The sequence below is a fragment of the Zeugodacus cucurbitae genome, chromosome 2 (genome assembly GCF_028554725.1).
Source record: "Zeugodacus cucurbitae isolate PBARC_wt_2022May chromosome 2, idZeuCucr1.2, whole genome shotgun sequence".
NCBI classification, from domain to species: Eukaryota; Metazoa; Arthropoda; class Insecta; order Diptera; family Tephritidae; genus Zeugodacus; species Zeugodacus cucurbitae.
The window spans coordinates 76654511-76798689 of record NC_071667.1 but is presented as its reverse complement, the minus strand read 5'-3'; the positions used below and the strand labels follow the sequence as shown (position 1 = coordinate 76798689).

The 144179-nt window shown below is 34.7% G+C and overlaps 12 protein-coding genes across 18 annotated transcripts in view; 6 read left to right on the top strand and 6 right to left on the bottom strand.

Moving 5' to 3' along the window:
• The first annotated feature begins 7387 nt into the window (after window positions 1-7387).
• Window positions 7388-9060, top strand: LOC105211301 (uncharacterized). Its single transcript, XM_011182651.3, has 4 exons — window positions 7388-7641; window positions 7706-8208; window positions 8280-8652; window positions 8718-9060. The coding sequence occupies exons 1-4, from the start codon at window positions 7458-7460 to the stop codon at window positions 8924-8926; spliced, it is 1269 nt and encodes a 422-aa protein (XP_011180953.1). The 5' UTR covers window positions 7388-7457; the 3' UTR covers window positions 8927-9060.
• A 27005-nt stretch (window positions 9061-36065) lies between these two features.
• On the top strand, window positions 36066-67919 carry LOC105211302 (T-cell leukemia homeobox protein 3). Its single transcript, XM_011182652.3, has 4 exons — window positions 36066-37596; window positions 41902-42257; window positions 52768-52996; window positions 65754-67919. Exons 1-4 carry the CDS (start codon window positions 37433-37435, stop codon window positions 65950-65952), a joined length of 948 nt encoding a protein of 315 aa, XP_011180954.1. The 5' UTR covers window positions 36066-37432; the 3' UTR covers window positions 65953-67919.
• A 7697-nt stretch (window positions 67920-75616) lies between these two features.
• LOC105211303 (pro-corazonin) lies at window positions 75617-76874 on the bottom strand. The gene is made up of 3 exons (XM_011182653.3): window positions 76803-76874; window positions 76018-76197; window positions 75617-75946 (listed from the first exon to the last, which is right to left on the bottom strand). Exons 2-3 carry the CDS (start codon window positions 76185-76187, stop codon window positions 75781-75783), a joined length of 336 nt encoding a protein of 111 aa, XP_011180955.1. The 5' UTR covers window positions 76188-76197; window positions 76803-76874; the 3' UTR covers window positions 75617-75780.
• A 714-nt stretch (window positions 76875-77588) lies between these two features.
• Window positions 77589-82179, bottom strand: LOC105211320 (uncharacterized). Its single transcript, XM_011182672.3, has 11 exons — window positions 81779-82179; window positions 81473-81704; window positions 79838-79951; window positions 79583-79742; window positions 79424-79512; window positions 78921-79361; window positions 78756-78857; window positions 78525-78628; window positions 78347-78464; window positions 78131-78287; window positions 77589-77981 (listed from the first exon to the last, which is right to left on the bottom strand). Exons 1-11 carry the CDS (start codon window positions 81965-81967, stop codon window positions 77861-77863), a joined length of 1827 nt encoding a protein of 608 aa, XP_011180974.1. The 5' UTR covers window positions 81968-82179; the 3' UTR covers window positions 77589-77860.
• A 306-nt stretch (window positions 82180-82485) lies between these two features.
• LOC105211319 (uncharacterized) lies at window positions 82486-86376 on the bottom strand. Its single transcript, XM_029039645.2, has 6 exons — window positions 86236-86376; window positions 84809-85040; window positions 84122-84242; window positions 83759-83918; window positions 83605-83693; window positions 82486-83539 (listed from the first exon to the last, which is right to left on the bottom strand). The coding sequence occupies exons 1-4, from the start codon at window positions 86275-86277 to the stop codon at window positions 83858-83860; spliced, it is 456 nt and encodes a 151-aa protein (XP_028895478.1). The 5' UTR covers window positions 86278-86376; the 3' UTR covers window positions 82486-83539; window positions 83605-83693; window positions 83759-83857.
• On the top strand, window positions 86287-88497 carry LOC105211318 (scaffold protein salvador). Of its 2 annotated transcripts, XM_011182669.3 has the most exons (3): window positions 86287-86387; window positions 86554-88250; window positions 88346-88497. In XM_011182669.3, the coding sequence occupies exons 2-3, from the start codon at window positions 86581-86583 to the stop codon at window positions 88428-88430; spliced, it is 1755 nt and encodes a 584-aa protein (XP_011180971.1). In that variant the 5' UTR covers window positions 86287-86387; window positions 86554-86580; the 3' UTR covers window positions 88431-88497. The 2 variants fall into 2 exon arrangements, with proteins under 2 accessions (XP_011180971.1, XP_011180970.1); XM_011182668.3 differs by having other exon boundaries at window positions 86319-88250.
• A 3647-nt stretch (window positions 88498-92144) lies between these two features.
• Window positions 92145-106501, top strand: LOC105211317 (cystinosin homolog). 4 transcript variants are annotated; one of them, XM_029039643.2, is made up of 9 exons: window positions 92145-92486; window positions 104009-104111; window positions 104183-104309; window positions 104486-104668; window positions 104741-105101; window positions 105164-105331; window positions 105431-105548; window positions 105611-105713; window positions 106384-106501. In XM_029039643.2, exons 2-9 carry the CDS (start codon window positions 104039-104041, stop codon window positions 106484-106486), a joined length of 1236 nt encoding a protein of 411 aa, XP_028895476.1. In that variant the 5' UTR covers window positions 92145-92486; window positions 104009-104038; the 3' UTR covers window positions 106487-106501. The 4 variants fall into 4 exon arrangements, with proteins under 4 accessions (XP_028895476.1, XP_028895475.1, XP_011180969.1 ...); XM_029039642.2 differs by having other exon boundaries at window positions 104180-104309; XM_011182667.3 differs by lacking the exon at window positions 106384-106501 and adding an exon at window positions 106058-106344 and having other exon boundaries at window positions 92146-92486.
• Window positions 106502-107668: 1167 nt separating this feature from the next.
• Window positions 107669-118702, bottom strand: LOC105211314 (heat shock protein 68-like). 2 transcript variants are annotated; one of them, XM_054231425.1, is made up of 2 exons: window positions 116685-118702; window positions 107669-107763 (listed from the first exon to the last, which is right to left on the bottom strand). In XM_054231425.1, the coding sequence occupies exons 1-2, from the start codon at window positions 118522-118524 to the stop codon at window positions 107669-107671; spliced, it is 1935 nt and encodes a 644-aa protein (XP_054087400.1). In that variant the 5' UTR covers window positions 118525-118702. The 2 variants fall into 2 exon arrangements, with proteins under 2 accessions (XP_054087400.1, XP_054087391.1); XM_054231416.1 differs by lacking the exon at window positions 107669-107763 and having other exon boundaries at window positions 116097-118702.
• On the top strand, window positions 111012-113338 carry LOC128922049 (heat shock protein 68-like). The gene has a single exon (XM_054231402.1). It carries the CDS (start codon window positions 111192-111194, stop codon window positions 113115-113117), a length of 1926 nt encoding a protein of 641 aa, XP_054087377.1. The 5' UTR covers window positions 111012-111191; the 3' UTR covers window positions 113118-113338.
• Window positions 118703-120553: 1851 nt separating the features above from the next.
• LOC105211313 (heat shock protein 68) lies at window positions 120554-122692 on the top strand. The gene has a single exon (XM_054231399.1). It carries the CDS (start codon window positions 120736-120738, stop codon window positions 122659-122661), a length of 1926 nt encoding a protein of 641 aa, XP_054087374.1. The 5' UTR covers window positions 120554-120735; the 3' UTR covers window positions 122662-122692.
• Window positions 122693-123742: 1050 nt separating this feature from the next.
• LOC105211312 (xanthine dehydrogenase) lies at window positions 123743-131221 on the bottom strand. Its single transcript, XM_011182662.3, has 6 exons — window positions 130831-131221; window positions 125780-128380; window positions 125452-125720; window positions 124510-125386; window positions 124272-124439; window positions 123743-124204 (listed from the first exon to the last, which is right to left on the bottom strand). Exons 1-6 carry the CDS (start codon window positions 130936-130938, stop codon window positions 124154-124156), a joined length of 4074 nt encoding a protein of 1357 aa, XP_011180964.1. The 5' UTR covers window positions 130939-131221; the 3' UTR covers window positions 123743-124153.
• Window positions 131222-135485: 4264 nt separating this feature from the next.
• LOC105211311 (gelsolin) overlaps window positions 135486-144179 on the bottom strand; it is a 10470-nt gene continuing 1776 nt past the window's right edge. The window contains exons 2-9 of one of the 2 annotated variants that reach the window (XM_011182661.3): window positions 140676-140868; window positions 140314-140485; window positions 138826-138900; window positions 138427-138619; window positions 137769-138062; window positions 136403-137700; window positions 136093-136329; window positions 135486-135655 (exon numbers count right to left, since the gene is read on the bottom strand). In XM_011182661.3, coding sequence (XP_011180963.1) covers window positions 135581-135655; window positions 136093-136329; window positions 136403-137700; window positions 137769-138062; window positions 138427-138619; window positions 138826-138900; window positions 140314-140485; window positions 140676-140704 — 2373 coding nt within the window. In that variant the 5' untranslated portion in view covers window positions 140705-140868 and the 3' untranslated portion in view covers window positions 135486-135580. Of the gene's footprint in view, window positions 135656-135696; window positions 136003-136092; window positions 136330-136402; window positions 137701-137768; window positions 138063-138426; window positions 138620-138825; window positions 138901-140313; window positions 140486-140675; window positions 140869-144179 lie in introns of those variants that run through there. The other variant, XM_054226237.1, reaches the window with a different exon arrangement.

The window sequence follows — 144179 nt, the reverse complement described above, 5'->3', positions numbered from 1 at the left end:
GACGAGATATGTGTGTTCAAAAAATAACGGGAATTTTCACTTTTGAAAAAAAAAACATTATTCATTCATCTTCATTAATATTGTCGACGGCCATTTAAGGATTTCTTTATTTTATTCTGCCGAATATGAAGACTGGGCTACCTTAACGACTGTATAGATAGATATAATATATAAATTATTAAACTAAATTTTATCAAATTAAAAAAAATATTAATAAAATCTCGCACGTCCTCACTCAAATACACGTTCACACATATCTATTCATATTCCCTCCCTTCAAAAGCCCACATTTAATGCGGTTGCTGCTATTTTTGGAGCATTTCCAAAAATTAATTACATTTTCCTTTCGATGCTGCACCGCCATCAAACGGGTGAACACCGGTGGCCGAACGGCAGTCACTCAAATGCGCCAACACGCTTTGTAGACGTCACAATCGCTTGGAAACCGCCACGGATGAGTTCCATGCACATTCGCTTGCAACCCAAATGGCATTGCACATCATGCGAATACCCACAACTATATGCATTACACATACATACAATGTATGCGTTTGTATGTGTGTTGTTGCTTTTCGCTACAGATGGGGCTCATATAGTTCGGTATTTATCTGGTTTGCCAGCGCATCCTGCACCTCTAATTGCACTGTGGCAACGCTCAATTTAGTGCAATCAGATTAAATCCCATTTGCATTAGCTTGAGCGCAAACAAACACACACACACATATATACATAGAGAGTTATGTAAATATGTGTAGTTGAAAAAATATTTAATGAGTAAGTACATTTAGTTGATTGGGAGGAACTGCCAACAGGTGTAGAGCTACATATGTGAGTAAATGTACATATGTATGTGAGTATAGGGAAAGCCATATTATATATGAACAGTCTATATGGCTGTGTACAAGCACATCAGTTTTAAGCGGCTCATAAATCTTATTTGATCCAAATCTTGTCAAAGAAAGATATAAACAGATATGATTATTGTGGTTGTTGTTTTTTTTTAATTAATAATTCGAAACTATATATGTATATCTACATATTTACAAAATATTGTCAAAGGTAGCAATATTTGACCGACTGAAAATACAGTTCCGTTCCTGATATACAGTTTCGACTATCGTGGATTCATACCTCAAAAGAAAATGGAGTTGACTCTAGCATGTTGTAAGAGAGATCCAGCAATCATCTGGCACACTATCGACTGGAATCCACTCGCAGGTAAGACCTACCTGTTCTAACCTTGAAATTTGGCCACCGAAGTATCTAAGGTCCAAAACAGTTGGAGCCAAATCAAGAAACCAGAAATCAGATCGAAATAAATGGAATAATCTCATTGTGGCGCTTTGCTCTCCCATGTAGGCATAGAATAGAATACATACTTTTCATACAAAAAATGTTAATGCTTTTCCCAAGACCACTAATTACCCATCAAATTCATTAACCTTCCGTAGACATACTTTTATGACACACAATAAACGGAATCAACTCCAAAAGCCAACCGCTAGACATGAGCTCCTGTCGGCTGTCGTCGAAAAACTAGCAAGCGGTTAATAAAAAATCTCATCCGCTGGTGTGGTTTTAAGGAAGATCTCAAACATAATAACGGTCATTTCGAGCAACAGCTCATCGCAGACAATCTCCTAAACTCGCCCTTAAAACTTAACTCACAGATGGCGCGACGAGCACAGATACAGGGTACATTTTTGTTATTTCCAATGAAAAGTCCGTTTTTCAACCGGTAAAAGTCAAGCGGAAATACTCTACTGAGCGACATCTAGTGAGACATTTTTAAGTGATGTTTAGTGTGAACTAGCTTAAACAGGGCTGTGTTCGCATATAGATGTCGCCCCTGTGATTAAATGCAACATTGGTGAAATTATACTATCGAAAAATTTGAGTTGTTGAATTTTTATACCGAATAAAGAATTTATATGTTATTAATTTATATAATATATAATAGTGTCCGAGATTTTGTAAGGTACCACGGTCAATTTAAAATATTTAAAAATCATAAATTATCTGGTACCCTTTGCACTCGGAAATCGTAATAATTATTGTCGTAATAAATGGCGGACATATTTTAAAACCTCCCCATATTGCATCCGCCATTTTGATTTTTGAAAACCCGACGCCAGATACGTAATCAGCGACCCCGAAAACCCGCGGAATCCGAATTCGATAAATTTTAAAAATCGCTATCCGCCATATTGGTTTTCTAGGGTTATCTTAAAACCCTGTTCTGTTGGGGTTAGATGAACCCCGGATTCGGATTCAGCGGCTCCAAAAACATATAGTAAATATGGTCTGGGTAATGAGTTTTCGTGATTAAGTTATTAAGTGATATTTCGGATTAATTAAACACAATTGTTGTAAAACATTTGTATGGCAGGTAAATTAAACTACCTTCATTTAATATCTGAAACATTTTAAAAGTGATTCGGACTAAAGGAAAGCAGTATATGTAGGTGTAGCATGAGACCTGTAAGAAAGAGTCTTGTGAAGCCATATTTCTTATTGATATTTTCCCCTTTAGTCAGATTAGGTTGGGTTAGGTATGACAGCCTTCGGTATAACAGCTTTTAAAAAAAGGAAACACACATAAACTATTAAGGACAGTCCTTTGTGATGCCATAAAATTCAACCCCCTCATTTAAATTTACGAATCGACAAAGCGCCTAGAACCTACCACAAATCTGCAGAGGTTTTTTATATATTATATCCGCTAGCTCAGGTGGATGCCCAAAAAAGTGAGATCCATGGAACTTTTGCATAGATCGCGCAAAGGCGGGGCATTCCAAAAGGAAATGTTGGGAAGATTATAGCTCATCCACTTCCAAGCAGATTCTGCAGCTAGCATCCGGTAAATTTTTTAGTTTGACCGCGAGAATCCTGATGTACAATGGCTGGTTAGAACTTCTTTGACTAGGGAGAGATAGATCATGCTGAGGGCGAAGAGTTTCCTTGCCCTGTTGCGATTTACTTTGGTCCCCTTTAGTCTTGTACAGCCAGAAATTATAAAGAAAGGAATTGAGAACATGTCTGATTGAAGCGGAATATATGGTCCTATTACACCCATTTTTGATTGTCGTCGAGCGATTTATGTCCACCCAGGAGAGGGTAATTTGTTCAAAAAATTTCGCTTGGTGCTTGAAAAAATTTGCGCTCAAGCGTGGTATCCGTCTAATAGAGGAATCCTTTAGGAGAGGTTTCTTTGTATTTAACTCCAACCAAAGTTGAATTGAAGTTTTATTTTGTTAGCTAACTACTATAGAGTGGTTTAAATCTTGTCGAATTGGTTTTAAGTATTTCGAATAATATCGACATAATTTAGAATTCATAGCAATTATACACGTATTTTCATGTAATCACTTCCTCCTCCTTCTCCTGGTTAACAATTGCATGTTTCTCTTAAACTTTTATCAACATACATATGTACATATGCACTTCCTCATTAGTTGCAGTACTTATGTACATAGTACTATATCGTTCGTGTCTCAGTGCGACTCTGTACAACCGCCGTAACCTGGCGTAAACTTAAATGAATCAAGTATGATATGCTTTTGTCTGAATGCTAAATTAAATTAGTTTTCTCTGAGAATTTTCGCTTTGAATTGCCCAAGCGAATCATTGCTTTTGTGGGCACGACTTTAATATTCCAGGCAGCGTTGCCATTTAAATGAAAAATATTTATATTTAAAAAATAAATAATATAAAGGGATACATACTTCCTTATAAAGCCAAAATGTCGTTAAAATAATTAAATTTAAGAATTTTTTCACACAGTGCTAAGGCTTGGCTAATGAATATTTCTCATAGGCGATATTCGAAAATCTGCTCTGGGGCGAGCAAATGAAAAAAATAATTTACAATAATTAGGTAGTAATTGTTTTTTTACTGAGTATTTTCAAAAATTGTTTCAGTATTTTTCGAAAATAGTTTTTTTATTTTTTTCGAACATTCAACTTTAAACCTTGTAACAACTGTCATATAAGGTTGATCGAAAAATATTATACACCATTGAAATGATAGAAAAAGGTAGTTAACATTTCAATATCTTATTTTTTACTCACTACATCCTACAAACTTTTGAACTTCGAAGAGAGGTATATCGATTCTGTTGGCTAACTTCGAAAAAAACCAGTGAATATACGTTTTTTTGACTAATGACTCAATATTCTGGAAAAAAAATATCCGAATTGTACAGTATTATATACGTATATGAAAAAAGGTCTAACTTTTGGTAATTCTTAAAAAAAATTCGACGCTCATCAAAATAAGAAAATTTGATTATATTTGAGATTTATATAGGATTTATTTATATACATGAGCATTGGGTCTGATTCGGGATGATAAAAAATCTTCATATGTGGACCGATTACAATCACATTAAATACGTGTTATTTTGGTAATGGGATCAAATATATTTAGCAAAAAAAGTTTATTCGCTAGGTGGCGCTGGTGTCATATTAGTAAAAATAGTACCATTTGACTGATATTCAAATATCAGATATAAAATAGCATTTATTAGCGATGTGGCAACATGGCGTGCACTCGTATATATAATGCGTGCTTTTAAATCACATCGATTTGTGGCAAATTACGACGACTCAATTGCTTTTCCTTTTCATTTTTTCCTCGTCTCTTTTCCAATCTGTTAAATTTAATTTCTTATGATGAGGTTTTCAACATTTTGAATGATTTGCGGTTAAATTGATTGTTGCCGCTGCTAGTGATGTTGTCAATAAGCAGCACTATTGTTGCTATTGTTGTTGTCATCGTCGTTTCTTGCATTATGCGCTTTGCCGGCAATTCGTTTCGAAATCCAATTTCAATTTCAAATAAACGCTTATGCGAAAAATTATTTGTACGTTACGTACGTGTTGCATCACCGATGTCGAGCGTCGGTTGGCGAGCGCAGAGTGTCGGCTGCAGCGGACAGCGCCAATCGAAGTTGGCTGCACGACGACGTTTGGCCGCTTATGGCTGATTGCAGGGTGCTGAGACACACACACACTCGATGCATGCATATCTGTCTATCCCTACATGTGTGTGTGTGTGTGTGGGGAAGTGATTTGTCGGCAATGGCGAGCCGGACATTGATGGAACTCCAAATTGGCCGCAACGCACATCTGCCGCCAATATCTCGTAGACTTGTGAACTTTTGCCATTGGTGCTGCCAATGCACGCCGACCAGCACCAGATCATCAAAATGGAGGGCAGCGACGTTCCTTCATGTGCGAAATTGGAAAAACTACTTAGTTTGCCGTCCGTCCGTCCATTGCCATCGATTGTGAGAATCAAAGCGCAAATTCGTTGCAATTCGTTTGATTTGTGTTTGCGTGATTTGCCTAAAAAATAAAAAAAAATCAGCAAAAAGGCACGTAATTTGCGCTAAATTGTATTAAATCAGCTTTGGTTTTTTCGTAAAACAATTTATGGATTGTTTATCTCCATATATGTACGTATCTACATATGTTTTTGCTTAAGCGTTGAACACACCCCCTTATTTGGTGTTTTATTTAATCATTACTTTCCACATAATTGCCGCACTTTTTGTTGCCATAAAGCATGCGAATTGCTTACAAACGACCTATTTAAGTGACTGCTGTTGTTGTTGTTATTTATTGCTATTGCAATAAATATTATAAAAGCTCTCATTTGCGAAAGTTAGCTTTTGTTTGTCATCTGTATATCTATATAAGCAAGTATTGTGCAATTCTGACAAACATACATACATATGTACGTGCATACCATTCATTGTTACGCGCCTACAGTATACATACATTGAAATGGATACAATTTTGATTCGAAAATATAAAATGTGATTTTCTGTGATTTTTTAAATCAATTTAAATGTAATGATAAAAAATATTTAAAATAAAATAATACCCACATATGAAATATTAAATCACATCCATACATTCGAAATACCTATGTCTATTCTATCTATATTCCTAATTGTCTTATTAAATTCTACAATATCTCACTAATATTATCCCAAAAATTCAAGTCATTTCAAGTATTAGTTTTGTAGATACAGTCTGAAGAAGTAATATAATAGTAGAATAAAACTACAAACCCTGGTCACCAAACTCCAAACTACAACGTACGTTCTGGAACATAAAAAGTTCTGGGCAGTACAATGAGTTTTTTGGCAGTTCTTCGAAATACAATGAACTAATTATTTTGTTTTATTTTAGAATGATTTGCGGTTAAAACTGAAACTAAAACTAACATTAACATTAAGTGGTTATACTAATCACTTATGCAAAGAAGCTTAACAATTAAGCTTCAATTAAGTGAACAGCTCAGTACAATATCTTTATTTTGTAACAATTCTATTCTTACAAGTGGACAGTGTGTACTTATCAGCTGTTATGAAAAATTAATTATGGCTACAAATATTTACTTGCTATAAAAAGCGTATGTAAATAAATTAAAGCCCTTGTGACAGATCAAATAATACTTAAAGCTTAATGAAATTAATATTTAATGAGGTGAAATGGAATTTTTTTTATATTTTCACAAGTGAGCATAAAGATAAGATCACGTTTTGCTTGACACTCAGTGGAGGTTATGGACTGGGAAAATTGGAGTACCATTGCCACACCCACAAATTACAGTTAATCATAATATTACATTGAATCAGTCTATTAAAGCTCTACTGAAGATATAAAATTTTGGAATATACCCATATAGCACCTTCAAGATATGGCACCTCTTCCCAGAAATGGTGAATTAAGATGAGCATCTTTTTTGGATAATAATATTACATAATTTTATATAAAGCTCATTGTAAAATAAAACGCTTACTCTCTGAGCTTTTATTTTATTTTATTTTAAATTATTTTATTTTATTTTATTTTTTTTTATTTTATTTTATTTTATTTTATTTTATTTTATTTTATTTTATTTTATTTTATTTTATTTTATTTTATTTTATTTTATTTTATTTTATTTTATTTTATTTTATTTTATTTTATTTTATTTTATTTTGTTTTATTTTATTTTATTTTATTTTATTTTATTTTATTTTATGGCCTAATTAGCTTCCGTTTCTATTTCAAATACCGCAGGTGTAGTTATATTAAGCTTAAGATATGTGCTTTAACTATATTATTTTAATACATATGCCTACATGAAAAAACTATATTACAACAAACAAATTATCGGTGCTTAGATGTAATGAGCGCGATGAAAGCGACGACATCTTCTTGGCTGAGAAACTGAGAACCTCTGAGTTTATTAACAGCAAAGGGCTAGTACTTGAGTGCTCATAGCAATTTACTTGCTATTGAGAAAGCAAAAGCTAAAAAGCTTTCCAAATGATTGTTTTGAACTTATACAGTAGTGCGAGTAATTAGTATTTAAGTTCTGCCAATTCATTCCATCGATAATTAATAAGAAGCTGCTCAAACGAACAACAACCTTTGTCTTCCCAACTGTAATTTCACCAAATGGACGAATCAACAAATACAAACATTCCCAAGTGGATAAATGTTGACTATTTCAAACCGATTTTGAAGAACGATGGTGAGGACTACCGGAAAATTACGAAATTCACACCAGTTGCAGCAATTGGACCCGGTGAGAATTTCGTTTCCGTTATGTTGCGCATACACTTGGACCTTGAACTGAAAGGTGAGCAGAACTTGAAAATAACTGAAAAGTTAATTGTATAAATATATATACATACCATTTACAGATGGTTCGAAAAAACATAAAACCTACGTGATGAAAACTATGTTGGAAGATGAAGCTGGCAGTGATGTGATTGAACGACTGGAACTCTTCCCCAAAGAATTGGATATGTATGGGATATTTCTACCAGCTTTCGAGAAGTTGTACAAAGATGCTGGCAAGCCAGTGCAGCTTGCACCACGTTGTTTACTCACCGAGACGAAGGGAAACCGCATGAATTTCGTCTTTGAGGACTTGTCCGTTAAGGGCTATCGGAACGTTGATCGTATTAAGGGCTTGAATATGGATCAAATGAGTCGAGCACTGCAAAAGCTGGCGGAATTTCATGCCGCATCCGTGGTATATTACGAACAGCATGGTCCTTATCCAGAAAAGTATAAATTCGGTTTTGTACAAGAAACGGATTATGAACACCAAAAGGAATTATTTGAAATGCGGATTATACAATTCAAAGAAGCCATGAAAGGTTGGGGTCTCAAAGATGTTGACAAATATTTCAAGAAGCTGGTGAGTTATTTTCAGATAAATATATATCAACAATATTCACATATGTATGTCTTTCTTTCTTTTAACTGCAGCTCACATTCGAACAATGCTGGAAATGCATGATGAAGAATGTACGCGAGACCTCACGCAACTCATTCAATGTGCTGAATCACGCCGACTTTTGGAGCAGTAATGTGATGTACACGTTTTTGGAGAATGGCACTGTGGATGATGTTATGTTGCTCGATTTCCAAATGTGCAAATGGGGTAGTCCCGTTGAGGATCTGATATTCATGATAACGGTGTCGGCCGCCAAAGATATACGCATTAAGGAATATGAACATTTCGTTGCCATTTATCATGAGCGTCTTGTCGAGTGCCTGAAGGTTCTAAATTACAAGAATCCATTACCGAAGCTCAGGGACTTACAAATGGATATGTACCGTGATAACAACACTTTTTATGGTATGTGGAAATTTAAAGTGTGAAATAATATTGATTATTCATTTTTTTTTTCTTAACTGCTTTAGCTATGTACTCGGTTTTAAACCATTTGCCGCTCATTTTATTGCCACCTGATAAAGATAGCACCGTTGCATCTTTCTACAGCCCGAATGAGGATGGTCAGCGCTTTCGAAGGAAGATTTACACAAACCCCCACTATAAAGCTGCCATGTTGGATATCTTGCCATTCTACTATAATCGCGGTATATTTAATTTTACGGATTTCGATGAGTAGTCAACTATTATAACAAGTACTTATGACTTATGTCAAATGTCTTATTATAAAATGTATGAATGGCGTTATTCCTATGTTAGCACAGTAGTTAGGTAATTGGTAAAGTTTCCGTTAAGAATATGTGTATATTTTATTGATTTTTATTAAATAAAAAACAAAAAACAATTTTCTAAAAATCCTGGCTTTTGTGTTCAATTAGTATTTCTCGCAAATCTAGATTGATTCGAAACTTTCAGAAGGATTTCTTCCAGAAAATTTATGCCAGAATAGACAGAATTTCCCAAAAAATCTTTCTTATCTCGTTCAATTCAAAAATAATGCTTCCCGATATTTTATTGTAGATTTATTATAAGTCAAAATTTTAAGCGCTTTTTCTCAAAACTGTGTTTCAAAGTCGGTTGTGAAGATTTCTCAAGAACTACTAAACAGATCTTGTTGAAATTTTAGACAGGTCTTCGATCCATTTTTCACCGCTCTAAACCCCTGACAGCTTATATTGGAAAGTCTTAAGTCTATACGTTAGAACGATTAGAAATTAATAAAAGCTCTTAAATCAAGACTGTGATTGGTTGCTGATTGGCCATATATAATCATTTCATTATACTAGCGTGGATATTAAGCTGAAACTAAACCTAACATTAACATTAAGTGGTTATACTAATCGCTAATGCAAAGAAGCTTAACAATTAAGCTTCAATTAAGTGAACAGCTCAGTGCATTATTTTTATTTTGTAACAATTCTATTCTTACAAGTGGACAGTGTGTACTTATCAGCTGTTATGAAAAATTAATTATGGCTACAAATATTTGCTTGCTATAAAAAGCGTATGTAAATAAATTAAGGCCCTTATGACAGATCAAATAATACTTAAAACTTAATGAAATTAATATTTAATGAGGTGAAATGGATTTTTTTTTATATTTTCACAAGTGGTTCGTAGCATAAAGATAAGATCACGTTTTGCTTGACACTCAGTTGAGGTTACGGACTGGGAAAATTGGAGTACCATTGCCACGCCCACAAATATCATAACATTAAATTTAATCAGTCTATTAAAGCTCTACTGAAGATATAAAACATTGGAATATACCCATATAGCACCTTCAAGATTTGGCACCTCTTCCCAAAAATGGTGAATTAAGATGAGCATCTTTTTTGGATAATAATATTGCCTTCTGCTTGAAATTATAATATAATGAACATATTCGCTTAAATACTTCCACTAGATGCACTCCCTAAACTAAATTTCTTTTTAAAATAGAAAAAAAAATAAAAGTTTAAAGCAACTAAACTAATGAAAATAGTTCGTAGGTGATCATCTGAGAGAGAGAGAGTGCAGAACAAAAAATGTCATTTGGGAAAATTATTTTTTAAAAGCTCATTGCAATATCAGACGCTTGCTCTCTGAGCTTTTTGCAAGCTCATTTATATCAACAAAAGGCGTACACACAAATTAAATAATCTATAATTTTGTAAATAAGCTTGTAACTATTTACAAAACTTACGTCAGTTTACATTGCGCTAATTGATAGCCAGTCAATAATACTAGTTGTCACTCAGCATTAGGTTACGAAAGAACTTCCACAAATCGTAATTATTGCAGTCACATAACGGCGATTGAAATACATACATATGTGCTTGACAACAATAGTAAATTAAATTTCAATATATAATTTCAATATACCGTTACTCATAAATATTATATTTGGAGATAAAATGAAGATGTTTTATAGTTTTACTATATATTGGGGGACGATACATTACTTCTTTCAAGAAAAAAACACATATATAAATCGGTGGATGAGTTTTGATCTCGAGACTTCTGCCTTTAATTAGGGCAGCCAGTCTACTGAAGCTTATACAAAGCTTTCACAAAGCTTTATAGAGCTTATACAATGCTTTTATAGATTTTTATCAACTTTTTATAGAGCTTTCATAAAGCTTATAAGGAACTTTTTATAATATTATACGATGCTTTTATTTATTTTCTCCATTTAGTCTCACTCCATTTACTCCAATTGGGGCGGAGGAGGTAATTTATGATATGCTAACGGCATTTACTTGTTTGTGCTTACTTTCTGTTGACTTCACATATGTGTATATGTATATTTTTGTATATGAAAGTGATACCGGCCGATACACATATGCCTTATCTTATGTGTAAATACACACCATAAGTATTTATGTGCTACATCCATATTAATATACATTCATATATACACATATTTTGTTGTTGTTGTATGCTCTTACGTAGCCATTTGCATGAAACATTTATGATAACTGTTCATTTCGCACACTTTTCCATTTGTGTTGTTGGCGGCAAGGCATTCTGTATGCGCCACCAACAAGCAATGGTAGGCAACGCGAACAGCGAAAAACAACAACGACGGTGGCAATGGCGACGATTCAATTGTGTTGGGATTTCATGTGAAATGGCGTAATTAACATGAAAGTGTGCGCATTAAATTAATTTGCTTTGCGTTATTATTGCCTCATTGCGGCTCTGTTGTTATTGTTGTTCTTATTATTATTATTATTATTATTTGGTGAACGCGTTGTGGATAATTAACCGGCGAAATATGTTTGTACCCATGTTCTTTATGCATATTACATAATTATAAAACATTTTTGGTGGGGTACCGTTAGGCAGCAGTGATGTCACAGAGGTTGTTACAGAACTAGTCTCAATACTCAAAAGCACATTTAGGGATCTCAAATGTGAAACATTCCTCACGATGTGCGACATGGTCAGAAGACTCATTGCACTGAAGCAACAAACTAAACCGTATCTTGGTCATAACGATACCTTTATCAATCTGTCTGTAATTATTCTTCCTACATTTATTTCTATTTTAACCAATCTGCGAAACCTTTAAAACAATCTTTGATATTATTTGGTAAATTCTTAGATTTGGTCTATGTTGATAATACTTCAACATTTTCTGTGGTCTGGTCTGATCCTATATCAGATTATTCAGCAAATTCTTAAGTCCATACTATAATATCATTTGAAACCCTCGACAAATGCAAATGAAATCGATACAGATCTCATATTATATTAAATATAGAAAGCGAGTAGTTACGACTTTGAGTTCCTTTATTATCAAGATCCTAACAATATTACTAACGAAAACTATAAGGTTCCCAATATTCCAATTCTTGATACTTTTAGTATCTGGAAGTGTCTCTAAATCAACTAAATCCGGATTATCTATAGAATCGGTTGTTGCATACTTCAGACTTCAGTTGGATGCCGAAACCAATGAGCAAACTATTTCTCAACTTATATGAATGATTTATGACCTCAATGGCCAACATCGGATCATTGAATTTCAGACTATATTCTATTTCCTAGTGTCTACAATTCTATAGTTATTCATGCAAGCATCACCCTTGGCAAATTGGACTTATCGAAGTTCTGGTCTTGTTATCTAACTCATATGATACAGTAGTATGCTGGCACCTTGAACAAGGCTTTATGAAATTTAAAGTCGTGCGAGTACCAAGAGTACTATCGAAGAGGATTCCAACGCCCTATGGTTCATGTCGAGAAGACCATATTGATAATTGAAGTAAGAATAAAATCATTGAGTTTACCTTTGTAATTAAAAGATTTCGAATATATAACCGTTAGTTCTGTACCAAAGTTCCCTAAATTCTTCAGATAGATTCTCTCAACATAGCCGGCTTTCTTAGTCCAATAATGAAGGTATACCAATCAATTGTATATTTGATGGATATGTAAGGCAGAAGAAAACTTATATTAAGTAATCTTCAACAAATCTTCATTTTGATTAAATTCATCGCTGAGCTCTAGCTCTCTAGCTTTTTCTTACTCTATGTGAATTTAATCTTTCAGACTAGATTGAGAACGATAAGGGGAGTAGAAAGTCTTCTCTCCTCATCCTCCTCCTCCACGGGTCAATTTAATCTTCTTTTTATTGTTAATCTCCGTTTGTCCACTAGGCGTTACATGGTCTACAGCCACATATCAAAGCGCCAATCAAAGTACGTAGCACACAGTAAGTGCAAAATGATTCCACTTTCATGCCGAAAAGGTGCACTTTTACCCATTTTTTCGTGAATGTCCAAATTGAATGAAAGAAAATTAAATTCGAGCGTTGTAATAAAAAAGTGATTTCTGCAATATTGTTGCAAAGTGCGGATTTAGCTTTGCCTTGGTCTTTTAACAACACGAACCAAATGTGTTGTTGTTGCTTTCCGCTGTTGCGCCCAAAAACGGACACGGTGGCACAGTCATTTTACGGATATCCCTCGAGTGCGGCCCAGAAAGTGCGTCTCTTTGATTTCGAATTGACCGCCGTCAACACCACAGCCCCGCCCATTTCGCCCGAAATTGCCGCTACAAACAGCCACTTCCTCGAGTCCTTTTTGCAACGTTTATTTTCACATTTTCTGTTTGTTGTTGTGTGTATTTGTTTTCGTGCCCTCATTTCCCACCGAAATGGTTTGATCCATTTTGGTCATTTCATTTTTTATTGTTGCCACACTTTGTAGCCGAATCTTAAAACGCAAACCTCCCAAGAAAGATGCGCACAAAGCATACAACAACAACAATGATGAAACAACTTGACACGTTAAGTCACAGCAACAATAGTAATAAAAGCAGAGTATGGTACAGTAAGGGTCGTACGGACGGACCACCACCGCCAACAACAATAAATGTATATTTTTCTTCAAATTCATTGTAGTATTTCGTCTCGTTGGTAATTTGACATGAAACTGACATAATTGGTGCTTCTGTTCCTGTCTTTACTGTCTCTCTGTTGGCTACGTTTCCCTTTGAAGGTGAACTCTTACCAAGCGGACAGCATGTGGCCGGTGCGTCGGTGCCAGTGCCATTGCCATTGCCATTTTCGGTCAGTTGTTATTTGGTCCGGCACTTTTCGGTACGGTCAACCAACAGTCAATCTCCAGGGCGATTTTGGATTTTATGACAGTCGCTGACGATGTCGTCCGTTCATTCGTTCGTTCGGTGCTGACGCGAAATGAAGCTACCACCTTGGCGCCGCAGGGGTTCTCGGTACGCACTTAATGACAAATCGATTTATAAAACCCCAATACAAATACCCGTAATTGGTCATAAACAAACAAAAACAAATACTTATGCTCGGTCGAAGGGGTCAGCCAGCCAACAGTAGCGCTTCGGAGGCGTTTTATAGGCGATTTTATTGCGGCTCAGTGGCTGTGTAACATCCTCCATTGGCAAGGATAATGACTTTCAATTGTTACGTCGGCACCGATGACAGGCCAATCATCAATTCTAGTGTCAATATAGTATGTGATGCCGTTTGTTTGGCCGATCAAAAATATGTTGATGTTGTGCCAATGGCTCGTGTAGGCGCACAGGAATTGTTAATGTTATTTGTTGTACATACATGCAGACAAATTGTTAGTATATTTAATTGGTATAAATAGCAATAAACCTCTTTCCTATGGAAGAGTAGACTTAAATTGCGATTGAATCAAGAGTATTTTTAAGAAAGTCTAAGTCTGGTTAGCATCTTATGGAAAAAATTATTTGGTGTCATACCTTCTAGACAAATTTTTTCAATATAAAAGAGGCTAATGCCTCACCTGAGCCAACATCATCAAAAACTCGGACTTCACTTAATAGGTTTTAATCGCTGAAATAAGAAGTATTAAAACTTTTGTTGAATTTCTTTCTAAAAGACTATGTTCTCATCGGATTTTATTGTATCTATGCTTTCTCTTTCTTTATTGGCTCTTCTCCACATGTGCTTTCCAACGGAGTCAAGGACGTACTCATCCTCTGTTTCCACCAGCGAGTACTACATCGAATACTTTCAAGGCTGGAGTGCTTTCGTCCACTCGGACAACACATTCGCCGCACATTTCGGGCAGCTTATGGATCCAACGAATGCGGTATTAGCCGTCGCCAATGATCTTGGTCTTTATTCGTCGAGAAAGGACTTTTAGGCAAGGTATATGAAATTATCTACAACGTCAAAGTTATCACTGTCAACAGTGAATGGGAGCCTAAACACGAATGCACCTGTGCGTTCGATGAAGGGACATAATATTAAACTTAGTTGACTTCTCAGTTCGAAATATTACTTGTTGGAGAGAGTGTTTCTATATAGAATTTGAAGACTGAACCCAACTCTCTATATGATGAATGGGTGTCTTTTGTGTTTTCAGACCTTCAAACATTCTAGCTTTCAAAGAAAATGTTCCTTTTAATTCATATTCTTTAGCAAAGAGTTCCAAATTGGGGTTTAACGATTCACATGGGGAGCATGTCTTGATTCTATTCATTTTTAACTACTACTACACCAGAAGACAATGTACTTAATTATTAATCTGAGAAGGAATACCAGTACTTTTCCATTAATCCCTTTGAAAAGGGGTCACCTGGCTGTATTTTCCGTATCTCGATAAAAAACGTCGAGTACCAGATAAGGATGATTTCGCAATTCATCAATCAGACTGTTCAATTCATTAACCACTTTCAGATTAGCTTTTATAGGAAAGTTTGTGGTAAATTTTCTTATTGGAATCGATGTGACAAAAAGGGGTTTAAAATTATGTAATATTTGAAATTGTGGGCTGATCTCAACTAATCCTTCTTATATTTGAAATAAAGTATGGTTTCGAAAATGTTTATCAGTAGTCAGTAGTCAAACGTATTTCCATATTTTCAATATCCTTTCTCTCTGGTAGATTCAGAGCTTCCTTTTGTTCCTAACTCTAAATAACAATCGAAGTTGTTCGTTTGTTGAACCAACATAAAAGACTTACTTCACCAAATATATGTATATGTCCATATGTGCCCATAAAACCATTACAATGGACATTATAAGCTAAATGCTTTGAATAAATCATCATCCGAAATTCAATAAAAAACTCGAAATTATAAATGCTGCAGAATATTAAGTTAATGGCTCTTCATTCAGGCGATTTCCAATCAATGCCATTAGTGACATTTTATAAATGGTTAACTGACTGTCCAGAAATACACATGTGTGTATGTAAATGTGTTTTAAAAATTCGTAAGCAATTATAAACAAATGAATGGTATCTTCAATCGGCCGATTAGTCAATAAAAAGCAACAAACATTTTCACACTTTTATGAAATATACTACGAATAATATATGAGCACATACGATAATTTCTTAACATAAAGCAATTTGTCTCTTTCTTTTTTTTGGGTTTTTTTTCATTCTTCTTGCTTTCATAGACAAATAATTTTAGTTAATGAGCCTTGTCGAATGCTCACATCCGGTTATGCCACAAAAGTTGTTGACAACAAACACACACACACACACACCAACTCATATAAGTGTGTGTGTGTGCGCCCGTTTATACCACTTTCCGTTGTCTTAACTGTCTGCGTGTTAATGACGGCGCAGTTAATGAAGAAAAAACCACAATCCATTCACTAATTTCTAGAATCTAGACGCTGGCTGGCACCTCTTTTACTCTAGGGGGCGCTGAAATCATCACGTTTTCGACACAATCACATTTCAAGTTGTCTGCTCTTGTTGCGAGTTGTTATTGTTGTTGCTAGTGCCTGCTGTCGTCGCCCAGCCGTTGCTGCGAACTGCTGCCAATGGTGACTTGAGTGCTGTCATATTATCTTGTTGGCCTGTCAAAGTCATACATTTTCATGCCAGTCTCTGAAGCTTCGGACCAACCAACAGACCAACAGACATTAAATGGAGCCTTTGTTGTGGGAAAGTTGAAAGATGGCCGTCGAGTGAGCGGTGTGTAAGCCAAATACGAAATTCATATTCATAGCCACATTTACACATGTAACTGTAATAACAGTAATAAAAGTTTTCATGCTTGTTGTTGTAGTACATTAAGTATTAAGTGGCGATTTGATAAATAGTTTAATAAATTTTGTGCGTAGGCATGCTAATTACTGATTATACGAAACATTAATGTAGTGATTTAAGAAATAGGCATTTTACAAGCTTTGGAAATCATTTGATAAATGAGTCAAATATACACAAACGCGTTTTCATTGTTTTTTGGAAATGTTAAAACTTGTTCTAGCCAACGCTTTACAAATATCATATTAATTTCATAATGTACATGGGTCTATAATGTGACTCTTCGGCATAGGTGTTCTCTGTTATTTTAGGTGGTCGCATTTCTTGTTATTTTTCATAGTTGAAACATATGAAAAGAACGATTGAATTGGTATCCTCTGCTGACCAGGTATTATTAATTTGCAGAAAGGGGCTGTAGAGGAATATGTAAACTTAAACTAACCTCAAATATTTTGATAAATTAGTATGAGAATTAATGTATGATATTCATTTTTACATATCGACGGTTTAAGGATTTTCGAAATTGTATTTTCAGATTTTTTTTTTTGTTTTAATTTACACGTTAATCGATAAGAGCCCAGCAGGAACAATACACATCTGTTAAAAAAATAACGGGATTTTTCGTTTTGTAAAAATAATATTTATGCATTGTCTACATTAATGTTGTCGCCTTTAAAATAGTCTTTATTTGATCCAAATGTCGAAATACTTCTCAAACTTTCACACTTTCAGCGATTTGTCGTATAATTGTAAAAATATTTTATTTTGGGTGAATAAATGAAAACGAAAATCGCGAAGACCATAAAAAATATAAAAAAAAACACGTCTAACCTTAGCGGCTGCTACAATTACTTCAGGGGCATGCATATCAACATAATAAAAACTAAGAAAAAATAAACAAGAAATGTTAAAATTCCCGTTATTTTTTTAACACATCTCACATGGACATATTTTCTTTAAAAACCGTCATTTTCATGACAGGACATTCTATATGCCGGATTAAGACCGAATTTACAACTGACCAAGAATGACGACGATTTTCTTGCCCACTATGTAAACATCTATAACATGGTAGAAGAAAGAGGTTATGCCTCTTGAAGGAGGTATCCGCATACTGTCTTGTATTGAATTCAACTAGCTGGCTTTGTTCTAGCTTTCAAATGGACCTCTTTATAAGAAGACATCACTGTTCATAAAACGGTGAGCAAAGAAATGGCAAATCGAAGACGACTAGTATAGAACTTGATTTCGAATGGATACGACCAAAATACCTTTCCGATCTCCGATCTCCGTCGATTTATATAACATACCTTTAAAGGTGGTTTGAATACCACTAAATCATATCATCACCATCATGTGCATACATACCGTCAATAGTTCTATTTGTATTCCATTTGTATTGATAAATAAATATTTTTCTTCCTTTCTCCCTTTTTGCCATGTCACTACTCAACTCGCATTACACCTCGCCAACATCTACCAACATCTCATCGAATGATGGAATATATCACTCTTTCAGCCCGACAATTGGCACCAATGCGCGCGAACGCTTCACTTAAAAGCCGCATAAATAATTGCTCAAACACCCTACAAATTGCAAATAAACACATTAACCCGAACTCTGCCTCCATGGCTGGACTGCTGTCAAGCGGCACAAACACGCATACCAACAGACATAACTGCAATGAATGTTGCGACGAGTATTCGCGAACGCAAGCTTCCATGTGTATGTGAGTGTGTGTGTGTGTGTGTGGTTGGCAGCTGTTGAGACTGGCGCTCGCACTCTCGCTTATCGGACCATGTAAATGTCTCAACTATTTGTTAAATGCTAAAACGACATCAGCCGTAATGGAAATGACAAGTCGTCGGTAACACCAGGCGACTGGACTGAACGATGACAGCCAAACAACAGCAATAACAATAACAACAGCAGCAGAGTTACTCATATTCTCAGGTATTGCATGTAGATATATATGTATCTATGTATTTATGCAGTTGGCAGAATTTTTGTGAGGCCAGAAAGCTTCAGTTAAGGTGTAAAGGACGAGCGATCATCGACAAACATACAAATTTATACATTCAGAAAACCTCATATTTATGAAGTGGAGCCAATACGTCGCGCAGCCGCAGCACATACCACACACTTGCCACACACACTCACATATACATACATATGAACACACAGCAGCTTCGAAGCATGCGTGCTGCATCCATTGCAAGTACAATCCAGCGGCGTCGCGTCAGACTTCTGCTGATAATCTGGAGTGAATGTCATTAACATTTTGATTGGATGCACTTTGTACCGATCACCAACTGGCCAGTTCTGCTTGGCTTTGGTCAGTTCGATTGTTCTTGGCTTGTTCACTTGGCTGCCTCTCACTCAGCACCGGCAGTCTAAGCAACAACTCTACGCAGTGAACTGTGCTTATCTTAAAAGGTTTTTATTTGGGCGCCGTTAAATGACCACGTTCCTCGCGAGAGCGATTGAAGGGTAATATTCAAGTAGTTTTGTAGTTGCTTAAGAAACATGCCATCAAACACACACACACATATATTTATACATTTCTGTATGTCTCTTGCACATTCACACTTTCATAAATTTATTTATTAAGCTGAAAATGTTGAAACGCCGAGGAGATAACAAAGGAAGCGAAATTATACGACACTGATCGAAAACAAACTCGTATTAACTACTGATGGACCCACAAACATATAGACACTCATACATACATACATACTCATACTTATTTGTCACGCTGTCGCTTCTGCCTTCCACAAAAATGAAACCAAAAAAAAAATTGTCAACAACAAAGTGTTTTGGTGTTAAATTGTCGCGTGTCCTGTGTTGTGGCACCCCGCCCACACTCAGCTGCTGCCACATGCTCGACTGTTGCAAATATAATCAGACAACTCACACACACACACACTTACTTACATAGGTATGCGTGAAGTGTAGTGAATTGAAGTGCGTTGCCACTACTCTTCTTTTCGCCTCATATTTCAGTCTGCCCGGCTTAATTGCTTTCCAGCGACAATTTGGCTTAAGATTGCGAACAGCAATTAATCAGACTTTTTGCCACAATATAAAATTCGTATAAAATAGACGAGAGAGGTGGCTGAGTGACTGTGGTGGGTGTAAGTGCTAACCTGTTGTGGCAAATATACATATTCTGATTTGTTTGTATAATTTTTGATTAATTTATGACTAATGGACTTCTTCAAAAACTATTACAAAAAAAAAACATTGTTTTAAGAAAAAAATTGTAAAAAAATAAAAAAAAATTTGTTTAGTTTTTGAAAGTTTTATTTTCTAACTGTTAGAACTAATGATACCTAAATAAACCTGTTCATGGTTAAGAAAACGAAAAAGCATTTTGAACTACCCGTTTAAATAAATTTGGTATCAAGGTCAAATGTCATATATTCTTATCTAATTAAGGGAGTAAGAACTATATTTGGGCTATGATCTTATTAATTGTCTTTTTATTCATTTGAAGAGCACGCCTTTGTCTTATAGTTGAATTTTCTATAATTTTTTATATACTTTTTATACCAGTTATCTTCGATTCGCCAATTCTTTGTTCACTAACTTTACGCGCTGCTCTCTTGTCAGAAATTTACATGAAAAGAACAGCAACAAAATTATCGAGTTGAATTCGGTACAAGAGAGTATGCGAATACCTCTTTAATGTGGTATAACCGCCATCTTTAATTCTACCAAGTTTTGTTTTATAGATTTTAGACCAGTTTTACTGTCTTGAATGGCGAGTTGGAATCATCTAAGTGTTTCCTAATCCAATCTCCAAGCTTTGCCAGGCGGAGCTTAAAACACCTTGAAAGGCTCACCTTTGGCGAACCAAGCAAATTTGCTAGAATTGACATTAGCCGACTTAAGGAGTTTGTAAAGCCGAATTATAGGAGTCTCTATGCTCCATTAGGAGTTTATTGGTATCACAAAGAAAAGAACAGAATCAAAACTGTCTAAGTGAGATCTTCCTGCATATGCAGAGATCTGTCTACTAACCTAACCTAACATACTGTTTTGAATGGTCCAAAGGCCAAATTTTTGTCAAAAATTATAATACAATTGTGTCTTTCAATTAAGTTTTCTTGAAATAAATTTTCATATTCAAAGAAACGATAAGGCGTGGACGCGGTTCGAAACTAAAGATTAACGAAAGTGTTCTCTTGTGGGGCTTAAAGTATTTCTCTACCAAAAAAGTATCACAAAATAATTGCGCATGCATTAGAGTTCCAGGTTGTCTGAACTTCTGATATATCTGTATTTGCTACTATTCAATCTCTGGCGAATTGAAGACAGCTAGTCTGTTAATGGTCTTTTATAGAAATTTTTTTTAAATCAGAAGTTTAATCAATCGTTTGTTGTATTTTTATATACCATACACTAACTAGGGTTCAAGAAATTTAAAAAAAAAAAAATTAAAATTCGCAAATCATAGATACATACATACATACATAAATAGAACCCGCCTCACGATTTTAACCAAGATTTTAAACTCGTAAATGCAAATCATATGCCTAATGACAAACATTTACTACATTTAAATGACACTTTATGTCGCAACAATTGTGAGTTATGAAAGTCGTAAAAAGTTTTTGAAAAATGTTTCGAAATCAAAGGCTTTAATAAATTGCGATCGTAAAAAAAACGCAATAAAATAATTAAGTGTACGATTTGAAAAAGTGGAAATGACCAAAAGACAAAAAATTGACAACATTTACAGATGTCGATACTATATATATACCTATATATATATGGTGTATGTATGTGCGTATTTTGATTGCAAAGTCGGTTAAATTGAAACATCTAATAGCCATAAAAGTGCAGATCGTAAAACCGTCGAAATGTTCGAAAAAATATGGCTAACCGGTTAGGCCATTAAACGTACGCTAACTCGCTTGTCGTTGTCGGCAAAACCGTTTGGCGGTGCTCGTAGAGTTAACGAGATGTTTAGCCAGTTAGTTGATGATGATGCTGATGGTGCTTTGCACCAGACATGAACACATCTTTTTGTATAAATGTATATTTAGACGTGTATTTTTTCATAAAGCCAGCTTCGGCTCTTAAATGCAAATCGATCTAGATAATGAGCGTAGATTAGAGACACACACTCATTTGTGCTAAGCGTTCGAAAATAGAAATAAGGCTATAAAATGACACCTTCAGCGAGTAATTAAAAGTGCGCCAGATTGAAACAGCCAACAACGCTTGCGGTCCAACATAAATACATATAAACATGAATACATACATACATACATATATATATATGTATAAGTATATATTGGAGGTAAAGCCTGCTTAATCACTTAATTTGTGGCGTGTGGCAAAGTGTCAGCAAACTATTTCACTTATTTGTACGTTGTGTATTGCGAGTCACTTTTAAGTAAGTAACAACAGCCTCAAGGGTTTAATTGCCATACCCTTCCATAAGCACATCCGCTATGTTATCGCCCGCTGCAGCTCTGCGCATTCATCTTCAACTGTGTACTTTACTTAAGCGTTGAATACCCATACATCCTGCTGCCCGGCACCTGAATGACTCATATTTGTTACGGCGGATTACCGTCAATTTGCTTATCATCTGTGTTGCTCTTCGTCTTGCGCTGAGCGTTTTGGCGACAATTTTCCTACCTTTGTCTTCGCATATCTTTACCTTTTTCGGTTTACTTGACTTCATTTCTTTTGCTTTTGTAGTGCTTAAATTTTTATAGCAGTGATTCAATCAATTAGCGCGATTTTTTTTTTAATTAATCTGAATAATTTTTATGTACAAACCTTGTTGTTGTTATTTATAAACTTTCTTCGAATATTAGGGTTATTGTTCGATATTGACCAATCATCAATTATTCGTTATATCCATAGTAAGTCTTTTCGAATGGTTTATTCGAATAACGAATATCATAATTATATTTTTTTCGAAATATTTCTTCCTATATGTATCCGATGTGAACATAGTCTAAGCTCAATATTATAATATTCATGACGATAATGCCAAACAGGCCAGTCCACTGAACGATCATTACTGCAAATACTTAGAAAAGTGCCAAAAAAAATTACATATTCGAGATGTGTTCAAAAAATTACGGGAATTTTCGTTTCAATAAAAAACATATTTATTCATTCGTCTACATTAATGTTGTCGGGTTCAAAATGGTCCCCATTCGGTATTATCCACATATGACGACGCTTCTTCCGAAACACTTTTGCAACTCGATTTTTAGACTCCTTCAGCGATTATTATATGCTTGTAAAACGACGCTACTTTAAGGTTCTCTATATTTTTGAAAATAGAAAAAGTCACGCAGAGTCATATCTGGCGAATATAGAGGCTAGGGAATCGTTAAAGTATTGTTTTTGATCAAGAATTGAAGAACTAGCGACCAAGTGTATGCTTTTAAGAAACGAAGATCGCCAAGCTCACAAAAAAAAAAACGTTTATCCAAAGTACGCAATGAATACAGCCGGAAATTTTTTGATTTATTCGGACTCTCCAAACCCGTGAAATTTTAAATTTTACTATTCCCGTTATTTTTTGAACATACTACATATAATGTTGAGGTATTGCGCTTTCTAAAATATTATTAGGTCAAAAGTACTGAAATCTGAAGTTCTGAATGATTTGTTGGTCTATGTATGGATGTATCCCAAGTTGTTAATAATTGTACTTCTAAAACATCGTATGTTCCCAGAATCAACCTCTCAAAGTCTTGGCTTATAATCCCCTTAATTTCATTAAGAATACCAAGAGACGTTAAGCAGTACTAGCGCTTTTGGACAATGTACCCCGGTCCTCCCGAGCCTATTATATTCGAATTGTATGACCGTTCCCTCTGACGTCCTTTAACAAAACAACTTCAAATAAGGGTTGAAGATTTTAAAAGTTTTAAGGGCCTATCAATTAGTTGACCGAACTTTATGTGTTCTGAGTGTATCAAGGAAACATCTGATTCGTTCTGAAGAATTGTTTTCAAACTACTTTATTGCGCCTCACACTCATTTTGTCTTTAATTTACTGAAACTTGATGATATCTTGAGGAGTAGACTTCCTCAAAGAATTATTGGATATACATATATTCGGCATATGGTTCCTGAGTGTTTTAAGACAATAATTAAACAAAACCAACTTACAAAATAAAAAAGAATCACCCTACTTTTGTTATATATACATATACATATCTATAAATACACATATATAATCCATGTATATAAAACTATATGCAGATATTCATACCTGTTGCTGTTCAATAAAACCAAAAGCGTTATTATTATGACTACACACATTCCGCGTATTAGCGGTCTTTAAAAGCTTTTTAATATTATGCTTGTCGTTGTCATTTTTAAGTTTATTGTTTTTAATATCTATACAACAACAACATGAGTGTTTTTTGTTTTTGTTTTTTTGTTTTACGCGCCTTTGTTGTTGTTGTCGCTGAGTGTGTTAATTTGTATTTTAAATGCTAATTAAATCGCGATAATTTTTAAAATCAATTCATTAACATGTTTAAGAGCTAAAACAAAAGGCGAAATCAGCTTTTATTTTCGATCTTTCGAATATGCATGAGTCCCAATATGGATCACATTAATTTTGCTCAAATACATTAAGATTGAGATACAATATCAGATAAGAGCAACCAAACGAATTTTGTTGATAAAGCAACAACAAACAAATTTTACACTTGTTTTAATGCATGTTTCTTGGCGCACAAGTGAAAGGATGAATAATAGCTTTGGCGCCAGGGAAGTGAAGGAAATCGTCTAGCAGGCAATTGATTGTTTAATGTGTGCAAGTGATGCTTAAGGAACTAATTTGTCTAAAATTGAGTTTAAACTAGATTTCAACGAACGTTAAGTTGAATTATAATATCGTATCAAATATTTATAACAATGTTTATCACTAATAATATTTTTTCATTTCCAAACAAATATGCTATTATTTCCCCACTTCTATACAATGGTTATGTGGACAACTATTAATAATGCCTTAACTCGTTAAAGAAAACCGCCAGAAGCTCAAGATGTTACTGTAATACGGATTGTACTGATAGTAAGGCAGCGCTGCATGTGATGTGGGTGTAACCCCGCCCACTTCTGTGTGTATCTCTATATTGAAGAACATACTTGACCAATATTAATTTCCCTTTGATTTTTTTACTTTACAATATAAAACGCAAATACCAATGAAGATATTGGTGTGCATCTCTCATTTAAAAATCGAAATCTGACCATAACTTTTTAACCCCCTATATATACCGAATATGAACACCTGCATATGACTGACTTCGAACCAAAATCAGTCAATCTGTAAGATATATTAATGGAATCTTTCCCTAGCCCCGGTCCTAAAACTGGATAAAACCGGTTCTTTAATTCGCCTGGTTCTCATATACGAAATATTAGGTTGGCCTTCCGCTTTTTTGCTGTTTATTCAATGCTTTATAAAATGTCTTACAGTGATCGGACTTAGTTCAAAAATGTGCCGTTTCGTTCGATAATCTGTTTCCATCTAGACAGCAACTTGATAATACTCTCCGCGTAGAAGCTCCCCTACTTATTTGCGAAGAACTCGGACAGCCATTTTTCACAAGTCGCTTTTGAGTTCAACTTTACAGCACCAAGGACGTGCGCCATAGACAAGAACAAGTGGTAATCACTTGGCGCTATATCCGGGATATAGAGTGGATGCGATAAAACCTCCCATCCGAGCTCCCGTAGTTTCTGACGAGTCATCAACGAAGTGTGTGCTCTGGCGTTGTCCTGGTGGAGCACTACACTCTTCCTGTTGGTCAATACTGGACGCTTCTGATCGATCGCCTGCTTCAAGCGGTCCAGCTGTTCGCAGTAGATGGTAGAATTAAGCGTCTGGCCATATGGGAGCAGCTCATAGTGTATGATTATTTTCCAATCCCACCACACACACAGCAAAACCTTCCTGGCCGTCAATCCCGGTTTGGCCACTGTTCACTGGCATTTACCACGACGGTTTTCGCTTGCTATTGTCCTATGTGATCCATTTTTCGTCACCAGTCACCACCCGCTCTGAATCGTCGAAACCATTCCTCCGTAGTTCGGAGTGATAGAGTACCATCCCCAAAACACTATTAATATCACGGAATGTTTCTCTAGCGGATTTGCCTTTAACGAAGGCAAACTTTAAAATAGCGCGAATTTCGGCGTTAGTGAACTCCATGTTTACACGTCTATAACTGTTGAACGCAATATCTAAACTAATCATAGCGTCGTTTTGTAGGTTATGTCAAGACCTTTCAAAGATGTATAGTATTGCCAGATACGAGCTCTGTAGCGCTTTATACAATAGACAAAAAGGCGGAAGATATTTGCCGACTTAATATAAAGACCTCCGCTCTTATGGCTAATCCTACATTGTAAATATCGGGGAAAATGTAATATATCTTAGCAAAATGTAGCGATTATATAATCTTGAAAACACTATATTTTAATGCAGAAAATAAATTAAATCGGTCTAGGAATTAGTTTAATCCCATATACGATGAGTTTCGTTATTCTGATCAATTTTTTCAATTTGACAATTGCATGAAATTAAATGTCTTATAGTGCTAAAAATGGATACAATCGGTTTGGTATTATACTCCCCTAATCTATATATGATTATCTTGGAAATTTCGATTGACAGTATTTGTGATATTTTAATGAAATAAAGCGAACATTTTTGCACTCGAACTTAGCACTTCCTTGTTCACATTCATGTACTACATCCTTTCGAATTTTTATACGTTTTGGGAATTATTAGATTGGATACTTTATACATTTGAACAGTGATAATTTTACTTTGAAAAATTTAAAATTTAAGATGACTCCAAGGCGTTTGCACGATATTGTTTTGCAGAAACAGAAAAAGGAGTTATCAGTCAAAATTATATTTTTTTTTATTAATTTAAGAAAATAAAAAATATGTATGTAATAGACATGTACTATATTCTCTGCAACATCAGGAAAATATTAATTTCACTTGAGCTCTTCTTCTAATGCAGTCAGCTTGTCAAATACCAACATCATTTTTCATATTTTCCATTTTTTCTATGATTTAGAAGCTCCTCAACAAGCGCTTAAAAAATAATAAATGAATCTGTTTATAATGATATTCGCAAATATATACATATATCTTTAGACGATTTTACATTTTTCGAACCAATTAACAGTCAGAAAAATTAAAAAAATTACAAAAAATGGCAAAAAACAGATTGAAATATTTTTAAAGGCTACTTCAGTGACTGAATGATTAATTTGAACAGTATTTCGCTCATGCAGTTATGTAGCAGTAATAAAAAATTCCACTTGCCTGCTCATTAATGTAAGTAACACGGGGCATTGCAGATTTCTAGCTGCCACAATTTTTCCTAAGAGATTTACCAGCTTCATGCTTTTGTTTAGTTTTTCGTTTTTTGTACTACGGACTAGCCGCAAGCTACCTTAAGCCACCACGTACACCCACACTGAGGTTGGCCCGCTGCCACCACCACCACCACCAATGGCATATATATATGTAGTATGTAACTACCCACCAACTTGACAACTGCTTTTGTGGTATTTGCTGGTTGTTGTTGTTTTTTTAGCTCACTGCAACAAATATGACAATTGCAGCAACGACATTTCATTGTCGACGAAGGGGAATTCCGATGTTGACACTCACCGCAAATTCTCAAAACGTTTGTTTCTCTCTTTTGCCTTTCTGTCTTATTTCTTCTACAACTATTCAAAACGAATTTTGCTCTTTCATGATTTCTTCTTCGCTTTGTACGTTGTTTCGTCAAGCTGTAATATTTCTGCAACAACTATTGCTTTGCAGTTGCATTAAAAATATGTGGAATTGAATTGTGTTAGTGTAGCGTGAAGTTTTTCAAAATGGCCGCCATGCACTGCAGTCACAAGTCCCAGCACGCCACGTGATTATATGTATATAATAGTTTCTTGCAGATTGTAAAGCTTAGCAACAATTTGTGGTTATGTTTGATAAGAAATCGTTAAAATTGTGTCATTTCCTTCGCTTCTTATTCTCCTTTAACTCCTTTAAGGTAAAATGTTATACCAAGAGCGTCCGATTAGATAAATATATGAAATCCACGATGAAGCTAAAAGCTCTTCGACAAAAGTTTTTCGAAAAATCTTAGTATTTTTACCTTGCCTTGTCGATATGTAAGGGATAAAGCTCAGGAAACTATACATATATATTAATGTAACTGTATCGAACGGAACCCCAATCTGACCCTTTTGTTACTATAGTTTAGACTAATATACATCCCTGAAAAGTTAAGCTTGAAGTCCGGACATGAATCCTTCGTCAATTCTGGCATCACAATGTCTTCCACTTCTCAATCAAACATAAAGCTCTTTCGGATAAAATCAGTCTACTTTAATAATCATTAAAAAAAAACCATTTAGAAATGTCCGAAGTTCTTCGAAAAATATGCTCTGAATTTTCGTAAACCAAAATATTTAAATCGATTTATTTCTCTCAGATAATTTCAGCAAATATCTTAATCTATAAAAAGGCCTACATTGCCTAACATACTCACATATTCACCACCCAATGACTTATATTGCCATAAACTAAATATACATCACGTAAAATAAAATTTATAACAGTGAAATCAACGTTGACATTTTCAATTTTCACACCGAAAATGATATCTAATCAAATGGTAAATACCTGAATGCCAAACGAACACGCACGAAATCACGGAAACCAACTTTTCCACAGATTTGCCAAAAATTGCAGCAATAAATATAAATAAATTGCGTCTTTGTTGGCCTAGTAAAGTTTTTACAACCCATTTCGTGCTCACCAACACTGAATATAACGGTCATAGCAATTGCCTTCCCGAATGCATACATAATTAATGCTGGCACTTGGTTTGATACGAAATTGGAAAGACATTAACCAACGACGACGATGAGGTTAGAGCAGACGATTGCGCACAATTGCTTCCGGGTGGACGGCGGACGGAGGGTAGGCTGTGCTTACTTACAGATATACAATGTACGTTCGTATGAAATTGGCAACAAATCTATAAAAGCTTCCTAAGAAATTACTTTTTGTGCAGTGGTTTTGTGATGCTGAGCTGACAGTGGTAAGCTTTACGAAATTGTATTTTGGAACTGTAGAGAAAGCCTTTGAAAATTCTAGCTATTATTTATTTATTAATTTTAGATTTTTATAGCTAAAATTCCAAACATTTGAAAGCTACAAAGCCGAAATTACGGGATCCCGAAAAATGGTTTTTATTTCCAAATTTCGTATCTTCGCTTGCACGGTGAAATTACTCATTACTAATCATTTTAAGGTTTTCAATCCCGAAAAACTTCCTTTCTCGTGTCTCTTGTAAAAATTAAAAAAAAAAAAATCCTCTAATGAAATTATTTGACCCTGGCCACAATGTAAACAAACCCCTGTCAAAGATAGTTGACCTCGGCCCAATCAAATTGTAAACAAACACCTGTCAAAGCACATTGATCCCGACATACCGTACCAAAGGTCAATGAACCCAGTCAAAGTGTAAACAAACTTCTGTCAATGGTCATTGACCTCGACACAAAACCTAAACGAACCCCTGTCAAAGGTCATTGGCCTCAGCCCAAAAGGTTAACAAACCCCAGTCAAAGGTCATTGACCCGACCAAAATGTAAACAAACTGGACTGAGGCCAATGGTTTTAGCCGGGCTTCGTTCACATAAAATTTAGTTTTTTGAATTTTGCGGAGTCATGGGATGCCATGTTTACTTATATTTTGAAGTTCGCGTATTATCAGATTGTCTTCTTGAAGTCCGATCGGTCTATAATTTAAGGAATAATGTGGGTTCAGTTTTTTATACAATTTTAGGTATGATGTGAGGTAATTTATTTTTGCGCGAGTGTATATTTGCTTGATTCCAAAAGCAATTAAATCAGTCTAGATTCTATGAAAATGTACCCTATATAATGATTTTCTAAATTTTGAGAAATTTTATTTTCATTGAATGATGATGTAAGGTGATTTGCAGTCAGAATTGGATGAAATCCCCTAAACATTTGGTTCATTTCATTTTTACTATATCAGTATTATATTCAGATATTATGTTAAAACTATTATACTCTCTGTGCAACATGTTTCGAACGTATAAAAAAAGAAGTGTCTTCTCCATTGTTCGCATTTTGAAGAGATTTAATCACATGATCATAACTTAACCGAAAATCGACCACAAAGGATTTGAAGTATTGTGAAGACTATGGAAGCAGTCTAGAGCATTTGACTTCATAGTTCCACAAACTGATTGGCATCGCATCTATTTTTGTGAGCACATTTACATTTATGGTCATGTGACAGAAATAAAAATGCATAGAAAATGAAAGTCCAACTCCATTCGGTGGAGAAACGCTCGTCTGCACTTAGAGGAAATTGTCAGCCGAATGAATGCCCAAAAGCGAAGTCATCAGCACCGCAAACTTTACCGCAGAAGACAGAGTACTTTTAACAAGATTGACACTCTGCCGAACTGAAATATGTGAACCTGCTGACGGTGGTGAGAGAGAGGGAGGGAGAGAGGTGGTAGAACAATGGAGCTTGTGAAGATTTGCAAAACTGAGGCAAAGCTAAGGTATGTTGTTGTGGGAGCAACGGCATTCGTTAAATATTCCATGAGTTGCCAATAAAGTCTGCGATGTGGTGGTGGGCCAGATAGAGGGGAGGGGAGGAAGTCTCATCTGCCTGAGCTGCTGAGTGCCTATGGAGGTTCACCGCTGTAAGCTTGCAGGTTGTTGTCTTATTGTTAATGTAATTGTGCTTGTTGTAGTTATTGTAGTTGCACAAAATGGCAAAGTGCCATACTATTTATGTATGTATGCATGTGTATATGTATAAATGTAAGTGTGTTTGTGTGTGCGCTGTAATTGTGTTGGCATGTCTGCGTTATGCGATATGCAACGTGTAGTCTACAACTTCGTGTTTACTGATTGCCACTTGCCTCATGCCTCATGCCACATGCTGCATGCCGCACGCTGCATGCCACATACCAATTGGCCATCATTCGCCGGAGCTCTTTTGTCTTTGCAAAGGTGAAACTAATTTCGTATTCATACCAAGTATCAATTTCGTGTTGCTGCCGCTTGCCGCTTGCCACTTGCCTCTGCTGCCGCCTCTGTCATCGTCGTCGTCGCTGTCGATGTTTAATGCTGCTGTTGCTGTTATTAACCGAAATAAAAGTAAAGAAATGTTATAAAAATTTCACCAAACGTTGTTTTGTTGCTGTTGTAATGTTGCCTTATGGCCATGCCTCTTCATCTGTGCTTGTGTTTGTGTGTGTTGCCTGTGCTGTCGTTGTGTACATTTGCCGTCACTATTGTTTTTATTGTTGTGTGGAAATTGTTATTTTGCATTAAAATTGCATTGCAATTGCTTTGCGTCTTTTATTGTTGTTGTTATACGCAGGTTGTACTTGTTATTGTTTTTATTATGGTCGTTGATGCGAAATCCAATTAGCCATACAGCAGCAATCGTGCATTTACTTATGTACGTATATTACATAAATACATACATAAATACGTATTAATATAGTTTTGTATTTGTGAAATGTTGAAAAGTATATATTCATACATTTGCAATTATATACGTATTTATACATATATCAGCGTACATTAATAAATTTGTAATTTTTCAGAGTAATGTATAAATTGTTTAGAAATGTGAAATGTATATGCGCTATAAGACTCATTTAACTGTATTCAATGGAATAGTCTTTCATTAAAAATATTTTAGATTTTTTTCACAAGTTAAAATTTATTTTCAAAATATACAGTTTAATCTTTAAAGAAGTATCAGTAAGATTTTAAACTGACTGAAAGAGACTTCTGACATACACCAATTTGGTCACAACTCCTAAAGAAAACTTGAAAAGTCTGAAACAACTACTCGTAAATTAAATTTCTAGACATCAGCTTATTAAGAATCCCTTATTTAAAATAAGGAGACTTCTAAGTTATTTGTCAGATGAAACTGTACTTAAGGCTAATCCATGAATAAATTTATATATTTAAAACCCAACTATAAAGAATTTAACACTGTTTGTTGAAAAAGAATCATATCCTCATGATAAAATACTGTACTGTTATACTATCCAGATTTAGTAGTATTTCTATTACCATTGAGAAATTTCGAAACTATAATTTTGAGTGCACCGGTTCCTTAATACCATATAATAAAATCGGTATTTGACGTAATTGGCTTCCAAATCAGTACTGGATGATGGATCGTTCAACAATTTAGTCATCTCGCATTACCTTAGTGAATGTTTTGCCCTGTGTTTTTGTGCTCTTCAAAAGTTTTATCCAACATATGAGGAAAAAAAACGGTTTAATACGAATCTGGACGGATTACTTTACGTTGCTCTGATAACAGTGTCTATTAATATCGGGAAAAGGGCGATAATTTACTACGATGATCTTTGTTAACGAACTATTTTAACTAGACTTGGTTCGATTAAGGAGAACACAATAAATTTTTGTCTTCATTTCAGACTCGTAAACCCAAATCCATGATTAAATATTTCCGTAAATGTTAGGTGGTACTTTCAAAGGACATTTACCTCATTTTCTAAAAAAATGCATACGTTTTTCTTAGCAGTTTTTATAATCCAAAACAGGTAGATAAATAGATATTCACTTAATACATTCGCCTAATCGACGGCTTTTAACACCTAGCAATATTGATATTTTTTGTTTTATGCAGAATCAATTTAATAATCAATAAATTCAAATATAATAGCTAAAATCAGGTTTCAAGTATATGTTTGCATTATAATCTCTTAAATATAAAATAATAATTAATGTTAGTATAAAATAATCAATGAAGTATATATTTTTGAGAAAATAAAAAAAAATATACAAGAATTTAATGGATTGTACAATTGCAATATCGCAAATAAAATATAGCTATTAACTTTGATTGAATAATTTTGATTCTAACAAAATGTTGGCAATGTATAATATAATTGTTTTATCAACATAATAATATGGGTTTAGGGATATCAATTGTGGGATCGATACATTTTTTATATCATATTTTCAAAATGTATACCTTTAAGAATATACTCCAAAAATTTTAGTGCGATTGGAGTTATAGAACGAACAAAGTTATAGGTCTTTATAGCGCGCTACGTCTCTTAGGCAAACGTGTCGCACTTGAACTCGATTGTCTCGAAATTCTGTTTTTTGTAAACTTCCTTAACCTTCGTGAATGAAGGAAATTTGATTTGGAAAAAAATTATATTTTTTGGTTGGAAAACTAAATTTTGAGAATATCAAAAATCGACATTTTCGAAAAAGGGTACGCAATTTTCGCTTATAATTTTTTTAAGCAAAACCCTCGTTCACGAACGAAAGAATACTGCAAACTAACAGTGTTTTGTTTGTTCATGTATTTCAGAAAAGCTGTTCTTGATTTATCGTGCTCACCGCAAGCGTGTGTAAAAATGAGGCGTTACCGAATTCACCGAATTTTCTAAAAAAATTTTATCTACAAATATATATGTCAAAATATGTACTACTTGACATTATGAAAGTCGTTTGGAAATATATAATGTAAAATGCCAAAAAATTTTGTAAAAAAATTGTCAATTTTCACATGTATATAACCCCTTAATAAGAGAACTACTCAAAGATTAAATTGTGATAGATGTCAATGAGTCAGTGCTACATTAAAGCAATGTTGAAGTTTCCATAATCTTTTTATATATAAAAAGATATATAGTTAGATATCACCAAATTTTGTATATAAAATATCCATCCCAGTATGTCTAGAATTAATTATCTTATCAAACTCGCTATATGTTAGATTCCTTCCATAATTTTAAAGGTTTATTACAGATATTTTGGCTTATGAACTTCGACTAGACTACATGTAAGCTTCATACAATGTACAATTATACATATCCTATAAACCAACTCCGCCATTACTGTTCCACGACAACACTAACACACTCACACATACACCGACATGTGCATTTGAAAAGTTCAATTCGCATTCGACAGAAAATGCAATTCGTGCAGACTAATTGAATAATAAGAGTAATGTACTTTTGCCAGCTGCAATAGAGTTGTCAATCTAATCAACGATTATCGGTGGGTTGGTTCGGTATGCCACATACACCCAATACAAGCAAGCACAGGAGCTCGCTACTTTTATGGAATATGTGCCAAAGGAAAATTAGTGCACAAATGTGCATTATATGCTTTTGGAAATGCATGTGGCTTTATATACTCTTATGTACTCGCATATTAGTCTATGGTATATAGGAAAACAATGTGGCTAATAAAGTTCTCAAAATCTCAATAGACATTTCACCACAGCATTGGCCTCGAAGGTTAACCCATTAAGCTGGTATAGGCAGTACTTTAATGAGATTATGAACTAAATTAAATATCTTATATGTTATGATTATGTTAAAAAATACATTTAATAAACTCTCTCTGTTTGCTGAATTTAAGACATAAATAATTTTCTTCTTCACATTTTTTTCTTAATTAATAATCTGGGAATTTTCAGATAAAAGAGTCTTCTGAATCTAGAAGTATCATATGCCTTCTTATACAATTCGCGTAACTTCATCCTATGAAGCTTGGTCGCTTCATAACTTGCGTATTCTATGATTTTAAGATTTAAATACATTCAAGAGGAAGAGTAATGTTTGAAACTTCTTGCCATAAAACGGTACAAAATGATTATAGCCAAGTCTGAACTACCTCTAGATATAAATGTTTTCTAGTATTGTTTTCTGTAAATTCGAAGGCAATGTCTGAGAAGAGAGTCTTGAAACGCTTAAATATAATATTGCTGCACTCAAATTCGACCAATTTCAACAAAAATGGTATTCATAACAATATTTTGACATCCTTATACTACAGCGAAATCGGGTCACAACCACGCCTATTTTCTCTATATCTATATTTTAAGTGCAGGGAAGGTATCGAAATAGAACTTTGTACCAGTAAATCATGTCAATCGCTGAAATCGGACCATAAATTTCCAAAGCCCCTGAAATGAAAACCTCAGTGCTTGTGACCAATTTTCTACCGAAAATAGAGGTAAATATCTCAGACATTGTAAAGAATTTCACAGATGATAGTTTGCTTATAATAGGGTATCTCTGTTCTGAAAATGGTCAAAATCTGGTCAATATTTCCTTCAGCCCCATTTTGTACCCCATACACTGATTTTCAAAGTTCCGGTGAAGTTTATACCGTATATATCGTTTAATATGTCAGATATCTTAGCAAAAGTATCTAGCTAAGTAAAATTTTGGATATAGTGCAGCTTGGTGACGAAAATTAGTGAAAACGGTCTAGGAATTACACCTATTCTGGTGGACTTTATGAGAAATATATGTTTCCAATTTTGTTTAGATATAATAGAGTTATATAAATAAATTGCAAGAGTATTAAATGTTCGGTTACAGGCGAACTTAGCCCTTCCTTACTTGTTTTGTTCGATTTTATTTGAAAACTGTAAAAATACATCATTACTAGATTAGTCAAAAATGCACTTCAGATTTAAATTTAGATTTTTCTCAACCAACCAAATATGATACAAAATTAATTATTTATCTTTGTCAACGTAAAAATTATTATTTTCTAAAATGAACACAGAAACTGTGCGAACACTTAAATGTTTCAAGTATTCATTAGCACACTCAGAAAAAGTTCAAAACTAACGTAATGTCCTTCATTAACCCTCCAATATATTATGCAGCCATCCAACTCCATCTCTTTCCTTCACGCTCGTTCATTGTACATTCATTTCGCTGATGGTTATGTTCTATTTTCGCTTTTGACATATTCAATAACGTAAAATTAACAGCACATTGTTGTTGTTGCTGTTGCTATTGCTTTTGTCGTTTTTGTATTGCTCGTACTCTCATTGCCAATTGTTCTATTAATATGCCACATTTGCGCTTGCCACAATTTAACGATTTCCTCTAAACAGCAAATCAAAGATATCAAAAACAACAAAAAAAGAACGCCAACCAACAACAAGAAAATAAATATCAACCGAACACAAAAGCAAAACGTTTTTCGTTTAAAACGTCGCTAATACCAGCTGCATTGTTGTTGTTCTTTGTTGCTCACCATAATAGCATTGAATACACACACAAAACACTTGCGACTGCTACTAAATAGCTTACAGCTTGTGAGGGCAGGGGGCCTTTAGTCAAATAAGCGACTCCATGAAATTGCACAACTACAACAAATTGTATGCACAACAAAGCGATGGCACAAAAACAAAAAATGCCGACGCATGCGCTGTGCCAATGACAACGCAGCAATTGTGCGCTTGACTCCGCCTCCATTGTTGCATGCGAGCTGCGGCCGGCCAACAGCAGAGGTTCGTGCGAATGTGTGTGGTGTAGTAAGTGACAGCAAGTGCATGCAGTGCTGCCAAGTTTGAACGAAATGTATGTGAAGTTACAATGAGAACTGGTTTTCATGGTGCTCACGCCGCCGCTGCTGTAGGCCGTCGATTCTGACGCAGTGTGACTTCATTGCCTTTAGAAACGGTATATGAAAAAGGGGCGGTGCTTATTGCAAATGTTTTTTGTTGCTGTTGTTGTTAGTGTTAGTAATAATGTGCACATTAAAAAGGTACTCATTCACAGGCGAGTTGTTGTTGTTGTAGCACTATTAGCGTAGGTTAGGGCGGAACGTTGTGTATATTTACTTGCTAACGAGCTCTGGCAACACACAGCAGGAAGGAAGCCGTAAAACTGGTATAACGAGCCGCTACTGGTGCCACTAACAGCAGAACACAACACAGCAACAACAACATGGCAATCGCACTATTCGCCGGTGCCTGGGGTGAGTCGATACGTCGCTTGTGTTGATGTTGTTGGTGGTGGTGGCGGCGGCGTTGTTATTATTACTGCTGCTGCTTCCATGCTCTACGTTGGGTACTGGCGGAGAATCAAAAAGCGGAACGTTTTATTATTAAGCTGCTGCTGCTGCTCTGGTGCGGTTGCAATAATCGAGACTCGCGTGCGCTCGCACAAAATCACATCTCATAACAACTATTTACCCGTTCCCGTTCAAGTTAATTTGCGCGCTGCTCGCTGCTCGCCTACTCAACGGCAATAACGGATTAAGAACACGCATACATACATACATATATTAAGAAGTTCCGTTTGTGTGTGTGGGTGTGCGTTACCCCGCGACATATTTGTGCAATTGGCGTTGACAGCGCTTTTTGTCAGCGTCTCATACATGCTCCACGAGTTGAACGAGGGCACGGCAATTTTTGGCCATACAGCATATCAGCATAAGTTCAAAAGCGTTTGAAGCGCTCGCAGTGACGCGTTCCATTGAAAGTTGTGTCGAGTTTTAACTAAATTAAGTGGCAATATTGTGTGAAAGACCAAAAAAAAAAAAACAAAAACAAATAAAAAGCAATAAAAGTGTGTGTTAAATAGTAGAAAAAAGAAAACTAAATATTTACTTTAAAAATATATGCAATACCGTTAGCAGTTTAAATTTTTTTGAAAATCAATTAAAACTTCCCTTCTCAAAGTTATACGCGTTTTATAATCTCTTCCAAGTATATATAATAAGTGTAGTGCTTTGTGTTTCCGTGTAATTCCCATTAAATTGGCGCCACAACAAATCACCATGTCATCAACACACGAACACGACGATGAGGAGCGTGATGAAATGGAGGATGAGCAAGAGATCCATGTCGATGTGGACTCAGACTCGCGTATATCCTGCGGCAGCGGTTCCGAAGTAGATATGGAAGGTGGCAGTTGCTATGATGAAATGGAAACTCCACTGAGGTAGTGTTCTTCTATATACCTTTAAAGACCTTAAATTATTCAAAAGGAAAACCTCTTTATAGGTTAGATATTATTAGTACATAAATGTAAGACACCAATGTGATGGATCTGTACATATGCATACATAGTTCTAAGTCCGTTTGTAAAATAATACTTAGAGGAGTTGAAGTCATAAAACCATTCGGTAAACATTCAAGTCAAATTGAGACTAAAGTAGATTGGCTTGTAAGGTTTAAGTTCTTGATATACTATTACTGGGGAACATAAAAAGTGTGCCGCAATAAGAATATAGCCACGACATGGTAAGCAAGCGTTCTTTCCATGGAGGCGCGTATTGTTTTGACTCCGTTAGAATACAGCCAGACCTCTACTTCTTCTTAACTGTCGTTGGCACCCCTTATGCGCCCGAGTTTACAACAGGGCGCCATTCATTCTTCCTCTTGGCAGTTTAGCGTCAATTGGTAATACCAAGAAAAGTCAGGTCCTTCTATACCTGGTCTTTCCGTAGTGGAGGGTCTTCCTTTGCTTCCAACAGCGGGTACTGTATCGAACACTTTCAAAGCTGGAGTGCTTTCGTCCATTCGGACAAAATGACTTAGCCAGCGCAGCCATTGTCTTTTTACTCGCTGAACTATGTGCTGATCGTTCCATCGTATGCGGTATTCGCCATTGCCAATGTTCAAAGAACCTCAAATCTAAAGAATTCGTTATAAAACAGTTAAAGATTGACTTACTTACTGCACGTCTAAGCCCTTGCATTCCGACACGTTAACTGCCTCAGCAGGAGTTTGGTAACGTGCAAAAAGTTAGGAAACTATCTTCTCTCTTTGAGTCTCTAATGAGAAATTCTATTCTTTAACTCTTGCTGCCCGTCACATTTTTAAACAGAAAATCAGAACTATGAAGACGGCTTAAAGGAATTAGAATGAAGAATGCGTCGATTATTTAGAGCATTTGTAGAATTCTGAAGATTAGAGAGAATAAAAAATATAACTATTATTTAGTTGGACTCAACAACAATTTTTAATGTATTTGCCAATGAAGATTTTAAGATTTTAAGATTTTAATTAGGAAACTATTTTCAAAAACCTGATCAGATCTTGAATCTTATTTATTATTCAAAACTAAAGAAGACAAAAAAGAAATTGAAGCAACTGGGAAATCGTGTTGATACTATTAGTTAATTATATCTAGTTTTAAATATATACAACAAAAACAACAAAAAATATTTTATATAAAATAAAAATATTCATAAATTCTGCAAGAGATCACACTCAATTGCTCCAAATTCCTACAGAAAGTTATGAATTCTATAAATAGTTACCTCAAAATCAATTTCATAGAGCAAGCTCATTATTAGTTCTTTAATTATTCACTTTTACACCTACAAGACCTGATATTAAATATAATATAATCACACAAACTATAACTGACAAGCGCCTAATGGCGAAATTATGTTAGTCAAATGCTTACAAATTGCTCAACAATTTAAAAAAGTTAATAAACGCTGTATAATTTGTAAATTTACTAACAAATTAGACAAATGCGAACAAGACAAAATGCGATGAGAAAGAAAAATTAATAAGCTGTGAACAAAAAAAGCAACAAAGCAAAACGACCAACTTTTCTAGTTATGCCAACTTCGCATTCAAGGCGACGAGTATTTATATTAACGGTAGATAATGGTTATAATTATGTGGGGCACCGTTTCTACTACTAAGTGAAGCGTTGAGTGCTTCTTTTGAGGGCGTTTGCTTGGTTGACTCTACTGGGGAGTAAGAAATTGAGGAGAATAGGAATTTTAGTATCAACAAAATTTTATAATTTTTAATGGAAAAAATAAAAATATAATTCCAGAATTTAAATGATATTTTGTTAAGAGAGGGAAGAGAGTAGGGGGTACTATGTAAGTTTTCCTTTTCTGTTATTAATATTTTTCATTTTAGAAAGATTGTGAACTTACTTGTGAGCTTTGGAAGGTTTCCGAGCTCAGTCACAAAGTATAGTGTATTGCTTTACAACAAGTTCAAGGATTACCCACCATATTTTTTTAAAAACTGCTCGAGTAGTCTTACGAAATTTTCTTAAATCAGATACAATACAAAATGGCTATTAATTATTATTTTTGAGAAAACAATTGCATTTTAATGCTTCTGTCTCAAATCCAAATTTAAAAATTTGATCACATTGGCTTTTTCAAAATAATAAATTAAAATTTTAACCCTTTGAGTTTTCTTCGGTGCTCATATGGCCCGTGACACCTTCAAAATCTCAACAAATTTACATTCCTTTCAGAATACTCCAACATGTATACAGAAATGGTGTTGTCAATTTAATTTTAGCAAGATAACAGCTTGTGAAATCAACAAATTGCCCTCAAGAGCAAAGCAAAATATGAAACAATCGTGACCACTTAAACTAAACGATACGTGTTTGGCATTCTCCATACGTGTTAATGGGGTTAAGAATAATCAGGGCCGGATTTAGACGCAATAAATCAGTAAAAGTCGCTTTTAGACAATTTTTTACGCAATGGCGATTTAAAAAGTTTCCATTAAAAATAATGGTTGGAATATTCACATTTTTTTTTTTTGTTAGATGGAAAATCACTCAAAATCGTGTGAAAGAAAGAAACCATTTTTATGTCTGAAAAAAAACTGAAAATATTTATATTTTATTTCAAAATATATTTTATACCAAACAATTACTTTTTTAAATAGCTCTCTAACGTCCTTTTAGGGCCCCTTAGCTTGCCTCGGCCCATTTCACTGAAGTGCAAGCAACTCCTGCCGCGTTGAATTGAATTACCTTGTTTCCCAACGTGTAATTCATACTTTAACGAACAAATTTGTACATATGCTTTAATATACATATGTACATACATAAATATATATGTATGTCTACCTCCCATTTATAATGAGTGGTACATATTTGATTTCCATTTTAAATTAATGAGTTTTACAAAGTGTCACTGATAAGAACACGAATATGAAAGGTAGTTTAATCCAATATCCAAATAGACTGCAACGCGTATACTCGCAACACTCGCATTTATTAATTAAGCATCGAAAGGAGACTGGGGGCCCACGCAAGGCACGACATAGCGCCGTTTTCGATTAGACATGCGAATGTGACGTTGGACGGACAACAATGTTAACAGCGAGCAGTCGACAGTCGGCAATCGCATTAGCAATATCAATGGTATACAGAACAACAACAAAAAATCACAACAAAAACCAAATCAACCAAAGTCAATCGCATAAAACTGGTGCGAAACAAGAACATGAAAACGCGCGTTTAAAAGCAAATATTCGTGTGAATTTTGTGATTGTCCAGCAGCAGCCGATGACAGACTTAATAAAAATAGCACAACAACAACACAGTTCGAAATAGTTTGCGTGACTCTTTGAATGCGACAAGGTTTTGGCACAAAAATTTTGTTTATACCAAAATGCTTGAAATCCATAATTTGCGTGTTCTTTTATAAATTATGTCAAAATTTTGATTTTGAGACGCGAAGAGGCGTTTTGTCCTTGATGGACACTTCTTTAATTACATTTTTTTTTAATTCTTCGAAAATCGTCTGTGCATATCGAGCTTCATACGAGAATGTGAGGGACTTTTAATAAATTTTAAAGTTTATAGATCGATATTTTAAATATTAAAAATTTTTATATAATTATGGGATGTTCCAAACCTTCATAGGAGAGTTTTGAAAATATAGCTCATCGAGAATAGGTTACACCCCATCAAGATTATGTCAACCCAAAATCTCTCGTTTACGAAGTACTGTGACCACGTAAATAAACTTTTTTTCATTCAATTCGACGATTTTTCTTCAGTTTCATAAAGATTTTGATGTGATTAGTCTCTAACAATTTAATAGATCTTCCAAAATATTTAAATAAATAATTTAAAATATTAAAATATTTATCTCAACTCTAGCAAGTAAGAGTTTTATAGAGATGAAGGAAATTTTGTTAAAAAAGCCGGGTCCATGGCAATTTAGTACATCATACTTCTTATTATCTAGCGACTATGCATTCCCTTATCTACTACTTGATTCCTATCCCGACTCTTGTACTTCCTAATAACGATGACCCTTTGGTAAGCAGTATCTAAATTCGGAAGTTATATCTGACATAGAATACATTTCCGAATCTAAGATCCCAGTTCTAAAAGAAGAGAACACCCTAGCCCACCCCTTAATAAAATTTTTTTTTTCGCATACAAATTATTATTATCATTATTATCTCGCATATCCATCCATTTTCAAATAAACCTTCAATTCCTCTCTCATTTCAGTGAATCCGTGCAATCGGAGCAAACACGCTCGTCATCCAGTGAGAATTTACCCTTTAGCATATCGCGCCTGCTGTCGAAACCCTTCGAAAACAACAACAAACAAAGTCCTGAAAAAGACATAATACAGAGCGAACATGACTTAGCCGCGTACAAGTTGGCCACAAGCATAGCCACCTCGACGTACGGCGGCGCCACAGCACTCTACACATATCCGCACTTGTATCCGACCGCCGCAGCGGCAGCCGCCGCCGGACATGTACTGCGTGTACCGCCGCAACGGACACCATTAACCTGGGCGCTGCCGCCGTTACATCATGCCGCACTGGCACATCAAGCGGTCAAGGACAGATTGGCAGGTGAGTTGGTACAAAATACCAAATAACAACAAAAACAATAAATATTATTTAATAACCACCAAAAACATGAGTACCAACAAAAGAGCTTCCGTTTAACTGCCGCTGCGTCGGCTACTGCTGCTGTTTCTGCTTTACACACGAGTGTGCTGCATTTAAATTCTTACCATTTAATGATCCATCAAAATCTTTGGTAGCATTGGTCGTTTTGTACTCGCCAAACTTATTGGGCGGCAGAACATTGTAAGCGCTGTGGGGCGTCTAGTAAAAGCCACATTTATGGATTGACCATGTTGTTGTTAATCGGAATTGTGTCAAACTCTTATGGGGGTTAGTTATGTGCGCGGTTGTTCGGGAGAATGCACTTCATCAATTAAATAAAAAGTACCGTTAAAGTGATGTTTTGGTGAGGGAGAAGTCCAAAACGGATTAACTGATGTACTCGTGAAATTGCAACAAAATAATGGGAACTCAATATTGGGAACCAAAAAATTTGGGATTATTTTTTGTACCGAATAAATTAATTTTAATGAAAAAATCCATTTATGACCCAATGTTAAAGAAAGCGATATTTTTAGTTTCATCTTATATCAAAAATATCCCCAAATCTAAATTTGTTTAGTCAGAACACCAGAAGTAAAGGCAGTTTGGACAAGATCCTGGTTAGGCTGATCTTTGTATTCAAGGTCACGAAGAATTCCACTTGTTACAGTTGTGGAAGTCTTTTGCGATACCAAAGAATTCCTAGAACAAATCAGAAGAGTCGCAGAGCTTAGAGTCTGTCACAAAGGCGGTTAATATCAAATTCAGTCAATTCCCAAAGTTTAACGAAGGATGTTTCCACATCAGTCTTCGAAATCGTAGACAGTAGAAAAAAGTTTGAATGATTCCATCCCGGCTATTTTCATATAATTTTTTCAACTTATGTCCGTCTTACAAGCCTCACCTCTCTGGTAGGTTGAGCAAGATGAATCTTGCTGGAGGAGCAAGTTAATATTATACTACGAAATTATTATGTATGAGTATATCCAGTTCCAAAACATCTCTTCATTCAGAACATTTATATAAGTAAGGCTACATCCGTCTCGAAAACTATCATTGAAGCATTGCTGGAAATATTCCAGTGTTCACATTTCAAATACTTTGCATGAGTGTTGTGAAGACGTCAACATTAATCAACGCAGCCAGCGCTCGAGCAGAGCTCATGGGCTCTTATGAATTCCTGTCTTATCAGTGCCTTGGCGTAAAAGCTTTTTCCGCGCTGGCAAGACCACCGGTTGGAATTTGACAAATGAATTGCATTCAATTATCACATTACTAGCCAGCAATGAAGCTTGTTTGGTGAGTGGCGAAGGCAATGTTGCCAGCCTACAAAGTTGTCAAAAAAGATGACTTTTCTAAGAAGACGCAGCTAATGCAATATACTAAAGGTATCAACATAAACATACATATACGAGTATGAAAATAGCACATCGTTTGGCTACAGCAACAACAACAAAACTCTTACAATAAAATAACAACAACAACTAAAGTGGGAGTAGCATAACAAATCACCGAAAACGGCAAAAAGCTACTGTTTTCAGCAGCAATAACACATTGCCGCCCTCAGCGTCACGAACAACAACAATGGAAGATGCAATGCAGTAGCAATAACATGATGGCCACAAAGCACGCACACTTTAAGAATGCGTGCCACATCGATCTTGCAAACGAGTGTTGCAGTGAAAGCAACAACAACAACAACAACGAAAAGGCACAAAATATACACTAACAACAACAAAATACATGGCAAGTGTTTTTTGAAAAAGGATGTGCGTTGAAGTTGCACGTACGCGGGCACACGCATTTGCCAACGGGGGGCTTCGTGTTCAGCGGTGGGCACACTAAATGGTGGCAACGTGTCACCCAGCTTGCAGTGGCACACATGGGCATGCGCTATGGCTGGACTCCTGAACTGATTATCATTGTTGCTACTGTTCTTACGTATGCTCAGATGCTGAAGACTTTGATGGAGGCGCGTGATCTGCGCGCTTATATGTACATATGTAGTTGTTGCTGTTGTTGTTGTTTTTTAATAGTTGCAAATTTAAATGGCTAAAGTGTAAAAGCATGTTCGCCTTCAAACGTTCACAACTAAACATAACACACTATCGCCCATTGAGTCCATGAGTGCGAGGATGAGTTCGCCGCCCAGAAGTACTTGTTGCTGCCACACACTAGCACTTGCTACTTTGGGAGGCCTGTTACTGCCTGTGTACATATATATTTGTATATGTATGATCAAATCAAGGTTCCTGAAGATGATTGTGCGCGTTAAGTATTCATTTTCAAGAATATCCGATTTCGTTTCCGCTGGTTATAATGTTCAAGTGTGGCTCGAACCAAGCTTTGCTTTGCTAATTTGTTTATATTTTGCCATTCTTTCGTATGAACAGTGAAGATTTGTGTTACCATGTGTAATTAAAATAAAAAGGGTGTTCCGTTAGCTTCTATGTTTTACTTTAATTGCATTAAGAATTCTAAACCCATGCAAAAACGGGTAAGAAGTGGTTTTTCGTTGAAATTTTCAAAGGTTTTCCTCTTCATTTTTGATATTAATTCATTAATTTTGTAATTGTTATATCATGTAGGTTATAGTTTGATATTTCCTTCAATATTTTAGTGCTCAGTTTTTATTATATGGTTAAAGATGTTACTGAAAGATTCTGGATCCCTAAAACAGTACAAGATCGTAAAGAAAGACTTTCAAATTGTTGCATAATTAAATATCCTAAATCACCTAACAGTTCTAACCTAATTTTTTTCAAATAAAACCAAAATTAATGCTCTTTGAAACCTAGTAAGCTGAACATTTAAGTACACTTAAATAGGAACGAGTTTGTCTACATTGCTTCTAAATATTCTTGGATTTGTAACTATCGACGATAATTATAATCATACAATATGGACACCAAGAGACGATTATGTGGCAACAGCATCGACTTTATTCCTTTTCGGAGTCACTACGCATTTGCAGAGCTTTCCAAGACTCATCTTTGAATATATTTTCCATTAATATAAATTATTTTTCCAGTTCGATTATCCAAATTATGCATGGATTAGCGCATTTAATCCGAAATTTTTATATAAGCTATTCAAAACGATCGATCAAATGACAATCAACCGACAATTAACTGCAAAAAAATTTATTATAGAACTTCGGATTCGGAAGAAAATATATAAGAAGTTCCATTCCAAACTTATTCAAGAAGCTTTAGTTTATTCAAGACGTTTTGGGATCCGACAAAAAGTTTCTTGAAATTTTTACGACAGTAAGAATATCTAAAATCAAGATCTTTAGAAATAGTACAAATTCTATACACGCTTAATTCCTCCATAAGAACCGGTTCCCTTCATTATCTGAAACAACACTCGTTCCCACTAAACGTTCCAACACACCTACTAAACTTCTCAAGCAGCTGAAAACCCCAAATCAAAATCCCAAAGCAAAAAAAAGTCGAAAAGCAATATTCGAGAGCATTTGACCTGTTTAGTCCACCACTTAGCAGATCAATTTAAATGCGTGTCACCGACGGACGAACCGTAGAGACACCGTTTGTCGGCTAAGCTGCCGACACTCACCGTTTTCGCACACACTTTCAAAGCACCGCTTGAAGTATTCGATTTTGGCACTGTTCGGTGCGGTCAGTCAGCAGTCAGCAATGCCGCTCGTTGACTGACGGTGGACTTTTCGTTATTTTAATGAGGTGGTTTACATGACTTTTTAATTTCGAGTAGAAGGAATTAATTACGCGTTGGGCGGTCACAGTCGCTCGAAATGACTTTGAAATCGAAGCGCAAACACTTCTACATATCGGAAGACAGACAGCAAGATTTTTGTTGGGGCCCTTTATGCGCGCGCTTTCCGCAATGCTGCGCGCCTGTTTGTCGGCGTATTCCTCTTATCCATGCAAATTGTGACGGTCCACGCATGCGCAAAAGCCGCTAGTTGATACACATTTAAGTGCAAACCGATATATGCGAGCTGTATGTCTCTGTTAAGCTTTTAATTTTATTAATTACTAAAACATCGGCTGGTAGCCGCGTAGCCAGTGTTGCTACATTTCCGCCTGCACCTTTTTATTACCTGCTCCATCGGGTCTTCGCTCAAATCTTATGCGTCAACGCCACACATACATATTTACATACACTCACATACTGGCAGCAATTCGATTATACATTTTTATAAACAAGAAAATATTCAATTTTATATCTTTTCAACCGCGTCTTCTGGCCCTCGCTTCCTCACTGCCGCGCGCTCTCGCATTGCTCGCTTCGCGCCGCGTCGCCTGGCCGTTATTGTGCTTATTAATTCTTACACTTTTATCAGAAATTTACGTTGTCGCTTGTTGTGCTCTTTGTCTTCGCTGATAAGGTGGCGCCTTGGCTTTTTCTCTAAATTGACTTCTTTCAGTCGTTACCCCGCATTAGCGCAACCATGGTGGCAACATTTCATGGCTTGGCCTGTTCGCGACCTCATCTCTGTCCTTATGCTTGCGATGATTTATGGCTGCCTAAAGCCGTTTCTGAACCGTTTAACGATAGGACTTTATGCATATTTAGCGCCGCTATGCGACAGTCGTTAACCGTAATTGAGTAACAGTTCGGAAGTGGTTAGAGTGGCGACACACATCGCAGTGGCTGCACCTTCGTTTTCAAATAATGTGAGTGTATGTACATATATGCATATAGATGTTGATAGACTGGGGAGACTTGAAACGTTTTTGTGAAATACAAAAATAGAAACAAGTGTTGGACATGATTTGGTAAAGGAGAGACAAATGGAAGAATGTAGATCAATATATGCTCGTACATTTACATAAAGATGGAGAAACCCCTTCTAAGCCCGAAATACCAGCATTTCATTCTTCATTGTAAATTATCTAATTGGAATCAGAACACAACAAACAAGGTCTTTGAAAGATAGAGAGTCTTCATTAACTTTGTAGCCGATTTGGTTAGATTTCCAATGTTTACTAGAAATATATGTTTCATAAATAGTAAACTGGGAAGTCGTATTACTCCCTTTTGCGTGAAACTTCATATTCAATAAACCAATTAATCAATCTCAACTAATATTTATTCTTGCTAGCTATAAAATCAACTTTTTCTACAGTTTCAGTATCAGAAGAACAGCGAAAATTTTCATTTAACGGAATTTCTACGTATTTAATATATAACTGTATAGTTTTAGAAAGATTTCGAAACCTATTTTGGACCCTATAATATTGATTATATTCATCTAAAATTAAAAAAATTATTAATTGAACAGATTTTAATTAATTAATTAATTTCTTAATATAATTTAATTTCTTAACATAGAAAAATTTGATACCAAATCTCGATGAAATATAGCAATACCTGTGATTCCATAAGGTTAGACGGATTTTTATATATTCCTTCCATATTCACCAGAAATGACTCCCTGTGATTTTTTCCCATTTATTATGCTAGAACTTTAACGGGCTGTCGATTTACAACCATATGAGAAATCACTGAAGGAGCCAAAGGCTATCCCAAAAATCGAGTTTGCGAAGTATTTCGACGATTAGAAGAAGCGCTGTCATAAGTGTATTATATCGAATAGGGAATATTTGGAAAGCAGCAACATTAATGTAACCGAAAGAATTTTTTTTCAAAAAACGAAAATTCCCGTTATATTTTGAACACACTTCGTACATTTTCAAAGTATAAATTTTCAAGAATAGGTTTTACCGATAAAATGTAAGCATTCTAAGGGAACATAGATATGTGCAGTATCAAACATTTACGAAATTTGTCTATAACTTCCCCAAACTACCGTTATGAATAGAATACAAGTTTCCACCCGCCTGGTAAACTTAAATACGAAATTTAAACACTTACGATATTATTTGAATACATAATTTTTTTAGGGCTTACCTTTTTGTACATGCATACATACGTACATCCAAAATAAATATTTACACAAATTTAAGCTTCGAAAATCCTACAATCTGACCCCTTTGATTATTTAATGACTTTTAATTTATTACGAAAACTTTTCAATCGGACTTATTTTCATAAAAGCGACCATTATAAATGACTTCTATGCAGCATAACGGCATATGCAGGAAGCAATTTGCTTAAGTACTTTCATAAACGTAAAATCGATGGTTAAACAGACGTTAAATATTATGAAAGCAAAACTTTTCCGAATTCTTAGCAAGTTTCTTAAGCTTGAAAGGACTTCGTAGCGCCGCTGCTGCTTGTGAAACCACAAAAATCATAACTTAGCTATTTTTCAATTTATCTAAATCAAGTTCAACTACTAACTATGCTGGGTCTATTTACGAATTTCGAAAGGTCGTCGCAAGACATGGAATAAATATACACACATACATATGAATACCCTTCTCACTCGTGCTTTCATGTGCCGTCGGTTTTCCGCATAAATAATGCATGTTAAAAGCTTTTCGCATTATTCGTCTTGTGCTTTAGACGCCAACGCCAAGCGGCACTACTACACATTGGAAAAGAGCAAGGAAACGGCGCAGAGAGTGCCGCTTAAGAAAGGAACTACCTCCTTGTGTACCGAGAATACTCAAGCACTCGCTTGATATCATAAAATTTCATATCCCCTTTGGATTATTTAAAAGCGTTTGGTTGTGGGGCAAAAAATAAATAAAAATGTGCTTATGTAAATCCGCTGAGCTGTGGCAAGATTGAAAATGTTTTACATATGTATATGTTTCAAAGGCGTTAGGCGGCGCCACCCACAAGTGAGCTGTTACTACTGTTAAGCACCAACTCGAGTTATTTGTTTACATACATATATGTTTCTATATATTGTTGTTGTTGTACATTTATTTTCAGCGCTTTGCTGATATACATATTCAAATTCAATCGCCTCCAAACCACCGTTATTCACAAGCAACCCCGACTCATGAGAACTCATGTGGGTTACAGGAACACATATAACCGAATATAACACTTTTACAGCTATATAAGTCGTTATTTTAAATGGTGGGCCTATAAAATTATGCTTACGTGGTTTACATTGGATTTACAAGCCTGCACACTCCTCTCTCAGAATCGAAGCCATTTTCACTGCCAATTGTGGCTGCCATACTCGTAAAATCGGTTAACATTCACAGCATCGACACACCTAGATTTTTGGGGCTGAGTTGTTGAGATGGGGTTGGTGTTGGGGTTAACGTGTCAAGTATGCCATATAAAGTGTTGTTGTATGTGATGCGGTTGCATGGCAAATCATGTGCTTATGATGTGTAGCGTTTGCGGTGCGATAAATGGCTTTTACTGCAATTGATATTACCAAAAATACAGCCCAAAGCATAGACAACAGCACTACATACTCGTATATATGGACTCATGTACAGTCACGTGTGAATTTTGGATTGGTGGTAAACTCTCAGCATATTGATTGCTGGCAAATTTATGTTCCAACGTCGAAACATAAACAACGTATAAAATTTGAAATTATTTCGACGGCGTTTAAAAAATGAGTAGCGCTTTGACTTCGCCATTTTTTATGTGTGCTTTGGTAGAAAGCATCAATAAGCTATGCGATTTGTCAGTTTAACACGTGATCACGTGCTTCAACTGTGAGTTGTAAAAGAATTCGTTGGATTTATGGCTTGAACGGGCACATAAAATCTATCGAGAAATCGTAGTCAAAAATTTATTTGTGGATAGGTGGGTGGGTCATAAAGTGTAAAATAGAAATGTTTCCTATTCAAATATTCGATTTTTGCATATAAAATATACTTTTTAAATGATTTGATTGTAGAAGTTGAAGGAAATGTGGTTTTACTTTCTAAATACATTAATTTTTATATTTATTAAAAAATGTATTTTCACCTCTTTATTATAAGGTAATATTTGCCAATAGTTTTAAAATATTAATTTTTTGAAGACCTTATGTATGCCCATATTTTCATTTTTTTTTTTTTTTGTAACTTACTAATTATAAATAACAATGATATTTTCAGTAAGTCCAATTCCGAATTTCGAAATATTCGATTTTGAAGGCTAATAGCCTAGACAGACGGCAGAGTTAACCCCGATTAACTGCACTTTTAATAAGTTCCAAATTTGTAGGTAACAGACGGCAGAAAATCGAGTTATAAACTCCCATTAACAGCTGATTGGCAATAATATTTTCATTTTGGTAAAATAAAATTTGATAGAAAGCAAATATTGCGGTTGTTAGCCGCACAATTAGTACAAAATCACTAATTACTAAAAAAATATACATAAATACGTTATTATATATATACTCATATTTCCATTCACAATAGGTTAAAAGCGGCCATGTTTAACAATGTTGCCAACGAAAATGCCACGAACTCCCATTAACTCTCTAAAATTTTGAGGATTCTCCCATTTAATATATAATAGTATAATTAGCTTACGGTGTTAACTGAGATAACTCTCGAATTAAAGTACAGTATACTCTCGAAAAGTAAATCTATTGGTATTTTGGGATCAAGTAGGAGAGTTTATTTACTAAAAAGACGCGATAAACAAGAGAGTAAGTGTTTTTGCAACATCGTAAAAAACGCTGCTTGCTTCGTTTCGAATTTTTTATCACACTCTCTGAAAAGTAAATTAAATTTTTTTTTACTTTTTCGAGATGCATGTGTAATCTTAAAGGTGATTAACTTTTCCGCGATTATTTACTTTCTGAGAATTTACTTTTCGAGAGTATACTGTATCTCGAATCCCCGATTAAAGTATTTAATCCGAATTAACGCCGCCGTCTGTCAGAGGTATAACTTCGAAAAAGGGAGACATTATTTTTTACTCAATCAATGGCTCAATCTCTCGAGTCCAATAGTCCAATACTAATAAAAAGTTGATTTTGCCGTAGAGTGGACTATATCGTGATTGGAAATTGTATAATGTATATCCTGACCAAGTCTTAGGAATGTCTAGAGCCAACGCAACTGTGAATTTTGTGAGGATAATCATAAGTACAAAGCCAATACCAACTCGAATAGTAGAGCAATATCGGAGAACTAGATGCCTATATATGTATAACGTTCCCATGACATTACATAGGTCCGCCTATGTAACCGGAGAATTTAAATAGAACTAAATTACATAATTTATTAGAACTGTTAAGTTTTCGTATTTTATTGCCTAAATCACACGGAAACTATGGAACTAAATTTTAGGTACAATTATAGACATTTGATAGGGAACTCTTAGGTTTAAATATTTATCCATTTTTGAAATACTCAAGAAGTAATTGTTGAAACCCGGACACGTTTTCAAATTTTTTTCCCCATAAATTGATGGAAAATTTTTTTTCTTCAATGCCAAAATCCATGCTAAAGCTTGAGCTAAATGAGTAGTGCTTTAGCAACAGTTTTTATCCATTCCGATATTTATTGTTTAAGTATGAGTCTGACATTAGTTTGCAAAATATGATTTATATACATATATACATATATACATTTTTTCTTCTTTCTTTTTTCTTTTTGAATATCTATCTTATTGCAGTTGTGCTGAGCTAAGCCTCTAAGAAAACTCTTCCAAAAACCGTCTTTATAACATCTCTATATTACTATGTACTACTTTTGAGTATACAAAACGTTGACTCCTAAAAATTCATCAATTATGCACATAATTATTGCAACAAAAAAATAGAATCTTACTTTCGGTTGACGATCCTCACTCAGACAATTTTGACGCATTTAAACACTATTAAAATTAATACAAAAAAACTTAATTGCATTGCGCCGGCGCTACTTCACTGCTAAGAAAGTTGAAGAACAAATTTCACAATTTTATGAATGAAAAAGTTAAATGACAAGAACGTCTGTCAGATGTACAGGTCTTTAGGCTCACCTCTTCCAGCGCGTACACGCAACACACTCCAACTATTTAAGTATGACTGATAAGTCAAATTTAGGATAACAACAGCAATTAGGATCACATCAATGTACAAGTATAGCTGTATGTATGTATGAGTTTAAAGTGGCATTAGTCTGGTTGCATGCTCGCTGTTTCGGGGCGCGGTCATTTTGAAGTGTCTAATTGATTTCACAGCAGGTATACGCAGGATAATTGATACAATAACATCGTACTTTGTTGTAGCACATTCGCGCCGATGATGAGTAGCAACGGTGGACAGGTACATTTACTGACCGACGCACACACACGCACACACACTTTGTGCCGGAAGTAAATATCGGAAATTGCTTGTTATCTCTAAGAATTTATTGCTTTACAAATTGCTTGAAAACTGAAACCCTACAATTAAATTGAGTTGAGTTCGCTGCCCGATTGCTTAGACGCCACCGACGGTCGACGGTGGTCGCCACACAATCACACGCTTCGGCAATAACTGCGTATGACAAAGTCTACTCAATTGCGTGCCCTTTCACTTAAATACACATAATTGTGTGCGGATTCTTAAATATTTTTATAACTTTATTAAAGACAACAATTTATGTGCGTTTCGTTTTGTTTTTTGTTCTGCTTGCAGCTGCTTTTCCCATCACCCGTCGTATCGGCCATCCATATCAGAATCGTACACCACCAAAGCGGAAAAAGCCCCGGACATCCTTTACACGCATACAAGTGGCCGAATTGGAGAAACGTTTCCACAAGCAAAAATATTTGGCGTCCGCCGAGCGTGCGGCATTGGCGCGCGGTCTCAAGATGACCGATGCCCAAGTGAAGACCTGGTTCCAGAATCGTCGCACGAAATGGAGGTGAGTGGTGTTATAAAATTACATATATATATATATATTAAAGAACGTACATACGTATATATAATAGTTTCATTACAATTTTGTGAAATGCTTTCCTTTCCATTTGAATCCTGTATATAGTCGAATGTTTCGAAGTCATGGAACTTGTTTCCAGCCAATAACCCATTTTTCTTCTATGTCTTCTTTGATAACACAGCCACATAAAAAATGTTTTATATGACCTCGTGGTCTTACTATTTGTGCCTTATGTTTTTTGGGTCGCTGAATCCGAATGCGATGTCCATTTAACCTCATCAGATCAGGGTTTTGATACCGCAAAAAAAAAACAATAATCCCCAATGATAGAGTTATTAAAAATTCATCGGATTCGCTGAATACTCGCTACTTGGATTACGAATTCGGTGTTGGTTTTTCAAAATTATGTCAAATCCCTGATCTGAAAGGTAAACATAGTAAGACCCCTTTTTGAGTGGCTGTGTAATTAATTGCAGGAGCTTTTATTTAGAGTTCCTTAGAATTTGTACTGGATAGGATTATTTTCTTGTCTCTAACTCTCTATTGCGGTTCACTCTTCTTACAACTTTACTATTCTGTGGAACTTATAGAATTCTTCTAAGAAGCCATATTTCGAAAAGATCTAGCTTCTTGATATTTGCGATTTTTGAGAGTTGATGTTTCCATGGTATAGAGAAGTACTGGCCAAACATAGCATCTTAAAAAAACGGATTTTTATTCTGATGTTGAAATTATGACCACATACTATGTTTTTGTAATTGAGAAAACGGGTTCGGACCACTAAAAAACCTATGAATAGACTATATGTGAATGGACAGAAAATTAGCAATTTTCTGGAACATTAATAAAGCTTATTATCTAACTCATGGTGCTAAAATATGCCAAAGGCTCCAGAAAATGTATTCCTTAAACCTTCAGTAGAACCAGACATGGAACTCATACTTTTGGTATTAGCATTTGACTATTCAAGTTTATACGAAATGTATTTTTCATGGATCATATTTATATCCAAATTTCGTCAAAATTTGGAGATCTGCCAATCGAACAAACAACTGGTATAAACTACTTAAATTTGCATAATCAAAAGGGGATATAATAACAAGCCATTATACCACTTTAATGAGATATCCACATAATATCTTATGATGAATTCTTCTAGAAGTTTGTTGTGGATTTCACAGTTAATTCTTTGATAAGCGAGTTGAAACAGGAGAACTAGAGAAGTGGCGAATAGACCCGCTTTTATACTATGTATCTCTCAAAAGCTCCGAAAAATTTAAAAAAAAAAAATCAAGAAAAATCGAGGAAAGATTCACTTAAAAGTGCATTGACGTTTCTTCAACCAAAAAACACTTTAAAACTTTTTCGAAAAAAGCCGAAAATAGCATTCTTGTTATTTTTTTCTAACAAATATATACCTTTTGGCAACAGAGGCCGCAAACTTTGCTGTCAATGAATGTACATATGTATGCAAGCGCAGTTTAAATAAGTACCGTTATTTATTATGTACGCGTATGATATAAAAAAGTGTAAAATGAAAATAAGAAGCTTAAAAATTCATGAACACATTAAACGTGCAACGAACAATGCCACATTTCAATTTCGTGAAGCAGACCGCTTTTTACCCACTTCATCTACGGTAGTTAGGGGGTAACTCTATGTAGCTGTAAAAAGTGCGTTCCTTGAAAGTGAGTACAAATTTGTGTACAATTTTCATTGTGGGCGTGTGGGTAAGTAGGTGGAGGGTAGTTATAACTTTCAACGCTACAATTTTCAACCCTCAAAAATACACAGTTATAAACTTGTGAAGGGAAGTGCATGGAAAAAAGTAACAAAAAGGGCTTATAAATGGCGGCCAACATGTTGTTGGTGTAATTTTGTGTTTTTCTATTTTAATGTTAAAAGCCTGGTTACATCAACGCTTAGCGCTTACATAGTGCAATCAACGCTTACGAAAATACTAAATTATTTATATTAGTTTAAGACATATAGTGCTTAATGCCAAAGGCGGGCGCACGTTTAGGCATTTAGCATAACAACAACAACAACCAGTAATTTTGGGGGGTCCTTTTTATTTCCAAAAGATTTTTTTTGTGTTGAAAGCCATCGATCAGTCACTGTTGGTTATTAGTTAAATAATTACATGAAATATATAACAAAATTAAATAATTATACTCACGTTTGTCGGCGGCAACTCTAACTGTAATGGCAGCGCCTAATGCGCCAAGCAAACACATTAACATTTTAATGGCCAGTGTTCACTCAATCGTCGCATTTACATAGGAAATGGCCGCTGATTACAATGGTGGACAGTTTTTTTTACCATTTTTTGTTGTATTTTTTTCCATTTTTTTCATTTTTGTTTGTAATTTTTTTTCCATTTTTTTTTTACTTTTTTTTTGTAATTTATTTTGTTTGTTTTTTATTACTATTCTTTCGTGTCACTCTCCGCTCATTGCGCATTTCAGTAATTTTTCCCCTTGGACAACTCGTGCTTAATTTGTAGCTCATTAATTTCTTTTGTGTGCGCCATTATGCGCCGGGCACCCGGCAGAGTTGCTTTGAATTCCGCGATAAATTCACTGTTTGCATTTGATTAGAGGTGTTTTTTTCTCTGTTCACTTTTTGTGCTGCCGAAATCATTAGATTGTACATTTACTAAAAGCAGTTAACGTTGACAGCTGTCATCAAGCCCCAGCCAGTGTTGCATGCAACGTCCATTATATGTATATTTTTTCTAGCAAATGAAAGCAAATTTAACTGGACTTTTACTTTGCATGTGTCACCAAGTATTTTAATATATATTTCTATATAACTGTTACTTACCGCCTTATTTACTACAATTACACACACACTCATACATATATATTCCATTTGTTGACTGACTGAATTAAGTGTGTTCAACATGCAAACGTCGAGCGAAACTGCGAATTGGCACGAGTAAATCACAACAAATCGAGATATTGAAATGATAGCTGAAAATAAATTGCCTGTGCTTTCAATTAATCGCCATACAAATTTCTCGATTCACTGAATAGTGGCAGCACACATACACACATACACATACATACATATGGCCAAACTAATTGCCCGGTTTGGTATGCAAAAGTTGGCGTGTTGAATGCATATTACAAAGTTTTCGTTTGCTGCTTCGTATATACACACCTACATATATACAAATGTGCGCTTTTTGTAAACAAATTAACTTTTCAATTAAAGAAATAAATAACCGCAAATACTTGCTTGTGTGCTGCATGGCTTGCATATCAGCGTTAGTTAACTAAATTCAAATGTATGTATGAGTATAACACACGTGCATGCGCGCTTGATTGACATAATTAGTTAATAATTATGGACAAAAATTAATTGCATATAAATTTTAGGTTATTAAAATTCATGGAATTTCATATTTTTCTATAGCAAATGCGCAATTCTAATTAAAATTGTCAGCAGCATGTAATTATTATAAAAAAAACATATTTTTAAAATAAACAGTTATTATTTAAATGACGTACTTAAAAATCTATTACAAATTACTTTAATGTATTGTTAATGTCAATATCAATTTCATATATTCTTAAATGTGTTTGACTGAATTTCAATATCAATTGCTGCAGGGACAAATAATGAAATAAGTTAATCTTTTGAGGAGCTTTTATTGAGTAACTTTTTTTCACAAACTTTTGAAACTACTCTAAAATATTTTAAATTTATAATTTAAAGCTCTTCTAAAATGCTTTAAAAGCTTACATACTGAATCATTTATCTCCTTAACTCAACAATTTGCTTTTTGCAACTATAAAGCTTTTTAAGCAACTTTTTTTGATAAGCTTTTGAAAATTATGTTAAGATTTGAAAGTCAAAAATTACTTGAAAATATCCATATAGAATCATTTACCTCTTTCAAGTGCCGAACTTTTTTTATGTAATAGGAAAACTTCTGTGGTAGAAAGTAAAGATTTATTTAATTTTAAAAAGTTAGATTGTTAAACGTAAAAAATAAAACAAAACTAAGAAATCATATATTCTAATACTAGAATCTGAAAAAAAAAATTGAAAGCTTTGGTGGGAAAGCTCAGAAAGTTTAACAAATCGAGTGTTAAAGTTGCTAAAGAGTGTTTAATTGGGTATTACTTGCGAGCACAAGGAGTCTAATGATGCCTTAGGATCGGCCGTTTACGATCCGCGAACCCGCGAACTCACTTTTCAATCATAAGAAACATCTCAAGGAATTCATTAGAAACATTTTTAATAATTTGGATTTGGAATTTTGGAGTTTTTCATTTCAAATTATTGTTTTAGCTCATAAACAGTATGGAAGTTAAGTTCAGTCATCGCTTTACTGCGTTTTTTTGAGGCCAAATTTTTACTATATTTTTTTTTTTTACTTTCACTTTTTCGAAAATTTCTCAAAGTTTTACCTAGTCCATCTATTAAGAAGAGACCTTTTAGATTGCATATAATGAACGAATAAAATCAAATAGCCTGACTATATATTTGCTTAAATATACATATTTATTTCTGTATATGCATATAGATACTTATATAAGTAAGTAAATGTCGTATATATGCCAGCGCATTAATATAGTTTTAACGCTATCGAAAGCTTTAACGAGTTCGGCTAATAGATTTAAAAATAAATTTACCCACTCAATATGCTAATGAGCTTAATATTACTTTTTAATTGTCGATATTTACGCTTGTAAATTGATAATAGAAATGTTAAATAAAATACTAATCTGTCCTTGTTCACTTTGTGAAATTAACTTTTATGGCATAAGCGACAGCCTAACTTAATTGCATTAATACAAATACATATATACATATGTATGTATGTACATATACACTTATGTATTTATTAATGAAATAGCAAAGCATTAAAACTGAAGGCAATTGAAATCACACGAAACATAAAACCAACAAAATGGTGCTTTCGGTCACCGATTTGCCTGGTTGCGTGTTCTACAAATTTACTTTAACTCAGCAACATACATTAATATAAATAATTAAACTAATTCTAATAAGCGAACTTGCAGCACAAGAAAGTGGTGATGTGAAAAAAATACCAAGAGCAATTGTGAAAAAATCTCTCTCCAAGTCGCCAATCGATTTGTTGCTTGTAAACAAGTTGACATGTTAACTGTCAATTCGACAAATGTCAAATCAAGTTAATCAAATACTCCAAACAAGACGCGAGTACCGTAGTATGGGGCGGGGCGCTGAAACGTGATCAATGACAAACTGGTACTAAAATTAAATAAAAACGAAGCACATGAAAACAAAGAAGAAGAGCAAACGGAGTTCGCAAATCACCTAAATTAATCATGAACGGCAAAAGAACCCCCAAAGAAAAGAACTCCATGAAAGCTTTAAGTGTGGGTGCGACACTCGTGCTCGTACACTTCTTCCCCATCCAACGACAGCCATGTGGCTTCCTTTCAGAGCCGCCAACTGTTTGATTGCTGAAGAACTCAAGTCATAGCAGTGGAGGAATCACTGTCAAAAGTGATGCGAAAAAAAGTGGAAAATAAATGTGGTTTCGTGAGGCTAAAAGAATTGTTGCCATTTACAAAATGAAGTCAAATATATTAAACGACTATATACAGAGATATGTGTATGTAAGTTCGTATATGTACTTCGACAAACGTCTAAATTAAGCATAATAAAATCGTGTGGCAGATGGCGTTGGTATGGCTGAGGTCTATATAAAAATTTCAGAAGAAGACATAGCCACGAAGTCATAGTCAATGCTTTTTACCACTCCAGTAATTTTTTTATCGTAATTGAGCGATTTAGAAAAAAATACTGTCAATTGAACCATTTAACTGTACATAGAGTGAGTAAATTAGTATATCTTGTAGGTACAACAATTAAAAGTGTCGTACTACATGAAAAGAACACAATTGAATCTACTACTAATGGTCTACATATCACTTGTGTAGTCGCTTTTGAAAAGGATTGCCTTCAATTTAAAGCATAGTTAATAGAAAGAGTCAATTTTTCTTTTACAAAGAGTCAACGTAATCATGAAATACGTTTAGTTTCCAATAGTAACAGAATACTAGAAAGGGAATTATGAAATCTGATATCACAGCCACAAAAAAAATGTTTTATGACCTGAGGGTCTTACTACGTGTGCTATATGTTTTTGGGGTCGCTGAATTCGAATCCGAGGTATATTTATACCTCACACTTAGCACACTTAGTACGAGCCCCAGGTCATGAGACATTTTTTTTATGTGGATGTGTATGTAATAATTTTTCTGCAGAAAATATTATGAAAATTGGATTTTTGATTTTTTTGAATAGTTGTAATTGATCCCTTCATCCAAGTGCTTATAAATTGTATCCCGAAGATCTGTCTAAAATTACATCAAGATTGGTTGAGTAAATAACGAGATATCTTGACAACCGGCTTTCAAAACACAATTTTTAGAAGTTTGGAGTGTTAACAAAGCTACTCTGAGCTTCTTTAGACTGTATCTCCAAAACCATAACTCGGATCGACGTGAATTTTATTTTAGATGAAATTACTCTTTAAAATATTTTCATAAGATATCAGAAAATATATAAATTTTCAAGAATTATACATATATAGTATTTTATAGTATAAGACATTCTTTGGAGGTTTTATGAAGTGATAATTTTAACCGGATTCCCTGTACTTACTACTTAAATTAACTGTTACATTATAGGTCTTGCACAACAAGAAAATCAGAAAACGTTAATAAATCAATTTCCTTTTAATTTTTTAGTTGAAACATAAAATGAAAATATCAAATTCTAAACTGAAACTTTAAAATTTTTTAAATTAAATTTTAAACATATAAAACATACTGGCACGCAAAAAACAATAAGCGTTTCCTTCATATAAACTTACAAATATTATTTATGACCTTAAAAATGCCAAATCAGCACAAACTCCACTCTCATTTCTCCACAAAGCCACTTATTTAATTAAACCCAAACACACCTTCACAAACCCGAAATCTTTATAATAATTGCCAACACTTTCTCTCTGACCTGCCATATATCACTTGCAAAACTTGCAGCCAAAAAACATATTTCAACACCTTCACCTATGAAAATAATGCGAGAAATTGTTAGCAAGTCCTTGAGCCGGAAATTAACCTGCACATTTGTCTTAAGGCGAAAATTAATTGTGCACATGTGTTGGCATGTTGACACATAAGAATGGATGTGTGTGCATAAGTACATTTATCTCTTGAAACTTAGTTAAATCCCGCCGCCCGCACACCACTCGGGCAAGAGACAATTAAAAATTCACGCAACTTATTGCCGCAGGCATTGTCACTTGACAAATTACTAGCAAATTGGTACCGGAGCATGAGCTCCAGCGCCAAAGTTTGGGTGCGTGAGTGGAAGAGTGGGTGAGTGAGTGGCAGCATATGAGCCAAAAATTTATGAAAATTGGCAAATTAGTTTGAGCCACACCGCAAGGCAACCGCAAAATGAAGTTTTCCGCTCCATCACAGGAGCCACACGCACACACACTCAGACCTCCGCATTTTCAGGAATTTAAATCAATTTGACTAAAACAAAAGTTTTACATGGACAGCGACGAGCAAAATCTTAATTAGAGAAATTTTGATTGTTCTTACAGTAACTTTAAGTAGTGTGTGTGTGTCTTCCCAGCGGTTTTAAGCAATTTGGCTATTAACATTAATTTAGTAAGCTTTTGACAAGGTTCAACAAAAAGTTTTACCAGCGAAAAAAAAATAAAAAAAACTAACCTCAACCGTCCATTTTCTTAGTATATTAGTGTGAAGAAAGTACCTTCTAACGCCCTAGGGATTTCACGATTTAAAATGTCCCAGTCGGTAGCATTTCCACACCCACCAAACAGCAAAGGTTGCCCGAATCCAAAGCCACGAAGAAAGCTACCGCAAGGAAGACCAACATAAAAGCTTAAAGAAGAGTTATTGCTTTATGACTAAGAACAATAACAACAACAAAGACGCTAAAAGCCAAAAAGGATACAAGAAACTTAAAGCTCTAGAGAGTTTTCCAGCAGGAGGAGTAAGCAGTGGCAAAGTGATTATTTTGCCTGGTCATTGTCGTTTGTGGCTAAATTGTTATTGCTTGCACAGATAATTACCGTTGTCCCAAATGGCGGCAGTTAATAAACACACATATACACACAAACACAAAACATGTGTATATGTAAAGGTATATTCACACAACTCAGCATAGCTGGTGGCGTCCATTTTGTTGTTCAACATCCAACTGTGTTACTTGTGAGTGGGGAAATTAATGGGGGAGTGGTGATTTTCTTATTTAAGGTTATTTAATTCGTTGATGTTTTTGGCGTAAATTGCTGTTGCAATAGCTGTGAAATGATTTTAATTATCACACAGAAGAAGGGGATTTGGCTGTTTTAAGTGGCAGATTTCAATTAAAGCCTAGGCAATGAAAATAAATGGGCGTCGTTTAGTAAAGTTTATTATTATAGCACATAAAATTTATATAAACCCCTTTTACTAGCCGATTTAGTAGTTTACCAGATGATCCCAAATATATCTTACGTATATTTATTTATTTTAAAAATTCTCCTAAAGCTGAACTCTAAAATGTGAATTTCGAAAAAATAGTAATAAGAAGTTCCGAACAGTGTGACATCAAATTTTATTCAGAAGAAGTTTGTTAAAAATATTTTTTATAGAAAATATGACGTTATATATGACGTTATGGTTATTAAGGGCTTAGGTTAGTCTAAAATCAATTACTCAAAAATATTTCGATAGTATGTACATAAATAAATCTCGTTATGGAACGAAGGAAAAGAAAAATATTAAAATTTTAATTTTTTTCGGACTTTCAGATAACGTTATTTCAAAGATGTGTGCAAAATTTTAACAAAATCCGCTTCATACATTTTCGAGTAATCGTGAAAACCGACTTAAAAAATTGAGTTTGGCGATAAAAACCTTTATAGTTTTAAATTGAAACTCGGGTCGATTTGACATTTTTCTAGAATATTTATTATATATTTATCATTTTATGATTTATAAAAACCCTTTTTTTCATATTACAAATTTTAAACCCACCTTAATGTATTATTATTGCGGTTTCCGGAGCTTAAACTGTCATATAAAGTATTAAAAATTACTAATCCACTCAACAACCGGTCAGAATTGTTCCCAAATGCAGAGAATTGCCCAAATATGAGTAATTTTAAGGTCATACCTTAATTTATATTTCAAACACTACAATGTAGCTACTATGGAATTGAAAGATTGTGCTTCCTGTGTACCATTTTTGATAAAAAATTCAGATGACTGGCAAAAATTAAAAATTTCCTTGCAATTAACCTTTTTAGAACCTTTTTATATTATTAGGTTCGTATTGATTTTAGGTTAGATCGCTTTAGAAACTATTTAATTTCTATACCAAAGACTTTCATATTTAATAAGTATGTGGAACCGACCTAAAATAAAAACCAATAATTGCGATTCCAAAATTGTATGAAAAACGAAAATACCGTGAATTATAGAACACACCAAACGTTTTGAAAACGCAAAATAGGACACTGCCCGAACATAATTTACAGAGTTTGAGTGATAATATTTAATTTAAAACTCAAACATATCTCCATATATAAAACATATTTGTTCATTTACATTCCACTCCAAACAAATGGAGATAAATTACTCTCAAAGGAAGGTAAATCAAAACGGCATAAATTAAACGTGTTACACGCAACAACAATTCATATAAATATGCAGATAACAGCAAATTTCTTTTTTTCAACAAAAACACATACATATATTCAATACACAAAAAGCATATGAACACATCCAACAACTTGCATATAAATATGTACATATGTACTGGTATGTATGCATCTATGTGCTTCTAAACAAATGCGGGTGCGCTAAAAATGTAATCAATTTCTGCCGTTTTGTTTTATTATTATTTCACTGTGGTGTGGCATGAAAAAGTTTCGAAGTGGAACCACCACTGCTGCCATACCAGCAACGCAACAACAACAAAGCAGCATCAACAACGAACTCCAACAATTTTGTTGCCGGCAACACCAACTAGCAGTGCCACCGAAAATATTTTGTTGCCACAAACAGTCCCGTCCGTGCACCTTGCCCCATTGCTTTGCGCCACCAAAACCAACAACACCAATACCAACAACCACAATACTAGCAACAAGCAATTGCAACTTATCCGCAGTAATAATTCACTCTGCAATATGCGATATGGAACTGGGAAGGATTTGACTTCATTGAGTGCAAATGTTGCAAATTGAATTGTTGGTTTTTGGCGAATATTTCTCAGTTCATATCTAAATACATACATATGAATTTATTTGTTATGCATGTGTTTGGCATATTTTTCTTGTCTATAGTATGGATAGAGCTTATGGTCGTTTTTCGAAGAGTTGGAATTTTAGGTGAATATGCATTTACATACAATTTCTTCATTTTTTTCAACTTAAATTGATTTTTTTATTTTACTAATTAATTTTCAAAATACAACGACAAAATCTGAATAAATCGATTTTTAGGATAAACTTTTTAAGCATTGTCGATTATATAAGCGTATAGAACAAAAAACTGGTATAAATCAAATGAACTGGTATAATAGAACTATTTATATAAACTTTGTTGTAAGGATTTAATATTCATAAATTTGTTCTTTTTTCTCAAGTTAATTTTTGGGAAAGAAAGAGCTACAGCAGAGTAGTGGTGAATCGAAGGAGACTTTTTCAATGTTATCGTAAATTTGCCTTAGTCAGCATTATTGGAAATGGATAATGTTGAGTTAAATTGCTATATTATTTTAAAAATGGAAAATTTTGCAAATATAATAATGGTTTCTATTGGTTCTATTTTTATGAGGTAGTTTTGTCACTACCATTATTTTAATCTATTTTAATCTATAAAACGTCTACAGAAATTCCGTTCTTCAAGTTCAAACATTCACATGTTCACTCAAAATATCGATCCCACTGTCCTGGCTCTCGCAAGCAAACCTCAAATAGGTATGCATTTACGAGGGTATATCATTAACTTATGACTTATTCAATATGGCGCTTCATCCCCCCAGACGCATGCAAATATACACACACAACCACATACATACATATTTATGTATGTGCGTAATTCACATCTGTGGCGCACATTAACTTAAATGCGCAAACTCCATTTTCCTTCAACGCGAGTGGAGGGGGCATGTAGAGAAATGGAGCAAGCAGTAAATGCCATAGTTGTAGTTGTAGTTGTAGTTAACGTAATGAATTAAACGTGTGCTGTCACCGTTATGCTCATCAACATTTCTCCTTACTTTAATTAATAACGAATAAGAATGAGAATAAACTTAAAATTTTGTGAGTAGACACATGCTCACTTACATATATATATAAATTCTAGTTAATACATATATATTTCGCACATGTGTTTGGATATTATTTTGAACAATATGCAAATTGGTGTGTGCCCGCCCACACACAAACTCATACAAACCACAGTTAATTGCATTTGTGCCATCAACACTGGCAATCAGCAATCATGTCCTTAATATTACTTTGTGTGCATGGAAGGATGCCTACATACATTCATATATACATATATGTGTTTGTATATCTATGGCAGAGTGTTGTTGTAGAGTATGTGCGAGCACTAATGAGTTTTGAAATTGTTTCTCGTTTAAATATTCATTAACAAACTGTCATTGATTCAATAACAACAACAACAACACTAGGTCGTATAATGAAAATGGGTATATAACAGTAGATGTTTAATGGGTAAATGGCTACCGATTTACCGTAATTGCTTTCTAAATACTTTCCACTGTGTTCATACAAATATATATTTGTCGATATGTATATGGAATTTTGATCTACTTTAAATGGACGAAAATTATGGTGATTATATTTAGATTAATTTCGATACATATTTATGTTATATAAGCCTTGTAAGAATTTTGATATTTATATTGCCATTTGTAAGACTTTTGAAACTGTACTGGTATTGTGTTTGCAATTATTCATAAGAAACCATTTATGACACAATATATATATGTATTTATCTCACTCCCTTAAGAATTATACCAGAACCATATCATTTACGAAGAATGTTAAAAAAGAACGAGAATTTTTGGTTTTTGAAAAATATATTATTCATTCGTCTACATTAACGTTGTCGCTTTCAAAAGCGGTTTTTCTAATCGTTGAAACACTTCTCAAATTGATTTTTGGGACAGACTTTGGCGGTTTCAGCGATTTCTCGTATGCTTGTAAAACGAAGACCCTTTAAGGTTCTCTTCATTTTTGGCCATAGAACAAAGTCACACGAAGTCGAGCCTGGAGAATATATGGATACTGGGTCATCGTTACATTATTGTTTTTGGACAAGAATTCACGCAAAAAAGAACACAAAAATCGGCAAGCTCATGAAAACACGTCTAACCTTGCAAATTTTAAAATTCCCATTATTTTTTTAACACACTTCGTACTCGAACACTTCATTTTTATCTTTCAATCGATGATCATAATACTTGAAACTCATTAACCATTCCGAAATGGTTAAAACTTAAAGAATGCGGTTAGAACGTGTCTGATAAAAGTCTCATGGAACCCCAAGAATATATATTTATAGTATAAAAATAACATTTCATATTTACCAAGCTCTTTCATAAAATAACCTAAATGCATAAATATGAAAAAAAATAATTTCCTCCACTTTAATGTTTTTCTTCACTTTCTTTGCAGACGTCAAACGGCTGAGGAACGCGAAGCCGAACGTCAAGCGGCAAATCGTCTAATGTTATCCCTGCAGGCAGAAGCAATTAGCAAAGGATTTGCACCGCCACCAGCCGCGCAATTGTCCACACAAGCGGTTAACGGTGCACCATTGGCGGCACTGCATGGACTCCAGCCGTGGGCGGAGACACATGCGGCCGGTTGCTAATCCTCCCCACAGTAAAAGACGACGAGTCGGAAACGCAATCTAAGTGCACCAAATATCAAAAAAAGTGCAGTAAAGTTCATTTGTGATATGCTTTGTATATATAGGAAAATCTACTACACTACACATATACATATATACTACTTATATATAATAAATATATAATTAATACAAACAAAACGGAATTAATCTCAACAAAACATTAAGTATTAGTTGTACTAACTAATTTATAAGCGAAATGAGAAAAAAAACTTAATTAGGAAAGTTAAAAATAAAAAAAATGGGGCCGCTTTTAAGTTGTCACAGCGGAATTTTGAAATGCGCAACAAAATTATTTATTAATATCTAAAAAAATTAATACAATTTTTGCATTGTAGTTTTAGCTAACAGTTTTTTGTATTTATTTCCATTTAAAATTCTAAAGTTTTTTATAAAAAAAAATTAAATTAATTATTTTATAAAAAGCACTAAAAATTTCATTTCTTCTGTGACAATTTGCTTTGGAAATAGCAAAGGCTTCAGCTAAAGTTCAATTTTAAATAAATTAATAGTATTAATATGTAGTAGAAAAGCAATTAATATAAGCTGAGTAGCAGTAATGTATATATTAAGCGATTTACTTGCGTATTTGGAATCTTTTTTAATAAGTTAGTTAAACACTTATGACATAAAAACGGTTATTGCGAAGAGATCTAAACAAAATAACGTTAAATTAGGACTTCCATAATACTTTCTTAATTAAAGTTTTAAAGAGAACTTCAGGAGACCGGAGATTCCATTAGAATCTGACATGAACGCTAACAATCCAATTTTCTAAAGACCAGTCCACACAATTCTCCAGTATTTTATGTTATTTTAGATTACTTTGACTAACCCCGATCGAGGGAATCCACTGAATCAATTGCAACTATGTTTTACCATGATCTTAATTCCAAAATTACATAATTCCATAAGAGATATCAAATATAACACTTGGATATACTTACACCAGATACGAATAAGTCACGGACAATACAGAACCCATATTACTAGAAAACTATGTGTTTTAGCCAAATTCCATAGAGCTTCTAGAGTTCCTAAAGCTCGCTCACTCTCAAATACTTGTGATTAATATATCGGTACATTGACTGAGATTCAATTCAAAAACAGCTCTCAAAAGTATAGATGACCTCTTATCCGCTTCCAGCTTGATTATCAGAAAGAAATCAGGTATTCGAAGTTGAGGTGATCCGAAGAGAGCCTTCAGAACATTCATACTGCTCGGCAGAATTTCATTAAAAGCATATTTATTATAGTCTGAAAGTGTTGAAATTTAAAAATCCTAGCAATCTTGTATTTCACCGTTTTCCTGATCGAAATTCGTTGGTTGACAATTTACCAGACAATAGTCTCGAAAAATATTTCTATCAAGAATTGTGTCGTTTATAAGACAATACAGAATATTTTTACTAAGTAAGTTAGTATCTACTTCTACTAATACCTACGGTCTTACTATATGTTAGCTTTCATGTTCAACATTTTCTTCCGCGTTCAAAATTTCAATATTTTTTAGCACTCTAGTCAGAAAATTGCAAAAATAATTAATTAATACGTTTAAAATAAATTCTCCGACAAATTTTAACCATTTCATTTCAATTATATTTTTCAAACAAATTTATACAAACAGATTTCGCAATAGCCGTCGTTATGTCATTGGCGCTCTAATACCATTTAAAGCAAAATATAGATTACAGCTTTTTTAACACTTGCGTATGCCTAGAGACGAAAAAAGAACGAAATATGCAACAACAAAACATACACAAAATCGCTTGCAAAACTCTTTCTCACTTCAACAAAGCTTAGAATATTTTAAATTAGTTTAGATTAACATTAAATAAATAAAATCACAAGAAATCGTGTATAAAAAACAACAACAAAAAATAACAACACGTCGCATTATTTAAAATAATAAATGTACAAACTTATGTAAATATCTGATAAAAAAAGGAATAAATTGTGTTTTTCATTTTAAATTCATTAAATTATTGCGTTAAAAAAATTTAAAATTTTAACAGAAGCAGCATATGAGGGTGATACAAAATCCTCACGATCCGGCGGTCAGTGTTACTGTCATGTATAATTTACCTATATATATAATATTCTCATTGACGATCCAATCGGAAACGGCAAAAAAGCAATATCGGTCAGATAAGGGATGCTTGTTTTTGGAAGAGAAAACGCGCTATGAATGAAAGATAGCTTGTATACTCTATACGGTGGCTCTTCTCCACGCCGGTCCCGCGATACCGGATTTAACCCGGATTTTATCTGACCAAAGGCTGTTCTTTCAGCAATCTAATCCTATTTGGATCTTTGAGAGTTGTGAATAAATTCTTCTTCAGCGATGGCAATTGTCAAAAATAGATTTATCGCGTTACAACTTGGTCAGTTTTTGATAAACCTCGTCCAAGTGTTACGAAAAAAGTTACAATGCTGGATAACTGGACATAAGTTCACAGTCGTTTATGGTAGCTTGCTAACCTATCGACTGACAAGCTGATGTCCACCGTTTTTTAAGGAAGGTGTGATCCATATCCACCTAGAGAAGAGTAAACAAGCTATAGGGTTCTACTATGCCGAATTACTGGACCAGTTCAATGTGGAATTGATGAAAAAAGGTCACATCTGGCGAAGAAGAAAAATATCTTCAAATCTCCAGAAAAAGTACTTTTCCGACGGGTTAAAGAAGTTGTAACGAGCTAAAAAGAGACTAAAGGTTGAAATACGTGTTTGTTAAAGGCTCACACTTCGTTGCTTGTTCGTGAATTCTTGGTCAAAAACAGTACTGTAATGATGCTCCAGCCTCCACATTCGCCGTGAAACTTTTTAGAGAGCCTCAAAGGGCCTTAATTTTGCAAGCATACGAGAAATCGCTGAAAGAGACAAAGGCTATCCCAAAAAGGATATCCCATTAATGAGACGAATAAAAAACTTTTTTTTTTGAGAAACGAAAATACCCGTTATATTTTGAACACAACTTGTTATTTATCATTTTCAGAAAATCAACTCTTTTGTCGCATAATTTTGCAATTTCAAGAGACCTTACAAAAATATACATATAAAATAGAGTTGTTCGTTGTGCCAAGTTATAAATGTTATGCCGTTAAAATTAATGGCATCGAAAAGGTTCAGCAGTTTTTTTTTTGAAAGCACTTGACTTCAGACCGTACACAACACTTGCGCGCAATCCCTCATCAGAACTTAACGGTGAAAATGTATTAGTGTACTTGTTTAAATGGTTGATATGGATATTCTCATTTCATACAAATGGACTCGTGACTTTTGCGCTACATCACAATACAAAAACACGCTCGGAAAGCGGCAGGCAAATCCCTAAAGACCACAGCAACGGCCGCGGGGATGCGGCGTTAATAAAAAATCGAAAAGCAGGAAAAATTAAGCAGAGACAACGGCATTGACATAACGTCTGGAAAACATACGAAATTGATGAACTTGTTACAATGACTATGCTCCGAAGCAAAACACGTGTCAGAGCGCGCTCAGCATTTAACATCCACCAGCAGTAGCAGGAGCAGCTAGTTACCAGGCTTGCCGTGTGGACACAACCTGCTTCAGCATACTCGTACTCGTACATATGTAATCTAAGTGTAAATGATTATGTATATTTTTTCCACCCCATCTGAGGCAATTATCCTTGAATGTCCTTGACTTGGGAAAAAAATGATGCGCTGTGCTTAATTGAAAGGGCGTTCTCGTGTAGTCGCCGTGATAAATATGTGTTGTTGTGTCGAGTGCGTGCAATTCACGGCGGTTACACGCATATCCTGTTTCACATCACTTTTGACAATCGTTTTTATATGTTTTCTTAATGTTTTTATTACTTTGGCACTTTGCGCCCGAATGATCGTGTAGCTGCTTTTGCTCTTATTTAATGTAATTGCCATCGGATAACGGATTTTCACACAGCGACGACAATTACATTCGCAAGTGCAATGCATAACCATTATGCAAGTGAGTACTCACAAACAAGTGTATCGTCCGAGGGGGTGTATTGTTGTGAGTGGAGAACAAGCAAATAAGATTAAGATTTCTAATAAATTTTAATCACTTAATAATATTTAATGAGAGCGCATACTTGTGGTAAATGAATTTTCGCTGAAAGAACTGGAAATGTAATTTGGTTTAAATATTTGCATTTTATTTTCCACATCACACTTTTAACAGTACCCATCATCCATTGTGTTGATGCGTAACTTTGCAATTGCAATCGAATGCAATCGAGAGTTGAGGTGACAAAGCTGCTGTCAACAGCACAACAAATATGTGTGTAAGTCAATTTACATATTTTTGTTGTAGTTGTAAAGCCAGTCAAAACTACAAAAGTGTTGCTTTTGTACGTACAACCTGTAGTTGTTGTAAAGATCGTGACGCAAATTTAATTTCAATAAAAGTCAACAGCGATTTTGTTGAGTGTGAGTGAAAGAGCGTGCAGTCATCGTCAGCCATCAACCACCCCATGCAGCAGCGGACAAGAGAATGCACTTTGTATAAAGAGTTGAGAACAAAGTGTTGAATTTGTAACATGGTTGGGAGAACAGGTTATGATGGTCCTACAGGAAAAAATCTAATAATTTATTCATGCTGAATGAGAGAATTTTTTGTCGAGCTTTCGCAACTTTAGTAAAGTGATATTTTAAAAGGTTTTGTCTTTTTAAATAGTATTTTTTAAATGTTATAAAGAGATAGATGGATTTGAAAGGCCCGCCCATTAGACTAAAAAAACGCGTTTATATCAAAACTAAATTCTTAATGGCAGGATGGTGGACACGATTTCTTGAAATGTTATGAAGCGATGTTTTTCACACATCTATGAAATAACATAATATAGTTAATGAATGAAATATTTATTTTTATTAAAAACAACAAATTTTTCGATCCAATGTATGGCGAAAAATTAAAAAAAAAATAATCATTTTTTTGTTCAAACCCTGTCGAAAATTCAAATTTGAATATATTTTTGACCTACGTTCAATAACGAGATTTATCCATAAATTTTTGGTTTATTGATTTTAGGTAATCATGCTATCAACGACAAAAGTATTTATTTGAGACATCCAGGGAGATGAGGCACCAACGCCTGAGTTTTCGGAATTTTTAAATAATAATTTCACCAAATATTCTTTCAATATGTATCTTTTTATCTAATGCGTACTTATGTAAATGAAATATATAATGGTGAATATAAAAAAATGATAAAAATACCATTTTTCCAACCTCTGAAATCAAACTTAAGCCATCTCTAATAGTTATTGGATATTTATACATTAATAACAATATTGTTAGTTTAATATTCGTTAGTTTTTTATGAAACCCGATTTCTACTTTGTCCAAATGTTTAAAGAAAAAACAATTCTAGTCAAAATATATATATAAAAGCTCAAACAATATTTAGTTTTACGAAATATTGAAAATTAGTAAGAATTGTGAAGAATAATAATGCAAAAATTACATCTTAATAGTTTCCGGTACAATTTTTAAATGGAAATATAATGGATTTTTTGAAATACCTTAGCATAGACCCAATCGAACAAATATTCCAATTAAAAAGATAAAATTATATGAAATATTTTTTTAAATCACTTTAATTTTATATTTCAATATTTCCAACAAACTTAATAAAAAATATCGAGATTTTTTTAGAAAATAATATAAACAACATTTCTTAATTTAATAAATTTTGTATATTAATAAAAAAATAATAAAAATATATACAAGAAATATTTTCCTCCAAAGGAAATAAATATAAAATTAAAAGCAAAAAAATATTCATAAATCCCGCTAAATATATGTATTGTAATAATATTATATATGCATTTATGACCAGTTTTAATTTTTAACCTAAAAATTTACTACAGGCCTCTTCAGCATGTCAACAATGTTGCCTGGGAAATTGTCGATACATTTGTATGTATTTACATTTATGCGAAACATAGTAGCGACAACGGCATGGCAGAAGCATCAACTGTAATTGCATTTTAATGCAATTTACGCTTCGGACGTCAACTCGGTCACCCTCATCCTCATGCAAAGCAGCGCATGAAAAGCTCATAGCGATTTACGAGTGCTGCCTTGTGCATAGACAAACGAACGGCCCGGCGCTGGCAATGGCAATGTCACTGGCTATAAACGGCATCAGTCAGCTTTGTGGCAGGCAATGAGTGCGCACACACATACATACATATACACTGGCATTCGCAGTCATTCATGGTGAAATATGTCCGATGTCCTTAAATTTACTTTTTGCTCTTTTGCCAGATTAAAAGATAAAAATTCATATTCCCCAATTCCCAAAGCATACGTTCGCCTCCCGATGCCATAGCGTGAAGCTGCTTGCAATAGCAATCAACAACGAACAACAGCAACAACACCAGTAGAATAAGCTCTAATGCACATGTTTGTTTGTTTGTTTGTCTGTATATCGCACAAAAAGAAAAATTAAACACGAATGACAGAGTTATTCGGACTTTGTTGCAATCACCCCCCTCGCCACACAATCCCCGAGGATCAATTACCTTGTTAGCTAGAAATTCAATTTGAAAACATATTTCGTTTGCCGCCGCAGTCAGCAGCCAGCAGTCAAAGTCGAAGTCGACACCACCCTCTTTTTGGGTTGGCTTACAAATGTACAATCATTTGCCACTTGTGTGTTTTGTATTCATTTATTGTGTTAATAGCAGTGCCTATATGTGTGTGAGTGTTTATTATCTACATACCTGCGTACTCCAAAATAGATGTTTATTTATGATTGTTGGAATGATTTGTTTGGTGTTGTTACAATCGAAATGTTTTTGCAAATCTTTTGTGTCCAGCATTTGTGTGTATGTATGGCTGTAATCAAATGTACATGCATTTGGCTGTTCACATTAATTGTTTTATAATTGTTTGGAAATAATATAAATGTTATTGAATATTTATCTACATTCTTATAGTAAATATAATAATAATTTATATTTTATATTCATAATATATGACATTTATTTTAAAAATATAATGTGATTGGAAATCTTTCTCACACCAATAAAAAATATAATATTATATATAGCGTGATCGAAATGTATTAATCGACACATTCTAACAATAGACCCTCAAAAAAACTTTTGTTTATTGACTTCACAAATGAGTAATATTCCACTACAAGTCAGTTAATAATAGTTACTTTTTACTAGATTTCCAGACTTCTAAATACGATTTTTTTATGGAAATTGGGTTAGGAAACGAATCAATGATTTTCGTGAAAATGTTTTCATGTAAAAAATTAATACAATTTATTCAAACTTAGATAATATTTTTACATATATTTAGGTATATACTGAAAATATTATTGACCCTATATTGCAGATCAGAATCAGACTCAACAATTTGCGTATATTCTAGAGGTTTTCCAGCCTGATTTTTTTTAAAAAAGGGAGGTGTTGTGAGAAACGAGCGTTTCGAGCTGAGAGCGAGGTTACTAAGGTTTCGCTAAGGTTACCACGAGGCTCGCTCTGAACCTCGCATAGACCTACCAACTTTGAAAGGTTGCAACAATGGAGTGAGCGAAATTTAATTTAAAATTTTGGAAGCAGTGGCTTAATAACAATTTATGAAATAAAAAATAACGACGTTTTCAACCGTCTAACCATATTTCCCCTTAAAATTTCAATTATACCGAAATTACCTCAAATCGACGCATTTCAAATTTTAGATCTAAATCGGGTAAACTTCAAGTATTTTAAGAGTATTTTACCCATGGTTATGAGCAAAAATGTAAAGTTTATATTACTTCTTATTTGCCCATTTTTTTACATAAAATCAACGGCTCGGAATACTTACCGACGGTATTCCTTGACCCAAAAATTTAGTATTTATTTTATTTTAATTTTTATATTTGTTGTCAAATATCTCCCTTCCGCTTATTTTGCACCTTATTCAATGCTTTATAAAAAGTGTAACAGTGATCGGATTTAGTTCAAATATGCGCCTTTTCGTTCGATAATCTGTTTCCATCTAGACGGCAACTTCCTAATACCCCCCTCGTAGAAGCTCCATCCTTATTTGCGAGGAACTCGGACAGCCACTTTTCACAAGCCTCTTTTGAGTTAAACTTTACACCACCAAGTGCGTTCGGGTGGTAACTGGACTGGAACGGGTGGTAATCACTTGGCGATATGTCCGAGCTGTATGGTGAATGCCATAAAACCTCTCATCCGAGCTCCCGTAGCCTATGACGAGTCATCAACGAAGTGTGGGGTCTGGCGGTGTCCTGCTGGAACACTACACTCTTTCTGTTAGCCAATTCTTTACGCTTCTGGTCGATCGCCTGCTTCAAGCGGTCCAGTTGTGCATAGTAGATAGTAGAATGGCCATATGGGAGCTGCTCATAGTGGAAGTGATGATTCCCTTCCAATTCCACCAAACACATAGCAAAACCTTCCTGACCATCAATTCCGTCTTGGCCACTGTTTCGGTCCTTCGGCCTCGACCGTTTTCGCTTGATATTGTCGTATGTGATCCATTTTTCGTCGCCAGTCACCATCCACTTCAAAAATGGGTCGAGCTCGCTTCGTTTCAGCATCATATAGCAGACGTTGATTCGGTCCAGAAGGTTTTTTTGTATCAAATCATGCGGCACCCAAACATCAAGCTTTTTTGTGTATCCAGCCTTCTGCAGATTGTTTAAAATGGTTTTAAACCAATTCAAGAATGTTTGACTGGTTTACCTTGATTTCGTTTGAATTTTGGACGTATTTTTAAATGTTGGACGAGGAATATACAATACCACTTTGGTTTTATATGGAAGTTTGGAACAATTTTCTAAATACTACATTAGGGGAGGAACTTAATTTGGTCTTTGAAAAAAAAATTACAGAAAGTTGGAATAAACGCAGAAGCCAAAATATTCTGAAACCTATAAAGAATTTTAAAGTATATTTTCTTTTTTTTAACAAGATTTTTATATGTTCATATTCCTTTATTAATTTTGATCATGATTTGAACTTTTGTGATTAAAAAAATATAATAACACTTGATGTACTGCAAATTATTTGCCCACATAGTCTAACCCACCCTAATGTGCATGTATAGCATAGGGAGACCATCTGCAAATAAACATTTACGCATATTTACACACTTACAAAGCGGACATTTATCACACGGCATGAGTTATGAAATTATGTTGTTACAACAACTATACCGAGGAACACCAAATACACCCCTGATAATTTTTTGATGTAACCAAAGTTGGTGTTTATGAATATTTGATGAGGGCTGTTGCTTGTTATACAATTGGCTATTTACATAACGACACTGTGGGGAAGAGAAGTGGCCATTGAAGAGGCAGGGGAAGAAAGCGGTACTTTAAAAGAGGAAAAATGTAATAAGGGTACAAATTAACAGCTTGAATAATAAAATCTTCTGCAACGGAAATCAATTTGGCGGATGTTTTGGGATGCTGGAGAAGGAAATGTATATACATAAGTGTGGATTAAGATAATATTTCAACCAATTAGTTTCGATGAGCAAAATTGAAGTCTATCCACAGGCGCATAGTGCATTGAATATACATAATTGCCTTGTTTATTAATATTTTTAATTAGAAAAAAAAGTTAATATTATTTTCAATGTAGCTTTTTGCTTTATTTGCACGATTTACTTGAATTTTTTTTTATTTTTTCATTAAATTTTACATATAGAAGGAGTGTCTACGTTCATAGTAATTTTGAATCTGTGAATCCATCATATTATATACAAGTCGTTTCGTTTTATAAATATTTTATCGCGCATAATCAGGTTTTAGTGTTTTCCATAATCGTTCGCCTCGGCAGCATTCAATTCTTCGTACAATTCATTTGATTGATGATGATTTCCAAATAGATTGCTAGCGGCTGGAGTCAAAGCCGGAACGCCGGCGCGAATCGACAGGGGATTGTGTAATAAATATTGCAATTGCAGAAGACACCTAAGCAGGAAAATAGAAATTGATTAGAAATAAATATTGAAAATGAATTAGTGCAGTCTGATTCCACGCACCTCTCCAATTTGCGTTCGCCATCTTGTTGTAGCATTTCGGATATATCATTATCGCGATGGGTGTTCACAGCGCGCTTGCCACTGGTCCAGCCGTGAGAGTATTGAAATGTTTGCCCGAAGCATGTAGCCACGAAGCAGAGCACAGCCAATGAGACGAATAATTTGAACATTTTGCTTATGCTGTAGATAATATATAGAAATATTGCAGGTTTTGTGGTTGAAATATGTTTATTTTATTTTGTGTAGTTGTTTGCTGTAAAATACTATGATATCCTTGTGGATATCCTATTAATATAGCAACTTTGTTGCAAATTTGTAGCCTATCAGCAGGCGCTCAGTAGGTTAATCAAATCTCTCTGATTTTTTATAATATTAGTATATCACTAAGAATATCTCAAATTCGAAATAAATTACGAAATATACCTTGCTCCCAACTCTATTACTATTTTTAAATAATTTAATTAATTATTATCTCTATAGCAAATATTTTACTGAAGTTTCAATTATTTGTAAACATCACAAAGTGGTAGGCGCGCCATCTGTGTATGAAAAATCGAACTGCCTTTGGATGTATGAGAAATACAACAATGACCGTAGACATGTTTTTCTTATGAATACTAACACAGTGGCTCTCAACACACAGTTTCACAGCTAATGTAAACTTTTAGTCAAAATAAACTAAAACAATTGCCTCAACAAAAATTTAATACATTCTAACAAAATTCACTGCAAAGTTGTGCTCTTAACAAATTTAAATAAATTTATTTCGTTTAATTTATTCTTACTTTTATGAATAGAAATTCGGTGTGTTCGTGTAAACTGTGTACGCGTTTGGAGCAAAGCGCTGATTGAACTGTGATTCCTGTTGATGGAGCAACCGTTTTTATACCAACTGCCAGCTAGTTGCTTGCGGCACGACACTTAAAAAAATAGGGCTCCCCTCACACACACATCTAAACATACAACACATGTGCGCATATGGATAACAATCTGGGCTTCAACAAAGATTAACAATGATTATTTTAGCTGCACTATTGTCTTCCAAGGCAGTTACCCCGAAAGTGGTATTTAAATGGGAAGTGCGCGAAAAGCCCACGCAGCACACACAAAGCAACAGAAGCACATGCACACACGCAAACATACAAAGATGCAAATGTAGCATATGTGTAGTGGCAAATGGCACAGGTTTATGGTCGAAAGAATAAATTGAATGAATTTGTTGATTAAAATTACCACTTAAGGATTTCATGGATTTTATGCTTAAGCAACAAGTGGTAAAGGATGCCGGCGGGCCAATGTGAAGGAGTTAAGCTACATACACATGCTCTAAAGTACTTATGAACGCATGTAAGTACTTATTTTTCTAGATGTTTGTCCGTGTGTTCACCGCTGCAGTAATCATTGCTTCTGGCAGATATTTGAGTTGGTCTTTAAGTGAAGTATTCATTGAGTTTATGGTTATGTGAAGTTGAATTTAAGACAAATGTTAAGTAAAGTATATAGTAACAAGCTTTAAGGTTAAATAGTTTAGTAAAAGCAGATTTTATATATCGTTTTCGATTTGAGGTTAGAGTATTTTATATTTTTATTTATAAGAGGAATCTCTAAAATGATTTTTTCTTAGCAGACTAGTGTTCACCGTAGCAAAAGTTTTCACTGTGAAATATTAAAATGTATATATATATAACATTTGGTAAAAAAAATATACATATAAATATGTTTAAATATACGTAAAATATCGCAAAATATGTCCACTATAGAAATTCAAGGTTAAATTTTTTGAAAGTCTCTTAAACAGCGGTGCTGAACACTCCAAATAATTTTATATACATAAATACTGGAATTATAGACTAGTTATTTCATAATCCGGCGTTGTGGGGACATTATTTGCATTTGCATTAGCAATTTCGACAGGCTTCTGCTGGTTTTTACTTTTATTGCGACGCAAAATGATATAGCACAAACTGCAAATGAAAAGAAAGGAAAGATGCATGAAAAATATTTAAAAAAATAAATAAAATGAAAATAATACTAAAAACACCAAAAATTACAAATATTTTAGAAATATACTAGCATGAAATAAAATTTTTCGTGCGAAAAATAGGACACTTACATAAACACCAGCACATTAGGTATATAGAATATCTCGCCAAAGAGAAATATGGCACCAGGAAAACTCTCCACAGTTTCCTGATATATGACACTGAAGATGGGCGGGAATATGAACTGACCAATTGGCTCACTAATACCAAATATTGAGTACATTTTACCTGAAAAACCCGGAAATCATTAATAAAAACCGTTAAACCCAATATATATAGAGACTAACTTAATTCCTCGCCATCCACAATACTGGAGCCGATAGTTTTAATAGCAATAACACGCAAACTCACGAACATATCAACAACACCAGCAACATAGAAGGCCTTTGTATCCTTGGCAAAAGCCTGTAATATAAATAAGTTGAATTTAAAGACTAAAAATCAAGAAAATCATAACAAACTTACGAATAGAACTCGGGAAATCACGATTGCCACAGCTGATAATATACCAATGGTGGGGTCCGAAAATTTTAGCAATTTACTAAGTATTGCTGTGCCAATGAAAGTGCCTAAAAGATAATATTATAATTAATACTGTAGATGTACTTTAAATATATTTTCAATACGAGGATTTAGGAAATTTGAAATAATTGTTAAACCTTACCAAGGTTTCAAAAAATATATATTCTTACATACCAACTAAAGCCGCTGCAGATGAAAATGTGAAGAAGAAACTAAAGTCATTGCCATTCCAATTCAGCTTGATGAGTGTGTAACGGTACCAATAGTCGTTTTCACCTGAAATGGAGTGTTCTTTTATATTTACATACAAATTAATAAAAATCAAAAATTTTAAATTACCAGAAACTGGACCCAGGGTCAAAAAGTAAGCAAGGATAAGCAAAATCAGTAACAATCTTCCGTGATTGGGACGTTTTACTAACGGAAACTTAAAGCAATCTATCACCAAAGTCGGATCGAAGAATTCACGGAAAAAAGAACGTCGAACGGGTGCTGCAGTTTCAGCACTCGACAATTGTGCCGACTTATCCGACGGCTGTAAATGTGAATTCAATTCAAAACTCACATTCTTCACCCGATCTACCTCATCGATACCCGTCTGTTCATAAGCCAAATTGTCTGAACCGGCTTGTAGTGTTGGTGGACCATGTGCCGGTAATGGTGGCGGTGTGTCTTCAGGTTCTTTTTCAGCTGATTTAGGCGTAGATTTTATCTCTTTTATAAAGAAAACTATATAGAGTATGGCAATAATTTGAAATGATGCGGCCATGCCAAACGAAACTGAAAATAAGAATGGGAAAATGTTGTTAATTTCTGGTATATAATAAATATTAATGACTTACATATATAACCGAGTTTCTGAAATAGAAAACCACTTATAGGTTGACCAATAAAAGGTACAGCGGTCACGAACATCGCAAATATGCCAAAACTGAAGTGGTTGGGAATGAAAAAATTAATTAAACATATTTTTAAAAATAATAGAAAATAAAGAAAATCACCGAAATATGCGATCTTCCTCAGGTGTCGCTATAGTTATATAACTGTAAATAGCCATTAAACAAAACGTAAGTCCACCAAATAATGCCGGCACGATCGCCTCACAGTATGCGCCAAATTCCATCGGTAGTGAGTCGAAGAAGATTGCCGAAATAATCAGACCTTTCGGGATTTCAAAATAGGAAATTGAATTTTAGTACCAGCTTTTTTGTGGAACACTTAAATTAATTAATTTAAAAACATTAAAATCTACTTACATGTGAAGGAAAGCAGTTCACCGATAATGGGCATAATCATGCATGGCTTGCGCTTGTTATAACGATCAGCCCAGCCGCCAGCAAAAAGTAACACAATCAATGGAAAGATAGCAGCTGTAAATGATAATAAATACGATAAATCAATTATTAGTCATAAAAATATTTTTTTTTTATTATTTTAGAACACTTAACACTGAAAATTTTCCAAAAATCATTCTGTATTTTTAAAATCTACACTATTTCAAGTATTATTACATAACCTCCAAATTAGAAAAGAAATTTGCATGTTAGAAAATAGTGAATTTAAAATGTACGTATATATGTATTTACTTTCTGTAAACGTTTGCGAATTCGGCGCAATAAAAAAAAAACATAAATAATCCGACAATTCATTTGGATCGCGTCATAAGCTGGATAAAATTTAATTAGAATTTATATCTTCTGCCAGTCATTGCTTTTAAAATTCTCAAATTTTAAAATTGATTCTGTTCTTGAAACAGAACTGAAATATAAAAACAAAAAAAAATGTATCAAATCCATTTGAGAACTAATTTTAAGTTCCTTAAACCGGTACTAGTGTTTTAGTTTTAGAAGTAGTGTTTTAGTACATCACTAACAAATCCAGTTCAATAAAAGTGACTATTTCATAATACCACTAAATCAATTAAACAAGAGAATGTTGTAATATAGCTATTTTGCGAGCATCTTCATGTAGGAAAAATTCATTCAACATTTCACTAATTGACACTATCTCACATTGAAATCGTTTTTTTTTTTTATAGAGATTTACATACATACACACAACTGCTACGATGAAACATTGATGAGAAGGAACGCTGATTAATCCGTCTGTATAAATAATACAAAAAAAGTTAATGAAAACAACTTGTTTGATAATCAAACTGTACGCAATGTGGGTACTAACGGAACCAGTTTTGAACTATGATTTGAAAAACTCAAGTTCTGAAGATGAATTGGCAACTATTTTCATGCATGAAAAAGGCGAATTATGAAATAAAAACAAACCGAAAAAAACATACACACTCCAATAAACAATTAAGACCTTTATTGGAGATTTTGCAAGTGGATTTTTTACTTATCAGCGATCAACAATTAACATAAACGGCGCGAAATTACTACCTATATTTGGCGTTTACAAGTAACGCTAAGTCTCATTAATTACAAAAAAAGAAGAAAAACTAAAAAATAATAATGTGGAAGTTAGTCAGCAGCAATCCTATGCAAATACACGTTGAATTTAATGATGCCTCGGGGATACTATTGTAAGCAAGAATATTTTTCTCTTCTCTTTTGTTCTTTTTTCTTTTTGTCACACACACACCAGCACACAATACTTTGGCTTTAATGCGCTAGGAACTGGTAATTCCAACAATTAGTACGTTGGTATTTATATTTTCTAAAATTTTAAACGAAAATTATCTCAGATTTGCATTATTTGATAAACACGAAATGCAAATTCCACAAACAGGTTCGAAATATTAAATTCTTTGTTCAACACACGCCTTTATACCGATTCTGAATAGAACAATACTGACATCATTTGAATTCTCGAAATTTTAACAAGGATCCACAAAAGGATCTAATGCGACAATAATTTAAACTAAACATACACACCAATGGGTGCGCGTTTTCCCGACACATCGGCTGCTAATTTCTGCGCTTCGACTTCAGCTTTGCACACGGTGTAGTTGAAGCCCACCGAGCTGATGGCGAGCGCTGCATCTGCTGCTGTTGCGCCCAGTGTTGTGTTCTCGAAATTGAAGCCATCACATTCGATGCCCAGCTCGGATTTGTCCAAAGTGGTGTCACAGACAATTTTATTATAACCCAAATTGACGCGACACGCCTAAAAAAAATCGAAAGAACAGCTACAGTTCTAAACACAATCCAATTTGGAGGGCCCTACTGCGCAATTGTTACCTTGTCGAGCGGAAAATTTTGCATTGCGACCGCATTGAACACACTAGCCATCAGGTAGAAAAAGAAAAACGGTTCGATAACCAAATATTTACGATATGCATACAACTTTTTTAAATAAACCACGACGCCTTTTGGTTCCGTCTCCGCTTCCGGTGCGGCATCGGCGGAAATACCATTTTGTTGTGACATTTCACTTTTTGAGGGAGCACTTCGCAAATTTTACACAATTTTGATATATAATTTCTCTATTTTTTTTATCTTTGGGCTCTTCAAGCCAACTTAGCACATCTTCACTTAATTGCTTATATGTACATATATGTACTAATTATAACACTTGATGACTAGATAGGTGTATAAGCTTAAACCGTGTAAGCTTTTCGAGTTAGTGTCTGTTGACGCTCGCGCCCGTTTTAAAACTAAACAGTCTATAACGATTTGTATTCTTAGCACCTTGCGTCTATTTGCATGCATGATCATCTCGAACTCGTCCAACATGTGTTCAATGATCAGCTCTTGCTCATCTTGCGCTTCAAGCAAATTCCAATAACTCTCTTATGCTTAGTCGTTAATACTTAATTAATTTATGCGCAATTAAATTTGAGAAAAAATCTGTGCGAACTAAGGGAATTTTACAAATGTAAACAAAATTTAATTATATACTTCTCGCTGATTTTGTGTGAAGTTGTGTTGAGATTTGTTTGATCTGTTTTTTTTTAATTATTCTTTATTTGTATATTATCTACACTGTTACCAAAATTCATCAACAAATAATTATATACAGGTTTTTATTTGTTATACACTGATGTGATAAAATTATCTCTTCATAGTTCGTTGGTTTAGTATTAATTTGTATGTCGATTAAATGGACGAAAGAAGTTCCACTATTCATCATCAAATAAAAACTCAATAAAAATACGGTTCATTCGTTGAGAGCAGAATCAATCCTATTAATAATATGTGAAATCTGTGAATTTCAACAATTAGAACTTAATGGTAAAATTAATTCTATGGGAAAATATATTTTCACCACTTTTAAAAAAATATTTTAAATACAACACTCGTAAGTCACCATTACAACATGAGTATTAACGAATTTACTGAAATTATATTATTATTTTAGTTATCACTTACTAATTAATTTATTATAAAATACGTTAAATCTATAAATTTCAAATATTTTGTTGTGGATACCCTAATCATCACAAAATGTCAAAACAAAAAATTAAGATGCACTTTACAAGTTTCTAATCGAAATTCTACTATCGATAAATATAAATAATATATACAGTGGAACTTCCATAACTCGAACTCCTATAAGTCAAAGATCTCCATAATTCAAACTTTTGGATTGGCAATAGCGTTTAGAAATCAAATTTCATAGGCGATCAAAAAAATATATTACACTTATAGATTTAATAAATCGTGTAACAAAGGCATGAGATACAGACGTCGATTTTTGAAAAATTTTATGTTTTAATGAAAATTCTATAACTCGAAGTTTTTTTTGTATATTATGATGATTCGAGTTAAAGAAGTTCCACTGTACATAAATGAAAATCGATTGTGACATTCGCTGTGTGGCTTATGGCGCCGTCCTGTTGGTACTACATATTGTCCAAGTCCTTATCATCCAATTCGTGCCAAAAACATTCGGTTATCACAGCGATAGCGATTCCCATTCACAGTAACGTACTTCTTTTATAAAGAAAACTATGTAGAGTATGGCAATGATTTCAAATGATGCGGCCATTACAAACGAAACTGAAAAGCAAAATGATGTGAAAACAGGTAAATGGGCTCGTGGTAAGCTGATAGTACAGACTTACATATATAACCGAGTTTCTGAAATAGAAAACCGCTTATTGGTTGACCAATTAACAGTACAGCGTTCACGAATATCGCAAATATGCCGAATCTAAAGTGGTTGAAGGAAAAATTTATGAAAATGTTCAGAAAAATAATAGAAAATAATAAAATCACCGAAATATGCGATCTTTCTCAGGTGTCGCTATTGTTATATAACTGTAAATAGCCATTAAACAAAACGTAAGTCCACCAAATAAAGCCGGCACGATCGCCTCACAATATGCACCAAATTCCATTGGTAGTGCGTCGAAGAAGATTGCCGCAAAAATTAAACCTTAAGGGAAAATATTTAGTAAGTTAAGTTAATTATTAAATTTCAGTATCGGCATCTTTGATTCTAATTTAATTTTCTTCTTTTGTATTTATAATATTATTTATTTTTAATAATTCTTTAAATAATTGTTTCTTTTTGTTTTGGATTTTTCTTTTAGAAAAACCAAGATTTCTTTAAAGAAAAAAATATTAAAATTTACTTACGATGATGATATGAAGGAAAGCAGTTCGCCGATAATGGGCATAATCATGCATGGCTTGCGCTTATTGTAACGATCAGCAAAGCCGCCAGCAAAAAGTAACACAATAAAAGGAAAGATAGCAGCTGCAAATGCCAAAAAAAAATTATATAAAATATTTTTTTTTTATTATTTTATAACTTAAAAAAAAGCTACATTTTGAATATCATTAAGTTTTTTTTACTATATATCTGCATGACACCAACAAAATAATATATTTTGTTTTAGTACATCACTAATAAATCCATTTCAATGGCAAAAACGGCTATTTCATAATACCTCTAAATCAATTAAACAAGAAAATGTTGTAACAAAGCTAATTAGCGATCATCTTCAAGTAGAAAAAATTCTTTCAACATTTCACTAATAGACACTATCTTATAATGGATATGTTTTTATATGAGATATACACATATGCTAGAAAGAAACGTCGATTAGTAAGATGATTAATCTGTCTATATAAATAATAAAAAAATATTGAAAACAACTTGTTTGATATTCAAACTGTACGCAATGTGGGTACTAACGGAACCAGTTTTGAACTATGATTTGAAAAAGAAATTAAACATATCAATAAGCAATAAAGACTTTTATAAAATATTTTTTAAGATTTCTTTAATTATAAAACTTATATTAAGCTAAACATACACACCAATTGGTGCGCGTTTTCCAGACACATCATTTGCTAATTTCTGCGCTTCGACTTCAGCTTTGCACACAGTGTAGTTGAAGCCCACCGAGTTGAAGGAGAGCGCTGCATCTGCGGCTGTTGCGCCCAGCGTTGTGTTCTCGAAATTGAAGCCATCACATTCGATGCCCAGCTCGGATTTGTCCAAAGTGATGTCACAGACAAGTTTATTATAACCCAAATTAATGCGACAAGCCTAAAAAAATCGAAAGAACAACTACAGTTTTAAGCGCAATCCAATTTGGAGCGCCCTACTGCGCAATTGTTACTTTGTCGAGGGAAAATTTTGCAAGGCGACGGCATTGAATATACTAGCCATTTAGTAGAAAAAGAAAAACGGTTCGATCACTAAATATTTGCAATATGCATACAACTTTTTTAAATAAACCACTACTCCTTTTGGTTTCGTCTCCGCTTCCGGTGCGGCATCGGCGGAAATACCATTTTATTGTGACATTATATTTTAAAGTGTGAGCACTTCTCAAATTTTACACAATTTTATATATAATTTATATATTTTTATAATTATTTCCACTCTTCAAGAGCTCGTTTTCAATTAAGTTTTTATATAATACATTTATTATAGCAATTGATGAGTAGATAGAAGTATAAGCTTAAACTGTGTAAGCTTCTAGAGTTAGTGTCTGCCGACGCTCGCGGCCGTTTTAAAAACTAAACAGTCTATAACAATTTATATTCTTAGCACCTGATGTCTATTTACGTTCATTATCAGCTCTTAAACAAAGTGCTCATCTTGCTTTTGAGGCAAATTACAATAGCTTTTTATCTTTTATTAAAAAGGTGCATCATCACTTTGGATAAAAAATTTATTGAAACTATAAAATTAGACTTCTTCATAACCATTTGCACCATCATAGTAACAAATAATACGTTTTCACAAGTTACAGGTTTCAGCTATAAGATTTTCCCGAACATTGTTTAAAAAACTTGATCTTGGAAAAAAATTATTTTTATTGTATATTAAAATTTATTGTTAAATTTTTAAAGTGATTTTGACATTAAAGAGATAAAGAATTATAATTATTATAGTTTCAATTAAATATTTCTTATTAAAAACTTGGTAATTAGTTTTAAAAAAATACGTTGTTATTTGATTAATATAAAAAAAATAATTGAAATTTCCAAATATTGGGTAATGGCTACCCTAATCATCATGAAATGTCAGTCAGCAAACAAACGATGTGCTTATGTTGTACTAATCGAAATTAAATTATCGATAAAAAATATTGGAGTCAACTAAGCTATCTTATATAAATACACTCCGTTAATATTTATATTTTTTCAAATTTAATTTTCTGGTAAACTAATACAAAATAATTACATAATTTGTAACTTATATGCACATTTTAAATTTATTAAATAATACTCACATCAATATTCGATAACAAAAGTGTTGTTGCAATTTTACGCATACGTGCACATCTCTAACCAATCCAATTTGACATTTTGTACTTGTAAATTTGTTCCGGTTGTTTATTTCTTCACATCTTAATAAGTCCTTTATTTATTTGCTGTGTTATTAGTGAGTAAGCTGAGAACTAAAAATTAACTTCAACGCTGATAATAGTTTAAAAGCACGCATGGAAATTAACGCAAAATAACATATTGCTACCGCAACTAAAACCTTTGTTATTGCATGGCTACATATGAAATTTTCATTTTAATATGATGATTTCGATTTTTGGTAGCTTTTTATGGGAGGCGTTGTAGATTGAATGAACTACCTAATTTTGCTGTGCAATCGAAAACCGACCATGCTGTCACGACGCAGTAAAGAAAAGGCTACCGGTCATAAGGAAGGTGTGGTTGGTAAGTATGTGAAGAAAGAGACGCCACCCGAAATACCAGTGATAAATGTATGGTCGTTTGATGAGCAGCGAGCTAAGCATAACAAGAAATCACTGCAGCGTTGTGCTAGCACTTCGCCGAGTTGTGAATTTACCGGCCGAAGTTCGGGTAATTCCAGTCGCAATACTTACTCCTGCGGCAATGACTCACAATTGAATTCGCAGCCCGATTATTATCATGCTAGGCGTGCGCAATCTCAATTACCACCAACGACAACGACAATGCGTTCGGTGTCACAGACGCATCAGCAACGTTACAATGTGACCGGCTTTTATGCGCCTTCTAACTCCATATCCTCAACAAACCAACATCCACATTTTTATTCAAGCAATAATTTGGATGTGACCAGTAATGGGCATGGTCATAGCGGCAACAGCAGCAATACAAGTAGCAGTACCAGCAACTATGTAAACATTGAGCAAATTGATCGTATGCGTCGCCAACAATCATCACCCTTACTGCAGCCCACCAGTGCCGCATACGAAAATTTTCAAAGAAGGCATTCGGCTAATCAAAAGCATAGTAACTCGTATGATGGGCGACTGCGTGGTTTCACAGGCAGTGAAGCAAATGCCACATCAATAGCTGAAGGTATGGATTCCTACAACAATGTGCTGCAGATACCACGTGGTACTACGCCAACTCCACCACAACATTATCCAACCAATGCCAGTTATTTAGCCGGCTCTGATTCCTATCCAATCTACGAAAACCCATTTCGAGTTTCGTCAAATACTTCGGGTAGTGTGATCAACAATAATCATACATCAATGAATAATTTCGATAGTCGTTCAACGCAATCCACCGCAGAAGTGCGTTCTGAGTCACCCATTTATAGTAATACCACTTTGGCCGTCTCCAACAATAACTTGCATTCATCATACGATTTGTCTGCTGGTACAGCTGCTGCAACTTCTGTGCAATCTCTGTACCACGCACCGTCACGGCAGCTACACTCACAATCGGTCGGCAAAACAAACAGTACAACAAATGTTTTACAAAAGGTGCCATCACAGCAGTCCATCGAAGAAGAGCTACCACTACCACCCGGTTGGGCAATGCAATATACTCTACATGGACGCAAGTATTATATTGACCATCACACACATACGACGCATTGGTCACATCCGCTCGAGCGGGAAGGTCTGCCGGTGGGTTGGCGACGTGTTGTTTCCAAAATGCACGGTACCTACTATGAAAACCAATATACAGGGCAATGCCAACGACAGCATCCCTGTCTTACCTCATATTATGTATATACTACATCTGCCGAACCACCGAAGGCCATATGCCCGGAAATGCCAGTTCCTTACACACCGCCAGTGCACACACACAACGCGCTAGTGCCGGCCAATCCGTATTTGTTGGAAGAGATACCCAAGTGGTTGGTGGTGTACTCAAATGCTGATTCATCGAAAGACCATATGCTGCAGTTCAACATGTTCAGTTTGCAAGATCTTGAGTGCTTCGATGGTATGCTGGTACGGCTGTTCAAGCAAGAGCTCGGCACAATTGTTGGCTTCTACGAACGGTATAGGTGAGTACGAAATGCTAGTATAAGATGTATAAAAATATTATTTATTATTATTTTTTTATATATTTTAATTTTCTGTTGTTTTTTCGTTTTCTCAGACGCGCTTTGATTTTGGAAAAGAATCGCCGTGCTGAGCAGGAGCGCTATTTGCAAGAGTTACACACTCAAGCCACACACCAATAACACACGTTCAAATGCAGCTATTTGTATTCTACTTGAAAACCGTGTGTGCTGTGCTTCCCATATTTTACTTACATACTTACTCACGCATATAAGGAAATCTTATATATTTTTAAAGTATGTTTGGACTGTCTTGTTCTGTTGTACTGTGTACCGTTTTCGTACCGACAAACATTTGATAAATACATTTTAAGTGAAAAATTTATGTAACTGATTTTAAATAATACATACATATATTATTTATATTTACCAATGATTATGTTCGATAAAATGTTTTTGTGATTTGTTCTACTATCATTTTATTTATATATACTCATATGTATCTTCTTTTTCATTTTAACGTGTCTGACTTTTGCAAAAGTAATTATAAATATACTTTATATTCACATTTTTTCAAAGTGGGCTGTTTTAATTATTTGTGTGTACACATGTAAATATATATTTAATGTTTTTTTTTTTTTTGTTTTATTATGGTTGTTTAGTTCTTTGTGCATAAACACTGGTTTTCGGAGATCTAGGTATTTTCTACAGAACGGCTTGTTGTCAAGATTTACGCAATGTTTCGTTGTTGTAGTAACAAAAAATATTTATTAATAATACAAATTTACCTCCCAAACCTCCATAAACTGCCAGGAATAGCTCAAGTTTATTAGTAAAACTTTGCATTCTTTGTAATCACTGCACAAATGCAGTCTGACACTGACTCAATATTTGTATGCTCTTGAACGCACTTTTCTGTCAAATTTTTCATCATCGTCGGAACGATCCTTTTCCGAATTTTCCTTTATTCAGTATATACGAGGATGGTTTAACCCAATCATATGTCATATGAAGAACAATGGAAACAATCTAGGAACGAGCTGAGCAATTAGTAGTAGGACAGGGAAGGAAAACTAAAAGAAGTTCGTGATTGTAAATTGGTTACTTAATAAAACTGTACAAATCTAAATTCAAATATTATTTCTTTCAATAATAACAGTAATTGTAAAATCTCAAGGCCCAATTATCAAACTTTTCATATTCTATATATTTTATACATACCCCTGAAGTACTGTGTCTGTAGGACCCACTAAGGTTAGCCGTGCTTTTATGGCGTGCCAATTTTCACTTGTTACAAGATCATACTTCGTTGCTTTTTAGTGAATTATTGACCAAAAACAATACATAACGATGCCCCAGCCGCCATAATCGCCAGACATGACTCCGTGTAACTTTTTGCTTTTTCTAAAGCATACTGAAAGAGCCAAAGGCTATCCCAAAAGTCGAGTTTGAGAAGAGTTTAGAATTTTAGAAGAAGCGCTGGCATGAGTGAATAATATCGATTAAAAATTGGCGGCCTCAGGAAATTTTTTTCTAGATTTTCGGTAAAAAATCAACAATTAATTGGTCTTAAAAAATTAAATTTTTGAAAAAAGGCTTCAATCAACTCCAGGATTATTATGTATTGTAAAAGTTGTATAAATTTCATTAAAATCGGTTGAGCGGTTTTCGAGTTACAGTTGTCACAGTTGTTCAAAAAACACAGTTTTGAGAAAAACGCATTTAAAATTTCACGCTAGTGCCCGAGCGCCCTTTGGTTTTTGTCGAATAACTCGAAAAGTAATTATCGGGTCCACTTCAAATTTTCAGAGAATAATTTTAAGATATTATACTTGACGAAAATGCAAAAACATAAGAAAACTTGATGTTTTGAGAATCCTGACTACCACTAACCCCTAGCGGTTAGGTTGAAAAAAGCTTATTTTTTACTATTATTTTATTTTATTTTTTAAATACATTTATTTATTTCATTTAAAAAATTTAACATTTTTAAAGCAGTAATTTGTGAAAGTTTTTATTTAAAAATTCCGAAAACTCAGAGTTTTTGTAAAAAAACTATTTTTTTTTTTTGTAAAATTTTCGCCATATAATGACTCGAAAAAATTAGTTGTAATAAAAATAAATCCTTTATTCCATACCTAGATAAAGTTATTTCAAAGATGTGTGATGTGTGAGATTAGTTTTGAGATAAACGACTTTAAAGTTTTAAATTGAAACTGACGTGGTCTGATGGGCGGAACTTCCAAAGGGTCTATCTCTTCGAATTTTAATCGGATCGATTTAAAATGTTTGGGAATATTTTAAACAAATATAGGGTACTCACAAGTTGTCAAGTTGTCATAAAGTTATAAGTCATAAATGAAAATGTTAAAAAATACGACGGTTGTGAACAACTCGTTATAAATCTGAAATAATAATAACTCGTGATAAATCTGAAAAAAAAACTGATTGACTGAAAAACAAAAATTGTCACTATACAACAAATAGATTTGTAAATTTATTTTGTAAGTCCAACAACGTTTTTTTTTTTTTAATCAGTTTAAAACTTTATGATTCTATGACAACTTGTGAGTACACAAATTGTATTATTTATTAAGACGAATATTTTTGTTTAATTTTGACACTTTGACCTACCTAACTCCTTAATAAATATACAAAATCAATGTTAATATTGAAATACAGTGGAACTTCTCAAACTCGAATCACCATAATCCACAAAAAAAACTTCGAATTAGAGAGACTTCGAGTTATAGAATTTTCATTAAAACATATAAATTTTCAAAAAGCTGTAAAATATAGATTTATACACAGCTTTATTTATTTAATTCGCATAAAGTTTTACGTAAATACGTTAAAAAATATATTCTGTAATTTTGTGTGTTGCAGTTTGCTATTATTGTCTATTGACGTCTATATCCCATGCCTTTGTTAGTTGATTTATGCAATCCATAAGTGTAATATTATAGTTTTTGTTCGCCTTCGTACGATATAGAGGGACCCTTTTAAAATTCTGCATCGATTGTAAAATTTGAAATTTTGTATTATTTCCTGACCAAAAAGTTCGATTTATGGAAGGAAATTTGTATGAAAGTGGCACTCTATTGCCTCTTCAAGAGTTCGAGTTATGGAGAACTTCGAGTTATAGAAGTTCGAGTAATGGAAGTTCCACTGTATGTGCATGTACATATGTATATATATACATACATATATTTGACGGAGGAACCTCTTTAAGCGATTATAGCCGTGTATGTACATATGTACATATGTATGTATGTATATTATGAAACAGATTTAAATCAAATTGAGTCGCAAATACTAACTGTACTTCACTTTGAAACTAGTTTTTTGATTATTTTATAATTTAACAACAATTTTTTTAGAAAAATAATTTATAAAAAATCAAAAAATTTAATTTCCTATAATTAATTAAATTAATGAAAAGTATTTAAATATTTACCAAATAATATTATTTATAACAACTATTGCCATAAAAAACTGGGAAACAATGTATCAACATAATGATTACTTACTGTATATACCTGTCCCCTATATCCTCATTTGATAACAATCTACATTGTATTAAAGGTACATATGTATGTATGTCTGTATATTTGCAGCGTTTATAATTCTAATCAGTTGTAGATTTGGCTTACCTACGTATGCTCTTTGATGCGCTTGATAATCGGTTATCAGCTTAACAAGCCGCTATAAATATATCTGTACATGCACACAAACACACTTAGCGGTGGCGTTGGTGGCGCATGCATTGAGTACGCTGAGCTGAGTGTACTGAATTGCCCGATTTAAAGTTTTCAACGCTCATGAGTTTGCACTTCAGTGTTTCAATCAAAAACGGTCTCCTCTTATTACACAGACTGTTGTATATGTCGCGTCATTAGTCGCGTTATAAACGTCGAAGTGATCGGACTCATTCACAAGTACCTACTCGGCGGCAGACGGACTACTCGCATTTCAAACACCGTATCGGCACACGTGTGACGATAAATAAATAAATCAATTTTCGCTAAAGTTGCAAAGTTTTTAACGCGCGTTATTCTGTGCTGAGGCCTTTCGTTGCGTTCGAAAACACTCAATGTTGTGCGCCTGATTATTATTAAGTGAAAAAAAAGTTAGAACTCGAGTTCTCGCATATTTGACGGATTTTAATATTTCGGCTTTGGCTTTGGATTTGGCTTTGGCCTATTAGCACGATTTCAGCAATATTCGCAGGGATTTCTGGTATGTTTGTTTTCGTTTTCGTTTATGTTTAACTTATTTGTTGTCGTTGTTGTTATTTTTTTTCTTAAAGCGTCGCTTGTTATTTATTGTGGAGTCAGCACAGGAAAAGAAATTCCGATAAGTTTGACAAGTGTTTTAATCGTCGCTTTTTTCTTGTGTTTTTTTATATTTTTTTTTATTGATGTATGTATGTTTGTGTATAGAAAATGTTGTGCGAAATCTTTATTGCTTTTACGTGCTGTGGCACAAGCTTTTGCCGATTGGCAAAAAGCAAAAAATTTAAAAAACGATTTTATGTCGTACTGCTTATTAAAATAATTAATTAATGACATACGCGGGCCAACAAAGTTCAGCGTGATTATTCAAATTTTGAATATTTTAAATAGAAAGTGATTTTGCTAATGCATATCTTTATTATCTGCATACATACAAACATTTGTATACAAATTATACTTCTGCGGACTATTTATATAAATGTTAACGGTTCATTCACATTTAGCCGGTAATAAAAGCATGAATAAGCGTTCTAATTAAAGGATCAATGTGTAAAAATAAACCAAGATCGGAGATATCATTATATTATCCACGACACTCGCATTCATATCCGCATTTTACATATGTAATGTATGTGTGTCGGTGCAGGCTCCAGGGGTTTTGTAAAACTCTATATTAATATTTTTTTTAAAATGCTAATGGATTTTAATATGATTTTTTCTTACCAAAAAATCCTGGGGTTTTTAACTTAACAGAGGCTGCAGATATATGAAAGTTAAAAAAATATGCTCAGAAAAAATAAATTTGCAATAAATGAAATATTAATGGAGTCGTTTATATAAAGTAGGAAAATAGACAGGAAAAATCCCCATTGTACAGCAGTTATTCAACATTCAATGGATTAGTGTAGCGCGTTTCTAATTGCACAACAATTCAGACAATAGTATAACTTCTCTTATGAACACGAACTAGAAATTGTTATTACCATATTATCATGTAAATATAGATAATCCCATTCATCGTATTCCAGTATTCTCAAAAGTATACAGTCTGTTCTGAGATTAATTTTGTTACATGATTATTTAAGATCTTATCGGGGTGGTCTAACGGTTGATTCTGAAGCACAAAAGTATTTTCTAAAACGGTTCGCCCCATAGCCATCGGCTTTAAAATATTTCTTATATGAAGAAGCTTCTAATAATATCCATAAGATATTCCGGGTCGTCTAAAAACTTTTAGAACCCTCCTATGATCTATAAAATGCGACTTTGATCTAGCGTGATAACATATATATGCATAATGCAATTGAGTCAGAATTACATAACCACTTCTTTATATTTCTAATGATTTTTTTAACATTAATATAGAATTCGCTAAGATGGGTTTCAAAATTTGAAAATTTTTTGCTTATCAAATAGTGCAATATGTTTAAAATATTATCCAAAAATATCAAATCAATCAGAGTAAAATTCTAAGATATATTCCCATTGGAAGTTCCGTCTATCAGTCCTCTTCAGTATGAATGGAAACCCTTAAGGCAGTAGTCTGCCGAAAAAAAGCGTTTGCGTGATTGCGGTAAATGGAATTTTAAGACGATAGAGTCTATATTTAAGGCTAAAAAAACAATATTTATTATATAAAAATATTGAAATTTTTTCAAAGTTGTAAGTATTTTTCTGGAGCGCCTGGAGTCTGCACTTGTAAATCCGTGCCGGTGTTGGAGGACGTGCGATGCATCTGAAACAGTCGAACTAATTTTTTTTTAATTTTTATAAGTTTCTTTTCTTTATGAACTAAAAAAATACCGAAGAAGTTATAAAATTCAAAATTTTTTCGAAGTTTGAAAAAAAAAATTCACTTTTTTAAGAAAAAAATTGACTTTAAGTTGTAAAACAAGTAATTTAAATAATACTTTTGTTCAACTTTTTTAGTTCAAATAGAAGATAATTTAATACTGAAGCTAGATCACTTTGGTTTTTTTTTTTCGATCGGACATATATTCTTTTTGCTATCGCCGGCACCGTTTTCTAACACTTGTGAAAATGAAAACTCGAGAAAACGCGCTTTAAAGGTCTGCCTGAGCATTCGCACCTGCTCGACGCTCGGCCACTAAAACTGCTCTAGCTTCGAAAATATGTCGAATTGGCCTCTGGAATTTTAAAGACATATCCTTGGATAGTTTTGGAAGAGATTTAAAATAAAACAAAAAAATCGATTTTTTGAAGCCTGTAAAGCAGAATACTGCCTTAAACGCATTTATCTCAAAACTAACTTTTTCAAGTCGGTGGACACGATATCTCAAAAAGTTATGAAGTGATTTCGATAAAATTTTGCACACATCTTTGAAATAACATTATCTAGTTAATGAACGAAGGATTTTTATATCTTTATTATAACAATTTTTTGGAGTTGGAATGTATACCGAAAATTTGACCAAAAAAGTGAGTTTTTTGGTTTAAATTCTGCCAAAAACTCAAATTTCAATATTTTCGTTTTTCCTTCGTTCATTAACTAAATAAATCTAGTACTATCGAAATATTTTTGGTTTGTTGATTTTAGATGAACCAATCATGAGTTTGATGTCCACCGAAAAACCTTTTTTTTGGGCATGTCATGGCAGATGAGGTGCCAACGGCTGACTTTTCAGAATTTTTAAATAAAAATTTCACAAAATACTGTTTAAACATGTATCTTTGATACGCTGATTTGTTTAAATGAAAAATATAATTGTTACATTAAAAAAATTATAAAAATACCATTGTTTTTAGCCTCTGAAACCCACCTAACCCCTTAAGAAATAATTTACTACATTTTTCCAGATAAATATTTATTCTTCTTCAATTGCTTAATAACTGAACTTCGCTAATATATTAATGCAAAACAAAAAAAATTAAATTTATATTTATACAATTACCTTAAAAAATTCAAAAATTTTACAATAAAGAGTAATTATTTATTTTGCGGTATATTTTTGATTACTTTTTATTTTAGAATCATTATTTAGAATTCTGTAAAATATTGCGAAATATTCTAGCTTTTTTTGCTAAAGTTCTAATCTAACCACACTTTGACTCAATGGTCATTAAATGTACATATGTATATATGTATAGCAGTTAACGGGAAAATAGCCATAAAGAATTATTAATAAGTTTGACGTTAACTGATAATTGATAAGGCAATAGAACTGTTATAATGAATGAATGTCTTCGTCAAATTGAGGATAATAAAGTGGCACAGTTACACAAACTTGAGTGGTTTTACTATAATTATTTAATTGATAAATTATTGAATTAAAAAAGCGAAGGTTAGTGAAGCTCAGCGTTAACATGCAGTTATTAGAAATGAAGATATCACAGAACAATATTTTTGTGTTAAATTTACTGGTTAAAATATTTTTAAAAGCTAAAAATTCCTTACACCTTCAAAATATTTTAATTATAATTCTAAAAGACACATCTGAAATCTGTTAAAATAAAATATATTTATAACAAATATGAAATTCCAAATCGAAATCCCCTAGTCATGGAATTTGTTTAAGATGGCTAGCCCAAGTACCGTTTCCTGGTGCCAACACTTCATATAGAGTATATCTGATAACAGATCGTCGCCTAGAGTACGTACTTTAAATTGAAACGAAAATGTTGAGCGTATACTTGTCTTGAGACCTACTAGGTTTCAGAGAACGTTAAATAACGTTATCTGTAGGTTTATAAATATAAAATGGCGTCAATGTAATCTTTAAGAAACAAAATGGCGTTCCATATAGAAAGTACATCGAGATCGTCGAAAAATTCTTTTGAATAACATAAGCCTTTTATTCCGTTTTATAAATCATCTCATATTTCCCTATATTTTAATCACTTATTACATAAGCCGTTTACGAAATTTTCCATTTCATAATTAAATGAGTTTATATTTATATGTCTTATTTACAAGTAAATATCATTGCTCACGAGGCTGTTTATGACTGCGGTTGTTAATTGCTGATGTAAGAAGCCTGGAAGATAATATGTCGTGTATTTTGGAATAAACTTTATAGTTTTTGCACTCATGACTTCAATTGAAACTGCTCGGATTTTAACTTATTTGGGTTTCAGTTCTCGAAGAAAAAAAAAACAATGGATATAAATCTGGCGACTCGGTAGAAAATGCAGAACATCGTTTAGGTGTTGAAGTAAGAACTATATATGAGCTTCAAGTCTCATTAAGTCAATTGCCTTTGAACCTTTGGTGTCAATTTATATATAATATACATAACTATAACGGTAAAAGCTTTCGACCCTGGGTGTGTAACTAACATTCTTTGGAGTGAAATTGTTTCTTGATTTTTAAAGAAAACTGTTCATGACTTGCCTTAAAACTTTCGTCTTTCTTTATGTGCTTGCCAATCGCTTCGGAATTTTATGAATATTTTCAATAGGTCCACCAAGTTTGATAAATATTAGCTGTTGTTTTTCGATCCACATCTATACAAAAAAAATCAGATAAAATTTGGAGGACTCTTCCCAATCATTTTATGCATTTTGATCCTCCATTTTTCAAGATCTTAATATCAGTTAATCAATCCTGATATCGGTTGGCTTCTTAAGGTCACTTTTTCCATATTTTAGTTAGCTCCATAAGATTGGCAACCCGACCCGGTCCCAACTAGATAGATGTTAGTTTATAAAACTGGCTAGAATCAGTTATGTATGTCAAGAGCTCATTAGCTTTTACTACAATTGTAAAGTTTATTTTTAGTGTTCTGTAGACTAAACAAATATGTATGCATGTAGGCACTTAAAACCGCTTAAATAATAATAACATTGCACGTCATATTTATTTTATTTATATGCATAGTAGTAAAGAACCACTGAGAAGTACAACAACCCAACAAAATGATAAGTTTCGCACTTTGGTACGGCAAACAGCTGCAAATGAATGGCTAAATTGGTTGGTGGCCCCCAATTAGTTAAAGCACTGCATTTAAATATAATATTTTTTTTTAACGAAAAGATTAGAGAATTGTTGTTTTTGTAATCTAAAATATTAATTTGACTTATGTATGTACATATGTATGTATGTAGCTGCCGGCGCTCTCCCCGTTATGAGAAAATTTTATGATAACTTGCATCATATCAAACTCACATTCCACAAAAAGCAGTAAATTGCGCTTATCAAACTACGTGACATGTGCTTACGGTCCATATACATATGTACGCCTTAAAGACCATATATGTATGTAGACCTAACGAAAGTGTTACTTTGCTTTTGTTTCAAATTAACATAGTTCCGGTAGCTTTGAACTGCATTGAATAATTCTTCTTAGATTTATGTGTGCAGGGCTGTGTATCTATATCCGATATCCACTGGTTCGCTATATATTTTGTATGCCTAAGCTTTATATACTTGTTTATTTGCTAATTTTTTAAACCGGCTTATAAATAGAGACACTTAGGCACAGGTGTTTTTCAAAGTAACTGAGAGATATGTATGTATGTACATAGCTATGAGTGTTTGTACAGCAGATTGTAATATTGAAACTGTAGCGAGTCATTGTCAAGAGCGAGGTTTATCAATTAGACTTATTAACCATTTTCTTAACTATGTGCACACGTATTCGCAATGCACTTGCAGTCGTAAATTAACTAGATATATATATATATACATATGAATGTGAAAATGCCATAAAGTTCAACTAAATTTAATACGTATCACTAATTGCTTTCCAAATTTAAGGCAAACTGCTTTTTTGGATACTTAAATAGGCGTTTTAACTCGAAAATTTCCCTCTAAGACATTAGAGTTACATTAGCAATACGAAAATAGAAGACAATTTCTCAAAAATTGTAAAACATAGCAAGCCATAAATTTAGAATTTTCGAACACGTATCTCGAACTCGATATTGGCACTTTCAGGGATTTCTTGTACGCTTGTAAAACGACGGCTCTTTTAAGTTCTCTTTAATTTGGAAAAGTAGGAATAGTCACACGGATCCATGTCTGGCTATCCTGCTGTATGTATGTAACTGACGTTGAACCGTTTGGTTATAGCCGAATCGATGAGAGCGCGCCACTCTTCTCTTTCCTTCACAGTTCGGCACCAGTTGGAGATTCCAAGTGTAACCAGGTCGCTCTCCACCTGGTCCCTCCAACGGAGCGGAGGCATTCCCCTTCCTCGGCTTCCTCCGGCGGGTACTGCATCAAACACTTTCAGAGCTGGAGTGTTTTCGCCCATTCGGACATCATGACCTAGCCAGCGTAGCCGCTGTCTTTTTATTCGCTGAACTATGTCCATGTCGTGAAATAACACATACAGCTTATCATTCCATCGTCTGCGATATTCGCCGTTGCCAATGTAAAAGGACCATAAATCTTCCGCAAAACCTTTCTCTCGAAAACTCCTAGTGCTGTCTCATGGGATGTTGAAATCGTCCACTCTTCTGCACCATAAAGTAGAATGGGAATGATGAGGGACTTGTAGAGTTTGGTTCTTGTTCGTCGAGAGAGGACTTTATATTTCAATTGCCTACTCAGTCCATTGTAGCACCTGTTGGCAAGAGTGATTCTGCGTTGGATTTCAAGGCTGACATTGTTGGTATTGTTGCTGGTTCCCAGGTATACGAAATGTGTTATGACTGTCAACAGTGACGTGGGAGCCAAGACGCCGAGTGCGCCGACTGTTTGCTTGATGACAGGAGAAATTTCGTCTTGTCCTCATTCACCTCCAGACCCATTCGCTTCGCCTCCTTATCCATGCGGGAAAAAGCAGAACAAACGGCGCGGTTGTTGCTTCCGATGATATCAATATCATCGGCGTACGCCAGCAACTGTACACTCTTATAGAAGATTGTACCTTCTCTATTTAACTCTGCAGCTCGTACAATTTTTTTCCAGCATCAAGTTAAAGAAATCACACGATTATGAGTCACCTTGTCTGAAACCTCGATTGGTATCGAACGGCTCGGAGAGGTCCTCGGAGCTTTTGGTGTTGCTCAACGTCAGTTTACATAGCCGTATTAGTTTTGAGGGGATATCAAATTCAGACATCGCGGCGTAAACGCAGCTCCTTTTCGTGCTGTCGAAAGCAGCTTTAAAGTCGACAAAGAGATGGTGTGTGTCGATCCTCTTTTCTCGGGTCTTTTCCAAGATTTGGCGCATGGTGAATATCTGGTCAGTTGTGGATTTTCCAGGTCTAAAGCCACACTGATAAGGTCCAATCAGTTTGTTGACTTTCCTGTCTATCCTGCTATTCCCGTTATTTTTTGAACACCACAAAAATTTATGATTTAACAAATTATGTTGGTATTTCAGGGACATATATTTGTAATTTTGATCAGAAATGCGACCATACATACATAATTTCTTGTTCACCTGTTCATAGCTTAATATTACACAGTTTATAGTTTACACAGAAATTATGTAATATCAAATATTCGGCTCAAAAACATAATCATAGTTAAGTTGTCATTAAATCTGACGTAATGAAAAATTCCATAAAAAAATGGCTACCAAAGGCTTCAGCGAACCGTTTAGTGTTCTTAGTTAGTTATGGAATTATTTTTCATCAATTAAGAGTTCAATTAAGAGCAATTTTCACAAAAGTATTCTGATCAGATGATTCAAAAGCGACGAAAAAAATTTTTGAGATTTTCATTTTATTCTACTTTTAGACAAATTTTATTATATCTACCAGTCTTCCAATATCTCTCAAAACTATGCACCTTGTAGAACAATCAAAATTTACAAATTAATTTATATTTTTTCATTAATTACCTCTGATATTCTATAAAAAAGCATATGGGTAAACGAGATCTAATACATATGTATATCAGATAATTGCAAATCAGTGACAACATGGATCAAAATCACAAATCTTGTAAAAGTATCCCTGTTTGAAATCTAGGACAACGGGTTCTTATTAAAGTAATGCACTTAAGCAATTATATGTTACTCAGAGACATATTCAAACTAATGAAATGACAACATCAAATCATCAATTGTCACACGTTAGACGTGATTTCAAGCTATATGACGATTAAAACGTCATAGACCGTCATGACCACTTTTGTACATAAGCATGACAGAAAAGTATTGCATTCCCTCTATAAAAATTATAATTATAATAACATTATCATCGGCAACTTGTCTGACGTACGTACACACAATGAGTAAACCAATTTATGGCATAACAACTATTGTAACATATCGATTTAATAGCCCTATAAAAGTGTTCTAATCAAATCGACAATAAAATTGATGTGAAATGTCAATTAAATATACTGGTTCTTATCAGCTACGTGGTCTGGATGAATTTTATGAGCAGTTTGTATTATTAGGGATGAACAGCGAACTTTGGTTAGCTTGATTACACGTGACTTGATAAAGTTGTTAAGAAATCTACAATAAAGGAATCTCAACAACAACATCCGATCATAGTTTCTTTATAAAGCTATCTGTCAAATCTATTATTCCTGACAGCTATCAAATAATAATCAGACCGACAACCTCATAATGTTCTAACTCAACCCAGATAGCTTGGGGGACTTTATAAGCAACAAAATATAGTTAGACTAGCTAGGAAAATTGACATCAAAAAGTAGTAAAATTAACCGTTATTGACCGAACGATGTCACTTGGTTACAAGATTTAAAATATTTTTCTTAAAAAAATTCAAAACATTACACAAACACCGCACGAAATATGGGAATTCCATCTAATGATTACGTCATTGCCCACATATTTTCAGCAGTTAATAGATATTTATTCATTTGAAACTCATTCCTCAATCACCAAAACATTAATGCCTAGAATTGCTAATTGCACGTCGAATTCATGTTACTGACCTTTACTTAGAAAAGTAAATAAGCCATGTATAACATATTAATGCTGATATCAACACATTTACTCTATAATATATAAATACTCTATGTATGCAGGTGTATTGTGCCCACGTACTTCCCCAATTCATTTAGCCCGCATAGACAATGGCACATTGTTGACAAACAACGATTATATTTTCACTGGCGCAATTAATCGGCATTCGGTCATGCCAATAAACACTAATATGATAATTTCAGCACGTTCGGTCTCGTTTTCATTCAATAAGTGGACGTCGCGGTATTCAATCACGTTTCTTAAAGACCACTGGTGGTGCATATTTCTGTATGTATTTTTACAAGGGTGGTACAATATGTAAGGGCATTTCTTGAAATTTCTATGGTGTTTAAAAGGCTAAATACTATTATTTTGTTCTGAAGCTAAAATATATTTCAGATGGTCTTAAATTTCTTCATGATTATTTTTTTTAAAAACAGTTTTGAGATTTATCGCGATCGAGAATATCTAATATTTAGTTCATCTATCTATTTTCGTTCATGATTAATAATTCTTAACAAAAATTGGAGTTTTATCCAGATCTATATTCTAGAATATACCATAAAGTCGAAATTTTATACCCGCAGAAGCATTGTCAACTGCCCAGTTGATCAGGTGGTGGAAAAAGATCTCTCTTTTTCATCTCCATTGTAAAGATCTTCACTTGATTGAAAAAATATGATTAATTTGACAACTTGATTAGGTTTCACAACTTTTTTTTAATTTTTATTTTTTTTTTTTCTGAACCATCAACATCTCAAGAATATTGTGTTAAAGTTTCAGGTCATTCGGAGAAAAACTAACGAAGTTACAGCAGGTTGAATAACGGTACCTCCAGCTATCTGCGCTGAGTGTACACAACTTTGAATCGATTTTCCCAAATATGTCATTTTTAAAGTCGGTGACCAGCCTACAGAAAAAACTACTGCATCGATCGTTTTGAGATTTTGAACAAATATTCTACATATATATAGCTCTCGAATGACGTCGGGTTTTTCCAAAAGTTTTAATTACTAACAATTTTACAATAACAAATAGGTCGATTTTTTCGTCTAAAATCGTCATTTTGGTTTGAAAATGGTACCAAAAATTGAAAAATTGAAAAATAAAAAAAACTCGACGTCAGTTGAAAGTTAATCTAATAAACTAAAGAAAGCATTTTGATTTTTTGGTTTCGGATGAACCAGTGATGCTGTAGGCTGGTCACCGCACAACAACTTTTTTTCGAGGTGCCTGCAGAGATCGACGATAAATCCGTTATTCCTCGCTATTTTGCGATAAAACTTTTTTTTAAGTATCCTTCAAATGTTGTACTTTAATATAATAATAAGTAAAATAAACCTACAGCAATAATTTTTTCTAAAAAAATTCATGAAAAATGGTCTTTTTACGACGAAACAAACCTTATACCCCCCCCCCCCTTAACTTTATGAGAGCAATCAATAAATGCACTTTCATAAATTCATACAATTAACAATCCACACGCACTTTACTCGTAGTAATTGATTCAATTGCGTGTAATTTCCGCACTTCGGCTTGAAGATGTAAAGGAAATTATTAAACATTAAACATACAAACACATAAATATCTTATAAAGTGCATTTGTATGTATGTATGTATATATATATATATTTGACCACAAGTTATATGGATGTTGTTGTAATATATTCTTAGAAAAACTAAATAAATAGTAGTAATGAAAGCATAAACAATAAATTAATTAGGGAGAGTGTATTTATTCATGAGTAATGACAAATATACGAGGTGTGTTCAAAAAATTACGGGAATTGTAAAATTTAAAATTTTAAGAGATTGGTGAGTCTAATTTTAAATTTTTTTCATTCATTGATTACTTTGCCAGTAGTAGCCGCTAACCTTAGATGTGTTTTTATGATCTTGGCAATTTTAATTTGTTAAAAGTTCACACTTCGTTGCTTGTTCGTGAATTCTTGGCCAAAAACAATAATGTAACGATATTCCAAGCTCCATATTCACAAAGGATTCCGTTTATCCTAAAATAAAGAGAACCTTAGAGGGCTGTCGTTTTACAAACATACGAGAAATCACCTGAAAGACCCCAGGGTATCCCAAAAATCGATATTAAGGTGTGTTTCGACGATTGAAAAAAAAAAACATAATATCGAATTGGGACTATTTTAAAGGCGACAACATTAATGTATTCAAATAAATAAATAACAAAACACGAAAATTTCCGTTATTTTTTGAACACACCTCGTATTTAAACAATATTTTATTCAAGTGAAGAGATAATGATCATGTTTCCTATTACGAAGGGTGTTTAACCCGTTTCCACGAAAATTTCTATACAATATAAGTGCGTATATGTGCTATATAAGGCTATATTAATTTACAGTAAGGTTGTTGTCTTCGCCAGATTCCAGTTACTAATTTATTAACTTTGAAAAAAAAAAAAATTGAGAGACAATTTACAAATTGGAACGAAATTCACATATTACTAGAGTAATAGGATATCGCCAAATTGCAGCTTAGCAAATTGTTAAGATTAAAATCTTGAGGTTGAGCTCTTTTCTAAAGAAATTCGCAATTTATTTGCTAAATTTTTTTTATTTTATTTTTTTAATTATTTTATATTTTATATTATTAATTTGTTTTCTAATTGCATAAAACTTTTATATTCTCATTGATTGCAGAGAATTTATCTAATAGAGAACGCGTTTAAAATGAGGAGTTCTACAGGCATGCTTAGTATACTGCGATATACGAAATCATTAATATTTGTGACATTAATAACAGGTGATTTGGGAAAAAACTTTATATTTCATTGTACTTTATAATTACTAATTTATTTTTCGCATCTCCAGCAGTTTTACTCACACAAACAAGCGCAGATGAACAATTCACGCGAAGTGCAAACAGTAGCGCGTTAACTGTATCCACCCATGATCTCACAATTATAGTGAAACATACGAAAACATTCGATGTTTTATTGAGGTGAGTTCTCGAATAGTGAACAAGTAGATAGAAAAGAAAAATACAGTGTAAGGCAGTAAAATTGTTTTAATTGTTCAAAAATTGAGTCTACTTCCGGTTTAGGAAGATATTTAGTGAAATAAAAAATAAATTCTTAAATATTATACAAATATTCTTGTTTTCCTCAAACTCCACAGTGAACCTTTAGAACAAGACGTTTTTGTCAGATTGATCAAACAACATGAGACGCTAGTCGAATTGGAGCCAAACTATTTCACAATCAGCGCAACGTCGCCACAAAATAAAACAATTAGCGTGCTGGGTGTACAACCTGGACATTTAGAAGTTACCGCCACAAGTGTGCCGGACGAGTCATGGATGTACGTATGCGCTTGAGTATGAAACAACTTATTTTTTAATAAAATAAATATAAATTTGTATACTCTATACAGTGTTCACGATTTATTTGTGCGAATTACTGTTGCCAACTCGGAGCCGATAATTTACACATCCATTATGTTCGGTTGGATTTATTTCGTGGCCTGGTCCATTTCATTCTATCCGCAGATTATCATTAATTTCAAGCGCAAATCTGTAGTCGGTCTCAATTTCGACTTTATCTCACTCAACATTGTTGGTTTTACGCTATATAGTATTTTCAACTGCGGCCTCTATTGGATCCCGGCCATACAGGATGAGTATGCAAGCCGACATCCACGAGGTCTCAATCCAGTTTTATTGAATGACGTTGTATTCGGTTTGCATGCGATGTTTGCGACCGGTATCACAATCGTGCAGTGTTTTCTATATGAGGTAGGTTTTGTTATTATTTATGTAAAGCAATTATTTCTGATCTTTTTGTTTGTCAATTACAGCGCGCAGATCAGAGAGTCTCAAGAATCGCTTCATGCATCTTAGCTGCGATCGCCATAATTGTTGTGGTTACATTAATTCTAGCCGCCGTTGGTGTTATTTACTGGCTGGATTTCCTTTACTATTGCAGTTATATCAAATTAGCGATGATCATCAAATATGTGCCGCAGGTTAGTTTTTTTTTAACTAAAAGACAACTCAATGCCAAGACATAATAAATTCAACCAGATAAATTTATAAATTTTATGAATACTTAATTTTTCTTCAAGGCGCTGATGAACTATCGCCGCAAGAGCACTATTGGCTGGAGTATTGGTAATATTCTATTGGATTTTACTGGCGGCATGCTTAGCATGTTGCAGATGATCTTGAACGCATACAATTATGGTAATTTTTTATTATTTTTTTAATTCTATCAAATTTTAAAAATATTTACATTTTATTTGCAGACGATTGGGTGTCAATTTTTGGTTCTGTGACGAAATTCGGCATAGGCCTGTTCTCGGTGCTCTTCGATGTGTTGTTTATTCTGCAACACTATGTATTTTACAGGTTTGTGGGAAAAGCTTTAAAGTATATTACATAAGAACTCATACAAATGTTGATCACACATCTTATATACATCAAAATTAACAAACATACATATGCACAAACATTTAACACAAAGCCCAAAAAATAAAAAAGTTTGGCAAAAGCAACAACTCAACTTCTTTCAAATTGCATCACCAACAGAGCACACAGACACATCTCCATATACATATAAAGCACCTGCATACACCCACATTTATAACTGTGTGTATATATGCACTTGAAGACATCTCTGTCATATTCACAATTCACGCGCACTTACCCCGTTTGTCGATATTTTATTTAAAATGCACAATTTTTGTTTCTAGGCACTCGCAGCAGCTATCCATCTCTAGCATAACTAATGCCACAGAAGTGGTGACAGACAAAGATGATGAACAGCGCTATTAGTTTTATGTATTTCTGTTTTATTATTTTTTAGTTTTCTGTTTTTTATTATGTATTTATTTCGTTAACGCCTGTTAAGCACTCATATGTGTATATGTGTATTTGCAAATACTTTTGTTGTACTTAAAATGTATATATGTATGTAAGTATTATGTTTATTTAAATTAATAAGAATAAAAGTACAATCAAATACTTTAAAGTTTGTAAATACATTTCCTTTTCAAATAACCGAAATATATTTCATTAGCACAATTGACAAGACACAAATAGGAGAGGAGTGGAACAACAAAAAAGTTTTCAAACGCCTGTTAACCGATCAACAAAAATTCCATTATGACTACCCGACATAACACATATAAAGGGTGATTTTTTTGAGGTTAGGATTTTCATGCATTAGTATTTGACAGATCACGTGGGATTTCAGACATGGTGTCAAAGAGAAAGATGCTCAGTATGCTTTGACATTTCATCATGAATAGACTTACTAACGAGCAACGCTTGCAAATCATTGAATTTTATTACCAAAATCAGTGTTCGGTTCGAAATGTGTTTCGCGCTTTTTTATCGACAAATTTTGTTCAGCGATGAGGCTCATTTCTGGTTGAATGGCTACGTAAATAAGCAAAATTGCCGCATTTGGGGTGAAGAGCAACCAGAAGCCGTTCAAGAACTGCCCATGCATCCCGAAAAATGCACTGTTTGGTGTGGTTTGTACGCTGGTGGAATCATTGGACCGTATTTTTTCAAAGATGCTGTTGGACGCAACGTTACGGTGAATGGCGATCGCTATCGTTCGATGCTAACAAACTTTTTGTTGCCAAAAATGGAAGAACTGAACTTGGTTGACATGTGGTTTCAACAAGATGGCGCTACATGCCACACAGCTCGCGATTCTATGGCCATTTTGAGGGAAAACTTCGGAGAACAATTCATCTCAAGAAATGGACCCGTAAGTTGGCCACCAAGATCATGCGATTTAACGCCTTTAGACTATTTTTTGTGGGGCTACGTCAAGTCTAAAGTCTACAGAAATAAGCCAGCAACTATTCCAGCTTTGGAAGACAACATTTCCGAAGAAATTCGGGCTATTCCGGCCGAAATGCTCGAAAAAGTTGCCCAAAATTGGACTTTCCGAATGGACCACCTAAGACGCAGCCGCGGTCAACATTTAAATGAAATTATCTTCAAAAAGTAAATGTCATGAACCAATCTAACGTTTCAAATAAAGAACCGATGAGATTTTGCAAATTTTATGCGTTTTTTTTTTTAAAAAAGTTATCAAGCTCTTAAAAAATCACCCTTTACATAGTAGATATTGTAGTTATTTATGAAAATATAATAAAGATAAATTATTTGTTTTAAAATATTTAAAAGCGGTCGGCTTTATTTTATATTTAAACTAAATAACAAACTTAAATTAAATAAGAGTTTTACTTAGAGTTAATTTCACAAATAATTTAACTAGTAACTAAATCGCAGTCTTATAACATTTAATTAAAATAAATGACCAACATTTAATACTGAATATTGGTTTAGTCAACCTCTTCGACTGTTGGTCCACCATAAGTACCACCACCGAAACCACCTGATTGTTGACCGCAATTAGCAGGTTGTGGACCAGCACCTCCTGCTTGCTGGTGCATCTTTGTCATAATTGGACTACATATTTTCGTCAGCTCCTCCAGCTTATACTCAAACTCCTCCTTTTCGGCGGTGGTATTGGCGTCTAACCATTTAATAGCCTCGTTACACTTCTCCAGCACTCGTTCTTTATCTTGTTGACTTAGTTTGCTTCCAGCTTCGTCAGCTGCTTGTTTTACACCAAACACATAGCTTTCAAGTTGATTGCGAGCTGCTATGCGTTGACGTTGTTTCTCATCTTCCTCTGCATATTTCTCTGCTTCGCTAACCATACGATCAATATCTGCTTGTGAAAGTCGTCCCTTATCGTTCTTTATGGTTATATTCTTCGCATTGCCGGTACTCATCTCTTTTGCTGTTACATTCAAAATTCCGTTAGCATCCAAATCGAATGTTACATCTACTTTGGGTACTCCACGAGGTGCTGGTGGAATTCCAGTTAAATTGAATGTGCCCAGCAAGTTGTTGTCTTTGGTCATGGCACGTTCGCCCTCAAACACTTGAATGGTGACGGCTGGTTGGTTGTCTGCATATGTTGTGAAGGTTTTAGACTGTTTGCATGGAATTCGACTATTCCGGTCAATCAATTTGGTCATCACTCCACCAGCAGTCTCAATTCCCAGTGATAATGGTGCTACGTCAACCAAGAGTACATCTTGAATTTGACTGCTCTTATCACCACTTAATATGGCTGCCTGTATCGCTGCACCATATGCTACCGCCTCGTCTGGGTTGATCGAAAGATTCAAACTCTTTCCACCGAAGAAAGTTTGTAGCAAGTTTTGCACTTTGGGAATGCGAGTTGAACCACCAACGAGGACAATATCGTGGATTTGACTTTTGTCCATTTTGGCATCGTTTAAGGCTTTTTCTACTGGATCTAATGTACTGCGGAACAAGTCAGCACACATCTCCTCAAACCGCGCTCGACTGATTTTTGTGTAAAAATCTACTCCTTCATATAGAGCATCAATCTCGATGGTGGCTTCTGTGCTGGATGACAGTGTACGTTTCGCACGTTCAGCTGCTGTCCTTAATCGTCGCAACGCTCTAGGATTCGATCGCAAATCCTTTTTGTATTTTCTTTTGAACTCTTCGGCAAAGTGATTCACCAATCGGTTGTCGAAGTCTTCTCCACCCAAGTGAGTATCGCCAGCTGTTGCACGCACTTCGAACAGTGAACCTTCATCAATGGTTAAAATGGAAACATCGAAAGTACCACCACCCAAATCGAATATGAGCACATTGCGTTCGCCTTTAAGATTCTTATCCAGTCCATATGCTAGAGCGGCCGCTGTGGGTTCATTAATAATTCGGAGAACATTTAGTCCTGCAATGGCACCAGCATCTTTGGTGGCCTGACGCTGTGAGTCATTGAAGTAAGCAGGTACTGTGATGACTGCATCTCTTACAGCTGTGCCCAAAAACGCCTCAGCAGTCTCCCTCATTTTCGTTAACACCATTGAACTTATTTCTTCCGGAGCAAACTTTTTCTGTTCTCCTTTGAATTCAACACTAATTTTGGGCTTTCCACAATCGCTGACCACTGTAAAAGGCCAATGTTTCATGTCCGCCTGGATTTTGGAATCATCAAATTTTCGTCCAATCAATCGCTTGGCATCAAACACTGTGTTCTTTGGGTTCATGGCAACTTGATTTTTCGCAGCGTCACCAATGAGCCGCTCCGAGTCGGTGAACGCCACATAGCTTGGTGTTGTGCGATTACCTTGATCGTTCGCTATGATTTCCACTTTTCCGTGTTGGAATACTCCTACACAGGAGTATGTTGTTCCCAAATCTATTCCAATTGCAACCATTTTTATGGCTTTCTTGTACTTTCAAATATTTTATATTCAATTAAACTCTCAATATTCTTGTAACGTTTGTTATGCACTTGGTAAAAACTTGTTTTTATTCAGTTTTGTTTTGCTAAAACACTTTAGCCAGTTTGTTATGTTTATTCGCTTTGATTTCTCAATTGAAACTATGTGGAGGAGAAATTTTCGGCTGCTATTTATATGAAATCGGTTGGAGAGAGAATTGTCGAGAACAGTTTTCTTGCCATTTCGAGAAATGTCTGTGCAGTGCTCGCTTTTCGCAATTGAGAAAAACGACAAATAGGTAGTACAATACGTTGCCAGTAGGAATCTAGAAAATTACAGATATTTCTGAAATTTTGTGGAGCACTGTTTATTAGCAATGCTTTTCAGAGAGAGGAATATATTCGAGAACATTTTAATGAAAGACAGTTCTGAAAAATGTATAAAACGTAAGTAATATTTAAATAGTTCGAATAAATAATACTACGTACTTGATTGTCCATAATAAGAGAAAAAATTGTAATGTACATATGTATCTCTCGGAGAGATTGATAATGTACTCAGCATTAGTTACAATCTCACCCAATTGTTTTTTAAGAGTTTAAAAAAGTCATTTGTATTTTAATCGGAGAGTTGATAAGAAGAGAATGAAAGAAAAATATTCTGATTAAATTATACTTAATAATAATGTGATTATTTATATTATTATTATTTATAAAAAATAGTGTATGTATCTTCTATGAACACATGTAATCTATTCGTTTTACTATTATTACTTTTAAATATAATTAGATTATGTGAAACCCTCTCGATTAAAATACATTACTTAGTAGCTATTTTTGTGTAGACTAGGGGTTTCTAAAACTTTGCGAAAGATATACTCTTTACTTTAAAAGTATTATCATAAGTAAATAGCATGTATCTTTTCATAAAGTAACTACATATTAGTAGACCTAGAATATTTTTGGTCCCATAAATAAACTTTATAAAATTTAAATAAAAATTGTAAGCAATTCATGTCTTTCTATTTCAAGTTAATTTAGTATTAATATTAATATATTTAGCAAAAAGTTATTGAACTTTATTTGTTAATAAATACATATCTATGTATCTTCATATGTACATAGCACAGAGCTCTCAATCACATCTTTCTGAGTATCAAACAGTTTTTAATATTACTAAAGTTACTCTCCGCTCTCGTTTACGAAAACACTTGCAAAACGTTTCCATTAGCGTTTTGGTGGTGTTATTTCTCCTCCTTCTCACCTTGATGAGAACAGTTTGTATTTTTTCTCTTCTCAGTTATCTGTCACCTTCAAGCGAATAGCACATAGACATTTCTCGAAAAGTCAATAAAAATGTTCTCGATAATTCTCTCTCCAACCGATTTCATATAAATAGCGGCCGAAAATTTCTCCTCCACATAGTTTCAATTGAGAAATCAAAGCGAATAAACATAACAAACTAGCTAAAGTGTTTTAGCAAAACAAAACTGAATAAAAACAAGTTTTTACCAAGTGCATAACAAACGTTACAAGAATATTGAGAGTTTAATTGAATATAAAATATTTGAAAGTACAAGAAAGCCATAAAAATGGTTGCAATTGGAATAGATTTGGGAACAACATACTCCTGTGTAGGAGTATTCCAACACGGAAAAGTGGAAATCATAGCGAACGATCAAGGTAATCGCACAACACCAAGCTATGTGGCGTTCACCGACTCGGAGCGGCTCATTGGTGACGCTGCGAAAAATCAAGTTGCCATGAACCCAAAGAACACAGTGTTTGATGCCAAGCGATTGATTGGACGAAAATTTGATGATTCCAAAATCCAGGCGGACATGAAACATTGGCCTTTTACAGTGGTCAGCGATTGTGGAAAGCCCAAAATTAGTGTTGAATTCAAAGGAGAACAGAAAAAGTTTGCTCCGGAAGAAATAAGTTCAATGGTGTTAACGAAAATGAGGGAGACTGCTGAGGCGTTTTTGGGCACAGCTGTAAGAGATGCAGTCATCACAGTACCTGCTTACTTCAATGACTCACAGCGTCAGGCCACCAAAGATGCTGGTGCCATTGCAGGACTAAATGTTCTCCGAATTATTAATGAACCCACAGCGGCCGCTCTAGCATATGGACTGGATAAGAATCTTAAAGGCGAACGCAATGTGCTCATATTCGATTTGGGTGGTGGTACTTTCGATGTTTCCATTTTAACCATTGATGAAGGTTCACTGTTCGAAGTGCGTGCAACAGCTGGCGATACTCACTTGGGTGGAGAAGACTTCGACAACCGATTGGTGAATCACTTTGCCGAAGAGTTCAAAAGAAAATACAAAAAGGATTTGCGATCGAATCCTAGAGCGTTGCGACGATTAAGGACAGCAGCTGAACGTGCGAAACGTACACTGTCATCCAGCACAGAAGCCACCATCGAGATTGATGCTCTATATGAAGGAGTAGATTTTTACACAAAAATCAGTCGAGCGCGGTTTGAGGAGATGTGTGCTGACTTGTTCCGCAGTACATTAGATCCAGTAGAAAAAGCCTTAAACGATGCCAAAATGGACAAAAGTCAAATCCACGATATTGTCCTCGTTGGTGGTTCAACTCGCATTCCCAAAGTGCAAAACTTGCTACAAACTTTCTTCGGTGGAAAGAGTTTGAATCTTTCAATCAACCCAGACGAGGCGGTAGCATATGGTGCAGCGATACAGGCAGCCATATTAAGTGGTGATAAGAGCAGTCAAATTCAAGATGTACTCTTGGTCGACGTAGCACCATTATCACTGGGAATTGAGACTGCTGGTGGAGTGATGACCAAATTGATTGAGCGGAATAGTCGAATTCCATGCAAACAGTCTAAAACCTTCACAACGTATGCAGACAACCAACCAGCCGTCACCATACAAGTGTTTGAGGGCGAACGTGCCATGACCAAAGACAACAACTTGCTGGGCACATTCAATTTAACTGGAATTCCACCAGCACCTCGTGGAGTACCCAAAGTAGATGTAACATTCGATTTGGATGCTAACGGAATTTTGAATGTAAGAGCAAAAGAGATGAGTACCGGCAATGCGAAGAATATAACCATAAAGAACGATAAGGGACGACTTTCACAAGCAGATATTGATCGTATGGTTAGCGAAGCAGAGAAATATGCAGAGGAAGATGAGAAACAACGTCAACGCATAGCAGCTCGCAATCAACTTGAAAGCTATGCGTTTGGTGTAAAACAAGCAGCTGACGAAGCTGGAAGCAAACTAAGTCAACAAGATAAAGAACGAGTGCTGGAGAAGTGTAACGAGGCTATTAAATGGTTAGACGCCAATACCACCGCCGAAAAGGAGGAGTTTGAGTATAAGCTGGAAGAGCTGACGAAAATATGTAGTCCAATTATGACAAAGATGCACCAGCAAGCAGGAGGTGCTGGTCCACAACCTGCTAATTGCGGTCAACAATCAGGTGGTTTCGGTGGAGGTACTTATGGTGGACCAACAGTCGAAGAAGTTGACTAAATATAAATTAGTGGTATTACTTTAAAAGTATTATAGTAATTAGCACCAATATATACAAGATTGAAAGTTCCTAAAACACATACTATAAGTTCGTTATGAATTGTTAATGTTTGTATGTATGCTTAAATGTTTATTTAATTAAAAAGTTAGAGAAGTATAATAAGTGTTAATTTATTTTAAAGTTGTAAAAATAATTTAAATAAAGCCGGCCGCTTTTACAATATTATAAAAAATAAAAGGTTGATTTTTCATTTGTATGCAACTAAACAAAATATTTTGCAGGATTCACTGCGTGTGTAATTTAATGACGAATATGTTTGCAGCAAATGATATGTAGTTCGTAATGTTTAATAGATATGACAATATGTATGCACTAACCTTGTGAATGGTACTTCTTATTTGAAATGTAAATACGCACGGATGTAAATGCATTTCCACTAACCCGTAGTATTGAAAATTGTATGCAGGAAATAAGCCACTTGCTTTTCGCTACAATTTAGTTTTAAAAAAACAATTTTCACTATTTTAAGATGTTGTTTAGCCATTGACACTTCATTTAAATTGGCGGTAGCTTTGCAATTATCAATTGAAATCCAAAGCAGGGGAAGTTGTGAGCATAAGGTTTTGGCAAAAGGGGAAGTTGTTGTTATGCTATTGTCCGCTGACGCTAGTCAAGTTTTATTACAAGCTATTAAATTCGCATAAAACTAAAATTCAAAGCAAAATCGATATATATTTTTAAATATTTCCAATAACATATTGGATCTTATCGTTCTTGGTACCAATTGTTATAAAAGGAAAACCGAAGGAAAGGGGTATTGTGGTGGAAATAGTAATTGTAGTCCGTTATTATGAGTTGTACCAATTTCCGCTCACGTCGGTAAATATAGGTGAACTTGTTTAAATTATGGAATAAGAAATAAATATTTTTTTTATTTAAAAATACGATTTTATTTACGACTCTTATTAAGTTTTTACAACGGAATAGATAGAGTTAATTCACGAACGCTAGTTAGTACCTGTGATTAATTAGGAAGTGCTCTTCGAAAATTAGTTTTGTGGCCGCAGTTAAGCAGAAGAAACCTGCTCTATGTACTGTAGATATTAAAATTAAAGTGCGTCTAAAATTATGTAAGAATCATAAAATTTGGTACTTGGAAGACTGCAAAAAGTTTTCTCACCGGGTTAAATAAATAAGACATTAAAAACTTAACGTTTCCAATCGGAATGCAAACAATACTACGGGAGATGTCATTATGAAAACCTTCGGCGTCATCATGCGCGACAGACTGCATAACGTCTTAGAGGCAGTCTCATGGAATGGTGATGTTTCACAAGTGTCTTATACAGAGGAAGATATCTCGTTTTTCAACAGAATAACGATCCGAAGAACACTGCCGAATTGTTAGTTGCTGATTCAATGTCAACGATTTTAACTCATCCAATGGTCAGCAGAAAGCTCCGACCTTCTCTCGATGGAGGATTCGATTGTGCAATTACCGAAAATCGCCGGGCCAGATGAAACAACTATGGAGCAGAGTACGAATCGGATGGAGAAGCATACCGAAATAATCGAAAATTTTTATGAAAGTAGACCGATACAATATGTAATTAAACACATACATCTTTGGACCAAATATTGAAGAGTGTAATTTGAAGCCATTTATTTTTTAATTAATTGTTTTTTTTTTTTTATTATATTATACAATGAGTATGAAACTTATTCCGAAAAATGTATAACATTTGAGCTGTCGTAAAAATGTGTGGTGAACATCCGAAAGGTTTTGCTCGCCACCGTATATGTTTAAAGAAACATTAAGAAGTAATTATAAAAGTCTATACTTCGTTGGTATTAGTGGCATAAGGAGACCAGGATTTCAAAGCTTACATGTCGATTACAAGATATCTGAAATCTGAGCCAGTGCCCTGACTCCTCATTTGTTATCAGGAGATATTTCGTCCTGTTTTCATTGTCATTGATAAGGCTTGAGAAAAGCAAGACAATAAACACAGGAGAGATAATTTACATTCTTTAATGTGCGTCATGTCCGAGGTATCCGAGGTTGGGAAAAGTATTGTTCCAGTATTCAGATTTAACATCAGGAAACATTCTTAACAAAAACTTTCAATAAAATATCTAGAAAATGTACCAATATTTTCAGAAAAAAAGCCATAGCCACTGACGTGCTCATATTCGAAAGACTTTTCAAACATATGTAGATGCTAGGGTAAAGAATGCGGCTATAGCACTTTATACCTGCGAAAGGATGGTAGGACCAAAACGCCGACACCTCATGTAACTCATTGGCTCTACACGGCAGTGGTAATGCCAATTATGACATTGGTCTGGTGAAAGCTTATAATGAACAGAAAGCATATGTATGTATGTTACAGTAGAGCTCTTAGAACAACGCTAATTCTTCATTTAATGCCTATAGACCTATTTTATAAGCAACAACAACGAAATCGACATTTAGAATGAGAAAATCTTCCCTACTAGTCAGTTGCAATTAGGGACATTCTATTATACTCAGCAAATTCCCGTTTCTAACAAATATGACGGTCTTTCCTATTTTTTTCGAAGTGAATCTGAATTCACTCTACATTGACTTTTCCTCTAGAGAGCAGTGCCAAGGTGGGACAAAAATTCAAAGATAAGTATCTATACCGACGAATCCAAACTAGACAAACGAGTGGCGTCTTTTCAGAAAAATAAATTACTAGAATCTTCTTCCGGCTACCAGATCTTTAGGTGAACAAAACTGATAACTCTATAAAGAATTCCGATTTTAATGACATTTGTCATGATATACTCACAATGTCCTTTCAGTTTTGTTAAAATAAAATATTTGTAGCAAAACAACTTAACTTACAAAACATACCAAACAAACGTTGCAGACACCTCAATATACTACAAATGTATGTATGAAATTCATACTATGATCCTGCCTTTAATTGTTACAAATTCGAAAATATGAATACGATTTTAGCTCTCCTTTATTATGCATTTAGAAATTATGAATTATATTACAAGTAACAAATATATCATCTGAAAAAATAATTTTCTTCTTACAATGGAGCAGTTCTAAACTACAACTGACAGGAACCTGTGGCACTTCCGGAAATATGAAAAAAACAAGTTTTATCTTTAAACATTTTTTAAAAGTAGTCGGCTTTATTAAATTATTAAAATAAATTATCCCATTAATTAACAAATCTTTCATTCAGCAACAATCACACTTTTTTGTAATAAATAATAAATAAATAAAGATTAGTGTGTAGCCATTAAAGTGTGACTTTTATTTGACAATCCAGTGATCGAATTCAGGGTAGAGCTTCAGCGTTAACGATAGATTTTGGAATCCGTTATAATATAATACATAGGAACTAAAATTAAGTCTTTATTTCTTTAGCATTTAAATTTAATTAATAATTAAATTAATTTAAATTAAATTAATAATATAATACTGAAAATTAGAATTTAGTCTACTTCTTCGACTGTTGGTCCACCATAAGTACCTCCACCGAAACCACCAGATTGTTGACCGCAATTAGCAGGTTGTGGACCAGCACCCCCTGCTTGCTGATGCATCTTTGTCATAATTGGACTACAAATTTTCGTCAGCTCCTCCAGCTTATACTCAAACTCCTCCTTTTCGGCGGTAGTATTGGCGTCTAACCATTTAATAGCCTCGTTACACTTCTCCAGCACTCGTTCTTTATCTTGTTGACTTAGTTTGCTTCCAGCTTCGTCAGCTGCTTGTTTTACACCAAACACATAGCTTTCAAGTTGACTGCGAGCTGCTATACGTTGACGTTGTTTCTCATCTTCCTCTGCATATTTCTCTGCTTCGTTAACCATACGATCGATGTCCGCTTGTGAAAGTCGTCCCTTATCGTTCTTTATGGTTATATTCTTGGCATTACCGGTACTCATCTCCTTTGCTGTTACATTCAGAATTCCGTTAGCATCCAAATCGAATGTTACATCTACTTTGGGTACTCCTCGAGGTGCTGGTGGAATTCCAGTTAAATTGAATGTGCCCAGCAAGTTGTTGTCTTTGGTCATGGCACGTTCGCCCTCAAAAACTTGAATGGTGACGGCTGGTTGGTTGTCTGCATACGTTGTGAAGGTTTTAGACTGTTTGCATGGAATTCGACTATTCCGCTCAATCAATTTGGTCATCACTCCACCAGCAGTCTCAATTCCCAGTGATAACGGTGCTACGTCGACCAAGAGTACATCTTGAATTTGACTGCTCTTATCACCACTTAGTATGGCTGCCTGAATCGCTGCACCATATGCTACCGCCTCGTCTGGGTTGATTGAAAGATTCAAACTCTTTCCACCGAAGAATGTTTGTAGCAAGTTTTGTACTTTGGGAATGCGAGTTGAACCACCAACGAGGACAATATCGTGGATTTGACTTTTGTCCATTTTGGCATCGTTTAAGGCTTTTTCTACTGGATCTAATGTACTGCGGAACAAGTCAGCACACATCTCCTCAAACCGCGCTCGACTGATTTTTGTGTAAAAATCTACTCCTTCATATAGAGCATCAATCTCGATGGTGGCTTCTGTGCTGGATGACAGTGTACGTTTCGCACGTTCAGCTGCTGTCCTTAATCGTCGCAACGCTCTAGGATTCGATCGCAAATCCTTTTTGTATTTTCTTTTGAACTCTTCGGCAAAGTGATTCACCAATCGGTTGTCGAAGTCTTCTCCACCCAAGTGAGTATCGCCAGCTGTTGCACGCACTTCGAACAGTGAACCTTCATCAATGGTTAAAATGGAAACATCGAAAGTACCACCACCCAAATCGAATATGAGCACATTGCGTTCGCCTTTAAGATTCTTATCCAGTCCATATGCTAGAGCGGCCGCTGTGGGTTCATTAATAATTCGGAGAACATTTAGTCCTGCAATGGCACCAGCATCTTTGGTGGCCTGACGCTGTGAGTCATTGAAGTAAGCAGGTACCGTGATGACTGCATCTCTTACAGTTGTGCCCAAAAACGCCTCAGCAGTCTCCTTCATTTTCGTTAACACCATTGAACTTATTTCTTCGGGAGCAAACTTTTTCTGTTCTCCTTTGAATTCAACACTAATTTTGGGCTTTCCACAATCGCTGACCACTGTAAAAGGCCAATGTTTCATGTCCGCCTGGATTTTGGAATCATCAAATTTTCGTCCAATCAATCGCTTGGCATCAAACACTGTGTTCTTTGGGTTCATGGCAACTTGATTTTTCGCAGCGTCACCAATGAGCCGCTCGGAGTCGGTGAACGCCACATAGCTTGGTGTTGTGCGATTACCTTGATCGTTCGCTATGATTTCCACTTTTCCGTGTTGGAATACTCCTACACAGGAGTATGTTGTTCCCAAATCTATTCCAATTGCAACCATTTTTATGGCTTTCTTGTACTTTCAAATATTTTATATTCAATTAAACTCTCAATATTCTTATAATGTTTGTTATGCACTTGGTAAAAACTTGTTTTTATTCAGTTTTGTTTTGCTAAAACACTTTAGCTAGTTTGCTATGTTTATTCGCTTTGATTTCTCAATTGAAACTATGTAGAGGAGAAATTTTCGGCCGCTATTTATATGAAATCGGTTGGAGAGAGAATTATCGAGAACAGTTTTCTTGACTTTTCGAGAAATGTCTGTGCAGTGCTCGCTTTTCGCAATTGAGAAAAACGACAAATAGGTAATACAATACGTTGCCAGTAGGAATCTAGAAAATTACAGATATTTCTGAAATTTTGTGGAGCACTGTTTATTAGTAATGCTTTTCAGAGAGAGGAATATATTCGAGAACATTTTAATGAAAGACAGTTCTGAAAAATGTATAAAACGTAAGTAATATTTAAATAGTTCGACTAAATAATACTACGTACGTGATTGTCCATAATAAGAGAAAAAATTGTAATGTACATATGTATCTCTCGGAGAGATTGATAATGTACTCAGCATTAGTTACAATCTCACCCAATTGTTTTTTAAGAGTTTAAAAAAGTCATTTGTATTTTAATCGGAGAGTTGATAAGAAGAGAATGAAAGAAAAATATTCTGATTAAATTATACTTACATATATGTACATATGTATGTCGATGTATGTGGGCATTAAATTTATGAATGAATAAATTTTAGTGAAATTTATAGTGGATTATTGAGAAATATGTATGTATGTATGTATGTATATATAGAATAATGTGATTATTTATATTATTATTATTTATAAAAAATATTGTATGTATCTTCTATGAACACATGTAATCTATTCGTTTTACTATTATTACTTTTAAATATAATTAGATTATGTGAAACCCTCTCGATTAAAATACATTACTTAGTAGCTATTTTTGTGTAGACTAGGGGTTTCTAAAACTTTGCGAAAGATATACTCTTTACTTTAAAAGTATTATCATAAGTACATAGTATGTATCTTTTCATAAAGTAACTACATATTAGTAGACCTTTGTGTGCATCTAGTTTGAAAGAGTGGAAGTCCACAAAGATTGAATACTAACTTCCAAGGAAGTATTTACTGCTTACATTCATATGTTCACACATATGTACATATCTTTATGGGATCCCATAAATTGGCCGACTTTGCAATCAAGCCTTATACAGATGAGCAGATTAGAGAAAATGTAAAACTAATAAAAGTTCAGTTCGGTTCAGTAAACCATACTATATAAACGTAAATACACGACAAAGACCGTTAAATAAATCAGAACAGTTATTAGAAGTCAATATTATACATATATGTACATATGTATAAAATAAATGATTTATCTCTTAAATTGTATATTAAGCGTGTATCAATACCTTAGAAAGAGTAATGTTTTTTTATAGTATAAGATTTTTAGCCACCATTTCCATTCATTCATAGGTTTAGTTATTTAAAGTTAAACTAAATATTTCCGTTTGGAGCTACTGCCTAGTTAACTATCAGCAATAGGAACTAAATACATAATACATTATACCTAATAAAGTCTCTTTGTATATGTATTAGGAGGAGAATATTTTTGGTCATGTCTTTCTATTTCGAGTTAATTTAGTATTAATATTAATACATTTCACAAAAAGTTATTGAACTTTATTTGTTAATAAATACATATCTATGTATCTTCATATGAACATAGCACAGAGCTCTCAATCACATCTTTCTGAGTATCAAACAGTTTTTAATTTTAGTAAAGTTACTCTCCGCTCTCGTTTACGAAACACTTGCAAAACGTTTCCATTAGCGTTTTGGTGGTGTTATTTCTCCTCCTTCTCACCTTGATGAGAACAGTTTGTATTTTTTCTCTTCTCAGTTATCTGTCACCTTCAAGCGAACAGCACATAGACATTTCTCGAAAAGTCAAGAAAACTGTTCTCGATAATTCTCTCTCCAACCGATTTCATATAAATAGCGGCCGAAAATTTCTCCTCCACATAGTTTCAATTGAGAAATCAAAGCGAATAAACATAACAAACTAGCTAAAGTGTTTTAGCAAAACAAAACTGAATAAAAACAAGTTTTTACCAAGTGCATAACAAACATTATAAGAATATTGAGAGTTTAATTGAATATAAAATATTTGAAAGTACAAGAAAGCCATAAAAATGGTTGCAATTGGAATAGATTTGGGAACAACATACTCCTGTGTAGGAGTATTCCAACACGGAAAAGTGGAAATCATAGCGAACGATCAAGGTAATCGCACAACACCAAGCTATGTGGCGTTCACCGACTCGGAGCGGCTCATTGGTGACGCTGCGAAAAATCAAGTTGCCATGAACCCAAAGAACACAGTGTTTGATGCCAAGCGATTGATTGGACGAAAATTTGATGATTCCAAAATCCAGGCGGACATGAAGCATTGGCCTTTTACAGTGGTCAGCGATTGTGGAAAACCCAAAATTAGTGTTGAATTCAAAGGAGAACAGAAAAAGTTTGCTCCCGAAGAAATAAGTTCAATGGTGTTAACAAAAATGAAGGAGACTGCTGAGGCGTTTTTGGGCACAGCTGTAAAAGATGCAGTCATCACAGTACCTGCTTACTTCAATGACTCACAGCGTCAGGCCACCAAAGATGCTGGTGCCATTGCAGGACTAAATGTTCTCCGAATTATTAATGAACCCACAGCGGCCGCTCTAGCATATGGACTGGATAAGAATCTTAAAGGCGAACGCAATGTGCTCATATTCGATCTGGGTGGTGGTACTTTCGATGTTTCCATTTTAACCATTGATGAAGGTTCACTGTTCGAAGTGCGTGCAACAGCTGGCGATACTCATTTGGGTGGAGAAGACTTCGACAACCGATTGGTGAATCACTTTGCGGAAGAGTTCAAACGAAAATACAAAAAGGATTTGCGATCGAATCCTAGAGCGTTGCGACGATTAAGGACAGCAGCTGAACGTGCGAAGCGTACACTGTCATCCAGCACAGAAGCCACCATCGAGATTGATGCTCTATATGAAGGAGTAGATTTTTACACAAAAATCAGTCGAGCGCGGTTTGAGGAGATGTGTGCTGACTTGTTCCGCAGTACATTAGATCCAGTAGAAAAAGCCTTAAACGATGCCAAAATGGACAAAAGTCAAATCCACGATATTGTCCTCGTTGGTGGTTCAACTCGCATTCCCAAAGTACAAAACTTGCTACAAACATTCTTCGGTGGAAAGAGTTTGAATCTTTCAATCAACCCAGACGAGGCGGTAGCATATGGTGCAGCGATTCAGGCAGCCATACTAAGTGGTGATAAGAGCAGTCAAATTCAAGATGTACTCTTGGTCGACGTAGCACCGTTATCACTGGGAATTGAGACTGCTGGTGGAGTGATGACCAAATTGATTGAGCGGAATAGTCGAATTCCATGCAAACAGTCTAAAACCTTCACAACGTATGCAGACAACCAACCAGCCGTCACCATTCAAGTGTTTGAGGGCGAACGTGCCATGACCAAAGACAACAACTTGCTGGGCACATTCAATTTAACTGGAATTCCCCCAGCACCTCGAGGAGTACCCAAAGTAGATGTAACATTCGATTTGGATGCTAACGGAATTCTGAATGTAACAGCAAAGGAGATGAGTACCGGTAATGCCAAGAATATAACCATAAAGAACGATAAGGGACGACTTTCACAAGCGGACATCGATCGTATGGTTAACGAAGCAGAGAAATATGCAGAGGAAGATGAGAAACAACGTCAACGTATAGCAGCTCGCAATCAACTTGAAAGCTATGTGTTTGGTGTAAAACAAGCAGCTGACGAAGCTGGAAGCAAACTAAGTCAACAAGATAAAGAACGAGTGCTGGAGAAGTGTAACGAGGCTATTAAATGGTTAGACGCCAATACCACCGCCGAAAAGGAGGAGTTTGAGTATAAGCTGGAGGAGCTAACGAAAATTTGTAGTCCAATTATGACAAAGATGCACCAGCAAGCAGGAGGTGCTGGTCCACAACCTGCTAATTGCGGTCAACAATCTGGTGGTTTCGGTGGAGGTACTTATGGTGGACCAACAGTTGAAGAAGTTGACTAAATATGAATTAGAGGTATTATTTCAAAAGTATTATAGTAATTAGCAGCAATATATACAAGATTGAAAGTTCCTAAAACACATACTATAAGTTCATTATTAATTGTTAATGTTTGTATGTATGCTTGAATGTTTGTTTAATGGAGAAGTTATATTAGTATAATTAGAGTTGATTTATTTAAAAGTTGTAAGAATTATTTAAATAAATAAAGCCGACCGCTTTTAAAATATTTAAGGAAAAACAAAAGGTTGATTTTTCATTTGTATGCAGCTAAACAAAATATTTTGCAGGATTCACTGTATGTGTAATTTAATGACGAATATGTTTACAGCAAACGATAGTTTGAAATGTTTTATAGATATGACATTATGTATGCACTAACCTTGTGAATGGTACTTCTTATTTGAAATGTATTGAACGATGTGTACAATTGTTGCCGATATGTAAATACGCACGGATGTAAATGAATTTCCACTAACCCGTAGTATTAAAAATTATATAAAGGAAATACGTCACTCTCACTACATACTAGTTTCAAATAAATTATCACGTTTTGTTTAACTAAAGGTGTAATTCTTATTTTAGCACAATACACTATTTTAAGATGTGGTGTAGTCATTGACACTGCATTTAATTTGGCGGTAGCTTTGACAATTATCAAATAAAAGCTGATAGCAGGGGAAGTTGTAAGCACAAAGTTTTTGCGAGAGGGGAAGTTGTAGTTATGCTATTGCTGAAAATTCTTAAATGTCATCTGCAATTTATACTGTAGTGCGCGAATTTCCGCTGACGCTAGTCAAGTTGTATTACAAATTAGTAAATTCGCATAAAACTGTGTAATTAAGCATAAAATATATAAAATGATAATTTTAAATTAAAATATTCAGTAATAATTGGTGAATTCTTTATATGGAATGTTGTCTAATGAAAATAGTTAAGTAGCATAAGCTCGGTATTGAGAATTTCAAAAGGTAATGTGTCTGACGTGCCGGAAGATCATTTTTAAGATACATATGTTTATACGCAAGAACTGCCTAATATTTCATTTGAAAACAAAAGAATGTTATAAGTGATAATCCTTAATTCAGGTATGTTCATCTTATATTTTTACAATAATAATAACAACAAAAGTTACGTTCTGAGTTCAGAACTTCGACACTTTGTAAATATGATGCAGTTCCAAAATAAATTTATCAATATAGTCTATGACCTTTTTCATTTATTATTGACTAACTTTATTGTTGTGCACAATATTATAAAAAAATTAAATCATTTTCAAAATGACAAGTTAGTAAAATTTACATATACATATATATTTGTTGTTGTTTACATCTTTATGTAAAATAGCACCATTTTATAATGTTCAACTCAAATTACATATCCAACATATCTATTTACTGATACTCAAATGCATGTCTGTAAGTCCGTGTATAGTAATTAAACTTTTTTTGTATAAATAATTAAACTTTTAAACAAAATCAAATGATTCCACGTTTAGGGCACAACATTCCATGGCGTATATGTGTCAGGGGATGGTTGATCAATCTAAAAAAAAAATAAAAAAATACATTTAATAACGCTAACTGACAGGAAATTGTCATTTTAATTATACCAATTCTGTGAACTCGTCTTGGCATGCCATTCGTATGCGTGCCGCTGTCGCTGGAGCGTGCAGTACGAAATTGGCGCTCAGCTGACGTTCAGCACGTGCCGCAGCGATGGCTTCCTTAATGGCGAAAAATGTGGTGCTACCAATGAATAACGGTGGCTCACCAACCGCCTACATAAAAAATAAATATACAATTTTTTTAAGAAGTACTACAGAGCAGCAATAATTTAATAGTTATTACCTTTGAAGAAAAAACAGCTCTAGGGTTAGGTGCGCCAGTCAAAAGGCTCACATTAAACTCGCCCGGTATGTCGGCAAAGCCTGGTAGTTTATACATGCCTGGTCCGCGTGAATAAAGCGCACCTTGTGGTGAATAAATGAGTTCTTCCAACACAAATAAACCATAACCTTGCATGAATGCGCCTTCGATTTGTCCAATATCGATAGCTGGATTCAAGCTTGAGCCTAAATCCATTACGATGTCTGTGCTCAAGACTTGATGATCACCTGTTAAGCAATCAATTTCAACCACGGACACCCCCACACCATTGGTATAATAATTATAACAACGCGCATTTGGATTTGTCTTTGGATCGTCACCAACATCAGGCATTTTGTAGAAACCGCTTGCCGAGAGCCCTACACGGGCAAAATATGCTTTGCTGATCCACTCTTGCCAAGTATCTTTCGGATTGGCTTCCTTGATAGGTTTCAGGCGCTGATTTATCTTCTCACAAGCATCCAATACTGCCATGCCATTCAAGTCTGAACCGACACTAGCTGCTGTGGGTGATGTATTCGGTACCTTATCGGTTGCCGTTTCGGCAATATGTATCAACTCCGTTGGTATGCCCAAGGCACGCGCGCAACACTGTATCATTTTGGTGTGTAGACCTTGACCGATCTCGACGCCACCATGCGAAAGCAATACCGAGCCGTCGCCATAGATATTCACCAGGGCGCCGGCTTGATTGAGATGCATGGCACCAAATGCAATGCCATATTTGGTGGGCACAAGTGAGATGCCGCGCTTGCGCCAGCGATGGCATTTATTGAATTCTTCAATCTCAGCACGCTTCTCGTAGAATTTCGACTGATCTAAGCAATCGCTGAAACATCTTTGCGAAAAGTGGGGAATTAGTTTTAATAATTCTCTGTATATGGTAGCGACTGGAATGCTTACTTTTCAATGGGGAAGTTTTCCAACTTTTGATTATAGTGTGTGTAATCACCAGTCTTATAGAAATTCAACTGCATGATGTCCAAGTAATCTTTGCCAACTATGCGCGCCACATCGCGCACAATATGCTCCGCTGCAAACATGCCCTGCGGACCACCAAATCCTCTGAACGCTGTATTCGATGGTAAATTCGTTTTGCAAACCCAACCACCAACTTTGACATTCGGTATGCGATAACAGTTCTCGAAATGATTCATAGCACGATCAAGCACCTACACAAAATGAAATACTATTAAAAATTAATTAAGATTTGCATATAGAGAACACTTACGGAAAATGAAAGATCCATTGAGCAGCCGGCGTTCGTATAACATTCAATGTCACATGCCGTTATTAGACCTTCCTTGGTAAAACCAATTTTGTATTTGAAGAGAAAAGGATGTCTGGTGCCGGTTGTCATCATATCTTCATCTCGATCAAGCATACAGCGCACCGGCCTTCTCAGGCGATAACTGGCCAATGCAACTGGTAGTGACAGGATAATCGAACGCGACTCTTTGCCACCAAATCCGCCACCCAAGCGTTTAGAACGACATACGACCTTGTGCATTGGCGCAGATAATACATGCGCCACCAGTTTTTGTATCTCGGTGGGATTTTGGGTTGAGCAAAACAGTTCAATTTCATCACTATCTCTCGGCGTAGCCACACAAGCGTGCGTCTCCAAGTAGAAGTGTTCTTGACCACCCATGCGACAGCTACCCTCATACACGTGGTCAGCTTCCGCAAATGCTTTTGTCACATCACCCTTCTCAATATATGTCGGATAATCGGGAAAATAAGATTTATGTGCGATGGCCTGTTCAATTGTTACAATAACCGGGCTAAGTTCTTCGTACTTGATATGCACGAGACGCGCCGCACGTTGCGCCAAAACTTGGCTCTCCGCAACGATGGCACCAATCACCTGCCCCTGACAATAAACTGTCTCCGAAGCGAAGACTTCTTCATCATGAAACACGGTACCAACTTTATTTTCATAGTCACTCAAATCTTTGCTGGAGAAGAATGCATGTACACCCGGCTGTTTTAGCGCTTCGCTGGCATCAATCGATAGAAGCTTTGCATGTGCTTTGGTGCTAAGTACAAGCGCGAGATACAATTCATTCTCATGGCGTGGTATGTCATCGCAGTAAATTGCTTCACCCGTGGCCTGTTTCAGTGCGGAAGCGTGTACCTTTGGTCTACCGATGGGATCACATATTGGTTGTTCGGCACATACGCGCTCAAAGAGCTGCGCACTCTTCAAAATCGGTGTATGGAAGGTCTCAGCACCACTCAATTCTCTCTCTGGTATTGCATCATCTTCGATGATACCGGCTTTAATTAATTCTTGACTGATGGCTAAATATGCCTTGAAGAATAAACTGACTACCAATGAACGACGATAGGCGATCATACCACCTGGTGCAGATGGCGCCAATGGCAGTTCGGCGCAGAGGCTTTCAGTCACACGCTCAACTAATACGAGATTCCATTTCTGTTTCGCCATGATTTGTGATGTTTTTGGCGCCATGATCGTTATGGGTGCCATACCGCCGAATGCCATATAAATATGTTTGATTATATTGGTATTCGGTTCGAAGGTCACATTTAATACTGCATTCACGATGGCAATGTCATCATCTCTACGGCGTGCTTGCTTAAATGCAACGAAGTGTTGATCTTTTGTGCTCTTCGGAAAGTATATGCCCACCAAGACTTCATGTGGTAGTATTGTATTCTTGCGATATCCAGTAAAGAAGCTTGGGCCCATATGGACATCTCGTGTTTGTACTTCCCCATCAACTAAGCTGCACACCTTAAGCTTAGCACAGGCCGCAGTCAAAATTGGATTCATATCGGATATCGGACTTCCAGTCATGATGTTGCCACCGAGAGATGCCACATTTCGAATCTGTTTGCCCGCAAAGTAGTGCAACATTTTTACGGCGCAGCGGAAGAAACGTGTCTCGTGCTCCGGCAATTTCTCGATGCGTTCGCGTAGGTATTCATCAATGTCCATTAAGGTGACGGCAGAACCAAATAGAATGCTATCATCTAATTCACGTATCTCATTTAATTCCGGTACTTTTATGGGGTTAATGTGTACGGTGTATAGAAACTGCTTAAATTTCATTTCAACACCAACTTCTGTGTTGCCGACAATGATTTTGCCATGCGGGTTCTCCGCTTTCAGTTTCAGCAAGTCTAAAAGTTCCACGGGGCGATACCATGTCGACCGCGGTCCTTTGAACAAAAGATTTTCCGCATCGTATTGCGAATTTAAATGCAGTTCTGGTGGAAATATGGGTTCCTGACTGGGATCGAATGGTAAAAATTCGCTCTTCTCAAATAACTTATCATCTTCATTTTCGCCATTTGGTCTCTTATTACCATTCAATTTGCAACACTTATCACCCATGGCACAGCTAAATTCCTTCGTGAAAGTCTTGTATCCTTCCAAAATAGGACGATAACCCGTACAACGGCAGAGGTTGCCCTGAAAAGCCACTTCCAAATCTTTCATCGATGGCTGGGGCATGCTACGCAGCAGTGCGTACATGGACATAACTATGCCGGGTGTACAGAAGCCACACTGACTGCCATGCGCTTTGGCCAGACGCTCCTGTACCGGGTGAAGGCGTGTGCGTGTGCTACCGATTCCCTCTATGGTGGTTACTGCGCAACCATGCATGGCGCATACGGGCATCAGGCAGGCGTTCACGGCCAAGTGTTTGATACTGTTGGTGGCGCGATCAACACGCGACAGCATAACCGTACAAGCGCCGCAACCACCTTCGCCACATCCCAATTTCGTGCCACATAAACGCAGTTTATCGCGCAGATATGTGAGTAAGGTGCATTCTGGATCTGGTGTCGGATCGACGACCTAAATAAGAGAAGTTTATTGTTTTAAGTTTTTATGATGCCATGGTTTGAAAAATTAGTGATAAATGTTGATGTTTAATATAAGTAGTAAAGAGCCTTGGCCTGAAGAATCTGAAAAAGTCATTGTTCTATATTGAACGATTTTGTCACGAAATCTTTATTTTCTTTCGTTCTTGATGTCACGATCTAATATATTTTGCTCTCAAACTGTCTGTGGACCATCTCTCAAGCACTTATTGAGTGATTTTTATAGAAATGGACTAGGTTCGATAACATTTCAATGTTTTTTCCCATGATTTTTTTTTATTTTCTTCAGAACCCATATTTTATATATAAAAAAGGTACTTAATACCCAACTTCTAGTATTCGAAACTAGAGCTTATTTTTGCAATTTTGTTTCCTCGTCAAGCGTTGATAACAGTTATTGAAGCTTCAAGAACCATTCAGTTGTTTACATTGTTTACAAAATAAAAACTTTGATATTCATATATAATATATATGTACATTCAAGGTGCTTGGTGGAAAACTCATATGCAACCCTGTGAGAAAATCTCGATTAGTCACTCACTGAGAAATAATATCGTTAAAAGACATTTGATCCATTGTCACCGCTATTTAATAAACTCAAAAACAGCAAAGGTATTAAGGGGTTATATGGGGGAATCGATTTCAATATTTGATTTTTTATATTTTTAAATTCTACATCGTAATCTCTAGAATATTGTCCAGTCTATCCGAGTAAGTTAGAGTCATTTTTTCGGTTGCCAAGATTTCTCGAGAACTACTCAACCGATCTTGATGAAATTTTAAACAGGTCTTTGAAATAAAATTTACAGAATTTGAATTTTTTTTCTTAAAAAACTCCAATTCTCATTTTTAACCAAAAACGTATTTTTTATTTTCAATACAGATCCTACCAGGAGTTATGCTATCAATGAGAATATACATTTTCCTCGAGGGCTTGACTTTTCAGACTTTTTAATATTTTTCTTCAAGAACTTCAGTAATTCTATATTATATGTGTATATTTAAGACAATAATGAGTTTGAAAAATCAAATTTTATGTATTCAAAAAGTATTGGAATGTGTATGTCGTTTTTCTATGCCTAACAAAATTATCATTCAGAATTTTCTGGAGTAACAACAAATTTGAAAGAAAGTCAGCGCTTAAATAATTTTCTGCAGGGATTGCACATAGGAATATATGTATATATTTATGCGAACATAATTATTATTATTTGCGATTGTAGGTCGATGAATTTCAGGTCGAAAGCTTATCAGCGCAACAGGGGATCATTTGCGTACATACGTAAATATAGATAATATATAGTATCTTTGTACGTATGTATGTATATAGTATATTTTGCTCCAGCATATCAAGTCAGTCATTAAATCATGCTTATCACAAGCGTAATAAATATTTATTTACTTATGATTTTTGCAATAATTCCATAATATTAGCAAATATTATAAGCTAAGTGTATTCAATTGCATTCATAATTCACGCTCATAAAGTTTTCAGCTTAGTTGATAATACTATTATTATTGATTTATGTTGAAAGAAGTGTTATAGATGTCGATAATTTATATACTTGCAGACCGACTTTTGACTATATTTAAATCCATCGTAATATTATTTGCTGTTAAAAAGACCCATAAATATTCTCTATCACATATACCACACGCCAACTCTTATCATATCAACATGCCTTGCGTTTTCGAAGATTGTAAAAACCAAAATTCTTCAGTTCAATAGTCACTAAGCCAATTAGCGACGTTTTATTAGAGGGTGTGTCAACATAAATACAACAACCACTGCATAAATTCAGCTAGTTCAACGATAGCAACATGAGCGCTATAATTTTTAGCGTTAGTATAATAGTGAGTAGATTTGGTTCTAGCGCTAGCTAAAAAAAAAAATAAATTTTTTTATAAGAACTTGTTTCAATATTCAATACTTTTCACGAAATTATCACGACTACAACTCTAAAATGAGGCTCCCATACAACCGATGTAGATTTAAAATAAATCAGCTTTCATTCATATAGCTTCAAAGTTATAGCCAAAAACTACTTTTCTTAGAGTTTAAATAATTACCTTCTAAATTTTTATTGAATAATTATGCGCAGCTTACGTGTTTATTTTTATTGCCGGCCTCAGTAGCTAAAACAGGTCATGCTTGTTCTCAGTAGAAGAGCAATATGGCTAATATTATCACTAGCAAAGCTATTGATAAAGATATTTGCACATTCGGAGAGCAATACCTTGGTCAACAACAGGTTTTCTAAGTTCTCTCTTGTTTATGGCATAGTTTCGAACACATGGCGAGCTCATTGCTTACTCTTTGCTCTACAATTCTCACGATATACATACACACATAATATATATCCACTGACCTGTCCACTAGTCGTTTCTAGTTTTAAATTTGATTACAATTATGAATCTACGCACCTTTTTACCATTCACGAAAAATATTAGCGGTGACTCCCGCTCAACTGGCATTGTTGACGAATTTCCATTTGCTGCCATAGTATGAACAACTGAATTATTTTGCGACATTTCAACGTGTACGTGTTTCTTTACGGATTATTCTGTGTTTACAAATTATATTTCACTAAGCACTTATATACTCCTTTTACGGCACACACACTTCATAACACTTTATTTAAGATTAATGTTTTTAGCTGCCAAAAATGTTTTTTTATTTATAAAGATAATTCAGATAATTATTTTAAAATGCAATTGAATGCAATTACGTGTGGTTTGTTGTACTCAAGAAGCAGATTCTTACACACTACCAGCCAATTGGAGTGTCAAAAGCGAACTGAATCTACAAGCGCTTCGGTAAATATGAGAGACAGTGACAACTTGCACATGTCCATGGGTATGATTGTAGGCAGGTTTGTAGGTGCGAACCCCATATTAAATAAGATTAGCTGGTGACTAGTCTGGAGTAAACATTATGTAGGGCAGTACTAGCCTGCTTGTAACCACTCCCACTACTAGGTGTTTAAAATATTATAATTGTTTTGAACTAGCAATGATTTATAATAAAATAACTAAGGAACAACACATAACACATTACAACCCATAATTTACCGTTTTTTGAGTTTCTTTATTACCTATTCGTATACATTTTAGATCTGAAGATAATTGATGTGTTTATGTATGTATGTGATTGGCGTTGAACCGTTTAGCCGGTTATAGCCGAATCGATGATAGCGCGCCACTTCTCTCTCTCCTTCGCAGTTCGGCGCGAGTTGGAGATCCCAAATGTAACCAGGTCGCTCTCCACCTGGTCCCTACAACGGAGTGGAGGCCTTCCCCTTTCTCGGCTTCCTCCCGTGGGTACTGCATCGAACACTTTCAGGGCTGAAGTGTTTTCGTCCATTCGTACAACATGACCTAGCCAGCGTAGCCGCTGTCTTTTTATTCGCTGAACTATGTCAATGCCGTCGTATAACTCGTACAGCTCATCGTTCCATCGTCTGCGGTATTCGCCGTTGCCAATGTTCTGAGGTCCGTATATCTTGCGCAAAATTTTCCTCTTGAAAACTCCTAGTGTCGTCTCATCTGATGTTGACATCGTGCAAGCATCTGCACCATAAAGCAGGACGGGAATGATAAGCGACTTGTAGAGTTTGATTTTGGTTCGTCGTGAGAGGACTTTACATTTCAATTGCCTACTCAGTCCAAAGTAGCACCTGTTGGCAAGAGTGATTCTGCGCTGAATTTCGAATTGAATTGGCAATAGAAGTAAAATTGCATACAAATTACCTTCCATATTTCAAAATCTATCTAACCCAAAGGTTTTTTGTGAATTATAGTGATTCGAGTTAGTGAAGTTCAACTGTATACAATTGCCGTACTGGTTCACTTCATATTCGATTTGGACTAGTTAAAACACAGTCACAAAAGAATATGCTTTAAATTTTTACTAAAAAATATTTTCTTTTCTCATCAAAACTACTTAGAGTCTCCAAGCACAGCTTACCAACTATAATAGAAAAAATTCTCTTTTTTGCTCAAATTTTATAGAATTACAGGGTTTTTTCTGTTTACCTCAATGAATTACGGTCTATGTGTATACAGTTTTACAATATTTAAATTGCCATTATTTCATTTGTACATACATATGTACATAAGTGCAAATGTAGCAGCATTTTATGATTACTTACTTACTTAATACTCAAAGATTGCCGAGATGATAACCACACACATATCTACAATTATATGTATAAACTTATATGGCACGTACACATGTAAAGTTTTGAAAATTTACTACCTCAATACAATACAGATAACAAGAAGAGGTTTTTTCGCCACCTTCCTTAGATGCCGAGAAGCTCATTGATATTAGGCGTAGTTTAAAAAGAGGAGGTTGGCAATTGTATGTTTAATATATGTAAACTATTCAGGACTTTTAACTCGTAGTTTATTCAATAATTAGCCGTTTATTCCATCCGAATAACCCTTTCCATTGAATGGCAATCCAGACAGAAGCTGCAGAACCCTATTCAAGACCTAAAATGTACATGTGTGAATTAAATTCAGTCAAGCTCCAAAAAATGGAAATATGTCAATTCAAGCAAGTTCCCAGGCGTGCTTCGCTAGACCAAATCGTAAGATAACAAATGATAACAAAAATTACAATTCGAAAAAGTTGCTTTCATTCATTATTTTATTGTCGGTTATCAAATAATCAATATGCCAATCGGTATATGATAACTTTATCACAGAAAAAAATTATCCGATGATTTCTACATCACTTACCTAAATTATGTATTTTTTGGTAAACTAAATTCATATAAGAAAAGGGGAAAATATAAATGATATTAAATGTACTTAGATCTATCGTCAACTCCGATTCTATGCAGTGGGCAGTGATGATTATGTTTCTTACTATGAGACAGCTGATTGAATCTAAGCTACGAGTTGTTCTTAGACCTTCGGATATTGCACTTGTCTGAAACAGTACTGGATGTCCGCATCCATCTATTACAATTGAATTTGATTTTGCGTTTTTAAGGCTTTTCGGCCTTAAACAGCGTTTTTAGCAATTTTTTTTGAAAGGGAAGGAAATGATTGCTGTAAACGGAATTTTAAGACGATAGTGTACTATATTTAAGGCTTGAAAACAATATTTATTATTAAAAAATATTGAAATGTTTTCAAAGTTGTAAGTATTTTTCTGGAGCGTCTGGAGTCTGCACTTGTAAATCGGTGCCGGTGATGGAGGTGGTGCGATGCATCTGAAACAGTCGAACCAATTTTTTTTTTAATTTTTATAAGTTTCTTTTCTTTATGAAGTAAAAAAATACCGAAGAAGTTATAAAATTCCAAATTTTTTCGAAGTTTCAAAAAAAAAATCACTTTTTTAAGAAAAAAAATGACTTTAAGTTGCAAAACAAGTAGTTAAATAATACTTTTGTCCAACTTTTTTAGTTCAAATAGAAGATAATTTAATACTGAAGCTAGATCACTTTGGTTTTCGATCGGACATATATTCTTTTTGATATCGCCGGCACCGTTTTCTAACACTTGTAAAAATGAAAACTTGAGAAAACGCGCTTTAAAGGTCTGCCTGAGCATTCGCACTTGTTCGACGCTCGGCTACTAAATCTGCTCTATCTTCGAAAATATGTCGAATTGACCTCTGGAATTTTAAAGTCATATTCTTGGATAGTTTTGGAAGAAAAAAATCGATTTTTGAAGCCTGTAAAGCAGACTACTGCCTTAAATGAATATAGAATCTCCCGTGATGTACCCTATTTGAGAGCCGGTCCTGAAGGTTAATTGTGGAACTTGTTCTAGTTATACAAAAAGTTTCTAACGAATTTTACACATCCGTCCGAAATATTATTCGAATAACTCAACAAAACGTTCGTTAGCTTACTCTACTCAAGGGTTGGTCACAAACTTGAAAGAGCTTTTGATAAACATAAATAAATGAAAAAATTTAAAAGCTTTTAGGCATAGTTAAGAATGTAGCTTATTATAATGCTTTTCTGTTACTTACGATATTTGCCTTAAACGGATGTATAGGTTTATAGCACTCATACGATATAATCGTACATTCCATAACATAATAAATAAATAAACGATATCCTTTAATTACGGTAAATCCTTATAGGATACGCAAATGGTCGAAATGTTAAGCGCACAAAGCTGTTCATATAAAAGCATAATTTGCATTCGGTTCAAAGTTCGGTCAAAAGCTTAAAATCCTTAAGCTGTTCCAAATAAAAACAATAATACTGTGGAAGATAATATTTTTAAAGTCAAGGTTGTGGAAAAAATTATTTTTTCTATTTTATTTTGAAGACGTAATGGCATTACTAATGAGTAAAATAAACCCAAGCCCAACAATGGAACGAAAGGAAATAATTCGTGCTTTCATATATTTCAAAAGATTGTTGTTACTCTAATCCTATACAAACCATTTCAAAAACAATTTCAGTTTTCCCAACTAGTTCTAGTAGAACTAGGCGAAATCGGGAAAGTAATTGCAATGAAATTAATGTCAGTTGTGAAACATATGCATATATTATGGAACCGTCCACTTTTACATCAACTCCTTACTTAGTAATCTTCAGACGAGAAATCACTTAGTTCTTTAATTGATTTTTTAAGACCTGAGTCTATATATGGTCCATTCACCCATAGAATATTTTATATTTTGTTGCAGGAAAAAGTCATAGGTGTCCAAAAATTAAAATAAACTGGATGAACCTTGGCTTCATACTCAAATCATCGTCCAAACTATATTGAGTAGTTCCGTAATAGTTTTTGCTCTTAAGAAGGACGATGTTATCGATTTTAAGAGTGGAGAATTGACATGAAGCAACATTTCTATGATTTCCGAACCTCTCATTTCTGCTAATTAAAACTCGCGTTATCAATAAAGAAAAGCTTATATATCACTTCATAATTCGAGGTCGTAGTTCCTTGCAGAATTCTCATAAAATTGAAGAAAATGTATTGAATAAACATTTTTGTGAAGTTTGCCGGTGGTTTTCACGAGTTTACCTTGCTTTATGGACTTATATACATACATATATCGAGACAATATACTTTAACAATTAAAATAAATTAATTTTCCACAATTTAAAAATAAATTCGATGTATTTATTGTACAAAATTAATTGTTCATTGCTTATTCATAAAGTATTCGAGACGTTTTAGTTTGGTTAGAAACGCTTTACAGCTCATTTGATTCGAAGATGTCGTTGCTTTCCACAACTTGCTTCCTGAAGTCTTCATACGATGGCGTGGCCTATTTCAAAAATTATAAAAGATTGAATAAACAAAAGTGGATCAGTTTTATTAAAAAGGAAACAAAGTATTTATTGAAAATTATTATAGAAATATTAGGTTAGTATATTAATTGTAATAAAAAGTAGGATAAGTGATTAAAAAAAATTGTTAATCTACATGTAATGTGTTTTATGGCTTACTACAATTTGTTAAAGAATTGTTAAAACATTTAAGACAAGTAGATATGTATAATGTGTTCGTTGAAGTTTTGTATTTGTAATTATGAGTTTAGTATTGTAAATGTTTGTTTGTGTTTTTGCGTGCTGTATGTATGTCCAATGTGTGATAGTTCATTCAAAATCATTACTAAATTTAGAAAAAAACAAAAACAAAATAGTTAACACAGAATGCTCTAAAATACCATTAAACAATTAATTTCACGCGACTTTCACTGACCTGCCAATAATTAGCCTCCCAAGTGGGGAACATGCGGGTGAAGGCGCGAGGTTCGTTACTCTGTTCGATGCGTATAACAGTGGTTGTATCGATGGTGCGTTCTGTAGGCTCATCTTTAAGGTATTTCTTGGCCAACTCTAGAATTCTGCCATTTTCCTCAGCGGTGGCGCCTGTGCCGACCCACATATAGATTTCATCACCAGCATCCAATAGCATAACATCATTTGTGTCGAGATCCTTTGTGTATTGAATAAAAGAAACAATAAATTCGTAAGAAAAAACTACATTACAATTTAACAAGAACACCTACAGCTTGTTCGAATTGCGGAATTTCCTCCACTTGTAGCTGTTCACCATTTAAACGGCAGTGGAATAGCCTTGGCTCCAGCAGTGGCTTCGTGGCCTCACTCATGCTGCGATCATAGATGCCCTCTCCATGTAAAAGCTCCCAGAAGTTATCGGGTTCAGCGCCCTCCTCAATCACTTCGACAACAGCGTCGGACCAATACCCTGAAAAACGCTCGATGGCCATGTCTTTCTCGAACTTGCTAGCTGCCAAGCCAACCCATATATACACCTTGCGCTGTTCCATTGAAGTCAGCGCAAAGACATCATTGGAGGCCAATGAGGAAGAGTCGGCAAGCACTTCGTTAGCGTGCACATCGCTGGCGTCTGTGCCACGTATGCGATATAATTGTGGATGGATTGGTATGGGGGTGTACGATGTAACAAGTTTTCCCTTGAATAACTTGAGGAAATGGCGTGGTTCGTTGTTCTGTGTGGTACGCACTAAGATTGCATCACGCTCCAGCGCCAAGGCCAAGGCATCCTCGAACGCGCGTTCTTTAACAGACTGTGTGGCCTTAACACCCTCCCACACATATACAATGAAGCCTGATTCACCTTTTATGTTGTTGTACTTGTAAGTAATAACATAGGCACCGAATCCCAACAAGGGCATATTTGGGGTCAGTGGAACAACATTTCGTAAAGCGTCACCACGTCCGTGATTACTAACGTATTGTACCGTTTCGACGATATCATTCTGACCATTATCGGGCATGAAGCCAATAGCACTACCGCCACTCTTTTTGAGTTCCTCAACATCGGTGAGTTCGCTCAATTCCGCGTCGTCGGAGTCATAACCCATAGCAGAGCGCACCAAGCGGGTGTGTGCCATACCGACATCGCGCCAAGTGGCGAAATATTGTTTAAATGGTGCAGATTCAGCGCCTTCGACAACGCGATGTACTTGTGTCCACGCGGGGTACTTCTTGGTACTTAAAAATTCCTGTGCTTTGCTCAAGGCATCAGTCTTTTCCTTTGGTGTCGAACGACGGCCCACCCAAACGTAAATGCCAGAACCAGTGTCCAAAATGAAACAGTCGTTGGTGTCCAGCATTTCTTGGCGCAAAGGTTTTACGGAGATGGGATCGATTTTCAGACCACCACGCGCATCTGATACTTTGTACAGGGTTACTGAGTTTGCATCGGCCGTCTCAAAAGCGCCATCCTCTTGCTCAGCAGCCTCATCCGGCACTTGGTTGGGTGCGCCTGAACCCAAAATATCGAAAAAGTGCTGTTTGTCCACATCCGAGCTGAACTCATCTGTGCAATTAATAAAAAATATCAAAATTTAATAATAAAGTTATTACCACTGAATGCTTCATGCTCACCAGTTATCTCAACTCGGGCACGTCCGTTGTGATCTTGATCACGAATTTGATTCGCCGCGCTGATCGCTTTCAACTTCTCCACGCGCTTCGCTTGTGGCCCGACATAAACGAGTATCTCATTGCCGGCATCTAAAATGAAGCAATCGCCTTTGTTCATTGACGACACGGACAGATTCACTTGACGGACACGCACGTTACGTTTGCCCTTAACCTGGAAGAGACGCTTTTCGCCTGCAGCATTGGTCGTTACATGCCTGAAGCCAGTTCCTACGCCACCTTGCTCATAACGCACACCTGAAGATGACAAATAAGGTTTTTTAAGATCTCTGATATACGGATATATGGTAAAATCCGGACGGTAGTGACTATATTATTGAGCTCAGTTCGCATTGAGTAGGTGCATGTTTTAAATTCGAATTTTTACTATTTTTACTCAAGGTTCCACCCCTAACGTTCGCTTTTTGAGCTTTTTTGTGGTATGAAAATATACATACATACACTTTCATAGAACCCTTTTGGAAGTAACGTCATATATTTGTAAAAATTATATAACTGCATACAAAAGTTTTGCAGTAAATCAATCGCCAACCGTGGGGACTTCTGTGTACTCAATCCCTTGCATGCTCTTCTACATCTGCGCATATCTGCTTGTACTTACCATTTCTGAAGTAACTGAGAAATAGCTGTGATTCGTGATCCTGAACTTCACGGTGCTGCACCGGTGCGCCATTAAGCAGGTCATCCAGCTGCACAGCATAAATCGCAGCAGCGCCAGCTTCGTCAGTCGATGTTTCCGAACCCAACCAGAAGTGAATATCCCAGGAGAGCTTTTTGTCTTTGCGTTCGATTGTCTGCCAAATGAAGAAACATTTCCAAAGTGAAATAAATAAGTGAGAGGGAGAAAGATGGTAAAAATGCGGATAAAAATTAAAAGTTATGGGCAAGCTTTGCAGCCACCCAACAGCCTTTAGCTATAGTTGTATGATACTGAAATTTTTCTATTTTTGTTATTCAAGGATGGTATCTTAAAACAAAAATCATAATCTTATCGACTTACATTTAGAACAATAAACGAGTCTCCGGTATAGAATTTGCCATAGTTATTTTTTGGGTATACCACAGGCTCAAAGTTCTGAAAGAGAAAAAATATATTAAAATCAAGTGTATTTTTGGTTTAACCCTACTACTATAGATTTAGATTTTATTAGACATTGAATAGGTTAAGTTAGATTAACAGACTCCAACTACTCAAATTTTGGGTATTCTAATGGATAATTATTGTTCGTATACACCTAAGCTGGTTCGACATCGAGTTCCTATAGAGAAGACAACATAATGCATTGAAGGTCAAGATCTCTTCCAATGAAACTATATTCAACTGCAACAGTTTTCTAGAAAAAGGTTTTACGGAAGATTTATGATCATTTGGACATTGGCAACGGTGAATACCATAGATAATGAAAGGGTGAGCTGTATGAGTTTTATGACGATATTGACATAGGTCAGCGAATAAAAAGATAGCGGCTACGCTGACTAAACAATGCTGTCCAAATGGAGGAAAGCACAACAGCTGAGAAAACAATATCCGTTGGTGCAAGAAGAGGACGAGGAAGACCTCTACTTCGTTGGAAAGACCAGGTGGTGAAGGACCTGCTGCTCTTGGTATCAAAAATTTGGCGCCAAACCTCGAAAAATAAAAAAGAATGGCGCGCTCTTGTTAATTAGGCTATAATCGCATAAGCAGAAAGAAGATCCGAAGAATAGGTAGGTCCCAAAGTGCATTATTTCCTGCTTTCCTTTCCTCTCTCTTCCTAATCGACCGGAAGCATTATAACGAAGGAGTTTCGATAAAATATGGATCAATATGAAATCCGATATATTTATTGATTCTAAAGGAACCGTCTTATACGACAGGGCTTTACAAGATTAACTAGGAAAGGGGATGGTGTTTTTGTGATAATGAGCAAGTTGCTATGGGATGGATCGGAAGAATTGAGAATGCTTTATTATAAATTCTTGTATTGTCTTCCCCTGTTTCTCCCGAATTTCGTCAAATTTTTCACACCCACGCACATACTATGGACACATGTATACAAAAAAAATTATGAATATTATGGCATAAATTTTTGGATCACTCAAGCGAAACGATTTGATTAAAAACTAAATAAACATGTTTAACAATAAAAGCCGCTTTCCGGTCATGAACTTATTTCAACGGTAGGTAGGTACTTTCTTTGAAGAAATGTTGTTGCATTTTTTTATTGATCTTATGCGATTGCATTTAGCTTATCAGCTCAAACCAACAGACATTGCCGATGATACAAGAGCGTGTTGCGTGTTGCTAATATATTTTGCATAAACAAATCACTTTTTAAATTCAATTTTTCAACAAACCGCGAAGCACGCAATTAAACAGAAAATACCGTAAAAAAAGAAAAAAAAAACCGCACCGTTAGTTGTGCATCAGCACACACACATACATATTCATGAATGCATAGCAATATTATTTGACGGAAAACCCTTTAAACTCCTGTTGGTAACTTACCTCAATTCTCCAAATCTCCAAGCCGGGCGCACGGCCAGCATTGGCGAACGCACGATGCATGACGTGGCGGCTGGGCGCGAATTTGTCGTTATTCTGTGCGGGGGGCTGTATGAGGGTCGACTGCGTGCGGAAGGCTGGAGCGCCGGGCAGCAGAACAAGCACAGCCAGAATGCTGGAACGACATTATTTGAAATTAAAACAAATGAAATAATTTTTTTTTTTATTTTTTTTATTTAAAAAAACGTTTAATTTGTAAAAAATAGATTAAAAAATATTTTTAGTCACTTGGTTATTGTTGTGGAGTTAACTTCTTTAAATAATAATTGAAAATTGGTGAAAAGCGAACTATTCGATTGCATTACCTGCAGATTACTGCCATCTTCGCTGCCATTTTCACAGCTCCTACCAGGTGTAGTCTCAGCGACTGTTAAACCAGAGCTTGAAATTTATTTGATTTGTCTTCAAATTGAAGCGCCTCTGTTATAGTAAATGCTCTCTAGTCGACACGTTCCACAATGTGATCACGCTATGATCAATTAATTATCTTGGATTTTGCTAAAATGAGATGAAGATAAATCATTAATAAATATACATAGATACTTGGAGTGTATGATATTATCTTAAATTAATAGTTATATGTTAGTCAAAAATTAGATGTTTTCGGCTCACTAAAATTGTATGTTAAATAACAGAAAAAACTTCGTTAACATCCAAAATTTTTTAAGTTAAAAATATTCATATCATTAAGTTATAGAACAAAAGATAAACTGTTGTATTCCCAAATTTCGCTAATCTTTTTCTCATCACATTTTATTCAGTTCGACTTGAAACACCCATCATGGCAAGCACGGAATATTAATATACTATAATTAAGACCCCAATTTTAAGGCAGTAGTCTGCTTTACAGTCTTCAAAAAATCGATTTTTTTTGTTTTGTTTTAAATCTCTTCCAAAACTATCCAAGGATATGTCTTTAAAATTCCAGAGGCCCATTCGACATATTTTCGAAGCTAGAGCAGTTTTAGTGGCCGAGCGTCGAGCAGGTGCGAATACTCAGGCAGACCTTTAAAGCGCGTTTTCTCGAGTTTTCATTTTCACAAGTGTTAGAAAACGGTGCCGGCGATAGCCAAAAGAATATATGTCCGATCGAAAAAAAAACCAAAGTGATCTAGCTTCAGTATTAAATTATCTTCTATTTGAACTAAAAAGTATTATTTAAATTACTTGTTTTGCAACTTATGCCCGGTTTCACAGTCAGTGCATAGGTTGTGCTTAAGATAAAACAGAAATATTGCGTTTTACAGTTCATACTTAAGTTCTGCTTAAGTACTGAAAATGGGGGACTTAAGCAGTGCTTAAGTAACAGCTGATTTTTGTTTTGAATTTTGACTTATTTGTCAAAAAAATAAAATAAAAATTATTTGCTGAAAAAATTTTTGGAATTTCTTGCATTCAATGACGGTTATATGCTTTCCTGCGAGTTGCAATAGGTGCCCCCACTCACTTTCGGTGAAATTCGGTGTCCTTTTATTGTTTCCATCCATTTCCCAGATTCTAAATTTATTCGTCGCAAAGTTATTTTTCATCAACAATAATTTCAATTTGTCAGATGGTATTTGTAAACAAATGTTTTTCATTGTGCTGCCATATATCATAATAGAATTTTATAGAAAATAAGCATCGACTGTGAAACGCAAATGACTACTCAGTCAACAACAATGCTTAGCTAAGATTTTATTTGGGCACAACTTAAGTACGAACTGTGAAACCGGGCATTAAAGTCGATTTTTTGTTTTTTTCTTAAAAAAGTGAATTTTTTTTTTCAAACTTCGAAAAAAATTGGAATTTTATAACTTCGTCGGTATTTTTTTAGTTCATAAAGAAAAGAAACTTATAAGAATTAAAAAAAAAATTGGTACGACTGTTTCAGATGCATCGCACGACCCTCATCACCAGCACCGATGTACAAGTGCAGACTCCAGACGCTCCAGAAAAATACTTACAACTTTGAAAAAATTTCAATTTTTTTAATAATAAATATTGTTTTTTAAGCCTTAAATACTATCGTCTTAAAATTCCGTTTACCGCAACCATTTCCTTCCCTTTAAAAAAAAATGCTAAAAAAAACTCTTTTTCGTTTTCTAACGCAGACTACTTAAATCCTTAAATTTTGTGAAGGACTGTCAACTCGGCAGTATTCCGAAAAAATACTGGAAGAATATTTTAATATTATTACAAAACCAACAACAAGATTTCAGACCATCACCAAACCCACTCAAACCTATTTATGATCTCATGACCAGTTTTATATACCCTCGATCCTGAAAAATCAGACAAATGCGTATTTTCAATGTGTTGTTTTGGGTTTTTGTTATTCTTGTAGGCACAAGAGTTCTTTTAGAGTGCTCTGATGGTTTGGTAGAATACTTAATGGAGTTTAGCTTGCTCTCTGAGTACTCAATCTGATGCATAAACCCATGAAAGCGTCGAGGAATTTAATAGATTTTTTTTTGATAAGTAGATTTTTTTCATTGTCATCTAATGTTGCTGTAAAGCTATCTAACTTGAAGTTGTCTTCACTCTCTTGAAAGAAGTGAGATATTTTTAATACTTTGCCTAATGCATTATATTTCTTTTATTTTTTAATGATAGATGTTGACTCACTTTTTCTTTCTTGTTATTCCAAAAACAGACACAACATTTGTTATTATTTGTTAAAAAAAATAATAAAAACAATTGTTTAACTGCATTTTTTGTTTATATTGCAAATTTTGCTTTTAACTTATGAGAAAACATTTTTCTGAAGTTTCTTTCACGTTGAGTGACATCACTTATCGCTAAGATAATAATTACTTTTTTGGTTTCTTTCTCTTTTGAAAAAACATCGGCATTGTTTTTGTTAGGAATAACATATATACCTCATAGGTTTAGGAGGCATTCCAAAAAAACACCGCGAGGTTATGAAATACGTGCAAATTTCGTCTAATCGATTTGAATTTTTGCTCTGCGAACCTATAACGAACTATATAACTATTGTATTATTATTTTTATTTTTACTGCCTATTCATCCTTACTTCTTTGTTTAAAAAAAAAAATTAAAAAGAGCATCACGCTAAACAAAAATGAAGCAATAAGCACGTATGTAAATTATTTAGCAGTTAATAAAACCTAAACAAGGCTTGGTTATACCATGTAAACACTTAAATGAGCTCGTCAATCATCTTTAAGAAGCTTGTACATATGTATGTACATACATTGGTATATCATTGGAACAATCAGAAGTTGAAAGAAAGCAAACTTGTCAAAAATTTGTAGCCGCATAACGAGCGTCATAAACAAAGCTTAATGATTTGAATGCTCATGTTTTTATTTGTATTACATACAAAATTACAGAGACTGCTATTCATGAAACCGATGTCAACTTGTACCGCAAAGCATTTACTACGAACTTGGCACTGAAACTGTCCTCCAATGTACTACATACGCGCATACATATTAGGTCATGCCAGTATGTAGTTGACTAATCATATGTACTCAGTACTGTTGTTTTATAATTATTTGCCGGCGATTGAGAATAAAAAATATGTAAAATAAAATAAATAAAAATACCTATAAGTACATATGTATGTATGTATACACTCATATCATATGAGTATATAAAATTTTAATATATAATGTTTTTTACAATTACAAATCTCGAAACGTATTATATAAATAAAATCTATATTTTAAATAATAAAAATGATATGTCTTTACTTATTTTTCAACAAAATAGAGCAATTTACACAAATATTCATGTATTCGTACCTAGATCTCGCTACAATCAAAATAAAAATAAAAAATATTGAAATCCCAGGATCACGACC

Coding starts and splice junctions, on each gene's coding strand:
- LOC105211313 (XM_054231399.1), top strand. CDS start 120,736: ATGGTTGCAATTGGAATAGATTTGGGAACAACATACTCCTGTGTAGGA.
- LOC105211320 (XM_011182672.3), bottom strand. CDS start 81,967: ATGTCACAACAAAATGGTATTTCCGCCGATGCCGCACCGGAAGCGGAG. Junction 79,743..79,837: donor TGAACTGCTTTCCTTCACAT/GTAAGTAGATTT, acceptor AAATCCCGAAAG/GTCTGATTATTTCGGCAATC. Junction 78,465..78,524: donor TGATTTCCCGAGTTCTATTC/GTAAGTTTGTTA, acceptor TTTATATTACAG/GCTTTTGCCAAGGATACAAA.
- LOC105211302 (XM_011182652.3), top strand. CDS start 37,433: ATGTCATCAACACACGAACACGACGATGAGGAGCGTGATGAAATGGAG. Junction 37,597..41,901: donor GAAATGGAAACTCCACTGAG/GTAGTGTTCTTC, acceptor CTCTCATTTCAG/TGAATCCGTGCAATCGGAGC. Junction 42,258..52,767: donor GGTCAAGGACAGATTGGCAG/GTGAGTTGGTAC, acceptor TTCTGCTTGCAG/CTGCTTTTCCCATCACCCGT.
- LOC105211319 (XM_029039645.2), bottom strand. CDS start 86,277: ATGCGTAAAATTGCAACAACACTTTTGTTATCGAATATTGAT. Junction 85,041..86,235: donor TTTTGTTATCGAATATTGAT/GTGAGTATTATT, acceptor CGATTTTTTTAG/GCTTGTCGCATTAATTTGGG. Junction 84,243..84,808: donor TGGAAAACGCGCACCAATTG/GTGTGTATGTTT, acceptor TGGCATTTGCAG/CTGCTATCTTTCCTTTTATT.
- LOC105211312 (XM_011182662.3), bottom strand. CDS start 130,938: ATGTCGCAAAATAATTCAGTTGTTCATACTATGGCAGCAAATGGAAAT. Junction 125,721..125,779: donor CAATGGATCTTTCATTTTCC/GTAAGTGTTCTC, acceptor CATTTTGTGTAG/GTGCTTGATCGTGCTATGAA. Junction 124,440..124,509: donor GAGCTGTTTTTTCTTCAAAG/GTAATAACTATT, acceptor TTTTTTATGTAG/GCGGTTGGTGAGCCACCGTT.
- LOC105211303 (XM_011182653.3), bottom strand. CDS start 76,187: ATGTTCAAATTATTCGTCTCATTGGCTGTGCTCTGCTTCGTGGCTACA. Junction 75,947..76,017: donor GGCGAACGCAAATTGGAGAG/GTGCGTGGAATC, acceptor TTTCCTGCTTAG/GTGTCTTCTGCAATTGCAAT.
- LOC128922049 (XM_054231402.1), top strand. CDS start 111,192: ATGGTTGCAATTGGAATAGATTTGGGAACAACATACTCCTGTGTAGGA.
- LOC105211314 (XM_054231425.1), bottom strand. CDS start 118,524: ATGGTTGCAATTGGAATAGATTTGGGAACAACATACTCCTGTGTAGGA. Junction 107,764..116,684: donor TCAGCAAGCAGGGGGTGCTG/GTCCACAACCTG, acceptor ACCAGCAAGCAG/GAGGTGCTGGTCCACAACCT.
- LOC105211317 (XM_029039642.2), top strand. CDS start 104,039: ATGAGGAGTTCTACAGGCATGCTTAGTATACTGCGATATACGAAATCA. Junction 104,310..104,485: donor ACATTCGATGTTTTATTGAG/GTGAGTTCTCGA, acceptor CAAACTCCACAG/TGAACCTTTAGAACAAGACG. Junction 105,332..105,430: donor TCATCAAATATGTGCCGCAG/GTTAGTTTTTTT, acceptor TTTTTCTTCAAG/GCGCTGATGAACTATCGCCG.
- LOC105211301 (XM_011182651.3), top strand. CDS start 7,458: ATGGACGAATCAACAAATACAAACATTCCCAAGTGGATAAATGTTGAC. Junction 8,209..8,279: donor ACAAATATTTCAAGAAGCTG/GTGAGTTATTTT, acceptor TTTTAACTGCAG/CTCACATTCGAACAATGCTG. Junction 8,653..8,717: donor TGATAACAACACTTTTTATG/GTATGTGGAAAT, acceptor TAACTGCTTTAG/CTATGTACTCGGTTTTAAAC.
- LOC105211318 (XM_011182669.3), top strand. CDS start 86,581: ATGAACTACCTAATTTTGCTGTGCAATCGAAAACCGACCATGCTGTCA. Junction 88,251..88,345: donor GGCTTCTACGAACGGTATAG/GTGAGTACGAAA, acceptor TCGTTTTCTCAG/ACGCGCTTTGATTTTGGAAA.